The 141,171-nt window shown below is 51.9% G+C and overlaps 1 protein-coding gene across 7 annotated transcripts; it reads left to right on the plus strand.

Annotated features, from left to right (window-relative positions):
* The first annotated feature begins 5,479 nt into the window (after positions 1 to 5,479).
* TNS1 (tensin 1) lies at positions 5,480 to 60,563 on the plus strand. 7 transcript variants are annotated; one of them, XM_055718510.1, is made up of 31 exons: positions 5,480 to 5,686; positions 13,573 to 13,611; positions 15,811 to 15,852; positions 18,636 to 18,685; positions 19,006 to 19,177; positions 19,543 to 19,593; positions 20,113 to 20,235; positions 20,474 to 20,538; positions 20,660 to 20,743; positions 20,867 to 20,979; positions 21,597 to 21,657; positions 22,893 to 22,968; positions 23,106 to 23,235; positions 23,611 to 23,676; positions 24,227 to 24,388; positions 33,176 to 34,870; positions 41,240 to 41,418; positions 41,671 to 41,809; positions 44,157 to 44,249; positions 45,168 to 45,203; positions 48,635 to 48,809; positions 49,491 to 50,359; positions 51,728 to 51,814; positions 52,487 to 52,618; positions 53,020 to 53,112; positions 53,674 to 53,751; positions 53,854 to 53,925; positions 54,005 to 54,173; positions 54,422 to 54,490; positions 54,829 to 54,861; positions 55,929 to 60,563. In XM_055718510.1, exons 1-31 carry the CDS (start codon positions 5,660 to 5,662, stop codon positions 56,071 to 56,073), a joined length of 5,325 nt encoding a protein of 1,774 aa, XP_055574485.1. In that variant the 5' UTR covers positions 5,480 to 5,659; the 3' UTR covers positions 56,074 to 60,563. The 7 variants fall into 7 exon arrangements, with proteins under 7 accessions (XP_055574485.1, XP_055574488.1, XP_055574486.1 ...); XM_055718513.1 differs by having other exon boundaries at positions 41,671 to 41,746; XM_055718511.1 differs by lacking the exon at positions 45,168 to 45,203.
* Positions 60,564 to 141,171: the final 80,608 nt, after the last annotated feature.

The following is a 141,171-nucleotide window of genomic DNA, read 5'->3' on the forward strand; positions in this document are numbered from 1 at the left end:
TTTGGAGCAGGAAGATGGGTTCACCCCCAAAGTGCTGGCAGCTGCCCCCCCGCAACCCTTCTTCCTCCTGCCCTGGAGATGCTGCAAGGACCCTGTGTCCCCCTCCCTGGCGGTTTCCGGCCCTGGAGCCTGTCACACAGTGCTATTGGCAACATCTTCCCCTTGGTCCCCTTATTTACCCCCTTGGGACCTGCCCTGACCCCTTGTTCTGCCCCACCGGCTGCCCCTGGAATAGCTGGCTCCTGGCCCAGCTGGGGGGACGCCCCCCTTACAAACCCCAAATGGACTGGGTATGGTGAGCGGGGGGGGGGGGGGAGAGGGGAGCAAAAGAGGGGTGGGTAGAGGGGCTGGCTGGGTGTGAAGGGTTGTCCTGGGGGTGATGGGTGTGGGTGCCAAGGGGTATCACAGGTGTGATGGGGATGGGGGGGAGCACTGGGGTGTATGTGGGGACACCAGGGACGTTTTGGGATGCTGCTGAGTGCCAAGTTCCTGAGGAGACAGTGAGCAGTATAGCTGTGCCAGGGCAGGCAGGATCTGTGCCCCAGGAGTGACTTGCACCCATTGAGGGACAGCGTGGGGGACAGTGGTGGGACCCGTGCCCCGCGGTGGCAGCAATGCTGGCAGGGTGCCCAGTGTCCGTGGGCGGCTCTGGGGGGGCTGGGGCAGCCACACACGCATCAGCTGGGAAGCACGCCGTTCCCATGCCCATGTAAGGCCCTTCTCGTGCTCAGCGCCTCCACTCAGGGATTTTTCCTCGCTTAGCAAACCTCCCTCCCTCCCTCTGAGGGGGATGGATGGATGGACACTGGCATGTACGTGACCCCCCCAGCCTGTCTGGTCCCTCCCTCCCTGCACCAAAACTGCCTGCCCAAGGCAGGGGGCGTGTAGCTCCCTTTGAAAAGTGGGGAAACTGAGTCACAGAGCCCTGCCTGGGGGCAGACAGAGGTAGGGGACATGGCGTGGGGCGCAGTGCTTTCCGTGGAAGTGGTCAGGCTGGGTGAGCCTGTGCGTTGGCATGTGCCAGTTGTGGCACTGCCAGGATCTGGTGGTGTCACTGACATCCTGGCTGGGGTGGGGGGAATGAGCCTGAGGATGCTCCAGGCAGTGGAGCTAGGCAGGCATGTCCCAAATCATGGAGCAAGGGAGGTGCTGGGGGCATGTGCGTCCCCCAGGATGTGCTCCCTCCAACTGGGGCTGGATTTTGCCATGACGCTGCTTGGAGAATCTGAGAAAAGACAGGGGACAATGCTTCTCCTGGTGGCGAGAGCCAGCCCAGTGATGGCTGGTTTGGCTGGGGGATGGGAGAGTGGTTCTGGGAAGTGGCGACTGTGCTGGCAGCTGGGCCTGGTGGGGCTCCAGCCTGCCCCAGTCACCCTGTGCCACACCAGGGCCCGCAGGTCCTGGGGGAGTGGGGGTGCTGGGCTGTGCCAAGAGGGGAAACTGAGGCACAGCACAGTGCATGGGGCAGAGGCATCTGGGGGCTGCCTTGTCCCCTGGTGAGCTGTCACTGGGTGATGGAACTTTGCTGGGCTGCTGGGCCATGTGTGTGAGTACGTGTGTGTCTGTGCATGTGAACGTGTCTGTGTGAGTGTGTGTGCATGTGTGTGCCTGACCATGAACACATTTACATGATCATATGTGTGCATGATCATGTCCACTCACAGGTGCATGAATGTGTGCGTGAGCCTTCAGGGCAATGCATGTGCGTGCAAGAATATCTATCCGTGTGCACGTGTGCTTGCACATGGGCAGGTGGTCACATGCGTGTGCTCCCAGCTCAGTGCCATCCATTCCTACTGGCCTCATGCCAGGCCCGGCTTGTTTGTCGAGTGGCCCCCTGCGATGGGACTCTGGCCGGGGGGGGTGTTTGTCCATCATTAAACCGGGGGCTGGAGCAGGGCCAGAGCTGGGCAGTGAGGCACGTCCTGGCCAGAGCAATCGCTCCCAGTGCCTTGGGCCCTTGGTGGCGCTGGGGATGCAGTGGGACCCATGCTGGGACATACGGTGGTGGCAAAGGGGATGTGCATCTCCTGTCTTCAGCTGGTGCTGGGGGCTCCCCTGCTTGTAAAGCAAGTCAGAGCCAGGAGGGGAAACTGAGGCAGGGAGTGGTTGGACCCTTCTGGGCAGGCTTGACTTGTGGTGGTGGGCACCCTGCAGCCATGACATGGCCAGGGGCATGGGCAGTGCTGGGGAGCATGGCCAGGTGGTGCACTGCAGGCTCCCTGTGGCTGTGCCGGGAATGGGGGCTGCAAGGAGGGGACATCCATGTCCCAGCTGGAGCAGGGTCATGCTAGGGCACATGTGGCTGTCCTGTCCGTGCTCACTGCCCCAGCCACTCTGCCCAGCTGCCTCCTCCCAGTGCAGTGCAGGGAATGATGTGCCAGTCACACAGGGAGCTGCCCATCCAGTCCCTGTCCCTGATGCCCCGTTAAAAGCCACCCTGCCACTGCTTCAGGACAAGTAATTAGTAACATCCCTCCTCTGAGAAGGCGGAGAGGGGGAGGAATGCCGCAGGAATGTGTCCTTGGCCCTGGCACGGGCCCAGCTGGGGTGGCGGGATGGGGGGCTGTGGGGATCAGCCCTGCCAGGTCGTGTTTGTGCAGCGGGTCCTGGAGGGGGTTCTGGTTTTCTTTTTTCCTCCCTCTTTCCTTTTTCCTCTTCTTTACGTCACTGCCCAAATATTCAGCCTCTCTCAGTTCCAAGGTGGCGGGGGTGGGGTGGGGGGGTGGGGGGTTAGGGGGGTCGGCTTGGCTGCTCACAGGAGCCGGGGCCCTTCCCTGCACCCTCTGGGTGCTGCTGTGTGCAGGGAGGGCAGGCAGGGGAGTGGGGGTGCTGAGACCGCCCATGCTCGCTGCACTGGTGAGCACTGCCTGGGAGGTGTTAGCTGAGACAGTGGGGACCACCGGCCTCCCTCCTCAGGGGCTTCCAGGGCTGGATCCAGCCCCCTCAGGGGCCTGTGGTGGTGGGACACAGGGTCTGGGCTGGATGGGAGCTCCTGTGGAGCGTCTCTGTCTCTTTTCTCATTCACTTTATTCGTTCCCAGACCACTTTGCGTCCCCCATGGCCACTTCTCCTGGGACCTGCCCCAGGAAGGGTGTTGGGTGGCTGGGGACCCCCAGCATGCTCCAAGGGGTGGCATCAACCCTAAACCAGCTGAAAGATCCGACTCAAGAGGGACTTTACAGACCCCACACTGGGGCTTTATCTCCTGTGTGCTTTCACCTCTGGAGATGATCCCGCTGGGTCCCTGGTCCCCAGGTCCCCCTTCTTCTGCTGACATTTTGGGGTGGTGATGCTCAAGGATTGTTTTGGGTTGTGGAGCAGCTGGTTCATATGCGGGTGGTTTCTCTGGGGGTGCTGGTGGGACCCCGTGGGGTGCTGAGCCAACCATCGGACCTGCTCCCACTGGCTTTTTGACCCGATGGCTCTGGGAGGTACGTAGGGGGCTGGAGTTCAGGGATGTTGTCAGGACTTCTCTGGCTGTGTCCTGTGAAGGGAACACATCATCTCCCCAGGGGCCAGCTCTCATCACCTCCCTGGGGATGGGGACGTGCTGTCAGTGCCCTTGACTCACTCATTCATTTCCACCCTGCTCAGATGCTGATACTTTCCCATCTAGCCCCGGCGCTGCTGCTGCTGCTGTTTCCCAGGGTCCAGGAGCTGTCCTGCAGCTGCCTCCCAAGGCGCTGGGGCTGGGGGGGTGTCGGTGCGGGGGTCTGCGCTGGAGCCAAGCTGGCATCCATGCCCAGCTCTCTGGCACAGGACCTTTACTGCCCCTCTATCGCAGTTGCAGCACTCCCCTCTTTTTGGAATGCCTGCTTTTTGGGTGCTGGGGGGCTTGTTTGGGGGTGCCCATGAATCCTGGTGGGGGGGTTTTGGCCCCAGAGTGGTGTCTGTTGGGGTCCAGCCCCATGCCCTTGGGTGCTGGGGAGCGCAGTGGGTCTGGCGCTTGCTCAGGAGGGGGATGAGCAGGTGCCCCCTAGGAATGTTTGGGTTCTGGTGCTTTGTCCCTCAGTGGGAAGGGTCTTCTGGTGCCTCTCAGTGCTCCCATCCCACAGCACCATCCGGCTGCTGGGGAAACTGAGGCACAGAGAGGCTGGGCAGGATCTGCTGGAGTGGGATTGCACTCCAGGGGTAGTGCATCTTATGGGAGTCTTGAAGGAGGGCAGAAGGAGAGCTCCTAACCACTAGCCCCTCCCTGCTGCTTTTTGGGGGGGTGGCAAGGCCGGAGGGGTCCCTGGGGTCCTGCCCTGTGCCAGCAGAGCCAGCCCCAGCCTTCTGGCTGAGCCCGCAGTGCAAGGACGGAAACGCAAACAGGAACGGGGAGGTGTTGGGCGAGAAAATGTCAACAGCACTGGGCCGGGTGCCTGGCTCCCTGCCTCCTCGGCTGGCTCGCCACTCTGTGGGCTACCACTGGTGGGCTCCCCAGTGCTTCACACTGCTGGGGGCTTCCCCCCATCACTCCTTGGTCTCCCGGCGCTGAGCACTTGCCTGCCCAGCAGAGCCAGGGCTGGGATACCCCAGGTGTGGCTGGGGAGAGCAGGGCTCCATCCATCGCCACACAGAGCCCCTGAGGAGGAGGAGGAAGGGAGATGGGAGGAAGGCGAGGTCGATGCTGGGCACACCCTGGATTTGGGACAGGCAAGCAAGGACTGGCGTGGCTCCATGTGCTGAGGGACAGCTGGGACTCTTCCAGTGTTTTGGGTTTCCTTTTTAATTGGAGGGTGGGCTGCTATATCTTCACATCCCCCCAACACCGGGGGTGCGGGGCACCCAAGGACCATTAATTGGGCACCTTGTCCTGCAAGTGTCAAGGGGGACCAAGTCGTACCAGGGGGTGCCAGGCAGATAAAGGCCCCAAGAAGGGCCCCACACCCTTATCCCTGCTACCCCCCCCCCCTCGCCAAGGGCACAGGGACACCAGTGGCGTCACGCGGGGCGATAAGGCCCCGACCCTGCTACGCCCCACCATGGCCTCTCAGCACTGGGTGCGAGGCGCTTGGCAGGGGGAGGTGGCAGAGGTGTGTGGGGGTGTATGTGTTTGGGGGCGTCTGCCCACTGGCCAGCACCCCTTGCCCAGGGCCAGCTGCCTGAGCCGGGCTCCTGGTTGCCTTTAAGGGCGTTTTGGGGGGAGGCGAGGGGAGCGGAGCGGGGCTGGACTTGGAGCACGACGTGCAGCTGGGGAGAGAGGGAAGAGAAGAAAGAGGGAGAAGGAGCGAGAGGAGGGAGGGGAGTGGTGGAAAAAGCTGCCCGGGACCCCCTTCCTCCCTAGGGCCGGGGCCGGCGCTCCCGGGCTCCCAAGCCCCCGGACGCCCCGGGGGTGTGGAGGGGAGCGGGGGGGGCAGCGGGACCCCTCTGCGCCCCTCCATCGCCGGGGTCCCGCTTGCGGGGAGCGAAACCCTTCGGCTCTCCCCCTCCTTCCCTCCCCTCCCACCTCCCTCCCTCCCTCCCTCCTTCCTTCCTTCCTTCTCTAGGCTTGGCCCGGGGAGGGAGGGGGGCTCTGCCTGCAGTCTGTCTTCACGCCTGCCCGCCCGGGCGACGCCGGGCTCCCGCCTGCCCCCCCCGGCCCCTCTGGCCGCCCCCGGCCGCCCCCCGCGCCCCCGGGGCCAGGTGAGGCTGCGCTGCCGTCCCTTTCGGATGTAGGCAGCCGAGACCCCGGATGGATTTCGGGAGCGTCATGAACCAGGTACGGGCAGGCTGCGAGGGCACGGGGGTTCGCAGCCCCCCCGCGCAGGGGGGTGCTGCGAGGGGTGGCATCTCATCGGGGGGCGGGGGCCACGCGTGACATCCGAGCGGTGATGGGGTGCTGCGTGGCTGGGGGAGTGCTGCCCGCCCCGTATTGGGGGGTCCCCAGTTGTCGGTCCCCAGAGGGGGTCTGGCGGTGCGGGGGGGGCTTGGGGGGGACAATGCGGTGCTCGCAGGGAGGAGGATTTGGGGAGGGGGTGAGGGCCGGCTTGCTGCCGGCTGGGAGCGGCGCCGGGGGGCCGTGACCCCCGTGCCCACCTCCCCGCCTCGCCGGGGCGGTGACCCGCGGGGTGCCCCGGGAAGGGGGGGGCAGAACACAGGCGCTGGGGTTTGCGTCCCCTCCGAAGTGCGTAGGGACCTGTCCCTGGGGAGCGGGGGCTGCGCGGGAAAGCGGGGTCCTGCCCCGGCACCCCGCTCCCGCCCCGCGGTCGGGTGGGCGATGCCGGGCGGGTGCCTGTCACCCCGGGGCGGGGGACACGGGAGGGGCAGTCCCTTGGCTGGGAGCTGTGGCAGCACATGGGTTAACCCCCCTCCCCTGTCCCGCCGCGGGACCGGCAATGGTTAAACCCCGGGTTAATGAGTGGCGAGGAGTCCGGCAGCCCCGGCGGGTGCCACCCCCCCCGGCAGGGACCCACGGCCCCTCCGCGCCGCCGGGCCCGCAGAGGGTTAAATCCGGCAGGGCAGGTCCCGGCGCAGATGTTTTTGGGCTGTGCTCCTGGGAGAGGAAACGGCCAAGCGAGGCATCAGCCCTCTTGGTTTTAAGGGGAAAACAAGAAAAAAAAGGGAACTGCTCCGTTCCCGGGGCGCCTGATCCCGCTCGGCGTCGGGGTCAGCCACCGGTGCGGGACCGGTGACCGCGGTGTGGGTGCTGGCGGGCAGCGGGCAGGGACAAGGGGGTGACAGTGGCAGCACCGCCCCGGGTCCTCGGACAGTGCTGGGGGTGGCATCTGCTGCGTGAGGAGTTCGGTGGTGCTTGGGGGGCCCCCAAGCAGGCACCCCTGTCCCTACAGCATGGTGGCACTGGGAGGGCTGCGTGCATCCTGCCTGCAGTCCGTAGCCATCCCTGGGGGTGACACCCCCGAGGAAAGCGGGTCAGGAGAAAATGAGCCCCCAGCCCATGCCTTCTCTAATGAAGCTTCTCTGTTAGCAGTGCCGCTGGCCGCTGTTTCAGGAAGGGCAGGGCTCCTGCTGCCCCGCGGGGCTGCTGCTTCCCCCCAGGCTGGGCACTGCGCCTTGGGGCTGTGCCACTCCCTGTCCCCGCTTTTGGGGTCCCAAGCCAAGAGGTCTGTTTGCACCCTGACCTGTTTTGGGGGGCCTGTGGAGCAGAGCTGTGCCCTGCCCTGGGCCACCCTCCTGCTTGCTTTGCCACTGTCCCGTGCCCAGCCTCGTGCAGCCCATCTCCAGTGCATCCCATCACAGTGCCGGCAGCCCTGGGTCAGCGCGGGAGCCGCCCCGCTGGGTGTTGGGGGGCAGGGAGAGCAGCCCCACAGCTCTATCTCTGCTTCCCCCTTCTGTTCTGTGCTGTTCCCCCTGACAGATGGGGGACACTGGTTTTGGGGTGCTGCTCAGCAGTTCACTTTCACTGCAGCAGATCCAGCTCCGTCCCATGGGGTGGGGACACAGCACTGACCTCAGTCTCCATCTGTTCAGGGCTTTCCCCCATGAGGGGAGCCCCCAGTTTCAGTGCTGGGGGGCACACACCCCCTGGGGCAGCCAGGGCTTGTTCTGGTGCCTTGACCACACAGGAGATGAGTCACAGCCCCATGGGCACTGTGAGTGACCCGATGCCCTGGGGCAGCCCAGAGCCTGCGGCAGAGCCTCTGCTCTCAGGGATGGGGCTCGCCTGGCGCCCCCCAGCATGGCCAAGGGCAGAGGGGGCCTGTGGGGCAGGGTCCCGCACAGGGCTCCCGCAGGGCGCAGCCAGCCTGCCCGCTCGCCGGCCCTGTGCCAGCCAGCCCAGGTCGGAATCCATTTACTGACCAGTCTCCCATAGGAGAATCTGTGCCCTGGCCAATCCTGTGCTGGGATCGCTGCTCTGACCAATCCTGCGTGAGAATCAGTGCTCTGACCAATCCCATGTCAGAATCCATGTATTGACCAATCCCATGGGAGAATCTATGCACTGATTAATCACATTTAGGAACCCATGTGCTGGCCAGTCCTGTGTGAGAATCCATGTGCTGACCAATCTCAGGTGAGAATCCAGTTGCTGCCCAATCCCATGTAAGAATCCATGCACTGACCAATCACATGTAAGAACCTGGGCATGGACCAATCCCGGTGAAGCCCCCTGCAGCAGACCCTGTCCCAGCCAATCCCAGTGTCACTCTGCTCCCAGCCAATCCCTGAGGCAGAAGATGCTCCCTGGCCAATGGCCTATTTGGGGCAGGGGGACCTCCGTGCCCTCCCTGGGGCAGGCAGGGTACCGTGACCCCGTGTGCTCCCTGGGGGCAGGGTGGTTGTGGGGTCCCTGTGGGACCAGGGTGAGGGTTGTCCCCACTGTGGGGTCGCAGCAGCCATGGGTGGGTGCCGGTGGCAGGGCATGGCCAGGGCTGTGGGGCTAGCGCCAGGCAGGCGCTGACCCGTGGGGCTGGATCCAGACCCGCTGCCTGCAGATGTTGCCTTTTTTAGGCACTGGAGCACAGCACATCCCTGCCTGTGGCCGGCCCCGTGCCGAGCCAGTGCTCACTGGCAGAGCGGGCCAGCCCCTGTACTGGGTGTGTGGTGGCACCTCTGTCCCCTTCCTGAGCCCCGAAACTCCTTTTCCCCCTAAACAGGCCCAGGGATGCTGTCTTCTCCCCCTTCCCCTAGTAGGCACTTGGCAATCTTGGGGCTGATTGCTCAAACTCCCCTGGAGCTGGGACCTGCCCTTATTTGGGTTGAAACCAAGGTTATTTTGGTGCTGCTGCCTCCATTGCAACCCCTTGGAACTTCCCTGCGCATTGCCTTTGCTGTCCTGTGCTGTGTCCCAGTGCCGGGGCTGCTGGCCTGGCCAGCTGTGGGCTGCTGGGGGCCCTCACCCTCCTGGCTATGCCGTGGGTCCTGGGATGCATCAAGGTGCCAGTGGTGGCCCCCAGGGCAGGGTGGGGTGGCTGGTGTCCCCCATGGTATCTCAGCCCTGATCTGCAGGGCTGGGTGCACCAGGTAACCTCTATTCTGTCTCTGCTGCCGCCTTCCTGGCGGGGACGGGCCATGAGGCGGCTCCCTGGGGACATACCAGGGACGGGACACACACACACACGGGGAGACAGAGGGGATGGGGTCTGTCACAGCTTGGGGGACATCCCTGCCGTGGTGGTGGCTCTTTGCTGTGCAGTACCCTCCCCAGGTACCATCAGCATCTCTTGGGCAATGCAGGGATGTGGCAGCCTGGTGGCCTCTGCCTTGGCTTGGGTGCTTCCCAGCATCCTGGCACAGAGGGGATGGCACGGTGACAGTCCCTGGCCCAGCTGCGAGGCGGTCCGGGGATGCTCAGAGGGAAGCCTGGGAGTGGCAAGACCTCTGTGCCCCAGCATCAGCCTAGCCTGACTCACCCTGAGCTGCTGGCCGAGCTGCTGGCCAAGCCGCTCCCCTGCCCTTCGGCACAGCCGCCAGTTACCGCCGCCTGAGAGGAGAACCCCCAAAAGCAGCAGAACCCCTGTGCACTGGTGGGGGCAGAGAGGGGCTGCATGGTGCAGGGGTGCTGCCTGCTCCCCAGGACCCCCGTGCCAGGGGGCTGGGGCTCTATGTGGCTGCCCCGTGCTTTGCATGCTCGGGCTGTGCTGGGCAGGGTGGAGCTGGGGCAAGGGGGGAGAGGGTGTGGATGGAAACATGCTGTCCTCCTGCCGGGGACTTGTTGCATAAACAGATTTACTAGAGCTGTGTGAAATCTGAGGGCAGGAGCAGGCAGCACGTGGTGTTGGTCAGGGGGGACGTGCCCCCTGTGCTGGGCGGGGGGGTGGCTGGAGGGGCCCTCTCTGAGCCTGAACCCTGTAGTCCCTTATAGTTAGCTGTGGGGAAGGATGCTGCAGCTGGTCCCGCCAGGGAGGGGCAAACAGGGGTGCTGGAGAGGGGAAAACCTTCCCTGGTGTCCCCAACTTGCTGGCCCAAACAAGTCCCTTTAAAGTGCTTTCTACTGTGGGGTGCCAGAGCAGGGCTCCTGCTCTGCCCCACATCATGGCTAAGAAGGGGTTTGGCAGGACTTGGTGGCTGCAGCAGGGCTGGAGGGGCTGGCAGGCAGGGGAAGGGCTCTGGGGCCAGCTGGGAGGTTGCTGTGGCCCATGGCTGTCCTTGAGACCCCCTCCCTGCCTGGGGCAGGGTCTCAGGGTGAGCAGAGCCATGGGGTGCGTGGGGAGGTGATGACGCAGCCTTGGCTGGGATGTGGATGACACAAAGTTCAGGTGACCTTGCTAGGGAGGAAGAGGTCCTCCATGGGGTGATGTGGGACCCCATGAGGTTCCCCGTGGGGTGACGTGGGCTGGGCTGGTATCAATGCCACCCCAGAGTCATCCTGCAGGATGCCAATCTGGCCACTGAGTCACCATCCTCTTTCACAGCCACGTTTCCATCCTGCAGGGTGGTTTGGGTAGGGGACCCCCTCCCTGGGGGCTGGAGAGAGGAGGGTGCCTTCCTCCCCTCTTTTGGGGTCCAAATCCCTTCTGGGTAGGGAGGCCAGGAGGGCTGTGCCTGCCTGATGTGGGCTTGCTGCCAGGGGTCCAGGATGCTGGGGGTGTCCCTTTTGGCAGCAAGTCTCTGACTCTGACCACGCCAGCTGGGCTGGCTTGCTGGCCTTTCAGTGCCTGGCTATGGGAAGCAGGCGTGCCTGGGGTCCGTGGGAGCGCCAGGGTGGCTAATGCTGCGTCTGTTCCCGGCATCGTAAGGGTCAGCACTGGCCCGGATATTGGCCGGCTCGGGAATGTTTATCGGAGCTCCTGGGGAAGGGAAAAACAAAAACCACCGCCGAAAGGAAGGGATATGCGTCAGAGATGGGCCCGTGTCGTCCACCGGCAGCCGGGCAGGCCATGCTGTGGGCTGTGGGCCAGCACTCGCCCGGCTCTGGCAGCCTGGCTGGGGGGACCCCTGCGTTCCCCCAGCCCACCCTGTGCCCAGCTCTGTGCCGACCTAGCCCGCTGCTGAACTGAAGGGCCCCTCCATGGAGGTTTGTCTCCCCCCAGCCCTGCTGGCATCCCATGGGCTGGGGCTACAACCCGCGGGGAAGCTCTGCCTGGAGCAGGACCTGATGATGCCCTTGAGCACCTCCGTAGCTGCAGGGTTTGTTTTGCTGAGGGAGGAGGAGGGAGAGGAAGGCTTTAGGAGGAGGGGAGATGCAAGAGAAGAAGGCTCTGGGGTGTCTCATTCCCAGTATGTGGTGGATGTTTGCATTCTTCTGGCCTTGCTCAGTGCTTGTGAACTGGTGCTGAAGTCCCGGAGGGGACCTGGGCTGCAGAGGCTGGTCCCTGAGCTGCAGCTGGTAGGCTTTAGCGGAGGAGGGCTCCCATGCGCTACTCTGCCCTGGGGCAGTGTGGTCAGGGGCTGTCAGGAGTTTGCCAGCCAGCAAGGGTTTGCCAGCCAGGTGTTTACTTCTGGGCTTGGACATCTCGAGGGTATCGAGTTTCTCTAGGTATGGTGACAGCTCGCTATAAGAGAGCAAGCCCATCACTGCTTTCCAGGGGAAGACTGCTGGGAGTGCCCAACCCTTTAGGAGACATCAGAGAGTCCCCACCACTTGTGGCCATGGAACCTTGTTTCCTGGGAAACTGATGTTGCTGCTTGGCAAAACCCGGGTCTCAAGGCAGCGGTTTGCAGGATGTGGCTGCTGGGAAGGATGGGGCTGCAACCTGGGGGGCCGGGTGGGCGGGCAGGGGGCCGTGGGGGGCTGGTAGGGTGGGCGGCAGCCCTGCTGCGCCTCGTTCCTCACATTCCTGGGCAGGGCTGCCGGGCAGCAGGGTCGTGGCAGTGGGAGCTTGGCGGCAGGAATGCAAACACCGGTGTGGGGGGGAGAAGAAAGGCTGCTGTGTCTGCCGTGGTGAAGCAAAGCCTGGACCAGGGGTGTGCAGGTCCCGCTTACTTTCCCACCCCTCCCTGCACTGGGGAACGTGGGGGTCCCTGAGGGCAGAAGTGGCGGCAGCCCCTGGGGGTTGCCACAGTCCTGTGTGGGGTGAAGCTCTCACCAGTCCCATGGGGCAGAAGGGATGTTCCTGCACCCATGAGTCAGGGGCTCAGCTTCCCTAGGAAGGAGTCTGTTGCCTGAGACAGGGTTCTTCCCTCTTCTTCTTGAACCCAGTGTGTGTGTGAGCCAAAGTTTAGAGAGGGATGGAAGCTGAAAACAGTGTTATGTGCCTTCAGTCCTTGTAAAACTGCTTTTCTGGGATGAGAGAGTGCCATACAGCCTGGGATGGTGTCTCCTGTGGATGGGAGGAGCAGTACTGGGTGAGCACAAGCCCACGTTAGACATCAGAATCTGCTAGGACAGGGAGATGCAACCACAGGCACCCCGGTTTTCTCCTTTCTCCAGCTGAAGGAGCTTTCATAGCCTGCAAACCTCCAGGTGCTGACTGCAGAGGAGGGCTGGGTATGGACCCTACCTGTCTGTGGGACTGGTGTGTCCCATGGTGGGGGAGCTGCACATCTCCCTCTGTCACTGGCGTCGGGAGTGGGGGTTGAGTGGGGGCTGGGGACCCTCAGTTGAGCATCCCATGGGGAGGAGCGTGGTGGTGTGCAGGGCACGGTGCAGCATAGTACTGCACGGCCCTTGCTGGCCCCGTCCGTAGCGGCTCACTGCCGGAGAACATTCCAGGGAGGCTGGCGCAGGGCCAGCGCCGCGGGGCAGGGAAAGGGGCCTTTTATGGAAGCATTTCTGCATTAGAATAAAATCATAATAATAATGTGCAGGGGAAGGGAGCGGGAGGAGGAACAACAACAATCCCTGAAGAAAACAGGGAGGCAGGATGGGAACTGGCCGGTGGCTCGGGAGGGGGCAGGCACTGGGCATCACCCTGTGAGGACCAGGATGGGGTGGGACCCAGGTGCTCCGAGTGGGGTGCTTGGGACAAATCCTGCTTTTTATAGCCCAGGGCAGGGGAGTCTTGAGCAGCATGGGGAGGTGTCCCTGTGCTGCCATGGTGGAGGACCGAGCCTTGAGTTGTTTTTGGTATGTTGGCTCAATCCTGGGACCAGGCAGGAGATGGCTGGCTGGGGATCACTGCTCCTGGGGACACGGGGGGCATTTGGAGGGGACAGAGTGCCCTGAATCACACCCTCCTGCTACTGCCGGCATCTCTGGGCCAGTGTGGGGTTGGGGCGGCTGTTCCTGCTGCCCCCGGCACCAGCAAACAGGGCGCTGCCTCTCCCACCCTGGCGTGCTGCTGCTTCCTGGGCGGACTGGGGTGCACACAAAACCCAAGGTTAATTGTCAGTAATTGCCGCTGGTAATTAAGGTAACAATAGCTGGGCTGTTCAGCTGGCGGCTGCAGGAGCGCTCACGAGGCCGTGCTGGGGTTTGTTCCAGGAGCTGCTCTTGGCACCAGGCAGCTGCCCTGTGCCGTGCCCGCTGTGCCCACCCAGGGCTGGGGCTGCCCGGGATCCCTGGCTGAGTCTGAATGACACGGCCGCCATGGCCCTGAGCCCGCTCCTGTTACCAGGGAGCCCAGCCTTGACCTTGGGATGCTGCCTGTGTTCCTGCCCAGAGTGGCAGGGCCACGGGTCACGAGTGCCCCTGTCACTCCCTTGGGTGGGCACTGGGTTTGCTCGTGGTAGGGGTGTGGATGCGGCAACCCAGCCCCTTCCCATGCCCCTTGCTGGCCTGGGGGCTGCAGAGACTAAACCTGGCCCTCTTCTGCTTTCTTGCAGGCTGTGACCCCCTGCTCCCCTGCTGTCAACTATGAGCTGGTAAGTGAGCCCTCGCCGTGAGCCATGGGTGTCAGGCAGGGCTCTGAGTGCACTAGGTGGGACCAGACACCCTGTTCTCTACTGGATGTGGGGCTTTCTCTGCCTGGGGGCTTCAGGGTTTTAGTCCTCTTCCCCCAAAACCACAGGGGTCCTGTGCTGGGGACAATGGCACTCTCCATTTTGGTGCTGTGCCCCCCAGCGTGGCTGGCTGCAGGGCATCCCATGTCTGAGCAGCATGAGTTGGGGAAGCTCAGCCATCACAGGATTTCTGGAGCTGGAGCTTTCAAGAAAGAGGGGCTTGCAGGGCTGCTGGGAGGGACAGGCAGGTGGGACGTGACCAGCCTGGGTGCTGGGGTCCCCCGGCGCCAAGGGCTTCCCCTCCCTGGCCAAAGCTGGGGCGGTTTCTTGCACGCCCGGAGATGACTCTACCAGATGTGCCTTTGGCTCAAGGCTGTGCATTTGCAGCCCTTGTTGTTGTCACCCTCTTCTTTTGTCCCACCTGGGGACCTTTAATGAGCAGCTGGGGCCAGGGCGATGCACAGCCCTGCCCACCCTGTCCTCTCTGGATACCGGGAAAACAGCTGGGTGCCCCATCTCTGTTCACGCCATCCTGGGGAGGCTGGGCACAGGGGTGCTGGGTGGGCAGCCCTGCTCTCTTGCTGTGCTGCTCCAGCTGGGCCACAGCAGGGCTCTGGGCATGGCAGGGCACTGGGATGGCACTGGGAAGCAGGACCATGCCTGGGGCAGAGGTTTGGGAACCGTGGCACAGCGGTGGCCACCAGACAGCATCTTGCCAGCAGAGCAGCCCTGCTGCGCCATCCCCAGCCTGGCTGTGCCCATGGCAGTGGGCAGAGTGGGCACGTGGTGGCAGGGAGGCTGGCATTGCCCGGGGCCAGCGCAGCTGCCTTTCCTTCTTGCTCCAGACGTGTGCCAAGGCTTGCTGGGGCAGGCGCTGGGGAGAGGAGGCCCTGGCAGGTTTTCAGCTCTGGGTTTGGCAGCGTGGCAGTGCTGGGGTGGCTGTGCCCTATACAGGAGCCCTGGGCTGGGCACCCCATAGCCGGGCAGGGGGCTCACCTATAAAGTGGGTTTAGGGGATGGCCCCCTGCTAGCTCATGGGGTCAGTGCATGAGCCTGAGCGAGCGAGGGGATGGGGTGAGAGCAGCGTGTGCTGCCCGCCCCAGGGCCCCGCAGTGGTTATCTGACCCAAGTTTAATCTCTGCCTGCACCCCCCACCCCTGCCAGCCTCCTCGGGCACTTATCACCAGCAAAAACGTGTTGATTTAGAGCTGGGACCGTTACTGCGGCTTTAGGAGGAAATTGAAAGGGGTTTGCCCTGTCCTATGGCTGGAAATGGCAGGCCTGGCCTTGCTGCCAGGACCGGAGCAGCCCAGTCTCGGGGGTCCCATCAGTCCCCCTGGTCTCAAGACCCCCAAAGGCCACCCAGCTGGGTCCCTTTGCCATGCCACCCCCAGGGATCCCAACCAGCTGTCCCTTGGCAGAGACATCAGTACCCTGCTCCGTATATTTGGGGTCCGGACACTCTTCCTACTCCAGGAAGTTAATTCCTGTCCCCAACCCCATTTCAAAGCTCTCCGTGGACTCCAGTGGCATGTCACCAAATTCGCCCCTTTTTGGAGCATCTTGAATCCCCACTCCGCTCCCACTGGGGTCCTTCACTGGCCCTGTGGCGTCAGGTTTTTCTCTGGGAGCTGGGCTTGCTGGTGGCTGGCGGCCAGGCTGGGTGTGGGGCTGTGCTGGGCTCGCCCTGTTGTTTACCTCCTGGCTGTGAGGTCTGACCATGGAGGATCCATATGGGATCCCAGAGGTGTTGGGGGCACCAGGTGCCTGTCATAGGGTGGGTGCAAGGTTTGGCCAAGCACTCCCCATCTATGGCAGCAGTCCAGTTTGGGGGTTGACTGCTGGGAGGCAGGACTGCAGCATCCTTGGTACCCAAGCATTGCCCCGCCTCTGTGCTTGGGTTTCGAGGGATTCCCGACCTTTAGGAAGAGTGGACATGTTGGCAGGCAGGGAAGGAAACGGGACTGTGGCGCATTTCCTAGGAAGGGCCAGAAATAGTCAGGGGGGAACTTTTGACCCCGGTCCCTGCTATGTGTGTGTGTTTCTCTCTCACTATTTTTCTCCTTCTGTCTCGCTTGCCTTTTTCTCACCTTCCCCTTCCTTCTGATTGCCTGTCTGCAGCCATCACCGGGGGAGAGCATCACGAAGCAGGTAGATGCCTTGGTAAGTGCTACCAGTTGAGGCTGATCTCTGCTTAGAGACTGCGGGGGGGTCACTTGTGCCTGTCCCATTGCTGCAAGCACCGCCCCCCCAGCCAAAATCCCTCAGCCTGGGATGCCCTTGTGGTCGCCCAACATCCCTGGGATCCGCCAGCCCTCCCTCCCTGCCAGTCAAGGTGATGGTGGCCATGCCACAGGCCAGGTGAGGTGCCCAGGATCAGTGGCAGAGGCAGTGGCACAGCCCAGCGGGGAGGGGGCTGGGGCTTTTGCTGCAAAGCCGTCTTTCCTGTCTCAAAGCTGGGGATATGTTATTTAATCTGTGGACATGAAATTGCTAAGACAGTGTAGACAAACGCATTGCCAAAGTCAACGTGGATGGCTTCCCCCTGCCCGCAGCTAGTTTGCTGGCCTCCCTGCGTGCTGGGGCTAGGACCCAAGGGATGGAGGCAGAGTGGTTCCCACAAGGAAGAGGGTGAAAACCTTCCTCACCTGGGAGCTGGCTTTGCCCCATCCTTTTGGTTGTCCAGGCCATGTTTCCAGCCTCTCTTCAAACTGCAGGAAGAGCATACACAGCTAGAAAAATCCAGTGAGACAGTCAGGAGCCCCTTTTGCCAGCTTTGCTCTCTTTTGTGGAAGTTTCCTGGTATTTCTGCAGGCTCTCTTGTGCCTCGCATCACCGTTTCCAAGCAGAAGGGAATTGCAGGTTTTGGATGCTGCCCAGAGCCTGGGGACACTCTTGAGCCAGCCTGGGGCTGGGAGGCAGATGCTCAATGGGGCTGGCAGGGGCGTCTTCAGCCCAGCGTGGTGGGGACCACATGCTGGCTGGACTGGGACATACTGGTTTGGCTGAGATCTCTGCTCCAGAGGGGACCTTTGCAGGGTTGCCCAGACTGGTAGCGGGCAGAAGTGTTTAATAATGTGAGTGCTTGCTCCTATCAGCTGATCGTGGGCTGACTCTTCCTTGTGCAGGGGTTGGCAGCAGAGACAGCAGCGTGGCTGCGGTTAGATCGGTGGCGGGCAGCAGGGCAGAGCCGAAGGGCTCCTGTGGGGGCGGGGGACACTGAAGGGCCCTGGCTGCAGGCACCCGCTCCCCGGGGCTGGGAGGCTGCCAGGAATGGAGACACCATGCCGTGGAAATGGATTAACAAGGGTCTTGCTGCCATCAAGGTATGGAGAAGAGGGAGGGAGAGGAGCTGTGGTGTCCCTGCCTTGCTCACCTTCTGTGCCTCAGTTTCTCCGTGTGGGAGAGGGGGGTGAGTCCTGGTTGCCCCGTGTCAGCTCCTCTGTTGGGCAAGGCTGCAGTGGAGGCTGCTGCGACTGGGTGAGGTGACAGGGGCTAATGGGGCTCCCCTGGCAGGCAGGTGTGGGTGGGGGACCCCAGACCTCTTCTGCTACAAAAGTTTGGGGCCGAGCAGAGCCTGCGGTGGGGATCCCATCTCAGTCACTGGTCGGTAAGGCAGGGACAAGCCCATAGTCAGGGTCAAGCTTGCTCCGTGCACCCTGGCTTTGCCCAGGAAAGGTCGTACCTCTCTTTTTGCTGTGTTTTAACTCCTTTCCCGCAGCAATGCTGGGGGGTTTCTGGGGTGAGCGAGCAATTTGGGGCCCTGGGAGGGGATTGTTACTGCTGCCTGAGCACCCCTGGGCACTCGGGCAGGGCTGCCACCTCCCAGAGTGGCTTCAGCTGGGAGGGGAGACCGTTGTCCCCCGGCCTCGCAGGCTGCCGAGCCTGGCTCCGCTCTGCCGGGCAGCCTGACCTTGAAAAGGGGACGTGAGGCTGATGGAGGGTGACGCCAGCTGCCTGCGGGAGCAGCCCTGGGACCATGCAGAGTAGGAGATGGCAGGCGAAGGGTGCCGGGGAAGGCTCTACCACCTCATCTTGTCACCTCCAGTGTGTGGGTTGTTTGCTGGATGCTGCAGCCCTGAGAAGGGTGGCAGCAGGTCTCACAGCTCCGGGGACAAAAGGGGCATCCTGGGAGCCAGCTGTGGGCACATCTCTTGTTGCTGGATCCTTCCAGGGGCTTGGGACATGCTGCCTGTGCGAGATGAGTTTTTAAATGACTCCTGCTTATTAGCTGGAGATACTAAAACTAATGAGGTGTGAGTGTGTTTTTCCTTAGCGGTTTTTTTTGGAAACCCTGCTTTGTTTTTCGGCTGAGGTCATGAAGTCACTGAGCAAACCGGCTGCAGATGAAATTCTCGAGGCCGGAGAACATGCATAAATAGAAGTTTCCTGCTCCGAGAGCTCAAACATTTCCTCCTGGCGTTCGGCTCTGCAGAGCTGGGGCCAAAGCAAACCGTCGTGCCTGGCTGGCTCCTCACCGCTGCTCAGGCAGCAAACCTGCCCCTGCTTTGGGCAGGGCCAAAGCCGCTCTGTCCTTCTAGGTGTGTGCCCACAGCCTGGCTGAAACCAAGGGACTTGTGACATGCCTGAGACTGTCCCCCAACCCATGACATCCTCCTCAAAGCTCCTCTGGGACCCTGTGCCGAGGCACTGGCCCTGCAGTTCCCAAGGTGGCAGATCCCAGCTGTGCTGGAGTTATGAGAGCTGGGTTTTACTTGTGGCCATGGTGGGGGGACGATGGCATCATCGAGGTGTTTGGTGCCACCGGAATGCTTAGTGGGTAGGATTTGGAGACAGTGATATTTTGGAGGTGTTACAGTGTGTGGTGCAGTGTGGTGGGAGTGGGATGCTCTAGCAGCACCATCGCACCTGGCTTTAGCAGGACCTCTGTGTTGGCTGTGGGCTGGGTCAGAGCAGTAACTTGCTTTCCCTCTTTGGTTCCCTAGGATGCCACAAAATCCCCGAGGAGTGGGCAGTCACGCCGCAAAACATCCAGGTAAATGCCTCAGTTTCCCCTTCTGGTGACCATAGCTGCCCTCCCTGAAACTCACTCACCCTGCCAATGTAGATGTGCTACATCTGGGAGACATTCCCAGTGGAGAAGACACAGGGGTTATGACCCACTACCCCCGGCTTGGGGTCCCCAAGGACCCAAATGGGGCTGGGAACGGGGGAAAGTCTGCAGGCAGCCTTGCCGCTGCATCCCCATGTGTCCCAGCCTGCCTTGCTTAACCTCAGGGGCTGTGCAAGGTGGGGAAGGGTCACAGCATCCCCTCCCCATGCTGTGTCCTGACAGCAGTCTCTTCCTTAACCCAGGAGCATGAGCCTTGCCACAGCCATGGAGAGCAGCTGTGAGCTGGACCTGGTGTACATCACGGAGCGGATCATTGCCGTCTCCTACCCCAGCACGGCCGAGGAGCAGAGCTTCTGCAGCAACCTTCGTGAAGTGGCCCACATGCTGAAGTCCAAGCATGGGGACAATTATGTGGTGAGGGATGTGGCCCAGTACCCACCAGGCTGGGGAAGGGGCTGGGGTGCTCAGGCCCTGGGGCTGGTGCCCTGCAGGGGAGGGGTGCTGCATCCTTGCCTCTGGCTGGGCTTGACTCTGGTGATGGGCGTCTTTGCATCAAAATTGATGGATTTTTTTCCTTCCTTGAAGCTTTCCAGTCCGTTTTGGACCTCCTGGGAGTTTTTGACCATTGCATTGCCCTGTGGCAAGACATTACTTAGGTTAATGTGTCCAGGGAAGCCTGTCATGGGGTGATTTGTGGGGGCTTTATGCTAAGGAAGAGGTGAGAGGTGGCAGCGAGGGAGGAAAATGACCCATTACCCTGTCTTTTCTCTTCCCTGAAGCTTTTCAACCTCTCTGAGCGGAGAAATGATATCAGCAAACTTCACCCAAAGGTGGGCCACAGTTGTGGGTTGCAGAGGGGCTCAGGGCTGTCTGCGGGACCAGCTCCTTGCTGCAAGCTGTTTTGGGGAGGAACAGCCACCCTTTCTATCCCACCCAGATGGTGGAGGAGCAGAGGGGGGAAAGCCCAGAGGAAAGCACCGGGACTTCCCAGTGAATTGTGGGGTCTCAGCTTAAAACACTCCCCCAGTCCCCAGCCCAAACCTAGCTGTTGGGGCCTCTTGGAGACCTCCCTAAGGTGTCATCCCCATCCCTGTGACTGTGGGGGAGCCCTGGGCAGCTGAGCCAAGTGACCTGGAGTGGGCTGAGATCTGGGACCCCAATGCCCTTCCCAGGGCAGGGGTCTGGGCAGTGGGATGCAGGGTTGGGGAGAGGCTGGGAGAGGTATGTCTGGGCAAAATGGTGGTGCCCACACTGGGTATGTGCCCTAGGCTTTGCACACTGGCAGGCTGGGGACTACAGAGGGGGCAGAGCCCAGCATGATGTGACCCCTGGCTGTTCCCCCTGCCCAGGTGCTGGATTTTGGGTGGCCTGACCTGCACACTCCAGCACTGGAGAAGATCTGCAGCATTTGCAAAGCCATGGACACGTGGCTGAACGCGGCGGCACACAACGTGGTGGTGCTGCACAACAAGGTGGGCTGCACCCTGGGGCACACAGTGATGGGGGGCTGGGCAGGGCTGTGGGGCTGCAGGGACAGGGCTTAGAGATGTAGGGAATGTGGTGGTTTGTGGCCTGGGGTGTGGGTAAGTGTCAGCATGTGTGTGCCTGTAAGAACCGGTGTATGTGTGTGTGGGGGTTAGGGACTGGCTGTGCCCGGGTGCCTGCAGACACTGCTACCCCTGTGACACCCCTTCTGCTGTGTACCCACAGGGGAACCGTGGCCGGCTGGGGGTGGTGGTGGCTGCCTACATGCACTACAGCAACATCTCAGCCAGGTGAGAGGGACATGTGGTCCTGGGTTGGCCCTGGAGCACACTGCCGACCTCCATCGTGGCAGTGCTGGGGTGCTGGTGCTAATGCTTTCCTTCAATCTCACCTGCCCTTTTGTCCCCACAGTGCTGACCAGGCTCTGGACAGATTTGCCATGAAGCGCTTCTACGAGGACAAGGTGGTGCCGGTGGGACAGCCATCCCAGAAGAGGTGGGTCCTGGCATGTGTTTACAGGTTGGGTTTTGACCCTGTGGCCCCAGTGGTTGGATGCAGGGGGCCAAGGTGGGTGCTTTGCTGTGGGTCCTGCCCCTGAGCTGCCTGTCTGCCCTCCAGGTACATCCATTACTTCAGTGGGCTCCTCTCTGGCAGCATCAAGATGAACAACAAGCCTCTCTTCCTCCATCATGTCATCATGCACGGCATCCCCAACTTTGAGTCGAAAGGCGGTAGGTGCCCCCACACCTCCCCCAGCCTGGTCCCACACTCACACCCCTGCTCCGTGCTGCCTGGCCAGGCTTGCTCTCCGTGGGGGATATTTTCCGCAGTTACCTCAGCAATCTGAATTTCTCTTTCCTTCTCAGGGACTGTGCACTCTTATTAGCAGGGTGCTACTCTTTCCCACAGTGATGCCCTCGGGGAGCTGCCCCCCCACCTCTGGGCCCTAACCTGAGCTGCAGAGTGGCAAGGCTTTTTCCGATGGCTTTTGGGAGGATGGCACCAGATTGGGGTTGGGGTTTGGGATGCGGTACCACATCTGGTGCCGGAACCCAGAAGTGGTTCCTTGCTCAGGGACCATCATCTCACCTCTGTTCCCAGCCTAGCAATTACCCCAGGTCTTACAGGAGCCAAGCTGCACTACAGGGTCTTTCCCTCTTTCCCACCCCATCTAGAGCATCCCTTTTTGCCCATCCCAGATGTTGCCCGTGGCCGGTGTGGGGAGTGGCTGTTTGCCTTGGCTCCTTCCCTGTTTGGATTTCTCCCCCGTGACTAATCCCTGCCCTGGCCCCTCCGCCCTGCCGGCTAACAGCAGTGCGCCTTCTCTCCCTGCCTTGATGTCTTCCAGGTTGTCGGCCCTTCCTGAAAATCTACCAGGCCATGCAGCCCGTCTACACCTCGGGGATCTAGTAACTATCTCCTCACCATGGGGCTTTTGTCTTCCCCAGCACGGGGGGCTTGGCAAGTGGAGAGAGATGGAGAGGGTCAAGGCCAAGACCCCAGCGGTCCCCTGCCCTGTGCTTAGTCTGTTTGGGGTCCAGGGAACTGAAAAAAAAGGGGCTTCCTTTTCCTTGGAGGTGGTAACTGGCTATACTGGGCCGTACTGGGCCCTTCTGCTGGGAGGGCTGTAGTGACTCTGTGTATCAGCAGAGGGAGCCTGGGGCTGCGCAGAGCCTGGGGCTGGGTGTCCCTGGAGGGAGCGAGAACTGGGGTGGGGACACCTCCCTGGGAGATGGAGGCGTTTCTCCTCTCCCTGCCCAAAGAGCTGCTCCTCTTACCAGAGATTAGTCTTAAAAACGCTCTTTCTTTGCCCAGAAAAAGTTTCCCCCCATTTTAACCACCCCACGGTTTACCCAACACCATTTTCAGACACTGTTCCCAGGAGCAGGCAATGGTGAAGGCAAGGCAGGAGCCAATTTCTCCAGCTGCCCAGATGCTCTGCTGGGGCCATATCCCAGTCTGGGACCAATCCTGGCTCCCCTGGAGGGAACAGAGCCCTTTGTTTCAGGGATATTCCCACTTCACCCTCCTGAACCAGAATCTCCCTTCCCTACAGCTGGGCATCCCTGTTAGCTGAGATTTAGTGCCGACTCAGCTTTACCTTTCAGCTTTTAATAGATTGTTTATGGGATGCCAGTAATAAACTCCAGGTTTATGTTGCCTGTGAAATCCCCACTCCTTTCTTCACTCATCCCCTGCTGCCAGTGCCACCACCCAAAGGCAGCCCCTTGGCGCCCTGGGGAGGGGAGGGCTTCCATCAGGGAAATAGAGGCAGGGATGAGAGCCTTCCCTGAGAGCCCTCCCTCCATGTCCTGTGCCCCTCTCGACTCGTGGTAGCCGGGCAGATGGCTGACAGCCCAGCCTCAGCACTCCGACCCTGGTCAAACCCACCCACCCACCCACCCAGCATTTTTAGCACCCTCATTGAGCTGTGCCTCAGTTTCCCCTTCCTGTCCTCCTCTCCCAGGGAATGGGTGCCCCTTGGGTTGTTAGATGGGACCCCCCTCTGTCGCCAAGAGGGCTGACTCTGGGCTTTGCACCTTTCCTGGCTGGGTTTGGGTGGAAGGACTGGTTGAGGTGGTGCTGGGACCTCTGGGGAAGCTCTGCACCACAGCTTACATCCTCCTGCCATCCCTCTCTGCAGCAATGTGCAAGGAGACAGCCAGACGGGCATCTGCATCACCATTGAACCTGGCTTGCTTCTCAAGGGTGATATCTTGGTAAGGAGCCTTGGCTCAGCCCCCTGCACAGGGAGCAGCCAGGGGTTGGGTGGTCCTCGTGCCTCGGGACCCTCTGGTTCCTCTTTGCTCAGCTCTGGGAGCTCATCCTGATAGCCTGTCCCCACTCCCCTCTGCAGCTGAAGTGTTACCACAAGAAATTTCGCAGCCCAACCCGTGATGTGATTTTCCGCGTGCAGTTCCACACATGCGCTGTGCATGACCTTGATGTCGTCTTTGGCAAGGAGGACCTGGATGAGGCCTTCAGAGGTAGCCGCCCCACCACCTCCTCATTCCAAACTCCCTCCTCCTCCCACCCCTCTGATGCTGCTCCCATCAGAGGACATCTGGGCACCCACCCCAAATCCGCCCCTGACAAAGCAGGGCACCCCTTCTCCATTGGCAGGGTGTGGTGCTACTCAGGGACCGGTGGCAGCATCATCCCCTTCACTGCCAAAACTGGTATTGATGTGGAAGGGCTGCCTCAGGGTTGGTTTGGGGGCTGAGATGCACTGCTGCATGCTGGGATGTCCTCTACCAGCTCTCAGCCTTGAGTTGGCCTGCAGGCCTGTTTGGGGTTGCTATCTGGGTGCTGTTGGGAGGATGGATGGAGACGGTCCCTTTGCTCTGCTCTCTCCCTGGCAGATGAGCGCTTCCCTGAGTACGGGAAGGTGGAGTTTGTGTTCTCCTATGGCCCTGAGAAGATCCAAGGTATGGCTGATATACTGCTGCGTGATTCGGAGCTGGATGCTCGTTCCTTTCCCACTCCCCAGCTCTATCCCTTGCTGCCTTCCTTGCAACCTTCCCTTGTCCCATTTGCAGTCCCTTTGTCACCAGGGTGGGATGAGGGGTCCAGGCAATGATGCTGACCTAGGGGCACCCATGGGTGCCCTATCGCTTTCGCTCTCTTCCCCAGGAGGCTGCTCTCTGCAATGCTTGCTGGCCTGGGAGAGAGCGAGGGGGTGCTTGGAAACACAGGACCCCCTGCCCAAAAAGCACAGACCTAGTCACACTTGCTGTCTGCCTGTCCCTAGGCAATTCCAAAAGCCCCAGCCAGCTTTGCATGTCTTATTTGTGGGTCTTGGTGTACATCCCATAACGATCCATCTCTCTTGGTGGTCCTGTTCCTACCTGACACTCCTGCCTTGCCCTACAACTGCTGCCCTTTTCCCCTTGCCTGCACCTTCCCTCCATCTTCTCCCCCTGTCCCACCCATGGTGGCTCCATCATCACCCTGACTGACTGTCCTGCCTCTTCCCAGGCATGGAACACCTGGAGAATGGGCCCAGCGTTTCTGTGGACTATAACACATCTGATCCGCTCATCCGGTGGGACTCCTACGAGAACTTCAACATTCAGCGTGAGGACAATGCGGAGGGTACCTGGGCTGAGCCACCCCTGCCCGGCAAGAACCTGGAGAAAGGTTAGGGCTCACGGGCGGTTGTGGCCAGTGTCCCCATGGGAAACCCGTGCCCCCGCCCTGAGGGAAGGGGATGCTGATGTGCAGCAGAGCTGTAGGTGAATGGCTGCTGCTGGGAGGAGCATGCCCACAGGATGGGAGAGGACGATCCTGGTGGACTTCCCCTCCTGCTGTGGTGCCAGGGAGCACAGGCTCTTTTTTTGCTGCTTTTGCTCTCAAAGCCCTTTTTGCACAGAGCAGGTTCCAGCCCTGGTTTATGTCTCAAAGCTTTGGGAAACCCAAACCTCAGGTCTGTTGGGAGCAGGACCTAACGGATCTCCCAGGTCCTTTTTCACAGTGCAAGCATGGCAGGACATAGCTGTGCCTCAGTTTCCCCTGGGGGATGAGGATGCCTCACTGGCCCTGGAGGGTCTGCACCATTGCTTGAAGCTGAGAAAAGCCCCTTGAGCACCCATCCGGATGCAGCAAATTGGCCACTCTCACCCGCTTGGCAGGAACAGGCAGTACTTTTATGTCAAAGGGTGGTGGGCCCCTGTCCCGGCAGTGAAGCCACCTGTGGCTGAGCAGATGCCTGAGCTTTCCTGGCCTGGTCCGGACAGGCATCCCAGTAGTGAGGACAGCTGCGATCCCCGATGTCCCTGAAGGTCACCGGCTGCTCTGAGGGAGAGCTGTGGGCAGCTGGGCTTGCTGGGGAGGGTGGGGTCTCTGGGTCTCTGGGGTGGGTGAGGGGGTCTCTGTTCACAGTGAGGACTTGGGGCTAGACCCCAGGTGGCTGTGTGGCACTGGCACGGGCACCTGCCTTGGCACAGGGCAGTAAACAGGCAGCTGGTGACACATGGGCTCAGCTATGCAGCAGGGAGCTGTGGGTCCAGCCCAAGGGGAGGGGACATGTGTCCCCACCGTGAGCTCAGACCATGACTCTGCCCCTGCCCCGAGCTGGCAGGACAGGCTGGCAGTCCCCTTCTGCATGTAGAGACCTGAGTGCCTGTGTGTTCCCCTCTGGCCCCCAGGGCAGAGCTGCCGCACTCCCAGCCCCTTGCAGGGCTGCAGAGGTACCCCAGGGGTCCTCTTCATTGCCTCCTGGGGGTCTTGGCAGGTGTCAGGGCTCCAGAGGTCCCTCCATGCGCTGCCTGGGCTGTCCTCCTTGGAGGGATGGTGGTGATGGGGAATGAGGGCACCTTGGATTTGCAGACACTGCACCAGTTTGGGGATGAGCTGGGACTGCCAGAGGATGAAGTGGCAGACGGGAGGCTGCCCTCTGAGCCATGCCAGCACAGGCAGCTGCAAGACAGCCCATCTATTGGGGTCTCCCCTGGCTGCCCCATGGGGCACCTTGAGCAGTGGTGGAGAGAGCCAGCACGGGCTCAGGGGGCTTTCATCTTCCTCCCTCTCTGTCGGCACTTTTCCTTTTCTCCAGCCTGTTCCAGGCTGGGATGGGGACCCTGGTGCCTGGCTGTGCGAGGGGGGTCCCTGTTTGTGGTTGTTCTCGCCTTATTTGGTCAGGGAATTGCACGCCACATTTTTGGCACCACCAGGCGCGAGCGAGCGGCAGCCGGGGGCGGAGGGGGGTGAGGCTGGCACCAGCACCCACGCCGGGGTGGGATCAGCCGCTGCTCCTCATCCCTGCCATTGCCTGTCCCGGCTGCTCCGCGAAGGCTCCCTGCAGACTGGCGCCGCAGACCGGGCCGTCGGGATCGGGATCGCCTGCCAAACGGTGGGTCCCCCCTGCGCCGCGTCTCTGCTGGTTGCAGCTGCTCTCAGTGGAGGTGGATGCCCTTTCTCCGGCAGCTTTGTCTCAGTGTGGGGCACACATATGGGCTGGGGGGGTGCCTGATGGAGTGGAATGACCCTGTGGGACCCCAAACCTGGATGAGCAGGTGGATGGCTGGGCATGGTCCTGTCCTCGTGTTCCCCTTGCCTCTGTTGTCCCTATCCATGGGGGCTTGGGAAAGGGGAAACTGAGTTGCAGCAGGTTTGCCACCTGACCGAGCTCACCCAAGCCAGGGGGCATGAGAGGGGGATCTGAACCCCCACATCTTGCTCTCTGGCTGAGGGTACCCAGAAGACGGGGGTTGTTCTGCGAACCACCCCCAAGGCCAAGGCTGGTCCCGTCAGGAAGCTCACCCACCCGCCTTACCCAGGCAGGGTCCCTGCTGTCTGCCAAGCTCAGGCTGCTCCATGGTCCTTAGTAAGAGTGGGGTGTTCTGGGATACCCCCACAGCCCTGTCTCACTGCTCATCATCCATCCCCACGTGGAGTGGGGGAGGCAAGCAGCTCTCCAATGCTCTCCATTGTCCTCCTTGGAGGTTGCTTTGGAGTTGGTGCTGTCTGTGTGGTAGGTTCCTGCTGCAGTCCCCATAGCCATCTGTTGGGTGAGAGGGTGTTTGAGGGCTGAAGGGTGGTGATGAGGCACTTCTTCCTTTGGCTGTTTTTGAGGTTCAGATGTCCTTTATCCAGGGTGTTCAGCTTTGTCAGCACTGTGGTGGCTCTTCTTGGGGGGCTAGGCTACCTCCAGGGAGGCAGGAAGGGAAGAGACCTGTGGCTGGATGCGGCACTGCTGGGTTTTGAGCTGGTTGGAGGGTTGCTGTAGAGAAATTTTTGGGGTACTGCAGAGGCGGGTGGGCAAGTCTGGATGGGGAACATCTATGGCCCGGTTTGGTTTTTCCTAGAAAAACAATACTGGTGGAGATCAGAGTGCTGGGGCCGGCATGGAGCGGGTGGAGGGGTTGTCCCCAGGGACTGGATATGTGACCGTGGCCAGGGGACACCAGCCTCTGCTATCCTGGTGTGGTGTGAGACAAATGGGTGCCCAACACAGGAGCTCCCTGTAATGACCTGCCCTTGGACCCACTGTGGCTGGTCCTGCCACACCCAACATCCATCCCCACTCCTCACCTCCCAGCTCTGTACCATCCCAGTCCCCACCGCAGGCTGGCCCTGCCCGCCATCCCTTCTTACCGGGGCTGGAAGTGGGGTCGCTGGGGCCTGGCCAAATCCAACATCTGCAGGAGACTTGCTAAATCCCCACCTGAGTCATGGTTCTGGCGCAGGGCGTCCCTGCAGCTCAGGCCCGCGCACAGGGCAGGGCTGGCTGGGGTGGGGCGTGGGATGAGCATCCCACCCCTTTGGGGATGGGAGGTCACAGCAGAGCCTGAACCCCATGTGGCAAAAGTTGGGGGGTTCCAGAGCCTCCCAGATCTAGCTGGATGCTGATCCTGCACCTTTCCATGGGGAGGCAAGACCCTAGATGGGGTTGCTGTCACCCTTTGTCCCCCAGGAGGGTGGGCATCTTGTGGGGTACATCCTTCTTAGTGGGGTCAAATCCTGCCCCACTTATCTAGGGCTGATGCTGCCCAGGAGGGTGAGCCAGGCTGTGCAGAGGCGGAGAGCCAAATGGGCCAGGCCAGAGCTGTTAAATCCATTGCTGGAGCTGCCGGCGGGCTGCTGCTCCCCCCGCCGTGGCTGGATCCGTCTCCTGGCTGGGCTCTGCAGGGAGGGGAGCCGCTGGCTCTCCTCTCGCCTTCGCCAGCTGACTAAAGCTGAAAGAATCTGCTTCCCCCTCCCCATCCCGCCCCTCTCCATCGCTCTCCACTCCAGCCGCGGCAAGGTAAAGGCTTGGTGGAGCGCGCATTTTGGGGGGCAGTGGGGACCTGGCTGGGCTACATGGGGATCCATAAGGAGTGTTCTTCCCCTTGCTTCTGGTAATTCCCCATGGGAGAAATGCTGGAGCATCTACGGGTTTGGCTAGACATTTCGGCTGGAGGGTGGCTGCTCCCAGGGCAGAGTCTGTCCTCTGACCTGGTATTTGGGGTTGTGATGTAGCAGGGTGATGGGATTTGGTCCCATTGGGACTGGGAACCAGGCAGGGCTAAGATGCAGGGAGAGAGGGGTGGGCTGGTGGAAGCTCAGTCCCTTCTCTTCCCCCTTTAAACTGTCCTTAAAGTCAAAACCTGCTGGAGTGCGTGTGTGGGACTGGGGCTGTCCCCGGGCAGCCTTGCTGGAGCGGGGAGCTCTTGGCCTGCCCTCATGCAGACTGCCTGCAGCTGTGCAATTGGGGCAAAAAATTAGAAGTCAGAGAAGCAAGCAAACTTCAGAGGTTTTGGGAGGATGCTGACTTGGTGTGCACCGCCATGTGGGAGCAGACGAGGTTGTGAGTCAGTGGGCTGGCTAGAAGTGCTGCTCTCATCCCCTGCCGTCATCTGTGGGGATGTGGGAAACGCACGATTTGGGGGATTAGAGTGGAGGGAGCCTCGCATTTTGCCGATTACACTGAATCAATCGAGGAGTGGAGGCTTGAGCACAGGTTCAAGCAGGGGCCCGAACGTGGGGTGGACTCACTGTTACCTGGACCAGCGAATTGACAGCACCATCCCAGCACAGGTTTTGCCTGGGAATGGAGCAGCATGAGGGCAGGCAGCTCCAGGGCGGGTGGAGTCTGTGCTGTGCCTCCTGCCATGGGACAGGGCGGCATGTGCCATCCTGAAACCAGTGCTGGTGCATCCACGCTGTGCCATGGTGCTGGGTGGGCAGCGAGGGGGGGTTGTGAAAACAGGTTGGGTTTGGCACTGGAAGGGTCGGTGGCTTGGCCACAGCAGATTTCCACTCCTCTTCGGCTGCGTATTTATTTAAGATGGAGAAACTCAAGTCTCCAGCAAGACATTTGGGTTTGCAGACCCGGCTGGGTTACAGCATCATCATGTGTGGCCCGAAAGGACATCCTCACCCCGAATGTGTCACCGCTTTTGGGGGACAGGTGTGATGCGTGCACTCAGGAGCTGAGCAAGGCTGGGGGTCTGGAGCTGGGGGGGTCGTCCAGTGGGGTGATGCTCAGCACGCGGTGCGGGGTGAGTGGGCTGTCCAGCTTGTCGGTCCGTCCGTCTGTCTGTCGTGCCTAGGAAACAGTTAACCCGGCGCAGCCCTGCCTGTGGAGGAAGTAGTTAATATGCATCGCTAGGAGCTGTCTGTCTGGCTGTCCTCCCTCCACGGCTGTCCCGGCACCTCGCTGGGGTTAACCCGGGCGGGGGCTTAGGCTGGGGCGGCCCCCCGCCGCCTTGCTGCTTCTGCCCTTCCCCTCCCACTAGTCCCTGTGTGGTCTGGGGCGGAGGGGAGCACAGCCGTACCTCCAGCCTCCAGCCCATCTCCTGCCTCTGCCGCCTTCCTCTCCTCCATCCTCCCCTCCGGCACCCGGTGCCCCGGGGGTACCCCGCATCCGAGCCCCTCCGGCGCCCCGCAGCCCTCGGGGTGCCCCTCTCGCTGGCCCCGTGGGACATGGCGCTGGCGAGGGAGTAGCTCCCTTTGCCAGAGGGAAAGCAAAGCGAAAGGGACAAACGCCAACCAAAGCCAGCTCCGGGCCGTCGGCTCCTGTCCTGGACGGATACACGGAGCCGGCTGCGGACGCCGTTTGAGCTGCCACCGCAGCGGGTCCCCTGGAAGGCTCTGGGGCTGGAAGGGGCAAAGGAAAGGGATATTGGCTGCCCGCTTGTTCTCTTCACCTGGGATCTTTTCTTCCCGGTCCCCTTTGGTAAGTCCTGACTTTGCTTTTATTTGAGCCAGAGGGGATGAGGGTAAGGGCTGGGGGTGGGTGGGGAATTCATGGCTGTGGTGACTCACAGCTCAGGGGCTGGGGTTACTTCTTGCCATCATATTTGGGCACAGGATAAAACCAGAGCTGGGAAGGGGGCTGAGCTCTTCCCCATGGGACTCAGCCCTCATCCTTCACTCTACAAAGGGTCCTGGGACCCCAGGATCTTCCCTGCCAGCTGATGCTCCAGAGATGCCCTGAGGCCTGGGCTCTGGGTGGTGGGGCATGAAGGCAGCAGGTGGGATGCTGCTGGGGACAGGACAAGGGGAGACCTGGTGGTGCCCCAGCCTTTTCCTCTGCACTGGTGCAGAGCCCCAGCCAGGATTTATGCTGGTGCATGATGCTGTATGGTGCACCCCACTGGGCATGAGGCAGATGGCTGGGATTTTGGGGATGCAAGCTGACCCCCCTTCCCATTGTCACAAGTGCCCTGGACCAGTTTTTCTCCTGGGTGTAGCCGCATGGTGCTGGGGAGGGAGAGGGCAGAGTATTGCCCTGCCAGGGCAGTGAGCCTGGCCGCAGTGGTGGGACCAGACTGGGCACAGTGCTTCCCCCAGCTGCCTCGATACAGCTGGAGCAGATAGAGCTGGAGCAGAGCTGCGTCTGGGGCTGAGCCCTGGGCAAACCCAGCCCACGCTGGGATGGCACAGCCTGGCAGGCTGGAGCTGCTCTGACCTTCAGGGACAAAATCTGACCTTGCTGGGACCTGCAAACACTTTGCAAACTGGGACCTTGGAGCCTGCTGCTTTGGGGATGGCTGCTTCAGTTAAGGCAGCCTGTCCCTCCTTCCCTTTGTCTTTTTTTGGGGGATTTTATTCACCTTCTCAGGTGAAAGTCATGTGAGTGATGGCATAGCCCAGGGGTGGTGGAGGGGGCCTGAGAGTGGTGGGGAACAGCAGAATTTGGCTCTTGGTGTCAGAGCCCAGGGAATGTTTGGGGATAAGGACAGGGTGGACAGTCAGAGCTGGGGCAGAGGAGCCATGGGATGAGGGCTTGGCTGACGGTGGAGGTGTCATGATGCCATCCTTGCTTACTACCCTGGTACTGCTCTTAGAGTGGGGGCCACCAGACCCCCCATGTCCCCGCCTGGCTGGAGCATCTGGGGAAGGTGGGGTGGGATGGGGCACTCGGGGCTTTCTGGCTTTTCTGTGAACTGCGTCGTGCCCCATCCTGACCCTGCTTCAAGACTTTTCTACCAGCCATGGGGCAGTACCCAGGCCACAGTCTAATTAAAGCCTTTCCCATCTATTTTCTCCCTTGGTGCCACGTGCTTTCATTTATATTTATTTAGTCCCTTTCTCTTTCTATTCCCCTGCCCTATTTATCCCAGCCCCCATCCTGGCTCTTGCCCTGTTTCCTGGACAGGCCGGCACCCATCGCTGCCATCAGACAGGAGGGCTGGGCCTTTTCCTCAGCTCCAGGCAATGTCTCAGCCTCTCTGGCATTGATGCTGTCCCTGGACATGCTGCTTTTTCCTTTCTGCCTCCACGGGATGAGATTCCCTCCCTCTTTCCCCTGTTTCCCTGGTACGGGAGGTGTTGTGGAGTCAAACACTCCCGGTTCCTGGCTACACTAGCTGGTTGAAGGAGCTCTGAGACTCTCAGAGAATTTGTGGACCCCATCCTCATCCTTTCCTGCACCGAGTGCCCAGAGAGGACCCTCCTGTACAGTCCTGGGGCATCTCCAATGCAAGGGGAGCTTGGGGCTTGGCTGTGTCCTTAGGATGCTGCCGATGGGGATTTGAGAGTAGAAAATGAGTGGTGAGGAGGGGACCCTGACTTGATAAGACTCATGCTGGGTATTACTGCCCTCCTCTTTTACAGTGAGGGGGATTGGTGGTGCAGGAGCTGCTGGGGCACGGGTGTGGTGGCGTGGGACTGGTTAAGCCGTCCCTGCTCAGGGCTGGCTTTCGGAAGTGTTTTGCTTGCAGATAGGAGCGCTCTGATTTCACACTATCGCGTTAGGGCCGTCTTCCGTTCCTGAGTCAGCCGCCTGGCTCCCTGCCAAGGAAGAGTCATTTTTTCCTCCAAAAGAAAGTGTTTAATGCTGCTCGTGGGCCCTTCCAGGAAACCTCGGCAGGGAGCTGGAAAAACAAAGAGTCTGAAGCCTGGCCGGTGCTGCACACACTCTGGCAGGGGGGGACACGGCCTGAGGGCTGTCCGCATTGCTGTCTTGGTGACTGACATCCCTCTGTGCCCCCAAAATCTGGCTGCCCCATTTGGAAAGGTTTAAAGGGTGCAGCTGGTGGTGGTGTTGGGGATGCTGGGGGTTGTGGGAGGAGAGGGCTTGGAGCTGGGGTGCAGGGTTGCTGGTGGTGATGCTGCTGTGCCCTGACTGCCTCCCAGCCTTTTGGGGCTGTGGGGTGGAGCCAGCTGCTCACACCGACCTTGAATCGTGGTGCCAGGGTGCTCGGCACCTCCTGGGGAGGAGATGCTGCATGTTTGGGGTTGGGCAGAGGTACTGCCTGCGAGGGAGCTTCAGGGCAGTGAGGAATGATTTGAGGCAGATCCACCTGGCCTGAGAGAGGGAAGGGGAAGGACAGAAAGGGTGGGAGTCTGTGTGTAGCCAGGGAAGAAAATGTCAGGGATGGGCAGCTGGCTGGGTCTTTGCATCATCTGGGAGGGAGAGAGGGCAGAGAGAGGGAAGATGGGTCCGTGGTTCATCTGTCCTTCACCCGTGGGCTGAGTACATTCATCCAGCTGGAGATACACAGAGCTACAAGGCCAGATCCTTACTGCCTCAGCCCATCCTCCTACGGGCTGTGGTGCATCTCCCCCACCTCCTTGTTCGCCTCCCTGGTGCTATGTGGCCCTTTGAGGTCGGGTGAGCCCTGTGGAGCAATGATGGCTGACTGTGTGGGCAGCCCCAGCCCTTGCCTGCCGTGGAGGGGAGTTGCCAGGAAGGATGCCTAGAACCAGGGTGGGGATATTTGGTGAATCCCAGTGGAGCAGGTGGTGCTTGCAGGGCAGGGCCGGACAGCATGCAGGGCGGGAGGCCGTAGGTGCATGGGGATGGGGGGGTCTGGCTCCGGTGTCTCTGCATGGTGGCGCCCGTGGGATTGCGGAGGGTGCTGAGGAGACAGTGATGCTGGTTGTTAAGCATTCCGGCGGCATGGAAGAGATCGAAACCACCGGCTAATGGGACCCATTAGCTCCATGCAGAAAGCCAGCAATTGATCTGGGGTCTCGTGTTCGTTTCTCCCCTTGCAGAGGTTGGGCACACACAAGGGCCCCTGGACGGGAGCCTCTACGCTAAAGTGAAGAAGAAAGACTCCCTCCACGGCAGCACTGGTGCTGTCAACGCCACCCGCCTCCCCCTCTCAGCAGCGCCCAACCACGTTGAGCACACGCTCTCGGTGAGCAGCGACTCAGGCAACTCCACTGCCTCCACCAAGACCGACCGGACCGATGAGCCGGGGGTGCCCAGGGCGCCTGGTGGCCAGGCGGTGCTGAGCCCCGAGGAGAAGCGGGAGCTGGATCGTCTGCTTGTTGGCTTTGGCTTGGAGAGCGCACCACCCATGCACAACCACGTGCCCAGCTCTGTACCGGCGCGCCTGCCCACCATGCTGGGCCGCCACGTGGTGCCAGCTCAGGTGCACGTCAATGGGAATGCCGCGGCGCTGGTGGCTGAGCGGGAGACAGATATCTTGGACGACGAGCTGCCCAACCAGGATGAGCACAGTGTGGGCAGCCTGGGCACACTCTCCTCCTTGGATGGCACCACTGCCAGCGAGGCCGGCTACCAGGAGGCACCCCGGGTGGGCAGTCTCTCCTCCCTGCCCAATGGCCCCTCGAGCTGCAATGGGGCTGAGAAGCTGCCGAAGGAGGGGCTGTACGACGGTGAGCCACTCTCCAACGGTGGCTACCCCTACAACAACCAGAACGCCCTGATGGGCCACCACGTCCGTGACCCGCTGCCTCCCTTGCGGCCCTCAGCATCTGCTCAGGAGCACCTGGCTGGTTACCCGCAGCGCCCGCCGGGATCCCACACCTTGGGCTGGCTCCAGCCCCAGCCACTGCCTGGCTCCCAGCCCTACCTGTATGGCTATGACCCCCCTGGCACCTACCGCTCCCGGTCTTTCCCAGCGGTGGACACGGCCAAGTACGATGCGACCCCGGCACTGCCCCAGGCCCCGGCTCGCAGCACCAGCAGCCGGGAGGCTGTGCAAAGGGGCTTGAATTCCTGGCAGCAGCAAGGAGGGAGCCGGCCGCCTTCCCGGCTGCAGGAGGGCAGTGTGGAGAGCCACAGCCCCAGTGTCTCCAGCTGCAGCCCCCAGCCCAGCCCACTGCAGCCGGTGCCCCCACACAGCCACAGCATGCCTGAATTTCCCCGGGCACCCTCCTGCCGGGAGATCGAGCAGTCCATTGAAGCCCTCGATGTCCTCATGCTGGACCTCGCGCCTGCCGTCCACAAGTCACAGAGTGTGCCTGCCACCTCCCGCCAGGACAAGCCGGTGGGACCCCTGCTCTCCTCCCTCTCGGCCCAGCCCATTGCTGGCATCTACAGCCGGCCAGCTCCGCAGGTGGCCCAGCCAAGGTCATTCAGCACCTCTGTGAGCCCCGTGGTCTCTGAGCCCGGGGGCAAAGGCTATTCTCCTGGAGAGCCAGACTACGGGGTGCATGAGTACCAGGAAACGTATTCGCCGTACAGCTACCAGCCAGCACCAGTGCCGGAGCCGAGGAGCTACAGCCATGCCTCACCTGGAACACCGATGGGCATCCTCCCACTCAGCACTTCCTACAGCCCCGTCGGGTCTCAGCAGCTCCTTGTCTCCTCCCCACCTTCCCCCACCGTCCCAGCACAAACCCAGACGCCCTTCAAGGGACCAGAGAGCTATGAAGACCTGTCGAGGTCAGCAGAAGAGCCCTTGAATCTGGAGGGCCTGGTGGCCCACAGGGTGGCAGGTAGGATGCTTTGATTCCTCGGGGGGACGGGGGGGACCACATGTCCCAAGAAGCCGGAGCCTGCGGGGTTGGTATGCATGGTGGAGCCGGGGACGGGAGATGCAGCGACTACTCATCCGTGCTGGATCTGGGTTTGGGACTGAGCCACCCGCCGTGGGGGCACACCGGGCAGGGGGGCAGCCTGTGCCACTCTCCTTTGCTGAGACCGTCTTTGCCATCTGAGACCGTCAGCATCACCCAGAGGTGGGGAGAAGGGGTGGCCGAGGGGGTTGGCCCCCGCCCCCATCCTCACCCCTTTGGGATATGAGGCTGGTCTGTCACCTGCAGCAGGGCCGCTCACTGGATCCTGGAGGAATTTCTGCCCTTTGGGGAGAATATGGCCATGTTTGGGAAGGTGTTTTCATCTCTGGCTGAGGTGTCCTGCCTGGACCCCACTTTAGACAAGATGCTGTCCCTGCCTGGAGTGTGCTCTGGTATAAGGTCCCAGCAGAGCATTTGCCTTGTGTTTAATGTAGCTGGGCTGCTCCCTCATTTCAGGCCCTGCTTACCCCCTGGGAGTGCTGGGTCTGGTGCTCAGACCTCCTCCCCAGGCAGCTGGGGTGCTGCTGGAGTAGGGGACAGGCTGCAGGCTGGCAGCAGCATTTCTGCCCAGCCAGTTTGGCCTGGGGTTGTCTGAAGCTGGCCCTGGCCTCGGGGCAGCGGTCGGGGCTGGGAAGGCATTTCCCAGCCCTGCCAACAGGGTTTGGTGCAGTGCTTGGCTGGGCGCAGCACTGGATGTTGGTGCCATGGCTGGATGAAGGCATTTGTTCTGTGCCACAGAGGGGAAACTGTGTCCTCCAGTTCCCTGCCCTCCTGTAGCTCCGGCTTGGGGGCTTTGGGGATGCAGAGGGACCCAGCCTCCCAGGAGGAAGGTGCCATGGCCTTGTGGCAGCTCAGTGCCCTCCCTCCCTGCTGCTTCAGCTGCAGTTGTTGAGTTGCGGAGTGACATTTGGGAAGGGTTTGGGGTTGCGGCCGGGCTGGGGGCCAGCTTGTGATGCTGGGGCTTGGCAGCTCCGTCCCTTCCAGCTCTGCGCTCAGTCCAGAAACTCGCCTGGCATTAGAGGGAGGGGGAAAAGGCCTGGCTGGAAAAATCCAACAGCACCAACCTCCCAGTCATGGGGGCTGAGTCACTGCGGCACCAAGGGAGGTTGGGGGCAAGAAGGGTGCCAGCAGCAGGGAGAGGGACAGAGGGGGTTGCAGAGGTGTTGGGGGAACTTTGCATCTATCTGAACCTGACCTCGGTGGTGCAGGCCAGATCCACAGAGGGTCCCAGGGCTTGGCACACAGATGCCCAAACCATGCTGTATGTCTGGACTGAATATTATAAGGAGCAGATGCCTCCCCAAAAACATGGAGGGGAAAATATAGGGTGGAAAAGAGCAGAGTCCTCAGGAGAGGAGGAACAGTTTTTGGAGTGGGTAGGAAATGAATGTTTGATGGTGCCTACCGAAAAATCCGTCCCCCCCAACCCTGGGATCAGGTTCTCAAGGCTGGGCTGGGGTCACTCTCATCCCCCTGCAGCCACTGGGCTTCCTGGGGGGGGAGAGGCGTCCTGGGGTCGTCCCAAGCCTGTGGCCACCTGTCCCTGCTGGAGCTGGGCCGTCTATGCTGAGGCAGGGACAGTGCTGGTGGGCAGCCTGACCTCCGGCGGGAACAAGGTGTCCTGAAGCCAGTGCTGGGAGGGGACAGCCGATGGGGATGGTGGGGCACGGATGGGTTTGTTTACATTCCCTGCTGCTATAAATTGCCTGCGTGTTCCAGCAGAGCAACGAGGAGCATCTCACACCTCCTCCATGGCCTGCAGGGGAGTGCTTCTGTTCCCACTTCCCACTGGTGATGGAGGGAAAGAGATGGAACAGGGCAGCACTGGCATCCCTAGCACCTCCCTGCAGAGAGGAGCCGGTCCTGCCATCCTTCAAGTCCCCTTCATCTCCCAGTGAGGTGTCTGGGGTCATCCCTTCTTGTCCCAGCCCTGGGCATCCCCTGATGGAAGGGATCTGCACAGGGCCATTCCCAAGGTGATAGTGATGGGATGTTTGTGGCGTTGCACAAGGCCATGTGTGGCTGGGAGCCACCACTGATTTCCCATATGGGTTTAAGTGGTGCCTGAAGACAGGCAATTTGGGTGATGGGGAAGCAGCTCCAAGCAGGGTCTGAGCTCCCTCGGACCCCCCAGGTGACCCCAGGCTCATCTGTTGGAGCCCAACTAATATTTTCTCTTGTTTTCTCTCTCTCTCTCCCTATTGTATCTTGTGACACTTGTCCTGTCTGCCCCTTCCTTTCCCCATGGGGAACCGTGTCTGTCCCGTGTGACTTTCCCCCCTCCTTGCGCTCCCTGTCCTGGTACGCTGGCAGAGTACAACGCCAAGCTCAGGGACCTCAACAAGAGCACCAAAGCCCCCCGTCCTTCTCTGAACCAGCAACGGTCCTTCTCCTCCGGTTTGTTCATTCCACCTCCCTCCTTTCTTGTCCTCCAGCCTTCCCCATCCATCCTTCTTCCCTCTTGTCCATTCCTCCATCACATCCTTTCTTCCTTTTCCCTTCTCTCTCCTCCCTCCTTCCACCCCTCCCTTCTTCCTCCCCTATCCTTGCATGCTGAGTGCTCTGTGTGTTGCATGGATGTGGGATGGAGGGAGGCTTGGGAGACCCTCCCCATGCAGAACTGATCCCCTTTCTCAGCAGAGTAATGCTCAGGGCCCACCTTGACCTCCTCTGGTCATGGAGGAGCCCCTGGCCCTGGGTACAGACTCCCCTGTCCACACTTGGTTTTGCATCTCATCCAAGCCTGGCACTGCTCTCTGGTGGGGTTTCACTGCTGGCCTAGGTGCTTACACCAGCCCCTCTGAGCTTTGTCCTGGATGTGGCTCACTCCTCGGGGAGACAAGGGCTGGGGTGCAGCTCCACAGATCCCAGGTTCAGCCAGTTCCTGGCCCAGCAGGGTCTCACCTGCTTCAGCCAGGGGTTCCCCGTGGGTCTGTTTGCAGCCACAGAATGTGAGTTGCTGAGGCTGGGGTTTAGGCGATGTGACTTGTGCTCCCTGGAGGTGAGTCTGCCCTGGGTGACAGGTGCTGGGGACCTACTTGGTGCTTGGTTTGCACCCACTTGTCCTGGGGTGAGCAGGAGGAAGGGTATGGAGAGGGGCTGGGAAGAAAGAGTGGGCTGGGGAGTCACCAGCTTTCTGGATGACCTTTCTCTCTCTGCTGGCACCTCGGGTTTCTCCCCAGGAGGACCGAAGAGGTTTGAACCCTCCCATTCCTCAGCACAGAGTAAGGTATTTTGTCATGCCCGTTTGCAGTGATCAGGCTGGGAGGTGGGGAGCAGTAGATGTGTCTGTGCCTGGTGGGACAGGGTGAGTTGGGCTCTGGTGGAGAGCGGTACATGGCAACATCTGCTGCTGTTCCTTGTGCAATCAGGGAGCAAGTTTGCATCTCTCTTTTCTCTGGGCGTTGTGTATCCCAGTCTGGCTTTAACTGCTGGGTGCCACATCCCAAGGGCCATAGGATGCTGCTTTGCCTTCTCACCTTGGGGGTGTTGCCCAGCTCCTGTCTGGCAGTAGCTCCAACATCTCATGCCCAAAAAGCACTGCCTCCTGATTTGGCCCCAAAACCCAGCTTCCCAGCCGCAAAACCACCTGGGTTTAAATCCCTCCTGTTTCCTCCTTGCCTGGCTGTTGTGCTCCTGCCTTTCCCCAGTCCTAGAGCTGTGCTGAGTCCAAGGGCAGGACCTTGCTGGGGGAGAGTTGCTGTCAGGTTAGGGAGTTAAATGGGCAATAGAAAGGGTAGTAGTGCCAGAGGTGGTGGAGGCTGGGGTGGGGAGCGGGGTGCAGGCTGCTGTTCCCTCCCTGTGGTTGGGACTCCCTCCCTCCTGCAGCTGAGCTGGGCATCCCTTGGGGGGCCGGTGGAAGTACTGTGGCTAAGGGAGGCTGTATGTCTGCCAAGGGGGCACAGCGAGCTGGGGAAAGGAGAGTTTGTTTTTCAAGTGTAGTTTCCAGCCCATAAATCACCCAGGGGGTTGGGGGAGCCGTGCTCAGAGCCTGGGTTTCCTCCAGGCTTTGCTCTGGGCAGCCTGTGAAGTTTCCCACTCTTTGCTCCCTAACAATGAGTCCCTTTTTTCCCTTCTCCTCCCTCCCCTCCCCATGGCCCCGGCTGCTCTCCATGTCTGGGGGGTGGAGCAGCCAAAGCCCAGTGAGCTCCTGGGTGTCCCAATGGGCCAGATCCAGCACCCTGCAGCTGGGTGACATGCAGGGAGTCCCACGCTGCAAATGTGGGATGTGCACTGACAGCAGGGTCCTAGCGAGCTGCTGTTTGTGCTTCCCAAATGGAAAACAAAGCAAGGCAGGCATGCATGACTCAAGGAGCCAGTCCCTGCCTCTTTGCAGTGCTTGGTTGGTGCAGCTCACTTTGGGATGGGCCAAGGGATGCTCCTGGTAATGCTCCTACAGCGTGCAGGACACCCCATGGCACACAAGGTGGAAAGACAAACAGAAAATATAAGATTTTACTTTGTTTTTCCCCCAAAATTTGTTTCTCCCTGGGCTCACAACTCAGGGCTTCATTCCCTTCAAGTGAAGAGCAGGGCAGAAGATACAGGGTGGCTCTATGCGATGCTGCCCATGCCTGCAGGGTAGCTTCCTAGGGACCCTCTCCTCCCTCCCGCTCCTCCACAGGCCTTTTTCATGGCTGTCCCCCGCGCCGGCGAGCACCTGCAGAAGGGATCGGGAGTTGGGTTTCAAAGCTGCTCTTAGTGGAATTTTCCAGGCCGCCTCCGCGGCTGGAGCCGGCCCCGTTGGCTCATGTCCCCTGCCTTGCAGCCTGGCCGCCTCTCCCCCTGAGCTGCGATTTTATTGTTGTTGCCATTCACTGGGCTGGTTATTTAGAAATGCACCCCGGCCACCTCCCTCCCTCCCGTGCTCCCAGCCCTCTCCCGGGGCCAGGGCCGGGGAAGCTCTGGTGTGGGTGCCAGGGCGGTGAAGAGGGGAGGTCAGCGGGCGTGAGGCGTGGGTCCCGCGTGGAGCCCCAGGGAGTGAGGGGAAGCAGCTGATGGCTGGTTTTCCTCCGCCAGCCCGTGGGAAAGGAGTTGGTGTTTGAAAAGTGCATTTCCTGGAGCGTGATGCTGGCCTCTTCCCCCCCACCCCCCCACCCCCCTCTTCTACCACCCCCCCCAGCGTGCTGGCCAAGGGGAGCGAGAGTGCTCCCTGCCTCTGTGGGAAAGGTGGAGGGGGTGGTCCTGTCACCTGTGCTAGTAGTGGGTCTGAGAGCAGAGGTCACCCCACTGCCGTGTGGGTCCCTGGGAAGAATGGGATTCCTGCAGGGCTCCGAGCGGCGCCAGTGGTGCTCTGTGCAGTTGCCCTGCACTGAACCTGGCACTATCATCTGTGAGCCCTAATTAACCTCTTCATCAGGCAAGTTGGAGTGGAGAGTGTGTTTGGGTGCTGGGAGAGTTGGGGTCACACCTCTCATCCCAGCGCCTCATGACCACTTGCCCTGTGCTGGCTTTGTCCCTGTTTCTGGGCTTTATCGCAGCCTGTAGGGATCGCAGTGGGATCTACCAGACCCCGACAGCCTGGAGAAACACATTCTCCCACAGTGACTTGCTTGCTCCTTCTCCCCAGGCTGTAGTCACTGGTGGCTCATGGTTCTGGGGTCTGGAAAGGAGGTTTGGGGGGAGATGGAGAGGAGATGCCAGTCACCCGTTTTAGGAAGGCTTTGTGCTGGGAGTAGGAGATCAGCAGTGGTTTGTTGGGGTTCCCTGCACCATCCCTCTGTTGGAGTCCTTCCTTTGGACCTGATGCTCCCTCTGCCTTGGGGATTCAAAAAACCAGGCTTTTTCTGCCACTGTGGTTGAAGCCACATCTGGCTGTGGGAGCAGGGATGCAGCTGCCCTGGTGCTGGGGATTTGGCCTTTTCCCACCGTGATGCTGTTGGGAGGTCCAGATCCTTGGAGCTCTGCAGGGCTGTGCTGGCTGGGCTGCTCAGAGGATGCTCATGCCCCTTGCACCCACTGCTGGGGGTTGTCGTCCCTGAGCCCAAGTCTCGTGATGCTTGGGAGGGCTGGTGCAGCAATCCAGCCAGTAGCCACAACTCTGCATTGCTTTATTGCTTGTCCCCAGGCCACTGCTGTAGGGTGTATCTGCCTCAGCTCAAAACTGTTGATGCTGGTCCAGGGGTTAGATGCAGGTGAGTGCTGAAGCTGCCATCTCGGCTGGGCAGAGCTCCCTCCATGGCACATGGCCCTGGGGACACCTCTCAGATCAGCCCAGAGCATCTCCTGCTGGTCCTCATCTTGGCCAGCAGCTCCTCACCCGCCTCCCACCCTGTGCTTGCCCCACAGGGGTGCAGTCCCGGGAGAAGCCCCCAGAGGAGAGCGCTGTGCCTGCCCGCAAGCGGACCCCCAGCAACAGCCACTATGAGAAGAGCTCGCCGGAGCCTAGTTCACCCCGCAGCCCCACCATCCTCTCGCCCGAGGTGGTCAGCACCATTGCGGCCAACCCTGGAGGGAGGCCCAAAGAGGTGTGCTGGGATCAGGGGGTGCTTGCGTGGGTAGGTGGCTGATAGGGGGTAGACACCTCTGGGGAGGGAGAAGGCTTGGTTGGCATCTGCAGCACCCTGGAGGGCTGGGGGTCAATGATGCTCTCTGTGGTGGTGGTTAGCAGGGAGGAGGTGAAAACCTTCCCTTTGCCCCCTCTGCTCCTTCCTTGGGGTATGCTGGAGGTTTGTGCCCATCATAAGGATGGGACTGACCCTTTCTCCTGTCCTCCCCAGCCTCACCTCCACAGCTACAAAGAAGCCTTTGAAGAGATGGAGGGTGCCTCCCCCACCAGCCCACCCTCCAGCGGCGGTGAGATTTCTCCCCCCACCCCAGCCTTCCCCGTCTCACCACAACCCCCTTACTCCAGTCCCTGTAAGTGCTGCGGCTCCGGGAGGCGGCGGGGCTTGGTAGGCCAGAAATTTGTCAAGGGTCAGACAGCTCTGGTCTCCAGACACCCACTGCCATGTTAATCACTCTTTCTCTCCATCCTCCTTTCCTCCACATCTCGCCGCTTTGCACTGCCACCAGCATCCCATGCTCAGCACCCTCCTGTTGGCTTTTTCTCGCCCTTACTGGGTGTTTCTTGCATGGGATCCCAAGGCAGGATAAAGAGAGAAGCAGGGTCCGAAAGACAGCATCCTTTCACTCTGTTCTGGTTCTGCATCTCCCCATCTTTCCTACCAGCATGGCAAGAAGGGCAGCAAGACTGCAGTAGCAAGCGAGTGGAGGGAAGGCAGGAGGGACTGAAGAATAGGAGGGGACTCAGAGCAGACTCTCACACACCATACCACTTCTCACTGTTTCCAGGGCAGGAGGGGGAAATGGCTGGGAGATGCCAGCCGTTTGCATGCAGCTTGTCTCGGCTCCTCCAGTGCAGCATGCCTCCTTTCTGACTAACCCTGACTGCGCAGTCACAGTGGGTTTGTGTGGACTGGTGTGTGGCTGGCTCGAGCGATGAACCTGATGAGCAGCCTCACGTCGGCACAGCATGACTCAGGCTGGACCAGTGCAACGGAGCAGCTGGTCAACTGGGAAACCGATCAAAACGACAGCAGCCCCCTACCTCCTCCAAAACATTTTTGAGGGATCAAGGCTGATGGATGCTTTAGGGCTGGGGATGCTCAGGCTGGGCCCAGCCCCCTCTGATGCCACGTCCTGCCCCCCATAGCTCAGCCGATGGGGCTCGAGACTGTTTTCTCCTGCACCGTTGCTGTTTCTCCCCTGCAACCCACTGATGTTTGAGCCCCATCTCGTGGGATGCAGTGACTGGAGTGTGGGAGCATCCCCAGGGCACTTGGCAGCTTGGGAATGGCCCTGTTGTTTTGGGGCACTGGAGAGCTTGTTCCAGAGGCAGCAGCTCCCTGGCTGTGGGACAGTGGCTCGTTTTGCGGGATGAGTCACTCGAAGAGGTGACGGGAACAGTCTGACTGGGGACGTGGCCCGGAGGCAATGCTTTTTGTCACACGCCAGCCCGGGAGGCCTGGGAAGTTTGAAGCTGCAGCTTGCAGGCTTCGCCAAAGTGACCCCCGGGGGATACGGGAGCAGTTCCTCTCCACGGGGAGAGGTTGGTCCCGGGGGAATTCCCAGGCCAGGGAGGGACCCTACCCTGCTGCTTGTCAGCCAGCGGAGGTGCGAGCTGACATTGCGGCTTGTGGCTGACAAGATTTGGGGAAATTGGACACCCGCTGGGGAAGGCGCTGCCGTCTTGGTTTCCCAGGGACTCGCTGCTTGGCTGCTGCAGCCCCAGGCTGCCGGGGGACCCGGCATCAGGGCAAAGGTCTGGCTTTCCTCTGGAGCTCCCACCACCCGCCGCCTCCCGGCCTCGCTGTGGGCCCGTGCCTGCACTGACCGTCAGGGACATTCAGATGCTGCTGGAGGAATGTGCCCTCCGGGCCCTCCTGCTGGAGATGAGGCCAGGAGGTCCCCCCTGGTGTGGGAAAATGCAGCACTGGGGAAATGGGCCAAACCCAGGGGGCAGGAGGGAAGAGGAGGCACATTCAGCTCAGGGAGGTCTGCCCTGCCCCATAAAACCCTGCCACCCCACACTGCTGGTGCATCCATACCATAGCCATATGTACATATGCAGCTTCTCCTGGTATGTACGTATGGGCACAGGGGTACAGACCTCATGTGTGCATTTCCACCCCTGGGGGAACATGCTCTGTGTGAACATCCTCACCCACCCATCAAGCTGGTCTAGAGGGTGGGAGGGTTTTGGCAGTCCTGCTGTCCTTTTCATGGGGATGATGACTGCTCCGGGACAGCCTGGTCCCAGCTCAGCCAGACGTGGGCATCAGCAGAGGGGGGTTGAGGTTTGGGAGAGCTGTGTTGGGGGGATGGCAGCTCTCACAGGGGCAATGAAAGAGGCTTCATGCCTGTATGGTGGGACCATTTGCTTACAGAGACAGCGCTTGGAGATGGGGTCTGGGACTGCCCTGGTGGGAGTTGCCCCCTTTTTCCGTCCTGCCAGCCCCGCGATGGGGCAGGCTGCTTGTTTTCAGGTGCCTCCTGCCCTGTGCCCTCTCCCAAAATGGAGAGGAGGATTGGGGCCCTTCCCTGAGGTGCTGCTTCATCCGTGGCATCTTCTCTTCCCAGCAGCCTGCCATTGCAGCGGGTGGGTGGGGTGGGTCAGGGGGCTCTGAACCCCTGGGCAGTTACAGCCTTTCTGAAGTTTTACCTCCAACCCCTCCACTAATGCTTGTGTGCCCTGTTCTGACAGTGCGTTCTCCCCCCGGCCTGGCCAAGACCCCACTCTCAGCACTGGGGCTGAAACCCCACAACCCGGCTGAGATCCTGCTGCATCCGGTGGGAGGTGAGTGTGGGCACTGGGGCTGCGGGCGGTTTGTGTGTGGAGGCATCTGTGGGGATACCCTTGGAAGGGCCCCCTGGCTGGGGAAGGTACTTCTGCATCCCTTTTGGGCCCAGGTGGCCTTGGGGTCCTTGTCACCTCTTGTGGGGACTCTGGGACTGTGTGAGGATGGGGGGATGTGGTACGGCTCTGGGGGGGCCTCAGCCCAGCAGGGTCTTCAGTGGTGGAGGCTGGAAAACCCCACGGTCCTGCCTCCTGGCCAGCGCTGTGTTTTTCCCTCCCTCCGTCCCTTCTCCCCAGCACAGCTGGAAAGGGTTTGCTCTCTGGGAGTCGAGCCTGTCAGCCAGAACAGTATCCAGAGCCCTCTCTATCCTGGAGAGTGGTCCTTGGGTGCAAAGGCCCTGCTGTCCTGGGGATGCACCCCAGAGCAGTCTGCCAAGCCAGACCTCACTGCTCCCCAGCACCCAGGGCCCCTTCCTGGGCCATCTCAGGGCTGAGTGCAACCTCCCCAAAACCTGGCTGAGCCTGGGGGGCATGGCCTGGCTGAGCCCACCCAGCGAGACCCTTCTCGTTCTGACCCCAAGGGAGAACTGATGCTTTTTTTGCCCTTGCTGGGCTTTTTGGAGCAGTACTTTGTGGTGGCTCCCTGCTGGGCTGTTCCCTCTTCCCCACCTGCAACCAGCCTCCTGGGTTTTAGACATCATCTCTGGAATACCCTGGTGGACCCTGGGGGTGTCTGAGGCTGGGTGTCCCGTTTGGGGCACAGTGTCGGGGAGGTGTGGCGTTCTGCTTTGTGCTCTGTGTGTCCCTCCCTGAGCAAGGCAAAGCTGCTTAACTCTGATTTCTTTTTCTTTCTGTCTCGCACCTCCCTTCTTCCTCCTCTTCCTGCTCCCATTGCTCCCCTGCTCCTTCATCTCTCAGAGCTAGAAGGGGAGGCGGGTGGTGACTCTGAAGAAGGTAAGAAAGGCTTTTCTTTCTCTGTCTCCTCCCTGCTCATCCCCGCTGTCGGAACTGTTGCTCAGAGCAGGCTCCAACTGTCTGTGCCAGCAGCCTTCCCTCGCACTGTCCCTCAGGGATGTAGGAGCCTGAGTCTTGCCCATCCTGCTCCCTTTCGAGGAAGGGAGCATTGTGCCTTGTGTTGTGTTGGATTCCCTGATGTCCAAATTGGACCTGGAGGTCTGTCAACGTTGGGTATCAGTCATCCATAGGGGCTGAGAGCTCTTTGTCAGTGTGTGCTGACCCATGCCAGTGTGTCACCCATGCCAGAGGGTGCTGGGGATGCTGGCATGCTGTGGCAAGCCTTGTATGAGCCTTGTGGGGGGAGCTGGGAGAAGCAGTCCCGGTTTGGGGCTCCTGCCTTCCTGATCTGGCTTTGCCACTGCTGTTTGGAGCAAAAATAAACCAAAGTGCAGCACAAAAGGTCAGCAGGCGCAGAGGCCACCAGTGGGCTGCTGGCTCAGCTGGCTGGGCAGCAGCACAGCGCCGGCAGCCGGTGTGCATCTTCTGCTGGCTGGGAGTCTGCTCAGATTCCGCCCCCGTCTCCTGTCCCTGTGCTGCACCTCTTTGGGGATGCCAAGGATGGGGCTGAGCTGGGATGTCAGCTCAGGAGTGGCTGTGCTGATGGAGGAGGCACTGCAGGCTCTGGGGTGGCATGTCTCCTGGGGGGACAGAGGCTTCAGGAGTGGCTGTGGTTCCCTGGAGTGCCACCTGCTATCTAACAGTGGTTGGGTGGTTTTGTTTTCTTTAATGAAACTTTGGGCCCTCGGGGCCAGGATGGGGAATTGTGTTCAGGATGGGTTTTGGAGAAAGGGTATCTCTTCTTGGCAAGTTTGTGATTCTTCCCGTGGTGCTGAGAGCTGTCAGAATTTCCCTCTGTGAGTTCCTCAAAATGTACATAACCCAAACCTGAACATTGTGTGATCTTGGAGAAAGTGCTTGAAGAAAACGTTCTGCTTCCAGAGCTGATTTTTCAGCGATGGCTTCTTGGATACATTAAAGGAAGAAAAGCTGGGATAAAACCAGTTTTTTCCCTCTTAAGTCCCTGTTCCCCCCACCCCCCAGCTTTACCATTTCTGTCCAGCTTTAACTCTACAAAGATGTGAACGTCACCTCTCCTCTCTTTCCCACCAAACCCTCAGGAGCTCAAGCTGCGCTGCTTGTCTGTTCCTGTGGTGTTCAGGCCACTTGTGTTATGGCTGACTCGGAGCAAGGATGTCCAGTGACCCCACGCTGGCAAGGCAGATTGGCCACCGCCAGCCTCTTGCCCTTCTTCTTCCTCCTCTCTGATAACCTGAAGGTTTCTGGGGGTTTGAACCTGTAGTCCTAAGAAGGGACTGGTGTTTTGGCTAAACAAAACTTTGGCTTAGCACCCTCTGCACTCAGCTGCACACCCCACAAGGATCCCTGCCCTCCAGGCTCTGCTCAGCAGATCCCCGCCTGTGTGGCCGGACTGTGCCTGGGGCTAAGGGATGCTCTAGCAGCCCAGGAGCTCAGGTCCTGCCTGCCACCTCCGAGGAGGCTTTAAAACAGGCACAGTTGCAGTGCTGGGGATTTCTGGCTGGAGTGCAGTCCTGCTTGGATTTGGGATTCTCAAATGACTTTCCACCTCCCTGGTGACTCACAGCCTCTCTATTCTCCCACCATCTTCCCATCTCTGGAGCCTCTTCCAAGAAAAAAACAGGAGGCAAGATCAGATTTTTCAACCTAAAAAAATCCCGTCTGAAACTCCCACCTTTTTTTTCTTCTTTTTTTCCCCCATATTGAACCAAACGACTTGAACTCATGCCCATGGTGACACACCTCACTGTGGCACATGTGTGCTGTCCCCCCTCCCCAAGCCTGCCTCCATTCAGCCCCCACCTTTGCAGGAGGGGCTGGCATTTTTGCAGCCCTTTGGTCTTAACCTCTTGCAGGCTGACTCATATGTACAGTCTGGCTAATTTTAGTCTGGAGTGGGGAGCTGGGGGGAAACTGAGTAGCTGTGAAATTAATTTAATTACCTAAGTGGCGATGAGTTTCTCACAGCTGCCCTGGGTGTCCTTCTGGGCAGTGCCTCGACCCTGTCATGTGTCCTGCCTTGGATGCTGGTACCCAGCCCGTGTTAAGGTCCTTGGTCTGGTTTTGGCTCATATCTTCCCTAGGATGGTTGGGCAGGGCTGGGCAGGGAGATCAGCCCAAGGGATGAACTCCTCCTTCCCTGTGTGCAGGCGGATGGGGCACAGAGATGCTGTGGGGGAAGGAGGGGGACCTGTGACAGTCTTTTTCCTTGCAACTCCCTGGTCTGACACTGAACATGGAGCTGTGCATCGGCATTGCTGGCTGTGAGCAGGCTGGGTTGCTGGCAGCCTTAGCTGGAGCCTGGCTGTTATGACTAATAATAATAATAATAATGATAATGTTTGCCATGCTAATTACTGCTGCGGAGCTGCCTCAGGCATGGCCAGCATGGAGCCAGGGACCTGCAAGGGTGCCCAGCCCATAGTGTTTGATGCTGGTGGGTGTCACTTAGGGCGCTGTGCCCCAGCATGGAGTCAGTTGGTGGCACATGCCAGCTGAGGTGTAATGGCTGCAGGGGCACAGAGGGGTGGGACTGAAGCTGCAGCCCCTCCCTCCAGCACAGCTTTTGGTGGGGGGCCTGGGGGCTGTGGGGGCTATTGTAGGGATGGGGACCAGTCTGGATGGAGCAGGAGGCAGGGTGGAAAGGGAGGAGGAAGGGCTGGGTCTGGCAGCTGCCGTGGCTGGTAACGGCCAGCCCAGCCCGCTGCTTCTGGCACAGGACTGCTTGGTGGCTCCAAAGGAAAATTGCTTTTCTTGGTCGTGCTCACGGGCTCTGGTTTCAAGGCGGGCTGGGAGTGAGAGTGTTGGATGCTGCAGTGGAAATAGTTGGAGCTGCTCTCTGGTCTGCTGCTGGAGATGGCTGGCATAGGTGGGCCACACAGGGCAGGGACCACAGGGCATCGTCATCAGTCCCGTGTGAGTCAGCACAGGCTGGACAGTCACTGGCTCTATTTTTAGGGGCTGAGGATGAGCAGGGAGCACGACATGTGCTATTTGGCATCCTGGGTGGGGAGGGACGCTGACTCAGAGCAGGGCGGAGGGGCTATGGTGTGCAAAGGGACTGTGGTCCCATGTGCTGTGGCCCCCTCAGGGAAAGGGGTGAGCATGGCCCCCTGCCTGTGCACTGGCTGGGGTCTGCAGCATCTCTTGGAGTAATCTAAAGGCCCAGATGAGCCAGAGATGCTTTTGCACAAGCCCTGGGGAAAGAGGGACAGGGTAGGAATGTGCCACTGGAGAAGCTGAGCTCAAACATCTTCACTGGCTGAAACAGGGATACCTCCTTCCCATGCAAGCGGCAGGCTCATCCGTTTTCCCCTTTTTTTTTGCCACAGAGCCCAGGAGCTACGTCGAGTCGGTGGCACGCACGGCCACGACAGGCAGGGGAGGGAGCCTGCCCACCACCCAGCCTGCGGGCCTGGAGGTGCCTGCCAGGAATGGCACCTTCACCAACTCCTTCACTACCCCCAGCCCTGTCTCCACCAGCAGCCCCATTCACAGTGTGGACGGGTAAGGCAGTGGTGCAGGTCCCAGGGGCTGGTGCGGCTGGGGTCAGCGCCAGGTGCACAGGCTTGCTCCCACATTGAAGTTGCCTTTGCAAGGACCCCCATCTCCCCACACAGGGTTTGGGGGTCCTGGCCAACCATGTCACTCACTACCTTGAGAACACAAAGCTGAGTCACTGGTGGTCACTTTGTGGTCACTGCACCTAAGTAGCATCTTGCCAGAGGGAGAGGGAACCTCACAGGGAACCCCCTGGGGTGGGAGGAAGCATGGGGTCAATGCTAACCCCTAGCCCTGGGTTAGGCTGAGCATTGGTCCCCTGTGGTGCAATGGAGCCATTGTCCCTGTGTCATGTCCCACCCCAGCCTGTGAGGTGTCCTGCACCATCCCAGCCTGGCAAGGCTGGCAGAGAGGAGCGCATCAGGTGGTTTGCTGCAAGAGGAGCTGGTAAAAGGCTCTGTCTCCCAGAAAATCGTACCTTGAGAGGGAATTAGGATGCATGGTAGAACTAAAGCTGCCTCTGGTTGCTTTCATGCAGCTGGCAGGACCCATCCCACCATTGCCTCTGAAAGCTGAGCAGCTTGCTGCTGCTGTGCCTCAGTTTCCCTGTGCGCCACTCACAGAAGGGTGCTAGCCAGCAGCAGGAATGAGCAGTGGAGCTGAATCCTCCTTCTCATCTCTCCTCAGGGCCTCCCTCCGCAGCTACCCATCAGAGGGCAGCCCCCACAGCACAGTTACACCTTCCCATGCCTTGGCTGAGCCTGTTTGCCGGTCACCTGTCAGCTCGCAGACACCCTCTGCTAACAGCAGCTACCAGAACTCGTCTCCATCTTCCTTTGCAATGGTCCAAGGTGGGGTCCCGGGCTCAGCATATACCAGCCCCGACTATCCCGATGGCCGAGCCAGCCTCCAGCCAGACCCCCAAGCTCGGCCGCAGGCACAGGTCAATGTGGTGGGGGTCCATGTCCTGCCAGGGAGCCCCCGCACCCTGCACCGGACAGTGGCTACCAACACGCCATCCAGCCCCAGCTTCGGGCGAAGAGCCGTCAACCCCAGCGTAAGCGGCACTCCCGGCAGCCCTGGACTGGGCAGACACACTGTAGTGGCCCATGGCAACCTGGTGGCCCCACCAGGGAGCCCCAGCCTGGCCAGGCATCAAGCTGCGGCAGCCGTCCCCCCTGGCAGCCCCCTGTATGGCTACTCCAGCCCAGAGGAGAGGCGCCCGACACTGTCTCGGCAGAGCAGCTCCTCTGGTTACCAGCCTCCTTCCACGCCATCCTTCCCTGTCTCGCCGGCGTACTACCCTGGCACGAGCACGCCGCACTCCTCTTCCCCGGACTCGGCCGCCTACCGCCAGGGCAGCCCCACGCCACAGCCTGCACTGCCTGAGAAGCGGCGGATGTCGGCCGGGGACCGCTCCAACAGCCTCCCCAACTATGCCACCGTCAATGGCAAGGCATCCTCCCCCCTCTCCAGTGGCATGTCCAGCCCCAGCAGTGGGAGTGCTGTCACCTTCTCCCACACGCTGCCAGACTTCTCCAAGTTCTCCATGCCAGGTAAGGGATGCCCTTGGAGGTCTCTGCATCCCCCTGCCGTGCCCAGGACTCTCCCTTCCTCCTCCTTGCTGGCCGGCGGGGAAGGGGTTGCAGCCGTGTCCTGATTTACCCCTCCTGCACCATCTGCAAACTGACGGCACCGCTGGGGCTTGGGCCATTTCCTCCACTTTCTGGCAAATCCAAACAGGAAAAGCACCGAGCTGGCGTCACTGACGTAAACAGCACCCAGAGTTGTGTACAGGGAGATCAAAGCACCCGGAGGTGGCTTTTCTTTGCTGTGGGGATGTGCTGACCTCCCGGCCCCATTCCTGGCAGGCTTTACCCCGCTGGGACCCTGCTGGGGCACTGCCTCCTCACTTCAAATGGTGTGCCGTGCCCTGGGTGCCACTGTGCCTGGAATGCCTTCACTGGCTCCAGTTACTGGACACCTCGGTGACGCCAAGATTGGATTGATAGGACAGGGGAATAAAGCCGTGGGGCCGCAGTGGCTCCTGGCTCTGGCTGCTGGGCTGGTTTTGCTGCCGAGCAGGCAGCCCTTTGTGGGCATGCTGGTGCCCGCCCTGGCCCTGTGACTCGCTGTGGCTGGGGACCCTTCCCAGCAGGGAAGCATGAGCAAATAAAACACATAACAATTAGTGAGACCCCTGCCTCTCCAGAGGTGACCAGATTGCAAAGGATTGTTAATATGTCTCCAGCAGAGATGCTGTCCAGCCCTCTGGCTTGTTTGATCAGTTGTTTTTGGAAGGCAGGTGGTTGGAAATGTTACCCAAGTGAAGTGACAAGTTTCATGGCCAGAGGACCGGGTCCCATCAGGGCTATGTTACTGATAGGCACTGAGCGAGGCAGGGTCGGGCTGGGGCTGCGTACGTAGCTTTTCCCAGGGTAGGTCAACCTGCCCAGTTCCTTTGCACAGGGCACAGGTAAGGGAAGGAATTTATTTTTACAGTGGACAAGCCAAATCTTAAATACTGGAGAGCAGTGAAGGTCTTCTGAAGTCAGAGGATTTCTCTACCACCCTCTGGACATCTCTCTTTCCTCCAACAGCTTTCATTTCACCCAGCCAGCTCCCTTTTAAATGATGAGTTCCCATTTTGTTTCTGGCTCTGTGGCCAAGAGGCTCATTCGATGCACAGCCCTTTGAGGGCTCTTGTGCTTGGATTTAGCTTCAGGTGCCCAGCAGCCCCTTAAGCTCCAGGTGATGATCAGCCTGCCTGGGTATGGAGGATTGGGTTGAGGTTAAAGCAATGTGCTGGGGCTGAAAGGAGGTGGAGGTGTTAATGCTTTAGCCAGATTTGCTAAAAACTCATATGGAATTTTAGATACAGCATCTTTTAACTTTTTCCTTGTCTTCTTTTCCTTTCCTTGCAGATGTCAGCCCCGAGACTCGTGCCAATGTCAAGTTTGTGCAGGACACTTCCAAGTACTGGTATAAACCGGAGATCTCCAGGGAGCAGGGTGGGTAGATGGCACAGTGCGAAGGATGCAGTTGAGTGAGCCGTGGTTGGGAGTTGGTGTGTATTTTGGATCACAGGGATTAGCAAGAATTTCCCTGAGAGGCTGAGTTAGGAGTGAAGGTGAATTGTGCATGCTCAGACCATTGCAGAAGGGGGGTTGAAGCCCAGCTCAGCTGCAGGCTTGCATGACATGGGCTCCCCAAACCTTCCCCTTCATGGAGGAGCACTGGTCCCTGCAGTGTGCAGTGGATCTATGCAGTTTGGGGTGCAAAGCACCCAGATCTTGAGTTCAGAGTCTTCAGAGGGGTATTGGAGACATAGCTAAAATAAGTGGGGAGAACAAGGAGAGGGCAAGGTGCCTTCAGGGGCAATGTCCCAGCATTTGGTCCCTGCCTGCTCTCCAGTGCTTAGTTGCTCAGAGGTGGGCTGGGTGGGAATGGATGCTCTGAGATGCCCACACAGGGCAGTGGAGGCCAGGGGGAGATGAGCCCCTGCCTGGCTGAAGACCCACTTGAGACCGCCATGCAGATGTGCAGGGGGGATGGTAATATTGCAGTGCCCAGCTGCGAGGCTGTGGAACGGGGGTGCCCAGTCCTGACCCAAACCTTGTGGCTTTAGAAGGCGCATTGGCTCTTGCTATGCTGGCTCTGAGGTCTGCCATTCTGTCCTGCAGCCATTGCACTGCTGAAGGACAGGGAGCCAGGGGCTTTCATCATCCGAGACAGCCACTCCTTCCGGGGAGCCTACGGCCTTGCCATGAAAGTAGCTTCTCCGCCTCCCACAGTCATGCAGCAGAACAAGAAAGGTATTGTATGCCCTTCTCCATCCCACGCCAAGATGCCTTCCATCATTCAGCCGGGGTGAGCGGGCAGCTGGGTCTGCTGAGCCAGTCATGCCCTTGGGTATGTGCTGATGTGGCAGGATCCCTCCCTCCCAGGGCACAGGGAAGCACCAGACAACCTCTGCCCTGAGCTCATCTGCATCTTGGGCTTTGGCATGGTAAAATGGGCACAGCCTCCCCAGCCCATCGACACCACTGGGGAGCCTGGCTTGGGGTTGACCCTGTACAAAGGGCTGGATTTGAGGAGGGTATGCAGGGTGGTAGGGACCCCTTCCTTGAGCTGGAGCACTGGTTTCCCCATGGGACTGCAGAGAAGCAGGAGGAGGAGGGTGGCTCTGGTGTGAGAACATACTGTTTCTTTCCAGGAGACATCACCAACGAACTGGTAAGGCACTTCCTCATCGAGACTAGCCCACGGGGTGTGAAACTAAAAGGATGCCCCAATGAGCCCAATTTTGGTGAGTGGCCCCAGTGTGCTCTCCACATGCGGGGCTGGGTGGGGAGAGCCTTGCCTTTGCTGGACTATCAAAGCAGAGCTGTCAGGTGTCTGGGAGAGCTCTGCCTCTGTTACTGCCTCTTGTCCTTGTGTAGCTGAGTCCTGTGCGCATTTGGAGCCTCTGGAGTCATGCACACTCATGAGTGCACACAAATGTGCTTGTGTGCACAGGTACATACCTTTCTGCACATAGATGCCGGACAAATGATGCTACTGGGCAGGGTGGAGGGCAGGGGCTCTCCTTGTTTTATTTATCCCATGGCTAATGTGCTCTGAGGTGCTGCACAAGGAGCTCTGTCCCATTTGTTGTTCCTAAGGAGGCCCTGGCATCTCTTCCCCCTCCCTGAGCCGTCCGTGGGCAGGCATGGTAGTTTCAGCAAGACAAATCGCCACATGTGGCATTAGGACCACAGCGAAGAAACCTACTGAAAGCCTGCTTCCATCCACCCGGAGCAACAACAACCTAACGCTGGGGAAGCCTGTCCCCCCAGCCCTGCACTGACCATCTCCTCTCTGTCCCCAGGCTGTCTCTCGGCTCTGGTGTACCAGCACTCCATTATGCCCTTGGCCCTGCCCTGCAAGCTGGTCATTCCTGACCGAGGTAAGAGCCAGGACCAAAAGGGATTGCATCCACCCTCACAGCCTGCAGGAACAGAGTAGGTTTCCAAGCAGGGAGCAACAGTAACCATCACATGTCTTCCAGATCCCATGGAGGAAAAGAAAGACACTGCGTCTGCCACCAACTCAGCCACAGACCTCCTCAAACAGGGTGCGGGTGAGTAGAGAGGGGCTGTTCCAGCGTAAATGTGGCTCAGAGCAGTGGTTGATCCCATGGCTGCTGTCTCCCTTTCTAGCCTGCAATGTCCTCTTCATCAATTCTGTGGAGATGGAGTCACTGACAGGCCCCCAGGCCATCGCAAAGGCTGTTGGCGAGACGCTGGTGGCTGATCCCACACCCACTGCTACCATCGTCCACTTCAAAGTCTCTGCACAAGGCATCACCTTAACGGACAACCAGAGGAAGTAAGAGCCCCCATGGCCACGTCCCTGGGTCCCCAAAGCCAGTGAGGCTGTGATCCAGGGAGTGTGTTGATGAAGGATGTCCCTGGGGTGGCATGAAGCTGGTCATGGGCAGGGCTGTGCTTTGTCCTTGACTCCTGGAGCATCCTAGGGGAGACCCACGGGAGTGTCCCCTGTGCTGGTGGGGCTGGGCTGTGGTGGGGCAGAGGTGGTGCTTCCCTGGCCCTGACGCTCCCTGCCTTGTGTTTCAGATTGTTCTTCCGGCGACACTACCCCCTCAACACTGTCACCTTCTGTGACTTGGACCCCCAGGAACGAAAGTGAGTGCCCTAACCTGGGGGGAGCACATGTCCCCTGCCCCTTTTCCTTCCCCTGGGCTGCTTGGAGCAGGGTCTTTGCTAGCTCTGTCCCCCTTCCTCCTTCAGAGGGCAGGGATGGAAGGTTCCCTTAGATTTTGTGGGGCAACACCAGCTTCTCCTGGTGACTTGGTGTCTCCAAGCCTCTTCATGCTGGGGGAGAGGTGCATCATTTTTTTCCTCATAGAGCCAAGCCTGTGCAAAGCCAGGCTGACCCTCCAGTGTTGGTGCAGTGGCCCCCATCATGGCCCTGTCTCTTTGTGGGGTGCAGGAATCCCTCACACTTCCTCTTCTCCTTGCAGGTGGACTAAAACTGATGACAGTGGCCCAGCCAAGTAAGTGCTTTCTGTGCTTCCCAGCCAGTTCCTCCCAGCCACTGTTGGGGTGGCTCCCACTTGTGCTTGAGCACTGGCTAAGAGATGCCCCATGCAGGGCAGCCTCTTAGCCACGTGTGAAATGGGCTGAGCTGTTTGCTGCAGGAACGTTTCACCCAAGCATGAGACCACGGTTCTGGGGACTCAGGAGGCATCTTTCAACCCCAAATTCCTGGTCAGAGCAGGCATGGCCCTTGCAGAACTGGCTTTACTGGAAACTCTCCCAGCAGAATCAGCAGGAGCCAGCTTATGGATCAGAGCTGGGGGTTATGCTGATGGCGTGCGAGCCACCGGCTGACTCTCTCTGTTCCTCCTGTACTCCATGTCCTGGCCCATGGGAGTGCAGAGCTGCTGGCTGAGCCCATTTCCAGGGACCAGTTCCCACTAATTTTAGCCATTGTGTTAGCGAATGGGTTTTTATTAGGTTGTCCAGCTGCTGGGATATTTCCCTTCCCTAACTAGAAATGCCATGGCCTGAGCCTGTCTCACATTCTGTTCCCCCATATTTATAACTTCAGTTTGCACATTCTAATTAAAAAAAAAAAAAAAAAAAAGGGGGGAAAAAAAAAGGGGAGGGAGATTTTATTCATCACGGGAGAGACAGAAATAACTGTATGGTCTCACCCAGCTCCTTGTGTCCCCACATGGCCTTCCTCTCATACAGGGTCTACCCCAGCCCATCCATCACACCTCTGTGTCTTTGAGTCATCACCCAAACCAAGGCAATGCTATGATCGTCTGGAAGGTCCCGTCTCAGGGACGGTCTAGGGGAGAGTGACAGGGATGGTCAGAGCAAGGAGGGCTGGGCCAAGAGATGATGGAGACACAATGCTGGCCTTCAAAGAAACTGCAGTAAAGGGAAGAGTAGATGGGTCATGCAGGCTGGTTTGGGATGTCCCCCTCTGTTGTGTGAGGTACATGTTGAAGAGGGGAAGGTGGACAAGACTGTGATGGAAGAGGGTGGTGGTGTTCCTTGGGTGAGCAATGCTGGCAAACCTTACTGAGCCTCTTGCCTTCTCCCCACCCAGGCTCTTCGGCTTTGTGGCCAGGAAGCAAGGGAGCACCACAGACAACATCTGTCACCTCTTTGCTGAGCTGGACCCAGACCAGCCAGCTGCAGCCATTGTCAACTTTGTCTCCAGGGTCATGCTTGGCTCTGGACAGAAAAGATGAGCTGGCGCTTGCGGGTGATTCTTGAATTTTGGAGAAGGACTTGGAGCTGATCCGAGAAGGAGTGTGAGGAAGTGCATTGTGGGAGAGGGAAGTGAATTGGGGGGGAAGGGTTGGAATTTTGGAGGAAAACAGCAAACAACAAAAAAACCCCAACGAAACCCCTAAAAACTCAACACAAGCCAAACACACACACAGAGGAACCAAAAGCACCTACGTAAGAGAGCCACAAAGTCATGCCAGACAGGATGCATGTCCCATCGCAGGGAAGGTGACCAAAGTGAAGGCAGCAGTGAGATGGATGTTCCCAGCTTTTACCATCATGATTCTGAGTGCTGACATCCACTTGGGACTGAATACGGGAACATGAATGGTGTTTTCCGTCTGGAAAAAAAGAGACAACTAGCAAAACCCATGGAAGAAACTCCATCCCAGCAGCTCCATCAGTGAATGTCTGCTGTGTGTTTGAAACAACCTGTAAGAGATAACGACATGGGCTGGGTCCGTGGGATACTGGAAGAGATACCCCCCAGAAACCTTCCCTTGCCCGGCTGGAGCCAAGGGTCCTCACTGGCCCCCACGCTTCTCCTGAAACCTGCCAGCCACCTGGCAAATTGCTGGGGATGTGGTGGGGGTTGGTTCTGAACCCTCCTGTCCCTGGGGAGCTTGACCATGGGCTAACCTCTGTGCTGACCCAGAGCCCAGCGCCGGTCACAGGTGAGCTGCTGTGGGTCCACACGGAGAGGTGGGTCATGGCATTTCCCACCTCCCCAGGGTGCTTGTGCCCTCCAGCCTGCGAGGAGGTGGGGGGGGGGGGCTGCTGCTACCCTGCACCTGGGGTAGGCAGAAGCTCCCCAGGAACCTCCTTGGAGGATGCAGAAAGTTGCCTCCTCTCCCGTCTTCCCCTTTTCCCTCCCATCACTGGTCCTCTTTGGCAGGGTTCTCCTGTGGCCTGTCACGTGTTCTCTTAACACACAAAAAAAAAACAAAACAAAGGAAAGAAAAACATTGCAATAATAATAGTAATTATAATAATAGTGGATGCTGGCACAGATGGGTTCTCTGTGCGAAGCAGCGGACCCGTGGCTACCCCTATCTCACTCTTCGGAGACACGCAAGCGGTTTTTAAATTGCATGGACGTTCAAGTTGCACGAAAGGCGAATGACTACAGGTAACTCAGGCGCTTTTTTCTCCTTTTATTTTGGAGGCCACGTTAAAATAAAGAAAAAGAAGGAAGAAAATTTAAAAAGAAAAGAAAAAGGGAAAGGATCTGCAGTCGCTGGGCAGCTTTGGCTCAGTGGGGAGGTAACAGGTCCTCTGAGAGCCACCCTGCTTGGCACACATGTACACCCAAAACCGGCTGGCTGGAGGCTTGTGCGCCCCAAGTGCACCATAGTTTGGCAAGTGGCTTTGGTGCTGTTGGCTTTTCCCTTCACTTTGGGAGATGAGGAGGGCCAGTAGGAGGGCAAGAGGGGCAAAAGGCCCCTGTGCTGCTGGTGGGGGGCCATCATGTTTGCGGGGCAGCAGGCAGAGGTCACAGCCCTGCGGTGCTGGGGAGGGGGCAGAGGATGCTTTGGTCAGACGTGCAGGTTTGGGGCAGGGGGAACGGTCTGGTTGGAGCTGTGGGCTTGTTGCTGAGCCGTCTGCTGAAAATCTACATCCCCGCTCCCCCCCACCCCTGAGAGATTTTTGTGAGAAGTTTTTAGTGCAAAGTGGCCTAGATGCTAGTCTACTGGGGGCAAAAATCAGAAACATAGCACTGCAGCCCCCCTCCTCCGGAGAGCTTGTCTCCCTCAGACCGCCCTTGCCTTGATAGCGATAATATATATATATATCTGAGCTATACTGATGGAATACTGTAAGCTAATGAAATTTTAAGGAGGAAAAAAAGGTTAAATTTACACTCCGAAAATATTTATTTTTGCCATATTGCTTTCTGCGCATCCTATCTCCCCCATTATATCTGCCCCGCCTTCCCCTGCCCCGGGGAAACACCTGCATGTTAAAAGAAAATCCAGAGCAAGGAAAAATATGGATGGTGGAAGATGCGCGGGGGGCCCCCCCATGTTGGGGTGGCGTGCGTGTGACCGGTGTGCATGTGCGTGTGCGTGTGTGAGCGAGCCGAGTGGGTGCCCAGAGAGGGCTGGCATGGCCGGAGGCTATACTGATGTACTGAAGCGAGAGTGAAAGAATGCATAGCGAGGAGCTGGTTGTGAGACGGTGGCAGGATGGGGGGCTCTGGGGAGGGCTTTCCCCCTCCCCGGCTCCCTGGCTGCACGGATGCAGAGACCTTTTCATTTCCAATGTTTCCAAAAAGCGATTCTCTCCTTCTGCGAAATTCAAGTGAGATGAGAAACGATCTCACCCGTAATCTCCTCACCCCGCCGTTCACTGATTAGAGAAAACACTGTGTTTATAGATATATAAAGATATATTTTTGAAAGCCTCTATTTTTCAGACTTTGTTTTCTCACTGCTCAGAAAAGAGATTATAATAATGTAATTTTATTTTAATCTGCTGCCTCGGAAACTGGTGCTTGAAACTCTCATTCCTTTTTTTTCTCCCCATACAAATGAAGCAGATCTAAGCACCACAGAGATGTTGCATAGAAGCTGAACCCAGTAGATACCTGCCGATAGCATCATGCCTATGGGTCCTGATACCTTTGGGTCCTGAGCCGCTCACGGCTTCCTCATTAACCCACTAGCTGAAGATTTAGACCGTATCCAAATCTTGAACACTAACAAAATCGTCTGATGATTATATTATTTTTTTAACACACAGCTAATCACCTTCCAATGATGTAGCCAGGTGTTTTGTCAACTCCCTTTAAAGGCACTTTTTTCCCCTTTTATCTCCTTTTTTTAAGTTACATTTTTAGGTGTAACTACCCTTTCTGTCCCTTGGAGAGACTGTCAGCCAGTGCTGAGGATTGCCCAGGTCCTGGGAGTGGTGGGGACCTAGTGTTGATATATCTTTCCTTATGAAAGGGACAGAAAAGACTCTTTGCTTTTTTTCTTGTTTCTTTTTTTTTTTTTTTAATGCAGTCATGGTATTTGAGATTCAAGCTTGTGCGAGTTAAGCCCAGCATATGTTTTGTTGTAATCACACTGCCGTTGTCAGCAGCCGGATGGTATCTCTCTCTCTCTTGCTCACACACACACACACACACACACACACACACAAATGCATCCCTCCTTCCTGCACAAAGAACTGCATATATTCTTGCCAAAGATATCCTTAAAAACGCACTTTGCCCCACACATTATATATATATTTTTTTTTTTTTCGTGTGTAAATTTATTGTACATGTCCTTTTTGTGTTGGTTTGTTCTTTGGAGAAGCCCCTTCCCACCCATCCTCCCTTTGCTGTCGATGTTGCTGTCTCTTGGGAAATGCTCCCCAGGGGTTTGTTTGCTGCCTGTCCCAAATGGTAGCACCTGCAATGTGCAAAATGTGGGGTTCCTGTTCAGCTGGGCTGCCTCCGGCTCTGCACCCCACCAGGAGCTATTTTGGGGGATGATCTGCAGATGGAATGCACCCATCTTACGGTCTTTGCCAGCCCCTCATCACCAGTGGAGATGGGGGAGCTCATGGGTTTAAGCAGAGGAATTGAGCAAGGTTTGGGGTTGCTCTGGATGCAACATTTGCTGGCTGCCCCTGGTCAAACCACATATAGAAAACAAACCAGGTAGGGAGAAAAACCCAACCCAGCCTCCGGGCATCTATTTTCTAGCGAGTTCAACCACCTGAACCTAAGCGCAAAGTAAATCCCCACCCAGCAGGTCGGGCAGGTAAAGAAACCAGTTGCCCCAAAAACCCCAGACATCGGCATCAACAAAAGGCAACCCTTCCCGTTGGAGCAGGCAGGAGGATCAGACAGCAAAGGAGCCCGCAGGGGCTTGTTTCATTTCGTTCGTTTGTTTTGCAAATTGTGAGGTTGGTTTGGGGTTACTCTTTTTCTTTTTTTTTTTTTTTTCTCCTTAAAAAGGAAAGAAAAAAAAAAAAAGGAAGAAAAAAGGAAGCAACCCGACGTTTCTGTTGGTGGATCCTGTGCCGCCGTGTTATGCGTGGGGTTTTTTTTTTTTGGTTGTTGTTGTCTTTGTTACTTTGGGAACGTTACAGATTTATTTGCTAATCAGTGTTAATGAACAGTTTCAAACTTTTAGACTCGCCCATTTCTGTGTATTTATATAGTTGGAAAAAAATGCATTATATTTTGTATCTTTGTGCCCATAATGTCGCGTGTGTAAGAACGACTTTGGTCACACCATGTCCATGTGTGAATGTGACTCCGCTGTTGTCTTCCCGTTGTACAGATATCAGATTCTTTGCAGTTCATTGTATGGCTTTATAAAGTGGTAAAAACAACAAAAAAAATCAGTTATATAAAATATACTGTTGCTTGGAATGCCAGCTTGGTGTCTGGATCGCTGGAAATGTATCTTGAAATTTAAGGGAGCGCAGGAATAAATGCTCTGTTCTTTTTGCACAGGGAAAAAAAAAAAAAAAGAAAAAAAAAACCCTAAACCTCAGCGGGTGCTGTGTTTTCTCTGGGCTGTCGTTCGCCCCGTTCCTCGATGGCACGCTGGGGCCCCCGGACAGGCGCCGGTGGGCGTGGGAAGGAGCCGGGGCTGCGCTGCGCCTCGCCAGCCTCCCGTCGCGGCGGGTGCGCGCCAGATGCGCGCTAACCAGGCAGCCCCCGGGCTTCCTACGTGGCTCCAGCTCCAGCTCCAGCCTGGGCTTTTGTTTACCAGGAGGGATCTCTCCGCTTGCCCTGCAGGCACTGGGTGCTCTTCAAATTCGGTTGCTTTTTCCCAGGTTGACTTTAGGTGCTGTCTGCGCAGCCTTGGACGTCCCCTTTTGAGTCCATCTCCTGCAGAGGAGCAGGATGGGACGATGCCGATATGGGGTCTTTTGCCTTTGTCGAGGTGATAGTTTGGGTTCTGCTCACGTTAAATCCCACTCCCTGCCCCTCTTGGAGCCATCCTGCTCCCCCATGCCTGGCAAAACTTCCCCCAAAGTCTCAGGCCTGGCTGTTCCAGCATTTGCAGAGCAATTCCCAGCATCTGTCAGACCCTTCAGCCCCCAGCTCTCTGGCTCTGCTCCTTCCCCTCCTTGCTGAGCTGGTGGCCAAGGCCTGGCCCCCGGCATGGATTGAGTTTAATTATACAAGAAATATCAGCCAGAGCAGCGGCAGTTTCTCTGGCGCCAGCACTGCTGCGGCTCAGAGGCTCAGAGTTTCTCCTGGGAGCCAGCAGCACTAAAAATACCTCCTGCCTTTCCCTAAAATAGCTGCAGGGTGAGGGGCGGATTGAGGGGGCTGCTTCATGGGGACCCCATGCTGCGGGGCTTGTGCTGGGAGGCAAAGACGAGAGGGGTAAAAAAAGAACGAAGAGGAGATGGGATGGTTTCTGGCCCAGAAATAGCTGTGGGGCTGTGGGTGGGCACCCAAGTGATGTGCCCTCTGAGCCAGGCAGCCTGCACCATGGGACCTCGGGAGGTACCTGGCGTCTGCCAGCCTTGGCCTCAGCCTCAGTCATCCCTGATCTACCCGCCAGCAAGACAGGACCTGCAGCCTCCTCTCCCTATCTGACACGATGGGGATGGTGTTTTCTTGCCAGCTTCTCTTGGTTTTGGTTTTTTCCCTGATTCCTGCTGGAATTGGCCCCTCCACAGCTGGCACCAGCCACCTGCTGGTTCCCAGTGCTCCTGCCCAGCTGAGGCAGCTGCTGGTGGGTGATCCCTCCGAAGGAAGGAGAGGCAGCGAGTGCCTGGCAAGGTGGCATGGACAGACTGTTGTGAGCCATAAACTGCTGTGCATTACCCTAACCCCGCCACCACCGTGCTCCTTTTCTGCAGTTAATTCCCCATTTCCTTTCCAAAATTCCTCGGGAGCTTCTGGTTTGTGTTTTTCCTCAACATGTTCTTATCTGTCACCCACTTCCCCTTGCTGCCTCTGACAGCACAGGCTTTTCAGGGTCTCCCTCTTTTGCAACTTGCTGCTGTCTCCAGGCCAGGCTGGAGGCTCTGGTGTGACCATCAGGAAAGGTAGGTCCCACCAGCTCCGTGCCAGGAGACCTTGCCCCCATTGCATCTCCCTGTGCCTATTGAGTTCCTACCTTCAGGTTCCCAAATCAGCATTTTTTTTCTAATTTCAGCCTCTGCTCTGGACACTCTGGGCCACCCATAGAGTATTTCTTTTGGGGCCGTGAAAGGTAGCAAAGTTTCTCACTCCTCTCTGCCTCCTGCTCCAGGAGAAAAGGGTGTCCATGCTGTCACACAGTCAGGAAACCCTGGGTTGAGGCCAGGGCACCAAGCCTACATGAGGGGCAAGTATTCCTAGCCAACTGCCTGGCAAATGTGGTCAGACCCCAAGGAACCTTTAACAGATTTTAAAGCCCAGGCCCTGGGACCTGGGTTATTGGGTTGTGGGGTGCTGTTGGCAGATAAAATCTAGCTGGAAAGCCATGCCCTAAGTCCAGGGGGGAACCTAAAAAGTAAGAGTGTTCCTGGGGAGAAACCCTGGAGGTGTGTGTGTCCCCTCCCTACCATCATTTTCCATTGACTAAGCTAGAAACAACCTTCAGGTCTGAAATGAAACAGGTCACAGTGATGGGTATAGGCCAGTTTCATCTTCCTTCACTTTTACTCTTTTCCAGGCTTCTCAGTGGTGCTGGGGACCCCTCAAAAATGTCACCAAGGGACAGAAAGCATAACACAACCTGGCTTTTCCTGAGCGTTGTGCCTGGACAAAGATCAGAAGCCAGCCAGTCTCGCAGGGTGGGAAGGGTAGAGCAGACCTGATGTGGGCAAAAGCCACCCCAGGGCTGGGGTGAGCTGTGCTCATGTCTGCACCCTCTTCAGCAAACAGTGTCCCTGTCCCTTGCCCTGCTCAACCATTGATGTCAAACCACCCCAGCCATGTTCTCCCTGCTGGTCTGAACCTGCCTTTGCCCTGTTGCCGCACAAGGGAGGGATTTGTCCACGTGGAGCCAGGCCTGACAGATGCCGCAATGCTGCCTGCCAAGCACTCGAGTCCCATTTCCCAGACCAGTTCAGGCTCTGTAGTGTTGTAGGCAGCACAGACTAGGACCTGAAGTGAAACAGTCTCTGGGTATTGAAGTCACTCAAGCATGCTAGAAGCTTTGGTTGATGCTCCTCTCTGGGGATGCGGGTGTGCTGGGCAGAGTGCTGCCTGCCACGCATGCATGTACCCTTGTGCAACACACACACACCCGCTCGCTCAGGGGTCTGCACACATGGGAATGACAGTGGCTCTTTGCAGGTTGCAAACCCCACTGTGGTGTCTGGCTGCTGCTGCTGAGCTACTGCATCCCTGAGCTGCTCGGCCACTGTGTGCGATGGGGACATCCTGTGTCACCCTTGTGGGTGCTCCTATTGATGACTGGGGCTAAGCAGCACCAGATCAGGAGCTTTAGAGGTAAAAAAGAGGGGTCAGTCGGTTTCCCTTGCCCCAGCAACCCACTCGGAGCTCTCTTTGTTCTCTGGGTCAGACCCTCAGCTCTTTCCTGGGAGGGGACCAAGGCAGTTGTAGGGTACACAATGTGTTGAGTGACACCATCTAGCCCAGCAGGGCCTGGGGAAGTCCATCAAAGGGGCTGCTCATGAGAAAAGCCATCCCAGAAATGTCTCTAGGGACTTCATTATCATCCCAGGGGGATATTACTGCTTGAAGAGGGGCATCAACATGCAACCTGCAGTGTAGGAGTTACCCACTCTCCATGGCCATGGTGGACAGGAAAAGGCAACAGAAAGGGATTTGGGTTAAATATTGAATAAAAAGGGACAACGTGACACTCTGGAATGGTTTGTCTGGAGAGGAGTGGAGTCAAAACTCTGGGGGTGTTTGAGGGCTAGATCCTCTTCGGAACAGAGTGATCTGTAGGAGGTCCGGTCTGCCCCTCGGAGAAGGGTGATGGGTTGGACATGGCTGTCCTTTTGCCTTGTGAGGTTCTGGCTCCATCTACAGGGATGTGTCTCCAAGTGATGGAGGCCTTGTACTGATGCACGCCCAAAGCAGGCTGGGCAGGAGGAGGTGATGTCACCTTGCCTGCTGCCAGCTTCTCCTGCGGCTCCTCTCCCACAGTGGACCTCTGAGCTGTGCTCCTGCTGCTCTGCGATGGACAGACAAGCTCAGATGCAGTTCGGTTCATCCATTCCTGATATAAAGGGGCCGGGAGCCTGCTGGGTGACTGCAGGACCAGGGTGCAGCAGGGGCACCCTGAGGTGGGTGCGGAACGCTCCCTGCACTGGTGGTCCCAGACTCGCATGTGCTGCACAGCCTCTGCCAGACCCTGCCTGTCTTTCACATGAGCACATCCCAGAGGTGCCCTGGTGCAGACCTGCAGTGCCAGCGACTCTTTCCACCCCCACGGCAATACTGTGCAACTTTGGCTCCCATGGGACCATGTAGTCCAAGCAAATCAGGCAGGCAGCCTAATTCAAAAGCCCAGGTGAGTAAAAAGCAGCATTATCCAGGTCTCTTCTCCCCAGTTAGTTGGTGCTCACCATGTCACTGTCCTTCCTTGGATGCCTCTTATGCTAGCAGTTTTAGACAGGCATGAAGACAAGAGGACAGGAGTCCAGACTGTCCCAGCATGCTACAGACAGGCTAAAGCAAGCAATGTGGGTTAGAAAAGGGATGTGTAGCACCTTGTTCACAACCTGTCCACCCCAGCCCAGAACAAGGGGGTTCTTCTAAAATGCTCACTGGTTCTTCATTTCCCACCTCATTCACACCTTGCCTTGTGTCTGCTTCAAGCTACAGCGCTGATGGCCTTCACCTGGCTGTCCTTATGGTGCTATAACCAAAGTGGCACTGTCCTCTGCCTCCTCATGCCTTGGTAGTCCCAGGGTGACTCACACCCTCCTGCCTCTTGGCTGCCACCCCATATTTGCACTGTCCCATTGCTTGCACCCCTCATCCCTACATGGATCTCAGGCAGTGCCTGGCAGCAACAGGCATGCAGTTCCTCTCCAGTTAAAACCAAGCCTTCCTCAAAAGTCACCTGGGTCTCAAGGCATCAGTATGTCCTGATGGCAAATCGTCCCAGCAAAAGATTCACAGTCAATGGCAGGGAAGAGAGTGTTTGGCTCCAAAATAGGGGTCATCCTTTTGGACTCCAGGCTCCCTCCTTTCCATGTCTCTGACACACTTTCTTTCTCTCTCTCACAACAGGACAGGACAGGAATACCTTTCTGATCTCTTTTCTCCCATCCCTTCTAACCCCAAGCTCCGGTGCTATCCACTATGTAACCTCCCCCACGCCCCCCCAAGAAACCACCACCACAACCCAAACCCAACCACATACCAGAAAAAGAAAGAAAGAAAAAGCGCAGGGAAGGAATGAAATATTTGCAAGCTCATTGTTTTAAGCCTCCAACAACTGGATAAAACAAGCCACCAGTGAACAGCTTTTCGTGACTGTGCACAGTGCCCTTGCCAGAAGAGCCAGGCTGTAATGAAAACAGCATGTGGGAGGGAAGGTTGCATTAAATCAGAGTGGAGTGCACCAGTGACCTCGGCCCTGGTGTAGCGGGGCTCTGCTGGGATGCACTGCAGTCACTCAAGAGGGCTGGGGAGGAGAGGAGTGGTTTATTGCTGCAGCACCTCATTGTCCTGGCTGTCTATGGGGTAGCTTGTGTGAGAGCAATCCGTCTTCACAGATGTTCAGCAAATGCCTTTGGCTTTACTGAGGTCTCAGTTTTTCCAGTGCTGCTGGGTATCTCGGCTGAGCCACCCCTGCCTGTTCCTCCAGCTAGGAGAGCAGGGAGAAAATACCCACCAGCCTCGGGGTAATCTCAAAAGGCCTCTACTTATGTGGGCTCCCTCTCTGGGCTGGGACTTTGCAAGGGCGCTGTACCGAGAAGGGCAAAAACAAGGAGGAAAGCCTGGGTGGAGTGGGAGAAAATGATTATGGTAACTCAGTTCTCCCTTTGAGACAGCTTGGATTGAGCCAATATCCCAGGACAGTATAAGGGGACTCTGTCTTGTCCCTCTAGGGTTTTACTGTGGTGTTTGGGTGACCCCTGGGAGATGGCTCCATGGTTTATGTGTCTGGAACAGTTTCTAAAATACCACAGCTTTGCCAGCCTGTGGCTCCTCATGAGCATTCAGGGTCCTTGGACATCTATGCCCCTGATTACAGCTGAAATTTCTTCTGCTTGTACTAGAAAGTCAGGTTCACTCCCACCAGATTTGCCTTGTGCAAATTTGGTTCCCCATGGATTCTTTGCACTTGCTCAGGGTGGGAGGGAAAAAGGGGGTCCCTCCACACTGTCTTCAGAGACCTCTTCATGCATTTCCCCAGTTCTTGTTTCTGGTGTTTCAGGAAAGATGCTCCTCAGCTGGGGACATGGTGCTCAGGGGTCACTGGGACCCTCCACAGCTGAGAATAGAGGCTGTTTGTGGAGGCAGCGATCTCCCTGGGAGCACCGGAAAGGTTTGTAGGACATGCGTGGGATGCCTGGGACATGTGGAGCAGCCAAGCTGACATTTTGGCAGGGTGCCGCTTGGTAGGACGTGAGGAGAAGCAGGAACCTGTGCCAAGGTCCTATTTTAAAGCAGCCCTCCCTTGAACGCTTTGATATGGATAGCACTGGAGATAGGGTTTCACATGTCTTTACAGCTCACACTTCCACGTGAGAGAAACCTCAGCCTTGCTCAGGCAGGCTGCTGTCAGCCTCGGCTTGCTGCGTTGCAAGCGATGGCTGTCCTTCACTCCCAAGGGGCCCCAGCTCCAGCCTCAGCCCCACTCAGGTGGAGATAATACCTTCTAGCAAGGGGAAAGTGCTTGGCTGTGAGCTTCTTGAGCTCTGCTACTCATTCCTGCCTTACCTTCTCTTCACGCTGCTGGGGAACAGGGAGACACCCTCTCTTTAGATACTTCAGAAACTGCTGCATGAGGGAAAGAAAAATGTGCAGATATTGGGGCATGAACCCAGGGACCCTAACCATATTCCACCTGGCCTCACAAGCCCCCTTCGAGGTCAGCACCCTGCTGTCCCATCTCTGCTCTCTCTCTCTCTCTACTTCGTTTTGACCAAATGTATTCTCAGAGCCCCCAGCCCCGGGGGAACATCTCTGGTGGAGATGCTGAAGGGTTGGATAATGCAAATCCCAGGGATATCTGATAATCTGAGCTCTGGTGGCTGCTTCCCTCTGGCTCCCTAGATGCTCTCCCACCCTTTTCCTCCCTTATTGGTTTCTCCAGTCATGTGGGATCTTTTTATTATGCAGGGGAGAAACCCATGCGCAGGTCAGATGCTCTGCCCCGGGCGCAGCCTGCTGCCCCGCCCGCGGGAGCCGCGTTGGTAGCACTGCGGGTTCGCACCGCTAGAGGCCGCCCGCGCCCCACCGATGGGAGCGCGGCCGGCAGGCGCGGGGGGCAGCCAGCCAGGGATGACTTCAATCAGCTTGGCTGACGGAACCTCGTGTGTTTGTGTGTGTGCATGCGACAGACACTTCCTGTCGTATTGACATTTCTCCCGGCCCCGGGCCAGCTTTCCAGGCTTGGTACTGCTCCTCGTATAGATCGGTGTGTTTGACATGCCAGAAAAAAAATCAGGTCTTTAAGGGCAGGGGAGTGCTGGAATAGCTGGAGTGTGAGCTTTTCCTGGAAAAAAAATTTTTTTCAAGCAGGCAGCCGGTGCACACAGACCTCTGGCAGCCTCAGGGGCAGCTCCAGCCACCAGAAAAGTGAAGACAGTCAACCTCATGGAGAGCTGTCTCAGCTCTGGTTGCACTCCTCTATTGCTCAGTGAGCTGCAGGAGCTCAGGACCTGGTCAGGCCCTCTGATTGAGCATCAGACCCTTATAATAACCATGTCTGGGTCCCACCCTCGTCAGCGCAATTAGGATTAGGACATAGCAGGGTAACAGCCAGGGGCTTTAGTGAAGATCCAGTTCCTCCTTTGCTCAGTTCTGTCGCCTATAGAGCAAGGGAAGAGGCTGGCCTAGTGTACCTGGAGAAGGTAGGTTGCAATTACACTGCAGGTATTATTTGGAGTACTTCTTCACTTCAGGAAATCTGTGGACAGCAGGTGACAGGTTTGTTGTGAATGTTGCATGAACTGGATAATGAAGGACAGGAGCTTTGGTATATCAGGTACTCCCCCTGAAACCACCTTTTGTGTGGTCCTCCTGCCTGGCTGGTTTGTGTGACCCCGGCTCTTCTTGTTGGTGCTTTATCCAAATAACACATGAGACAGGCCCAACACAGCTGCATTGCTCTTGTGTGAGCCAGAGATTAAAGTACACTGAGGCAGAAAACTCCAGCAACAGCACGAGTGGCTTCTTGGGCCAGGACCCCGCTGCCTTCCAAGCTGTTTGGAGACAAGGTACTGCCATAGGCAGCCCAGACCCACACTACTTTGCTTATGTGGACATCACAATAATCTTTCTCAACAGTTTTTAAAATTCAAGGACTCTTTCCACTTTCAAGAACATTTCACTCCAAATGTCTGCACAGGGGCTTTCCTGTGCTGTCTGCCCACAGCTAGACTCAGCTTAGAGAAGTCTGGTTTTACTTTTATTTCTTCACAGGTTGCTTGTTTGCTTGCATGTCTGAGGTTGTATCTATTGTGATCATCGGTTTCTCAGTTGTCTTGCAGGATGCTACACACCCACAGTGTCGATGAACCACGTTCCATGAAGAGCCCATGGGATGATTTTTCACCAGATTTTCAGGTGTCAGGGAATTGCTGAAAGGGGGATGTAGTTCCCTCATTTACCTGTCTAAGTTTTAGGTCACTGCAGGAGTGAACCACTCAGAGGATGTGCCTCAGTCCCCTGGGTAGCAGCCAGAACTGATTCCATCCAGATGCTCTCTAAATGGCTTTCAGATGTCTCTCTTTTAGGAGAATGGCTTGGTACCTAACACCCAGTTGATGCATGGCTCAGACAGGCTGCTCCCTGTCCAGTGCTTCCAAGAACTCAGTGATCCAGTGGCTTCCTCAAGTCGCCAGGCGTCCAGTCCTGCCAAACCTTCTCTAAGGATATGGTGATGACAGAGTTCACTTTACAGAAGGGGAGAAGCAAGCCTACCTCCAAGTGTTGTCCCAGCCAGCTATGGAGAAGTAGGTGAAAGAAATTGCAAAACGCTGGAAAATCAGACCTCTGTACTGGTCATGACCGTTCCGGCAGGAGGGAACCTCGCTGGATGGAAGTCAGCCTTCTGCTGTTGGACTCGGCTCTTAACTTCAAAAGGGGCTGAGCCCTAGCTGGTTTGAACTTAGTATCTCAGTTCTTCCATTTGTTACCTAAAGCAGGCCAATTTTTGTAATTTTTGGAAACTCATTTCATGTAATCATAACTTTACAGTACAAGAAAAAAATACTTTAAATAAATACCAGTGTGTTTTGTGACACAAAAACCAGATACAGTGTATGGAAAATATAACCTCCTTCCATCTGGAAATGGCTTGGGATTATCTACTTTTTCTTGTAACTCGTTTTCTACATGTCTCTGCTCGAGGGTGATTTACTGCAAACATCTCTGTGTTCCCTTTGCTGTATTGATTCATAAGAAATCCTTTCACAATGAAATCATATTTTCCATGCACCAAAAAATAGTCAGATAGAAAATGAAGAATATTATTGTAACAGGAAAATGGTTAGGACAAAGAAAGCTTATAATTTTGTAAACAGAGGTTGGGAGGAGGCTTTTGGGATTGAGTTTCTGGGCAGCGAGTCAGAGGGTTTTTCTTTTCTTATTTTGAAGACTCTGCTGGCAATGTCTACAACCCAGAAAGAAATAAATATAAACAATTCTCCCTTCCAACACGACTTTGATAGCAGAATTGAGAATTTGATGAAGGATGTGTCGGAGGAACCTTGCCTGTCTTGGAGAAGTGTTACAAACTTAGAGGTCTCGTCCCACCACTCCCAGTTTGCCAGAGAAGACCTAGCTAGCTGTTATCTTCTACTGCTGAATGTTTAAGTGTCCAAAGCCAAAGGATTTTGTGCCACAGATACAATGCTGTCCCCCATCCTGAGGGGGTGTGTGTGCAAAGAGGAGGTGAGGAGTGCAGTTTCCAACTAAAATTAAAGTTTTTGAGTTAAAATCCATTAGGAAAAAAGGCAACAATCCTTTCCCCTCCCATTAGTCACAGTGAGTAACTGGGAGAAGGGGGTGATGGTTGTGGAAAGGAATGACATTTGGCTAAGAAAAACAGTTTATGGTATTTGCAAACACTTAGCAAAGCAGGTGATTACTGTTGTTTTGCTTGCTTAAACCATTCTTCTTTTTTGGATAACTCAACATTTTTTTGTAGAACAATCAGAAAAAATGTGCAGGAAATTGTGAAATTTTTTTCTGCTATTTTTGTCCATTTCTACAGTTGCCAGAGATGACTGATTTGGTTTCTAAACATTGCCACTCTGCTGGGATAGCTTATTGGGAAGGCATGTGTGGAATGACTCCTCCTGAGGGGAACTGTTCTGCATTGCCTGTGAATCCTCAGCTTCAACATGTTTTGGCAATAAGGAATGGGGAGAGAGAAATTAGCAAGCAACTTCTGGGCAGCTCCACTCAGCTCACCTGGAATTGATTTTCAAGGGACCCATCTTAATATGATGGAAATCAGCACAGCTTCATGGCCTTTGCTTGGCTGGGTATTTTCCAAAAGTCTTGCATTTGGGCAGGCAAAAAGTTTGCAAGTCCTAGATGGCCTTTCTGTCCCAATGTCCTGCCTGTACCCCCGGAGTCTGTGCCCTCCAGGAGGGCTGGAGATGCTTATGAGTTCTAAGCATCTATTTCAGGTTTCTACACCAATGGGGGAGACAGGTACTTGGCTGGGACATTTCATTTGTGTGCAGAAAAATTCTGCTTGGGCAGAACTAGGGAAATTCCTTTCTGGGGCACATGGCCCTTCCAGGTTCATTACCAGTGACACATTTGGAGCTGCTGATCTGGAAATCTGGGGCCTTGTAAGCTCTGGGTCTGATTTCACAGCTTTTGTGAGCTGCCTTGGAAAAGCCTCCAACCTTCTCGTCCAGGTTCACCAATCTCCTTTCCCAGCTGTAAAAATAACCCAGGATGGGATGGAGAGCTACACCCTCTCCCCTTCCTGTGGACCTTAGCAGATATTGTGATGGATGGTGAAAGCCAATTCTGTGGAGGTGTCAATGGAATTTGGCTGCAGAAGGAACTTGGTTTGTTCTGTCATTCATCAGGGCTGTGATTGCTGCCTGACAACTGGCAAAATCAGCTTATTTTGTTCAACCAGCAGTGAAATTCTAGATCTTTCCTTGAGCTCTGCTTGGAGGTCGTTCCAACTGTCTGCATGCCCCCATTCTCTGCCTGGCTCCAGCCACCCAGGGGTGGCCAGCAAGTGAGATTTCAAACTGTTGATGAGGTTTAGCTCTGACCTAGGCAGATACAGGAGCAATTAGCCTTAGAGCAGTTTGGCAAAGTTGACAAATCAAATTATTCCTTCTCTTCTGCCTCCTTCCCTGCAGATGATATTTGTTGCTGTCAACTGTGATCCAGAAGGATGTGGGTGTTTCAGGGCTGATTGGAGAAATATTTGGACCAGTAGCAGTAAAATTTTCACATCCATGCTCTCTTGGACCAAGTGTGTTTCTGCTGTTACCTGCAGAGGAGCAATGGGGAAGAAAGCATTCACGTCAGGCATCGAGACGGCAGTGACCTCTTGAAATCACTGGTCATCTGGAAACAGGACAGATTTCCCTACGCATTTCAGTTGAAACAACTGAGGAATCTGTAGAAACTGTACTTTCTCTGAAACTTTCTCTAGTTTCTCTGTTTTTTTTCTGACCTTCCCAGATGTATAGGCAGGAATATGGAAGAAGAACATCTTGAGAGAGCAATACAGGGGACTGATTCCATGTCACGTCTTAATTTTATCTTTAAAAGACTCTCTGGGTTAGTCTGGGATCTCTCTCATTTCCAGTGCAGGATCCATGCTCAGGAAGAGGACTGGGAGCAACAAGTCTCTTCTAGCATGGATCTCATAGTTAGCTGCAGGACAAAACAGTACTTCCCATGGTGACTTGCCAAGACAATTTGAGACAGCTGTTAAATTCCTCTGTCCTTCGCATCTACCTCAAATCACAGCTGATACACCTGATTTTGTCTTGATGAGACAGCTGCAGTTGCAGTGGGAAGTCCAACAGAGAGCTTGGGAGAGCTGCCTCAGTCCTGTACATTGACAGTCTCCACGGCTCTCACCCTCCAGCTGCTTTTCCAGTTGTAGCCCCTGTCCCTGACATGGCCAAGTTTCTACAACCCACATTAGTCCAAGACAGACGACTGAGGCAAAATGCAATGTTGTAAGGGCTCTTAATTCCTCAGCTCATCCCAGCACTTTATTGCGTCTTTCATTTTGAACATTCTTGGAAATGGTGATATTTTGCTCTGTGAGGCCTAGCCTGCTTCCTAAAACTTGTAGTCTCAAGCTCCAAGTTGAGGGTTACCCTTGCCCACTCTCCTGTCATCACTTGTGATCAACACCCAGGGCTTCAGAGAGAGATATAAAAATACCATAATGCATATAATTGAGCAGCACCATAATATAGGTATAGGGAAATCCCATGATGCTGCATGTTGAGCCCAGGCTAGTGGTTTGGAAAAGGTTTGTCAGCTTTGGATGGCTTTCAGGGTCTCTTTTGCGTTCATGTCAGAAGATGTGTCTTTTGGTGGAAGTGACAGGCAGTGTGGTCTTGTGGTCAGAGCACTTCCTCATAATTGACTTGACTCTACTCATGACCCCATCCAGGCCAGAGCTGCTCACTGAATTCCATATTTCCTGAAGCATCTCCTCAACCCAGCTGCCTCCAGCTCTGAGAAATGGGGCTGCTCGTGCGATGTGGTTTCTTCACTGCATGGCAAGGGCTGACATGACCTGGCATTCAGCAATGCAGGAGGGGTTTCAGTTGTCCTGTCCATTATGGACATGATGGCTGGGGCAGAGGAAGAAGAGTGCTCCTGTGCTAGCTGGATACTTCTGCCAGACCTGATTGGACACCCTGGTTGTGAAGATTTGCTGAACTTTGCTTGCTCATCTGAAACAATTCCCTTCAGTTCTTTCCCAGTCCTCCCAGGCCTGCTCTCCCCCTGCTTCCCATTCCACCACGTGCCTGCTGGTCTCACTGTCTGCACAGATGTTTTTGGGCATCTGAGCGAGCAACACATTCCTGCCTGCAAAATTCAGCCCCACAGCTGTATTGCAAACAGCTGGCTGGAAAGTGGTGCCTGACTGGGGGATTTCTCTCTGTGTTAAACCACATTTCAAACAAAGACCCCTCTCCTGACCTGGGGTAGGACTGAGTGAAGAAAGAAGGGTCAGATACGGAGGATTTGCACAGGTGATGGGTGGGAGCCTCCAGGCCTAGGACACGAAAATGCTTCTTCTCATGGGACTGAAAACACCAGCCTATATGGCACCAGACTGACGTTCTTGAGCTTCACCCAGGATAGGGTTGGGGTGAGCAACCATGAGAGGTTTTTCCAGGGTTTCAGTGGGACCAGGATTTCACTGAGATTGCAAATCCTCATTCTGCCACCACTGCTTTCTGCTTCCTTCCCCAAATACTACTGTAGCCCTTTCTCTGGAGCACAGTTCCTGCCCTTCAGCTTAGCCTAGGGGCCATTACAGTATTTGTTGTGTCATTAGGTATTAGCAAACTTGTTGGCATGTGTCAAATATCTTTCAGGCCTGACTTTGACTCCAAACACAAACTCCTGCTCACCTGCAGAAAACTCTGAAAACATCACATGGAAGGAGAAGCCTGTCGCAGGAGAACATCCTGAACACTAAGATGTGTCCTCAACTCCCGTCAAAGTCTTTGACCATTGCATTAATACAGTTGCAAAGCTGAGAGTTGGATTAATCTCTCCAGGGTCCTCAAGGGTTAAGGATTCAAGCTATTAATGCCAAAGGAATTGTAATTTTTTGGACACTTCACCATTGCATGGCCAAGCACAAGTGTGAGGCCTTCAAAGGACAGGTGCTGAGCACAGCCCATTTATCCTGAATGCAGCAGGCTCCAGGCAGATTAGAGCATAGGGTGCTCTTTGGAGTCAAGGAGTGTATAGTACCTGCAAGAGGAAGAACCTTAGAGCGTTCAAATTGCTGAAGAAAATCATATCTCCATTGCTCTCTTAGGCATTACTGGAAGCCACACTATAAATTAAGGAAGGATCACTAGATATACATGGATGAGTGAAGGTAACGAGCTCATGGGTAAAAGCAACCTTATCAGGGCATGGCATGGTGTAAAGGAGAACTGGCAGTCAAGAAATGATGGAAAGATCAGTGTCAAAGGAGGGAGAGAGGGATGGGTGCAAAGAAAGCTGTGGGTAGAAGAAAGGAGAGTGAGAGGTGGGGAACAGCTTTAGGGAAGGGGAAGGATGGCTGGTGAAAGCCGTGGGATTGGAGTAATGTGAAGGCAGCAGTTGTGTTTGGGGCAGAGGAGGAGTAGATGGAATCTGCATTCTCGCGGCCAATATGGGAAAATGGCAGAAAATGTCTCCTCTGGGAATGCTTGAGATAGTAGAGGTGGCACATTATGAGAACTTCTTTGTTTTCAGACCCCATCCCATCGCCACACAGGACAAAGTGGAACCTGCTGACCCACAGCTGCAGAGAGGAGCACCCTAGCCAAGGAATACCTAGGAAGCTGGCAATGCCATGGCTGAGAAATGTCTCTCAGAAGCAGATGACTTTGAAGAAAAAAACCCAAACCAAAATCCTACGGGTTGGTGGAGGAAAGCAGAGAAGTCCCTTCAGCTGTTGAAATTGCCTTGTCAGCATCTGTGAGCAGTTGGCTGACTTGCTGGCTCTGACAAAAATTGATGGGGACCATGTGGCCATCAACACGGGAGAGGGTGGTAGGGTGCCAAGTTTTCCTACGTATGTGTATGTGTATATGTATGTGAGCGTGTATTTATTATCCCATCTCTTCTGCAGTTGCCTGTGTGACTTGTGCCAGGAAGCTGTGGAGATGTGGCCTTTCCCTGGAATGAGGAATGCGTCAAGGAAAGCGCGGTTGCATATACTTATGAACATATGGAGGCCCTGGAGTCACGCCACACGGTTTGCCACTAATTGAACTAGGCTGGCTAACCTCTTATTGTGGCCACCAGGAGCAACCCTGGGGAAGGGATGGCAGAGCGGGAGGGGAATGCCGTGCATGGGCACATCTTCCAAAGCATGACTGTCAGAAGAAAACACCTTCCTTTTCTCCTCCACCTCTTTCAGGATGGAGAGAGGAAGCTGCAGGAATACAGTGGGTCCAGAAGCAAAAAGGGACAGCTGGGCCCAAAGGGTCAAACATGGATGAGATGCTGCCCAAAAGGAAGGTTCTTTTGCACCTGGATTAGATCTGTGTTCTGCCAAGCTCATGCCTGGCCACTTTGCTCAAAGGCAAACTGCTGTGTGGGCAATAAGAGATGGAAAGAGGCTTCCAGTGGGAGGGGAAGAGACAGGGAGAAGGCAAATAGGAGGCAACTTGCAGAAGCAACTTGGGTAGTTCCTGAAAAGGAATGGCATGGGAGAATAGGATGAGTAACACCTGGGCTGTTCTATGAGCACAGCAAAAAGCAGTCACAGAGACAGATAATGTCTGGCTGCTCCTGTACTGCTGATTTTCTAGAATATGTTAATGTATGGCCAAATGCTGACTGTTCTCTTTGTGACCACGCAATCCCTGAAGTGAGCTTGGGAAAATAAGGTGTGCTTCTACCATGGGCTCAAACACATCCTGATGCATCACAGACAGGTTGTACAAGCTGGGTCTAGGCTGAGGGACTTCCACACTTGAGTACTGTAGAAGAAGAGTGCTTGGCTCTTGCTCCAGATACTCTTCCTTCAGATTCCAGTGCACCCGAGCATCTCTTCAACACTTCACTTCTTTTCTAAATCAGGCTGTCTCCTGCCTTCTCCTTCTCACAGACACCCACACAACTCCCGAGTGCTCAGACACATGCAGGCTGAGGTGTTCCAGTGACTGTTAAAAGGTCACCTGCTTTGTTTCTTGCATGTCTTGCAGGAGGTGGCATTTGAAGTGATGGAGGTTTAGCATGACCTGTCTTTGGGCTATGATGGTGATGTGAAATCTTGGAGTGAAGACAACCAGAGAGAAATACCTCTAGATATTTTAACCCAGAGATCTTTGGATTGCCATGGACCCAGCGTCACATCCTCTTCAGCTTTTTCCCCAACTATGGAGTGGAGTATGCCTTTGGACAGCTATTACCATCTCCTGACTGCAGATTTCTCTGGAAGCTGTCTTGCACTTCAGCCCTCAGAGATTTAGTCTGCATATCTTGGTCATGTGGAGATTTGGGTATGCCAGAAGGCTGGCTGCCTTGGGGAAAAGTCTTCCAACTTTTGATGGCATGTCAATCACAGTGAAATATACAGCTCACATCACCCCTACTTCTTCATAACTATGTGGAGGGGTGAATTCCCACCAGTATCTCTGCTATGTTTCTTTTCCCATCTCTTCTATTGGTTTCAGATGAATTTAGTGTGTCCTTCACAACAGCTGTGGGAAAATATGGAGAGGAGGACTATGAGCACCCTTGTGATTTTGTCAGGTCCTTTGCTTCAAAATGGGAGAGCTCTGATGGATATACTTCAGGCCAGCTAAGGCTGTCCAGGTTCAAGCCATCTCCAAACCTAAGTCCAGGACTTTTTTTCTTTAGAAATGAAATAGAGATAATAAGCTAAAATTGAGACAAGTTCTGAATTACTTGTGCAATGAGGACACAACTTGTAAGGAAGAAAAGAAAGATGTGGTTTTCTAGAAATGGATTTCACAGGAACATAGGAAATAAATGGGATGCCACTGTTATTAAGGGAAACTAGACTTTTAAAAATAAATTTTCAGCAAAAAAGTGTTTACAAGATGTCATCAAACTGCTCTTGTATCATCAGTTTTTCTAATGGAGACAATCATAAAATGTCCTCCATGTTGTTAATTGTTTGGGTGTAAAGGGAAAAAATATGCACTATGCTTTTCTATGTTATTTATAGATCTTGTAACAAGCTGAATGAGTTTGGTTTTTTCTTGAGTTTTTCTAGGAATTTGCTTACTGAAGAAGAATAACATCTGATTTTGATGTATAACATTGTTAGAATTCAAAGGGTTTTCTAAAACATATGCAGGCTGATCCATTCATCATCAGATACTCTGGATGTGCCCAAAATATCTCAAGGTACATCACTGCCGATGGTGTGAATCTGTACTTGATAGTTCCTTAACTCCATTTTCCTTGGGCTGCGGAGTCTTGGGTAGATCTCTAACTTTCTGCTTATGTGTATCAACATATGAAGTCAAGTTTGACAGTGCCTTTGGATAGAAATAAGCATGTAAATATTATTACAGATATGTATGTCAGGAGGCAGCTGAAGGTTCCTGCATGGTTATAACCATCCTAATTGAATCTCCATGTCCCAGAGATCTAAAAGATGAAAGCCAGCAGCTGGACGATGGGGTAAATGGGAAGGGGGAGGTGACAGAGCATGGGTGACCAATAAATGTTATAGGAAAAAGAAAATATCTTTCCATCCCTGCTTGCCTTTCCACACATTTGTGCCAGGTCCAGAAGGAGACTGGGAAAGGAAAAGGCCTTTTGCATTTGAACATAGTTGGGTAAGGAAGACCAGGATAAAGTAGCAAAGGTGGCATTCCAGGCATTAATATGTAAGGAGTATCGGTTGTGTGATGAGAAGCAGCAGGTGGGGTGAGGAGATCAAGTCCTTTGCTGTATATGGCCACATGCTAACTCTGGTGGCTTCGCCTCTGGAGGCAAACTGGGGAAATCAGTCCTCCAAAACAATGATGTGATCAGTGGAGAAAGGGGTGCTAAGCAGTGGAGAGAGAGGATTGTGACTATTTTAAAAACAAGGAAAGAGTTTTGTTTGGCATCAGTGCTCTGATCCAGGCATGTAGTGCCAGATGCTACCATGAGAGTTGTGCTTTAGTGCTCCTGCGTTAGCACCAGCTTCAGTAATTAACACCATGCTGATCCCTTGGGTGCAGGGGCCTGCAGCTTTTGCTCACCTTTCCATGTTTCTTTCCTCACTAGCCAGAGCACCGTTTATAGCAATGAGCGTGTGCTGGTGTGCGTGTGTTCACGTGTGTGCTTGTGGCAGGACAGCATGGAAGTTCTGCAAATGATGATCTGCAGCACCCATTTTGAGATCCCTTTTCAATCTTATTTAGATTGCTTTTTTTTGAAGCACTGCTTTTTGTTCCAAAGGAAATTTCCCTGAATGTGTAAGTACATGTTTTTTAGGCAAACACATTCCTTTACGTTAGAGCTGTGGGAAGGAAAGCAAACAAAGTTCAAACACAAAAATGAGATGAGTGTGCCCAAATCTGCATCATTCTTTTGGGGTTTAAGAATTATATAGATTTTTCCCTTGCCACTTTCTGAACACAAGCTCTGTAAGTCTTACCTGCTTGTGACCTTACATGTCCTGCATTGCAACATCTTTTGGGCATTCTTGATCTATCTCTGTCCTGATCTGAACAGACAGCTGCATTGCATGATAAAGGGGACAAGGGCACCCATTTATTCAGAATCTGAAGCCTGAAGATGTCCTAAATCATTGTGTGAACAGCAAAACCAAGGAAGCTTTGTTTCTCATGGAACTTAAAGGTGAGCACCTCTGTGGATTCTCTGAAGCCTTGTAAAGGGTTGAGCTCATGTAGCAGTGTGTGTTTTTATTAGACCTATATTTTTTTTTCTTCCGCTTGGCCAATAATTTTCACTAAACTCATACAAGGTTCCTATTTTGGAGACTCATACTCTTCTGTTATATTTTCTTAAAACTGACCCATGAGCTAAAAAGCTTTTACGAAGGACCCAGACAAATGTATTGGCAGACTAAAAGACACTGTGGTCTCACATGCCTGGTTTCATAAGTAAACCTGTCTAAAAGCCCCAAGGATCATTAGTACATCATCTGTTACTTCCATCAGCAATTTTTGAATGCAGGACTGTGATTTCTCCCAGAGCAGATGGGCCCTGGCATCTTGTTAGAAAGATTTCTTTGTAGTGACCTGTGCAATATTTGTTTATCCCAAGAGAAGCAGGAAATGGAAAGGTAGCTCTATTTTCCATGTGTCCAGCTACTTTAAAGGCAGTGATATAGTCAGCTAAGGTAGCTTGCAGAACCAGCCTACGTGAAAACTGCTGCAGCTCCCCAGAGCTCCTATGGCTTTGTGATAGCTCAGCAGCCACAGGACATGTTTCTTTGTTGTGAAACCAGTGAGCCATCCCTCTGGCTCTCTCTTGTGTCTGGAGATTTCTCCATCAGGCATATTTTGGAGCTCTGTGGATTTCTTTGTGGGAAAAGCCCTGCAGAAGTAGTTCAACAAGTGGCAAAGGTAAGGCTGGCTGACAGGTGCCCCTTTAGGGAATTGTAACGGCCTTGGATGCAACTCCAAGAAAAACTATCTCTGACATCTCTGAGACATGTTAGGCTGCATTAACATTGCTTGATTTCTCTCCAGGCAGGGGGTTCACATGGCTCCATCCTAAAGTAGGCAGCTTTTCACTCAATCTCAATAGGAACCAGAGTAGCCCCTGTCACATAAAACACACAGGAGGCCTAACAATTGCAAAAAATTAAAATGGAAATATTTCAAATGTCTTTTGCTGAGGTTTGAGTTGTGTTGTGGGCAAAGCTTGTTTCTGATTTTCTGATTGGTTTTGTCCCTGCCTGATGACCACATTACATAGCAAAGCCAAATCCTCAGCCTTCTGGAGCCCCCTGGCCTGACAATTCTCCTCTTCACCCCTTGTTTCCTCATACACAGATCGCCTCAGTTCCCAGCCAAAGCACACCCTGGTCCAAGCTTGCTCAGGAGGTGCTTTCTGCCAGAAACTTCCCCTGGGAGATTTAAGAAACAAACAAACAAACCAAGCAGCCCTCACAACATCCCAATGACAAACAAGCAAGCAAACAAGCACTCCCCCCACCCATGTTCCTGAAATGGCATTTGACCCTCATCTCCAGAGCCTGGGGACAGGAGGTGTACCTTGGTGATAAACACAGAGCACTTGTTTCAGGGTGAATACTTGGAGCAAACTGCAAATCACTGACTTCTTCCCTAGGGAGGTAAGAGGAAAACTCCAGCAAAACCTTTTTCATGGATCCAGCTCCTCTATAACAGAATGAGGTCAGGATGTTGTTCCTGAAGTTGTCATTTCCTACTGGACCAGCGCCCGTTTCCTTCACCTCCTTTTCCTTCCTTCCTTCTCTGTGACCAAGCTGAAAGCAATTTCTCCAATGGTGTTAGCTCTTTCCTGGAAACCTTTCTCTCCACCGCTTCATGTGGGATTGACAGGTGGTGTGTCTCAGGGGTCGTGAACTCACATGCCATGACTGTAGGCTACTTGTGTGTTCCTCTGGTCAGAACTGCCCGTGCTTTATATTGGAAGTGCTGAGAGTCTGCCAAATGGTTCCTCTGAACCTTGCCTCTTGTAAAAAGCCCCATCCTTGGGTGTGGAAAGATGGTTTGGACACTCAGAGCAGTCCTGTCTGCTTCCTGAGCCCAAGGTCTATGCATGGTGGAGTGCCCATTGGTTTGGTTCTGTGTATGCTGGATGGATGAATGTACTGTACCAGAAAAGTGTGGCCCCACATCTTCTGTGTGGAGGAGTATGCTAGCTGGATGCTGTGCGGAGGGTCAGACAAGGCAGACTCTAATGACAAGTCAAGCAAGTGGTTGCCTAAGGCAGGGAGTTGTGCAGAGCAGGAATCCCAGGCTGGCTGTGTCTGGAGAAATAATGAGGCTTCTGTGCTTGAGGTTTTTCTGCAGCACATCTCTTCCCAGAAGGGAAGGCACTGACCATACCTTCTGCCTCCCAGGACAGCAAGAGCAAGAGTTATCTCTCTGTGTTTTGTCCTCAGTTCTGCAACCTGTCTTTATATGTCTCTGCACCTCCTCTTTCAGCTGAAGCAGCCAAGTCCTTGGAGTGGCAACATGCAGCCATGTCCATGCTTCTGCAATATTTGGAGCCAGCTGTGGGTTCAGAGAAACTGAATGGAAGGACACAGTTGTTCTCACTGTTGTGCTTGAAGACTAGAAGACACTATGGGCCCAAATTCATTCTGCATCAAGCAAGCTGGCTCTCTGGAGTATGCAGACTGATGGAAACGGGGAAGAAGAAAGTGAAGAGTAAACCTTACCAGGTCACCCGTGCTATTAAAGTTCAGTTTCCTGCAGTGGAAGATGCTCTTGGAGAACACCTCTTGTAAGCACTTCTCAGGTATGCTCAGTCATCCTCTTCCTCCAGCTGGCATGTAGGGAGGCACATATATCACACATCACTTTCCAAAGTCCAGAAGGCTTCTTCTTGCTCGAGGTGGAGGTAAAGGTGACTGCTCTTTATGGAAGGGTGGCATAGTTACAATACATCTGTCTTGCCATGGTGACGTGAGAGATGTTCACATCTGCCCATGGTTTTGTTTATCCAAATGTAAGCCTGAGCTTGGAGGGGGAAGTTAACTTTACTGCAACGCCTTTCAGGAAAGAAGAATTCAGGCTAATTCATTACTGTGGGAGCCAGTTTAAAGGGAAGGCCACTTGCCTCTAAAGAGCAGGTATGTTACAGAGGTCTGATGCAGGTTAATGAAGCCACTACACAAGTTAAGCAGGTGGCCTTTACTGGTGTAATGTGTAGATGAAGCCATGGCTATGGATAGTGCACCTTGTGTGTCCCCTTTTGTTTCATAGGAGACATGAGATAACGAGATAGATAAGATAGCAATAGATAATGCACTCTATTCCAGGTGGCAGCTGAAGTGCTAATGTTGACACAGAGATGTTATGCCTTAGTTTCAGTTATTCTCCTTGTAAAAATAAGGCAACCACAGAGAGAAACCAATTTCTTCTGCCATGTCTAGATGGGCTGTAACATTCTGGATGTGTTTAAGCTGTGTGGCTCAGTGTCCCGGGGTTGTTTTGACCTGTAGGAAAGTCACAGGCAGGGCCCCTCTTGCAGGTCTAGCTGGAGACCTTGGAGATTACACTGAGATGAAGGAAGATTCTGTAAGTAATCCAGTGCAGGCTCAATGCTTTACTGAAATCACCCCTCCTCTCACAACACCCCCATCTCTGACGTCCCTTGGTACAGCAGCTCTTCTGTCAGTGTACTAATAGGCATTAATTGCCCTAACTAGCCTCACCTGAGACCTCCACCCACCTTTCAGCTCAGCCCCGGGTATTAAATCCTTTCCTGAGCTGTGTTGTTGGTATGCCTGGCTGCAGCCTTGCCTCTGATCCTGCTTCCTAGACAGACCTCAGACCTTTGTTCCAGGTAACTTGTCTCCTATATATGTCCCTCTGATGTGGGTTGTATCCTGTCTTTGGCCTTGTATGCTTTTGATCCTGACTGGGCTCTTTAGATGAATCCTGGACTGGGTCATCGTTCACCTCATCTGGGGTTGTTGTTGGACCCCATAATCAGCATGTGGCCCTGCTCCCAGGCATCATCCGGAGGACAAACTTTTCTGGGACTCTTCAGTGTATGCCTTCCTTAGGTGAAAATTCCTTCAGCTGTTCCTACAAAGTCCCTTTCTCCTAAACTTTGCAATTAACAAACACAAAGCCTAGTCATACTTGTTTGTCTTTAGGTGGTGTTGATTGTTTGTATTTTCTGGGCATATTTGGAGGATTTCCTGTGTTGGAATGGAATTTCCTGCAATATTTTTGATAAAAATCTTGATGGCTCTGTATGTAGGTTTGTTACTGACAATGTGGTTATGTTATTCCACTGCAGCTGCCTTGGGACAAGGGATCCCTGGTAGAGTCTGTGCTTGGTGGCTAGATACCATGCATGAGTCCAACACCTCTAAGAAGTGCTGGACTCATCAGGCTAGTATTTATTGGGGATGGGTTCTTGTCTTTCATCTTCCTGCTGTGATGCTGCTACCCTCCATGCTTTTGCAGTGTGGGTGGTCTGGGCTGCAACATGGGGCATTGGTCTTGGAATAACACTGTTGTGGGTTGGGGTTAAAAAGCCTGGAGTCCCTGGTCCAACTGGAGTTGCTAACTGTGTGTGCTTTAGGTATGCTGTGGGCACTGGGCAAGGCTGAAAGTAGGGATGAGGTAGAAAGATGAGTGGTTTACAGTGAAAGACAGACAAAGTAAATACTGCAAATACCACGCAGGGATGGATAGAAGGCATGGGGATAAATCAAATAAGGGGGTGCATGGACAGATGGGCAGTGTGGGAAGAGCTGATTGCTATCACCTAGAAATCCTACACCAGCGTAGACCCTCTATGCCTCCCCCAGACTATGCCTCTTCTAGACTCTGAGTCTCAGCAGATGTTGCCCTTTTAGGGGCAGGCGGGAGATAAGCAGATGTGAAGCACACAGTGGATTTTATAATAACATGGTGGTTATAGACAATTGCCTAATGAGGACCAGATGGTCAGTTTTATTTTAAGTTGCCCTTTAACAACATTCCCATCTAAGCTGTGTTTTTTAAGTAATAGGTTTTTAATGAGATGCCCATAAGATCTTACAACACATCGGGTTTTAATCACACTGACCTATTTAAATGGCAGTGTATGTCTTTAGCACTCCTTATATATTTTTATGATATTTAATGCCTTCCCACTGCTGCCTCTCACCCCAAACCTCAAATGTGCTCTGTCAAAGGGACTGTTCCTTCCAGCACTGGGTGATGACCCTGCTGAACTCATCTGTGCTATTCCAGACTGAGACGGACAGACCTCCTTTCAGGAGAGAGAAAGCATCTTCTCCCTCCATACTCGGAGGTTAGGGTACAGCTCTGCCTCACAAAATAAGAGCTCTGATTATAAATATTTCTTTTAGATGGGGCAGGCAGGGAGTGGGGTGATTTGTCTTGCAAAGATACTCTTATGAAGCCAAGCAAGCGTTCGCTTTGGAACAATGCCTCTAAATCCCCTGGGTAGCACCGGGTGGCCATGCTGCAGAGGATGTCTGAGAGCCCAGACATAGAGCAGACGCTTTGATGGTGATAAGCCATGAGGAATCACTTAGAAAATATGCAAACCCCCTGCTGTATTTTCACTTCAGGAGGGGGGTGTAACTGCACAGGATGCCAGCAGATCATCTGCACCCCTTAGGTGGGGACACAGAGGTGAGCTACCTGTCCACTGTGTGAGAACAATGCAGATACCCAGGTTTCTTGCTGTTCTACGCTCTGCCTACCAAGTTAGGTCCTGGATAGCACAGGTAGCTTGTCTCATCTCTGGGAGCTGCATTACAATAATCCGATGCCCAGTTATCCATTGGACAGACTGTCCTGGCTGGAGCATTGCTCACTCATCTGGGCAGGGAGAGGACAGATGGAGGGAGAACTGGGAAACACGGCCTGATGACAATCCTAGGTGAGCAGAGCTGGAGCAGACTGCAGCTCCCCTGCTTCTCCTCAGTGTGAGGCCCGTAGGTTCCTGCTGTTCACCTTTACAATCTGCAGCAGCCCTCCAGCTAGCCAAATCTTCCATGGCCTTCCCAGTAGAGATCAACATGACTTGTTCTTCCCTTTGGTGCTCAGTCCAATAATGAAAAAATACCCTGCTGTAAGAAACCAGTTTGCAGCCAGGCAGAGCGAAAAGCCTGCTGTCAGTGCTCAAAAATTATTTTTGTTTTTTCCTTGACGAGGCAGCTCTCATGTAGTATCTTTGGGGTCCTTTCCTGCCTGTCCTACTCTCATGCATCAGCAAACATTGGACAAAACAACGCATGACTTTCACCTCTTGCCTATCTGGGGATTTCATTTTTCCTGTTGGTGTCAGACGCTCTGTGAAACTGCAGACGAGACCAAGCTCTGCTTTCCTTCCTGGAGTCTTGATTGCCCTTTGGCGCAGCTTACACTGAGGCTGTGACTGTGTTGGTTAAATGACATCATCATGTTTCAAAATGTTATTTGTTTTTTGTTTGGCTTTCAGTTTTTCCCAGGGTATTTTGCATGTTTACCCAGTTACCTTCCAGCAGCTTTAAACTCGAACACTTAACAGTAGGGTAGGGGAGGCATGCTGGTGAATGACACTGAGGTCTGGGGGACATTCACAGCGTTTCCTGAACTTGAAGTAGTTCACTCGATCAGCTCCAGCAAAATACATCTTGCCCTTGCACCAGACATAACCCTGTTGGCTTAGCAGTTCTTCTGTATTTAAGAACTCCTGTGGGTAGACACTGGGAGGCACCAAGAAGCCCATCTTGTGTAAGGAATAAAACAAGAGAGCAGAGAATAGACTGTAAGGGATTATCTACTGAGGAGTTTAAGTCCAAATGTGACTTTGATCACACTAACAAATGTGGCACAGGTGGACACTGTGTACTTACATCTCAAGTCTCAGCATAGAGCCTAAGTTATTGGGTGCTCTCTTGGAGAAACTGGGCTTTGCTGATTCAGCTCTGAGCAATGGCGGGTACAACAATCCAGGCAGGAAGAGCTGGGGTGTGAATAGTAAAGGTCTATTTAACACCAGCCTTGACTATTCTGGGCTGGGCTTGACAGCAGTACATGTATAAAGAAGGTTTCCATGGTTTTGGGGGAGGTACCAGCTTTTGCATTGTATCTATTTTGAAGCAGGCCATGAGCACACTAACAACATAGAGCTCTCCTAGCATCCCTCCTTCCTTATGCCAAACTTATGGACAAGTCCTTTTACCTGGTCCCTCACAGTAGGAAGAAAAGGAGTCTGGAGTCACTGATGCTGCTCAGTTTTAGCCTGGTAAGTAGGATAAACGTGCCAGATCTTCCCAGATAACCTCTGGATAGAATAGACAGCATTTCTAGCAGATCAGTCATTGATGGCTAATGGTTGTTGGCTTTCCAAGGCTCCCAGCTGAAGCCTCTGCCCCCATCCTCAATTCCACTGACATTTCTTTGAGGAAATGGGAAAGAAGCAAAGCTTCAAGATCTGAATCTTCTCACAGGTCTCTGGTGAAGCAGGAGCAAGCAATGGTTTTCTCCAGCCTAGAGAGGCCAATGGGTGCCTGCAGTCCCAGGAAAGGGCTGATGGGGTTTAGTCGGGTTGCAGAGTTATCCCAGGGAAGGAAAAAGAAATACTGGCAGTGATTGAAAATGGCTCTGCAGCTAGTGGGGAGGTAAAGTGGCTGCAGACAGAGGTTTGTTCTTGAGCCACACCATCAGCAAGATGATGAGAGGTACCCCCTGCAAAGGCACTTTGCATGCAGTGCTGCTCCCCCTGGAGCAAATAGCAGTGCCTCCTTTTTCCTTCGTGGCCCCCCCTCTGGAGGGTTTGCTGACTCCTGTAGCCTGGTCTTTGGTTAGCTAAGCAGCATCTGTGTGAAGTGGAAAGTGTGCATGAGTGCAGGGGCTGGGGCTCAGAGCCACAGCTGGGCTCGGGGCCCTGAAGCCATGTTGTCTGATCCGGTAGTTGCTCTGTGGGTTCAGGGACCTTTCTCTGGAGCCGTGGCAGCCTTGCAGGGAAAACAATGGCAGCTGGAGGGAGCACTGCATATGTCTGGCACAGAGCTAACATCTTCTCACCCACCCCGCAGTGATGGACATGTTTCCTGCAGACACATGGAGTCAGTAATTTGTGGTGAGCTCCGCTGCCTGATAGTGGATGCAGAATCCTCAGCACAGCTGGCAATGACACACGTGAGACAGCAGCCACTAGGAAGATAGAGTTTGGATGACAAAGAGGCTGAAGTGGGAAAAGGTTAGGATGCCATCCCACTGGGGGTACCCCTTGCCAGCAGGTTGGCTTCCCTGAACCAGAGACCGGCACCATAGCCACAGCACCCATCCCTGGGGTGGTGCCAAAGAAAGGGCTGGGCTGCTCAGCTTTGCACTCCCATGTTTGTGCAAGATAGAGCTGATGGGCTTAGTCCCTTCCCTGAAGCCAAGGCTTGTTCATCTAACTTCTTGCTGCTGCAAGAGAGGGTGGCAGCTTGAGAAACTGTTGGTCTCGGCTGGTGATTCTGTTTGGGCACATCAGTAATGTCTCCAAGGCAAACAAGAGTGCCTGAAACAGTCTTGCAAAATGAGGGAGGCTGTAACAAATCTAGTGATGTCAATCTCAGTGTTGCTGGGACATGAGCATTGCAGCTGCCAGAGCAATAGGATTCAGAGGGCTGCACTGGAAAATGAGCCACAGAGGGGCTGGCAAGGAATTGTTGCTAACAATACAGGACCTCTGGCCGGGTGGCTCAGAGTCCAGCCATGCCATAGATCCATGTGGCAGCTTGGGTTTTTTTCCCTTTCCATGACGATGGAAACATTGCACCATCATATCTTGCTTGTGGGAAGAGGGCAACCAGTTTCCCATCAGAGAGACAGAGACCACCAGACACAGCCCTGAGGTACAAGCACATTAAACCAGTCTGTGAGGGACATTACTATGATCTGTTTCCTAGGGGCCAGGTCAGAAATCTCAGTGGATAGTCTTTATTTCCCTTGTCCAAGGACTTGCACTAGAAACAAACCCCAGAGCAGCACACCCATTTTCAGCCTCAGCTTTGTAATGCCTTTGATTCTGCTCTGCTGGAGATGACCTACTTGCAAAGAGTGAGGCCACCCAAATACAGCCACCAGCTTCTGCCAGGGTCTTTGTAAGAAGGCATAGATGGATCTTCCTGTCCTCTGTGGGAAGGAACAGCCCTAGCAGGGTAGTTGAGATGCTCAAGGTGAAGTCTTGCAGTCTGTGACTGCTTTGGCACTGAGTTCAAGTCCTGCCTGTGGCTGCTGGCAAGGTTCTGCCAGCTGTTTTCCTCCAGCAAACCTTCTTGTGTTCCCATGGGTGGCCCAGAGGCATCTCCAAACTCAGCAGTGTCTGGGTTTAGAGTGCAGCACCTCAGATGCTGTGGTGAGTATGGTTTGGTTTTGGCTTGTTGCATACTAGCTGTTGCTACTCTTTGATCATGGCTGTGACCCTTAGGCAGCCTGGTCTTGGAGCCTAAATGTGATAAGTGAATGGTGCACCTGCACGTGGATTGGTATGGCTGAGTTCATCTCTCACCCTGCTATGGAATGGGATCCCTAATACAGGCTGTATCATCTGTCTGGATGCTTCTTTTCATGAATCTGGTAGCAGTTTCCTATCTTTGAAATATCTCCCTTTACTCAAAGTCAGTGGAAAGGACATACGGGTTCCAGAACTGCTAAGGGTGGGGACAGATGAGTGTGACACGCAGACAGTGAGGCTGCATAAGCCTGTTCATTTAGGGAACCACGTTAAAAATAAAAGGCACTTTGTAAAATAGGAGGGACTAGAAGATGGGGTTTGCAGGCAGCCTGGCAGCCATCTGGGTCCTTGATTGCTTGGCTTCAGAAATACAAAGCCAAGTTGTCAACAAACAATAGATTAAAAGCCCTTGTCACCCACCCTCTGTTTATCCTGAGAACAGGGTTGTGGAAACTTTCTCTTTCTGTTATTGTTTCAATGGAAACATTTTGCCCCTTCAACCTTCATTGGAAAGATGCATCATGCATGTAATTAAATCACACAAAAGCTTTTTCCTTTCTTAGCTTTTCCACTGCAGCTTGACTTGACTGGAAGAAGCCTTTCTGCCCTGCCTTTGGGCTGAGCCACTTGAGGGCAGGCTGAGTATCTTCCCATGCAGGGTTTTTTGTATGTGTCTGTTTTTTTTCCCCGCCCCCCCCCCCCCCCTCTTCTCCTCTTTGGGTATGCTCTGGTGCTACTGCTGCTTTCCATGCTCTGCCTCATCCTACTTCCTTTTAAGAGGTCACTCTGCTCTGTGTCAGAAAGGGGCAGGGCAGGATGATGGGTACCTGAGCACCTGCAGAACTGTCTCACAGCTGGTTCATCTTGGTTTCTTAGAAGGCATGGGTTCCTGCTAAAACTTGTCCCATGGCTGAGGTTCTTCAAAGGAAATGTGGTATCTCATGTAGATGTTCTGATAAATAATTATGGTTGTGCTCCCCTCAGCCACGTTTTCCTTGTAAGAGTAGGATTCAGTTCAGGATGAACACTCCTGAATGCTTCTGTCTAGATAAAACTCCAACCAGCTTCCATAATAAGATCTCAAAAGTAACCAACTGGATAAAAAATTACCTATGGCAGAGCAAACATGCAGGACACTAGTTGTGTTTCTTAGGAAGTCAAGGTAACAGGAGGTGGCAGGCAAAGAACAGGTTATGGTCTGTGGCTGCATGGCACAAGGTGAGTGCCACTCTGAGATCCCTGTACGACCCTTCTGTGGGTTTCAAGGTGGTGTCCTCTGTGTCCAAGCAGAGCAAAGCCATAGAGATTTTTGTTTACTTTGTGTCCACAGGGACAGATGGGATGCTTTGGGTCCTACTTCAATGATTACACAAGAGGTTTGGCTGGAGCAGCTAGTCATGACAGCTGGGGCTGTGTTTGTATTGTGTGCAGGGTGGAACAGAGACCAGAAACTTTCAGGAACACAGTGGCTTGCAACACAGTGACGTGCAGATGTACGTGTTTGTTGTATCACCTGAGGGGACTTGCAAATACACCGCAGCATGTCTATATTTGTAACCTTGAGTCTCTCTGTGACTGTAGGTCAGCTGATGCCTATGTTGTGACCACTGGGATGGAGCACACCTGGGAGATGCAGCTAACAAATATTTAGTACGTAGGGAGGACTGGAGTTTGTATGGACAAGCATGGCAGGTTCTTGAGACAGATTTTGATATACACGTATGAACAGGAAGTCATAAAAGCTTCTGGCTCCAGAACTGGACTGGGGAAGCTCTGGAGAGCTGGGTTGTGTTCTTGGTCTGGCTATTCTTCCAATCTTATTGGAAATACTTCTTGTTTTAAAACATGCCTTGCCTCCGTTCTCCCTGGTCTACCATCCCCATGGTCAAATCACAACTGTATTGACGGCCTCCCTTACTGGTGGTGACAATCAGGATAGCTGGTGGTCTGCTGGCAGGCACCTCAGATGGCCTCTGTTTGCATCCTTAGCTCAGCATACCTTTTAGAGGGGAAATGGGCAACATGTTATTCTCAGAGGGACTTCAGCTATTCCTGGAAGGGATCCAGAAAGCCATTCCCCAAGCCCTTGAAAAATGTTGCACATACCAAGGACTAGCTGGCTCTCATAGGTCCTCAGATGCTCTGATTCTGTTCCTGGGCCTTGTCTGATCACATGTGCTTCCTCTGCTGGGACCCTATCCAGGACTAGATGACTGCAAGATCACAAGGACACTGATAGGAAACCTTGTCATGGGTCTGGAGAGTGCCAGCCTTAGTTTTGAATTGAGCTTAAGTCTCTGGGTGGAAGGTACAGTTCAGTTGAATCTGTCCCCCCCAAAGGCTCCCATGCTTGGAGCAAAGAGATCATTCATTTCATTTAGCCCAACACTCCTGCTGCAATCTCAGCAGTGTGGCAGGATAAACAATGGGTCAGAAACATTTGGAGCCATGTAAGGAAAGAGGAAAGTAATGAGATCTCAGGCATCAGCAGAGGGATCATCCTGGGAGCCAGGAAGGAATTAGCCCTTTCCTCTGCTCCTCTCAGCCACGCAAAATTGGCCAGGTGCGTTGTGGCAGTTTATTGCTTTCCTCTGAGGCTTTAAGTTTTGGCTGCCATCAGAGAAAAGATATCAGCACACTGGTTTGTGATGGAAATCTCCATTCCTGTAAGTGGAAGTGTCAATATATCATTGAATAAGAAGGTACTGGGGCCAGAAAAGCTTTTGCTTTTCATAGGAAAGGTCAGTCTGAGGGGAACATCCATTTCTACCCCAATCAATTTTTACCTGCCTTGCTGCTGGATGAGTGGTTTTAGAGCTTAGTGACAAGCAATCCCAAACCTCAGTCCTCATCTGATCCTAGTTAGCCACCCTAGCTATGAAACTGATCCCCTCTGGCTCCTGGCAGGGGCTGTATAGAGAGTTAAGCTTGATTGCCAAAGATCCCAATGCTTTGAAATACCTCTATTGTAATGAAAAATGTCTGTGCTTATGTTGTGTGCTCATGGTTCAGGCCTAAGAGTAGTTCATGACATAAGGGAAACCAGTGACTGGGTTTCCCATTCCACTCTTCTAATTTTCTTTGGCTGTTTGACCTTCTTGGAGTTAGTTAGTTTGTTTTCTTCTGTTCTGTGAATCAGATGCAGACTTGGTGTGACTCTGTAGGAGCTGATGAAGTTACTGCCAGGCTGAACATTTATTTCTTTAGTCTTATCTGAAGAAAGCAGTTCATGTGCCCCTAACTTGAGGCTATGTATCTTTCTAATGTGTTTTAGTTCAGCCCTTAAAAAAAAAAAAGTTTTGCTGGGAAAATGCGAGATGAGTCAGGTGGGTGCTCAGATGATTTCATTACAAAATCATGGTTCCTGACTTTTCTTCCCAATTGCCTGTTCACCCTATGAAGCTGCATACTGAGTTGGTTTGCTCACTGAATAGTCATATTGCCTGAATAAAGAAAGAAAAGAGCAAACACTAGAAATCAGACTCTGCAGGTGCCTCATGTTCAGCCCTCCACCTCTGCAGCCAGCTGATCCATTGAAGCCAGACAGCACTAGAGAAAAGCTCAGGTTCCACCCCTACAAAGCAAAGGGGCTAACTGTTCCCTGTCACTTAATTAAAGAACAAAGCCCAAACCCCTGTTTCAGTGGGACTGGAAATAAAAATGCCCCTTGAAAGTGATGGAAACATCATTCTGCACAACCTGGAATCAACAGTGTGGAAGTGATGGTGGCATGAAGTGGGCTTGTGCTCTGTCACCTCCCAGGTGTCACTGCATCAGGGATGTTGGCATAGCAGGTCTGAGAATTGCCTGCTCCTGGGTCTGGTCCCATTCAGGCTTGACACCCCCATCATCCAAAATGTTGCCCGTTGGTAGACTGGACATGAAATATAGTAGGTTACCAGATCCACTTCCATCAATGCCTTCTGGGCTGGGCAGGCATCAAGCTTCTGGCTGGCCAGGCCAGCAGTCAGTAAAACTCCTGTCTGGACTGTGTCATGCTAAGGTACCATGAGGATATAACTAGAGAAAACTTGGGACAGAGATCGACTGCAGTGTGAGGATTCTGTGTAGACCTGGCTCATGGCTCTGTGGCTTTCTGGGGCAGAAACTGTCTTCTGTTGTAGGAAGGCACAGTGCCCTACTGCAGCAAGGATCTAATCAATTACATATCACTGACTGCTATTAGGTTAAAAGTCAAAATGCCAGCACAGCGTTGACTGTGTCTCCCTCTGACTTCACAATCTGGTGGAATGCCATATATAACAGACTGTATCAGAGCATAGCAAAATGTCATAAATCTTAGAGTGAAGGAAGGTAAAAAGAGGAGAGGGAAAAAAAAAGGTGGGTAATGATGGAGAGTAGAGGGCTGAAAGGGAGAAGGGAGATAGTAGGCATGAAATAGAGTGAAAGGTGGATTTGGAGGAAGAAGAGTTGTCTTGCCAGGTAAGATGTAGTTCCCCCTGCTTCCCCTCCCCAAGTACTTGGGGAATTTATGCAATATAAGTAATTAAAAACTGTGCAGACCCAGTGCTAATCCTTGTGGTATTCCACAAGCAACTCCTTCCCGCTTAGAAAGGATCCCACTGAGAATTATCCAATGGTTCTTGCTCTGCAGCCAATTTTCTGCTCCCATCCACAAAAGGTGGAGGCTGAGCTCTCCTTTTCCTTGGTTCAGCCCTCCCCAAAATGCATGGCAGAAAAATCCCATTACGTGAGGTCCCCTTCCTCTTGTCCTGGAGCTGTCTGTGCTAAAAATATCACAGCAGACTTACAGGGAAGTGAAGAGGTCTTGTGGAAAAGCTGTGATTTCTGAAGCCAGATTCAACCACACCACATCCATTTGGTCACATAAATCAGTTCTGCAACAGTCCTGCCATACTACTGTAGCCGAAGTTTGACAATCTAAATGGATATGGTATTGTGGTATTCTCTCAGAAGCACAGGGCACTAATGGAGGACAGTTTGACCTGTCCAAATGCATTCTGTGGGAGCAGTAGTAATAGGATGGAGACCCTAGAATAAAAGGAGGTTGTTCTTTCTTCCTTTCACTGCACTAAAACGAATGGATCTGCCTTTCTGTCACCAGGAATATGGGCTTAGAAGGAATTAAAGACGTGGTAAAACTTGGTGGCATGTATCATGTGTGTAAGATGGAAGATTTCTCTGGTGCTTCGGGCAAGACTGAATACTTCTCGCCTGAAAAAAATTGGGTTGTAACTCTGAAAAAAGCTGTGTAGCTGCAGTCCCTGTTCCTCAGCACTGGGGGACAGATCAGCTCTAGGCAATCTTGCCCAAAGAGGGAGCCAAGCCTCAAAGGCTATCAGCCATGTGTTGCTGGGAAGGCACAGGTCTAGCATAGATGCTAACGCTTTGCAATGGGAGGAGGGAGGAAAGAAAGACATATTTGGGGAGATGGGTTGTAAAAACGGAGGTTTTTTCAAGCTAGGAATTAATTGACTGAACAAAATTGGAAGATTACACATTCAGGGTCCTTGCAGAACTGCTATGCTCAGGCTTCCTAAGAGAAAGGGAGTAAATTCCTAGTTGCTGAGTTAGAGGTTAGGATTCAAGAATTTGATATGAACTGGCTCAATTGCAAGAAGTGTTTTCAACAGCAAGTCTGAAAACCACGTATCATCACTTCAGCAGCCAGTTCTACAGGACTGCACTGACCAGCATTGTGCTGCCTGTGTTACTCTCTGCCCTTACTGATTTCATTACATTTCCAAAGCAGAATAGCCTAGGAACTTGGTTTTCCATCTAGGCCAAAAGGCTACTGTGGTGTCCCAACAGATACAAACAATGAAATGCATACTACCTACAGACCCTGGATGAGACATTGGTAATCTAACATCAGATAGATGGTCAGGACAGCGCATCATCCCTGCAGATGTGGTAGGTATTGGGGATAGGAGTGTGAATATCGGAATTTCTTGCCCAGTGTGAAGGATACAGATGTGATTTAAAGGGGAACCATGGGTGCGTGTTTTACAAAATGACATTTGAAACTCTGTTTTTTTGATGTCACCACCAACAGACCGTGATCTGCTGGTCCAGCTTTGCCTTTGGCATTCCTTGTCCTTTAGATGCTTGGAAAAGCAAATATAAGGAAGGCAGCAAGGCAGCTGTGAATTGAAACACACCAGTGTTTCTCCAGGGAGGACAATACAACTGCTCCCATAAAAACCCAGGAGGTGTGCTATTGCTGCATGCTCTGGCCAGCCACCGCTAATGAGTCATCCAGTTCCTGGATTACTCCCATGAAGGGGATGGAAAATGAATCCAATCCAGAAAGATCTTGGGAGTTCATTGCAATGTGATAACCTTGTTTACTACTTTAAGAGCTCCAGAAATTCAGGAGGTATTGGCAGAACATCTGCTTATTGCAGGATCTTGCCAGCCACTCTTTTTGGAGGTACTAGCTCTGTGCTTCGTCTGTCCATTTGAGATCTCTTGGAAACAGCACATTGTTATATCTGAAGGAAGGCTAAATGGGTCTAGGAAGAAGCAGCTCTGCTTCACTTTGCAATGGAAACTGAAAGCTCTGCGGAACTTTCAACAAGTAATTATGCCAGTGCAGACGAGCTGAGAGCCAGGGGTCATACTACCATTATGGTTAGGGGTTTTTTTGGTTTTTTTTTTTTCTTGCTGATCCACCCACAGAAACTCTGAAAGTGCTGGAGAAAACGCACCTGTGGAAGGTTCCTGATAAGATACGAAAGACCTTCCCAAGTATGTTGAAGATACTGGTGTATACTTTCTGCAGGAAATGGATATGGAGAGGAGGTGAATGGGGGCAAAAACAATCCTGTGGTTAACTGAAAGATAATATAGATGTCCTGGGAATAAATTAAAACCTTGGTTGCACAGTTTTTTTACAGCTACCCAAGAGCAGGTGGCCACCCCACCATGGTAGGAAAATGTCTCTGCATGCTTGGCAGGAGAAAATGTCTTTCAGGGGCCTTGGGTCTAGCTTCAGGTTCTGCAGGATGTCTGCAACAAAGCAAGGTCTTCCAACTCCTCTTCCCAGCCTGTATGGGTACTAAAATGGGCTGGGGAATGGACTTGAGCCCTGCATCCAAATGGTACAGCATGTGTTTGTGCAGCTGAGCTCTCTTCCCTCCAGAGAAGAGGGGACTGATCCAGTCTTGTTCCTGGGAATACTTCTGGTCTGCAGCTGACACTGTCTGGGTGGGTGTCTGTGCTGGGAGTTGTGCCCTGTGGAGTTACCTGTGCAGTCTGACCTGTTCCAGCTGGGTCCAGCAACTGCAGGCAACACCACCTAGAAGCCTTGCTCTGGCTTTGTGCAGGGCTGGCCAGCTGCCTGCACATTGCTGTTTTGGTGGAAACCTGAGTTTCCAGCCTTTCATTTGTGAATAAGAGTTGAGAGGTATAGGCAGGACCCTGACTGGGAGCCTTCCTCAGGATGGTCTGGTGAGCTGCAGCTGTGCAGTGACCAGGGAGAGGCTGGTGCAGAAGCAGAGCTGGGACCAGAAAGGAGCTGCCTGGTTGACCTTAGCCTTCTCTTGACCGTTGCTTGCTCCCCAGGGTTGTGGGGACAGGCTTTGCCCACAGAAGGAGGAGAGCTGCAAGAGAGGGGATGCTGTGCTCCACCAGTAATGCCTATCCTCTTGCCCTGCTGCCAACGGCTGAGGTTCTGTGTGCTTGCAATCCAGCAGGGACCTGGACTGCCATCAGCCACAGCTGCAAAGCCAACCTGACGCCTGCGGGCAGGTTTTCTCTCTTGGGGAACTGCTGGCTGGAGGCAGGGCCCCAGCAGGCGAGTTTCACGAAACCCAGGGTAACGCAGCCTGGCCCATGCGCCTCCCTGCATCGCCGCCTGGGAATGGGGTGCTGGAAGCAGTGGGGCTCTGCGGCCGTTTCGGGGAGCTAACATATCATTTAAGGTCAGCCCTGGTGCCATTTGGAGAGGAGCTCATATTTCTTTAACTAAAACAGCAAGTTCTGAATGTAATTACAGGATTAAAGGCATGTTCTGGGGCTGAACACATGATTTATAAGCAAAGGTTATGCTTTCAGTCTGTTTACAAGGCATTCTTGGTCCCACTTAACCCCTTCTTTGCTGAAGACGGTTTGTGATTGTGTTACTCCTGTTACAGTGCTCGTGCATAACAGAGATGGAGTAGAGGGGTGGTCCCCAATGGGGAGAGATCAGGGATCTGTTGGATATGTTCATCCCACAAAAGGGGGAAGTGACTGTTGTGATTTTTTTCTCCCTTCATCTGTTATAGCTGACTGAAAACTTAAAGCTGTAGCCTCACCAGAAAGTCCCCAAACAGACTAAGTTTCAGCTGGTTGTCATTTATCTAGCTGAAAATATCTATGATGTTCCTTGGTTCTTCCCAAAAGCTTTCTGTGGTGGTCTCTGAGCAGTAAGGTTGGAAAGGACAATTAGGACTATGAATCCTGACATGTGACAGATAAGCCAAAACCTGGAAAGTTTTTTTCTAATGATTTTTTTTAATTTACCTGTTTGAGGTGAAGCTATAACCTGTTGTGCAGAAAGGAGACTACAAGCAACTGCAGGCCAACAATTCTAGGAAGCTAACTTCGATGTCATGACTATCTCTCTTCACTGACTGCATAGGGATCCAATGATCTTATAGCTCTGGAGAGAAAACAACCAAGATTTCTTGGGTTTTTTGAGTGCATAGCATGTGCAGTGATTAAGTGAGGCATCAAGAGTAGGCCATCTGAATATGGTCCCAGTCTTGCTCTGAAGACTTCAAAGGATGGAAAATCTATATTCCCAATGAAGTTACTCCAAAAGTGAGGGCACAGTATCCAAAATTTGCATTTTATGTCCAGAAAGGTGTCAAATTTAATTTCCTGCTGTTGGCTCTAGGAATAACTGTCCTATTCTGCTGCTTACCATAGCATTTCTTTAAGAGCTCTGGTGGGTTCAGAGTTACCCACAGCGGACATCACTGCCACTTTAGGTGGAGTTACACTTGTTGAAGACCTATGAGTTACATTTCTCCAAGCATGTATGTGGACTAGAATTGACATTGTTCTTTGTCTCATCTGTAATTCGTTATTTCCAGCTGGAATGAGATACTAAAGCAACTAAACTATTTTGCTGCAAGTCCAGGACTGTGAGTTCAATTTTTCTTTCACACTTATGGCAAAGGCTTCCTGCCAAACTGAGCAAAAAAGGGACCTTGTTGCTCTGACTGGGAAGGTCAGAAATGGTGGGGATGATGTGTCTTATGAGGATTGGCTGAGGGAGCTGGGGTTCTTTAGGCTAACGAAAAGGACACTCAGGGGAGACCTCTTTGCTCTCTACAACTACCTGAAAGGAGGTTGTAATGAGGTGGGGTTGGTCTCTTCTCCCATGTAACAAGTGACAGAACAAGAGGAAACAGCCTCAAGTTGCTCCAAGGGAGGTTTAGGTGGATATTAGGAAAATTTTCTTCACCAAAAGGATTGTCAAGCATTGGAACAGGCTGCCCAGGGAGATGGCTAGTCACCATCCCCAGAGGTATTTAAAAGATGTGTAGACATGGCACTTAGGGACATGGTTTAGTGGTGGACTTGGTAGTGCTAAGTTAACAGACTTGATTTTAAAGACCTTTTCCAATCTATATGATTCTACATGAAATTTGGTACACATGGTGTGGAGTGTTCTATGGGCATAGTTCTGATCATAAAAGGATTATAAATTTAACAGGCAAAGAAGGCCTGAAAAGAAATATTATCTACAGTGTGCAAATGGAAATGCAATTTATTTACATCCTCCAAAATATTTGTGGCCCAGTGAGGAATGGATTCACTAAACCTCAGTCCTATGTTCCTAGAACCAGGTGACCCATGATCCAGGACTGCAGCATATGGAGTGAGCAGAGAGATAATGAAATCCTTCTGCAGGAAGGTCCTGGCTAGGCCAGGTAGGCTGGGCACCAGGTGGCAAGCGAAAAATAGCTATGCCAGGTTTGTCCCAAAGCAATTGTTGTCTTCTCCCCCCCACCTCCACTTGAAGATGGACTTGCCAATTCTACATCGCACTTCTGGAGCTTCCTCTAGCCTCAGGGAAGAAGCATTCCTGCCCTTGCTCTGGCTATCTCTGCAGTCTTTGGGGAACAGGGACAATGTGAGTTTGTGTGTAAGCAGCAACACAAGAAGCAAAAAGGAGATATACAGTCTTGGGAATTCATGTGACCACTAGGCCAAATCAATGTCATGCTCCAAATGCGAGATTTTTTTTGTGTAGAATCAGTGTCTAGAGCAGTTCATGGTCTACTTAATGTGCGTTATTTTCCTTGTGTCCTTACAACTGGAAAGGACTTACAGAGCTGGGAAGACTTGATGTTTTTATCCATGATAAAGGGCATCGTCAGCACAAGAGAGGGGGCTATATCTTATGCTCACTTTCTCAGTTTAGATTGTTTAAGGTTGACTAAGGCAAAACTGGATGCAGGCCCTAGTATCCAGTTCACAGGTAGATCTACCACCCTGGGGATGTGTTTGTTGTGGGAGCAGTGCAGACCCAGGTTAGGTCTGGTAGGATTTATTATGAAAGCTGCAGCATTAAGCTGCATCTGCCTGGTCCCTGAACACCTGGCTAGGAATAGAAGAGTTTCTCAAGAATTTAGAAGTTAGCCATTGGCTTAAGCTGTGGCATTACTCAGCTATTTCTGTTGGCTTGGCGAGTCTCCAACCACCTAGCTACCCATCTATTTTGTTTCTATAGTACCAATGGCCCTAGTAACCTAGAGCACCAGGTTGCAATCTGGAAGACCTAGGCTTCTAGGGTACAATGAAGCAGAGGAGACGGGAAACCCTATCATTTGTGTGCCAGGGCAATGTTGTCATTACCACAAGTTTGCAGTGATATGTCCATCTGGCTCAGCCCCTTGGCTGCTAATAACCAGTGGAACAGTGATAGTTGGCTGCACGTGGAAGTGGGTTTTAACAGGGCCACATGCATATTATCTATGAACAAAGGGGAAAGTCAAATTGGGGGGGGGGAAAAGGAAAGCTGTTCTCCCAAAGATGGTGACTATGCAAAAGACAGTCATGCAGAAGACCGTTTACAGTGAATGTCCAGCTGAATATATATTCCTAGTGCAATGATATGGTTAGAAGAGCTGACACAATCCTTTGAGTAACAGAGGCATGAAGGAATTCTGCTGATATTACACCAAATAAAAATGAGGTGAATGGAGTGCTCTGCTTGCAGACTCAAGGTCAGGAGATCAGAAATACCTGCAAATAGGCTTCTGTGCAACATTCATTTGGACTTGGTGGCATATGTTTTTAATTTGCTTGTCTGCTTTCTGTGAGGTCCCTGAACGTCTTGGTGCACAGTGGATGTGGCTCACTGGTGTACATTTGATGCCCACCTCCACTTGAGTTCAGCTGCAGAGTGAATGCTTGGCATTGCACTAACCCAGCACCTGAGTGTTTCCAAGGGATTGTCAAGAACCAAAGACAACACATGGTGACTGCTGGTGAATGCTCTTTTTGATGGACTTTCCCAGCTTGATGCTTTCCTATCCAGGGTACCATGCATTTCAACTTCCAGTTGCACTTCCTACTCCATGGCATTGACAACCTGATGGTGTGCAGGGCTGATATGTTCCTCCTTTGAGCGTGTGGATGAAATCAGATGGCTGTAATTTTTAGTGGGAAGAATCCTCATACAGGATGGAGGAACCTGGGCTTCCTGGGTTTCTAGTATCAAGAAAAGAAGCTGAATACTTGGAAGGTGGAAGAAACTGCAACTTCCTTGGGCTCTGCTGGCACAGAGGTGCAGAATGATTATATCCTGGATAGCAGCGAGAGCCCTTTCTACGCCATGAGAAGGCACAGCCTCACTTCAGCCTTTGTAGGGATGTTTTGGAAGCCTACTCTGCCTGTGGGGTCCTGGTATGCTGGGGAGCTTGCAGGCCCTTGGGTGGGGCAGTTGCTGTGATTGCAGGAGGGGGAGAGGAATGATCCTGTGGCTCAGCCGCTAGTCTGGGTCTTGAGAGCTGTGGGTTTATTTCCTGGCTTTGCCATTGGCTCCCAGCGGGCAAGGCTTGGAGTGGCACTCGGTAGCTGGGTTCCCCAGCTGCTCAATGCATGGTATCATGTTATTTTAAAACCCCAATCCAGCTGCTGTAAAATGCCTCTTATTACATGACAGCCCACAGCTTTGCTTGTGTCTTCAGTGGGTAATTTGCAAGGGGACATAGGCCCCAACCCAAACCCTGAAGCCCCTGGCCCCCTGACATTGGAGTCTGGATCCTGCAGCTTCCATGCAATTGAAAATGAGGTGCTGCAGCGGTTGAGTCAGCAATCTCTGATAATGCTTTTGTGGTGAAGCTTCCCTCTGCCCAGAGTTTGCATAAAGCCTGCTCAGTACTTAACTCCAATTTAATGCCACAAAGTATAGCTTGAGTTGGACTTCAAATGAAGCTTAGGCCCTGCTGGGATGGGATATGCATGGTCTGGGCTGGTGAGGTGGGGTTCTTCCTGTAAGCGCAAGAGAGATGGGCAGTTTTAGGGTTCTTAATATTCATTGATCTGGAGGGAACACTGAGGAACCTGACTCATTCCCATTCTCACTCATCTCTCCTTTTGCCTGGTGCTATTGAAACCACAAAATGAAAAGTAAGATCCCATACCAGCAAGTTTACGGTCTCAAGCAAAACTAACTAGGTGGATATATAGATATGAACACAAAGACACAAGACCATGTGGTCTCAAGGTTTCATAACCATCTTTGTGAGCATTTCAGTCTTGGAGAAATTTAGGGAAGCGCGTTCCTGGTCCACCCACACCTGGATCACAACACTTGGCTTTGGGCATGCTTTTGGTGAAGGTGTATAGCCAAAGTGGGAGGACAGACAATCAAAAAATCTGGAAATGAACTGGAAAAACTGTGGAAGAATGATAACACCATCACCAAACTTCAGGACAAGTGCCTGGGAAAAGAACTGCTAGAAAGCTGTGTTGCAAGCAAGGGACATAACCTTGTTCAGGAGGTGCTGAGGGTCCAGAAGAAAAGGATGGCATAGACGTATGCCTTGGTGGCCCAGCCAAACTTCCTCCAATACAAACTACCATCTGTTGAGACAATGATATTCTTGCACTATGGTAGCACCTGTAGACCCTATGTGGGACTAGGGCACTCCGAGCTGACACTGGCACCACTCACAGCTCTGGTGCTCCAATGTGTGACATTTGGCCTCGTCAACATGGGAGAAGGATGGGGGAGGGAGGAGGCTATGCCTTCTGAACAAATACACCAAAAAAACCTGGCTCTACCACACTGTGTCACAAAGAAGCTTGAGGGGCCTGCAGGTGAGTAAAGGAGTAACCAAGCTTTACCCCAAAGGACAGGATCAGAAGGCAAGTCTCCAGCCATTACATTTTCTGCAGAAACTTTTTTTCAGGGAACAACCACCATCTGAGCTATTTTAAGACCAGACTGGATTGAGCTCTAGGAAATATACAGTAAGAAGCTGTCCCAGGACTGGCAGGGAAAGATGCCTGCTGGTCAAAGCCTTTTTAGTAATGTCACTGTTTGTATGAATGTTTATATTTCCTCGCTAGCCCTGTGGACAATTAAGAAAAGGTTTGGCTGAGATGTGGGCTATCATTATTGGTCTAGACGCTGGATTGGCTCCATATGATAAAAATCTTAAAGATGGAGAGAGCTGTATGAGGCAGTCATTTGCAAACTGTAGAGAGTATTCTGCAAATCTATAAATATGTCTGCTGAGATAAAAGAAAGAAACAACCATTGTTCATCCATAGCCAGTGGCTTCACCAAGTGGTCGCATGTCAGTCATTGGGAGAAAAATCAGCAGCTCCCCTCTCAATACATGTGCTTCCACTGAAAAAGAAGACAGCAGTAGCTTGATTTTTTTTTTTTTTCTTTTTTTTTCTCTCTGGCTTTGTTTTGAAAGCTTGTCGAGTCTCTTTGACTCCTGTTGCTGTCAAGTGGTGCTTAACACTTCCAAAAACAATTGCTAGCACAATTGCTGAAGCCTTGGCAAATGCCATGACTGTTAGGTCTGACTGCTGGAAAGGGGGTTGTATCTTACCTCCACAAGCCCAGCATTGCACTACGCAAGGTGGAGGGAAGTTGGAAGGGGAGGCTGGAGGGAAGTGACTCATCGGAAGCCACTCAACCATGTCAAAGCACTGCTGGGGACTGGGAGATAGATCTGAGATAAATGGGAACCTGATCTTTTCTCCCCCACTTGGCTGCCTCCTTGGCTTTGGGGAGAGTTGTGTTAGCACTCAATGGTGAAATTCATGGTTCAGAGGCTTGTTTTTAATTTCCTATTTCCACTGCGCTGGTTAGCGAAACTTCCACCCGGAGAGACATCCAAAATTTGCCTGGGGTGAATGACATCAGCCTGATCTCATCTCTGCTCATTTATTCGTGCTGGTTATCTCTGGCTTCAGTCTTAACTCATTCAGATAATTACATATGCTTTCCTTAGGGACTCAGGAGTCCGGTCACCACCCTTGCCAGCAACCCTCCTTGTGTTATTCACGCTAACAAGGGGGGGAGGAAATAAACTAGGGCAGACTGAGGCTCATGAACTGCTGTCTCCCTATCAGTCTCTCTCTAGGCCCTGTCCCAGCACCACTCTGGTCCATGCAGAGAGTGCTTTTATAGTGCTACCCCCTGTTAAAACTGTGCTTGGGTCTGGGAAACTGCCTTGGTGGATGGCTTCATTAATGCTCAGATAATGTATCTCAGGGTATTTGTGTCATTAATCTACCTTGCAAATGGACTCTGAAGTCATGAGGTTATCGGAGAAAATATCTCACCCTCTGCCCTATGGTTTGCATCTTGCCTCATTCCCTCCAGTTCCTATCTGTGTTGTAAAACCCCTGAGGTAGAGATTCCCCTTTACAGATACGTTTGTGCTAAACAGAGATGTGTTGTGTATGTATAGATACAAGCTCTGCCACAGTAGAAGTACAAACAGCCTTGCCCCACTTCCTGGGCCCATCGGGTGGTGGGACTTCCTCATGGATTTCATACCTGTGTCTCATGCTCCTTTGACAAGGATAGTCAGAAGCAGGGAAGAGCTTCTATAAGAGAAATAAGCAGACTGGAACTGTTAGCTGGGAAACAAAATTGCTAATGGAGGATTTTACAGATACCTGTAAAGGCAGGAAAAGTACTGAGGATGCAAACAAGTAAGGAAACAAATATAAACCACCAAGACTTAACCAAAGGAGCTCCTTGCTACAGGAGGCTGTGAAGGCTAAAACTTGGCATGGGTTCAAAAACTAACTGGATAATTAAAGTGCTTTTGAGCACAAAGCTACTGTCTTTGATCATTGGAGGGTGGGCAAGTGCTCCATCACTGTGCACTTGCCTTGCCCTTATATTCTTCACTGGGCACCTGTTACTGCATAACGTCAAAGAAAAGAGATTGGGCCCTCTGGGCTGATCAGATCTGGCTGTAGTCATGAGCTAATGTAATCAGCACAGCCCTGACCATGGAACAAGTGCTGAGGGTCTGACCCAAAGTGTGGCCTGCAAGGTAGCTTGCAGTAAAGCAGGGAAATCAGATCTTGCTTGCTTAAAATCAAAACCAGGCTTAGAAAGCAATCCCAAAGCAGGAGCACCATTCTCCAGGAAAGTTTCCAAAAGCAACTCCTGGCCTTAGAGAATAACATGGCAAACCACCAATAAATAAATAAATAGGTAAAGAAGTAAATGCAAAACCTGTGTAGAAAACTCCCTGAACAAATGGCAAGAATATTTCCAGTTTTCAGGCCACCTGCTTGTCATCTATCACTTAGAAAAAAAAAAAGTGTTCTTTAAATACTTATATGGGGAAAACAGACCCACCCTCCTGGGTTTGCATGGTGATTTATGCTGCGGCATTTTCAAGGTCATCCATTGCCTAAATCCCTGTCTGTCTGAGGCCTGGGTCCTGCAAGGAACCTGATCCCCATGATCATCTATATTAGAAGGGGTAGGGCCTGTTTCCATATGTGTCTTAGTGCTGGCATCTGAATTTCAAATGAATTTGCTGATTTCTTAGTCTGTACTCAGACACCAGCATTCTTCTTTGGCTGCTCCAATGAAGGGTTTTATATGAAAGGTTTTCAGCTGAGGGGCTTTCAGTGGCAATATTCTCAAAGACACATCTTGGAGTCGCATTTCAGGCTCTTACGGCTGGCTCATAAACTCTCCCTGTGGGTTGGAACTTGATATGTACAAGTTGTGCTCCTCTTTTCCATGAGGAAAGGAGCTATATTGAAGAAGTCTTGCCACACTGGTGAATCAGGAATAAGATAAAGTCAATATTTGCATCCACTGGTGTGTTGGTTGATTGGTTGGTTTTTGACCCAAAATTAAGAGTATATAGAGATGTGATGCTTAGCATAAGAAATCTTGGGATCATTGAATAGAAAACAGATCATTTAGACTGGAAGGATTCATCACCTTTAAGGAATGAAGCATGAAAAGTTGGATAAACTGGTCTCCGGAGGTGCTGATTTCCCTGCCTACAAACAGCTTGGGCAGCCAGGTATAACATTAATCAGTTCTGCCTTGGGTGATGGTAGGTCTCTGGGGTCCTAGCATCATCAAGGACCTAGAACAGGTCTAATCAGCTTATATGTCTCTCATCTTCAGCCTCTACTAGAACACCTAGAGGTTCCTCCTTCTCTAGCATGCACAGGGTGTCCACAGACCAGGCTTTACCCTGGAACTCTCAGTAAATGGGGAGAAGGGCATGGACAAATACAACCGCACTCTTAAAACCCACTGTTGCTTTGTAGGATTACGAGACCAGCACACAGAGCATTGCCGCAAGACCAAAGGGAATCCCTGTCTACGTGGGTTTCAGACATCACTTAACCATCTTGATTAGAAAAACCCCAAATGCTGTACCAAACCCTACCTTGTTTCATTTGCTTGTGTGGAAAATATAATGGAAGGGGATTCCCCAGGGTTTTTTTCCTCCCTCTCTTTCTTCCCCTCGTTAGGCAAAAATCTACCTTCTCAGTACTTCCGAGCACCCTAAGGAGAGACAAAATATACCTGTCGTCCACAGGCCTTTCAACACAGGCTTTTGTGTTTTGCTTTGTATGGGGAAAAGAACCCACAGCAACACTGCAGAGCTGTTAACTCTTTTGGGACTGAGTGATGTATCAGGTTGTGATGACGTGCAAAGCAAAGGAACCTGCATACCACATCTCAAGGAGCTGATGGTGGACAGGGGGAGCAGAGCAGCAAGATGGCTCCAAGAGCAGCTGGGGACTGGGTAGATCTGGAAATTGCCCACTGCAGCTACAACTTCCTTTGCGTTCAGCATGGAGGTGAGGGCAGAGCAGGCTTGTGCCTACAGACATACTCTTCCCAAGGCAATTGCTTGTGGGTGAGTAGGAAAGATCCTCCTCTGAGCTCTGCACATTGACTCTGCACCCTCAAGCAGAAGGCACACCATGGGCATGGAGGAGATACAGCATGCTTTCTGCATTATTGTGCTCTCTGTATTATTTTTTCCTCCTTCATAAAATTCAGATTTAGAAAAATTTGCTTATTTAGCTGAGTTCAGACCTCTGGGTCTTCCAGCTGAAGCTGGCAAAAATGAAGGAATTTCTTTGTTCTCAGCATTGCTTGGCCTTAGCAGCAGAGCTGAAGCAAGTTGAGAGCACAAGAAGGGAAATGCTGTTCTTGCTGGTTCTGTACCTGCTTGTGATGACCACCTAAACAGACTTGACTACAGATCTATCTGCTGCCATGAGATTCCCCACATAAAATGTTAAGCCACAATTGAATCCTGATTTATATTGTCTGAAATGAATACATGTCCTTGTCTGCCAGGCTACCTGTGTCCCAGTGGAGGATCTTTTATTCCCTTTACTCTTGCTAAACCATGGTCTCCCCACCAGATTGCCTGTTTCTTTCCTTGGTTCTGACTTGGGCTGGATTCATGATAGCAACCATCCACTCTGCCTTCAAAGTTGCATGTATGTCAAAAGAGAAAGGAACAATATTTAGATGTGAACAAGGCTGTGTGAGGGGAGTAAATCGGCAAAGGTCAAACAGAACTGGCAGAGACAGCTCCATACCCCCATGACTTAAAACACAGATTGCCATTCCTACCGTGTTGAAGAGCCAAGGACCTTACTCGAGATTTGGAATTACCAAGGCCAGCATCCTGTGGGAACATGAGCTGTAGGCATCAGGCACTGCAAAGTCAGTCTCCTCTCCCGACTCCAGGTTAGGAGGACATAGATTCTGCTGCTGCTCCTCTGAAATGTACCTTACTCTGAGCCATCTGCAAATAAAGGAATGGTCTGTTGCAGCCAAACATTAGAAAGCTGAGGTGGGATAGGATCACAGTTGTGCTGCCTGCCTTGTAGGGCTCTGAAACTCCAATTAGTGTAGCAAACCAACATATTAACTGCCTACCTTCTGTCTTTATGTCTTTGTCTTTATGTGTATGTGGAATGGAACAGAAGCCAAAGAAAATAATAGTCCAAAAGCTTACTCCACATTTTTTTTCCCTACCTTTCTCCACCAAGGATACAACTAGAAAGACTGTTCTTGGTTTCTGTGATATTGGATGAAAACCTGGACTGGGAGCTAATGTTGGACTACAAATCATGCATGTATTTGGTCCATAGATGTCTCTGGTATGGCATTATCTTTTATTATAAACACAACTATCAGGAAAAAAACCATGAAGGCCAGTCCATATTCTCTTCCACACCAAATCATTCTCTTTGGTTTCTTCACTTTGAGTTTCAGCTTTTAAAAGAGGTGTCTAGACCACAGTATTGACTCAGCCAGGGCAACATGGAACTGAACACAGCCTAGAAAACCCACCTGAGAAGTAGGATAAGTTACCTTACAGTGAGCTCTGTGCTGGCACAGCCAACTGACACTGAGCACTCTACCCCTGCACAACACTACACTCAAGGAAGATGGTGTTCATCCCTGCAGAGCAACATCAGCAAAATCAGACTGGTTCCTCTGGTCACCACACCAACCTTGGGTCAGTGTGTAAAGTGCATGGGCCAAATTGTCCTCTGGCAGGTGCTGAGCTGTTTTCACTGGCTGAAAGAGGTGCCTGAAGATGAGCCATGACTGAGCACTAGTGTGAGAGAAAACAGCTCTCCTGGGAGCTGAAGTGCCTGCCCATGTCTCGGTGGGGCTGTGTGCTCTCTCAAGGCACCCAAGATGCACTGGAAAACCTGATCCAGGGAAACAGGAGACCAGTTTAAGGAGGCTGGAAAAGATCAAGGCTTGAAATCTGTGAATATTGAGTTTGAGACTGGAACACCAAGTCCTTCTCAAGAACAGCAGGAAAGCAGCCTGTGAGATAGATCCTTCATACTGATGAGAAGATCCCTAGAGACAGCAAAGAGGCGTGGCATGGGGTCAGCAGACAGGTGGATATCTTCACTCCGTAGCACTCCCATCACGCAGCAGAGAGAGGAGCAGAGACATCAGAGGCAGGTCCCTGGTGTGCCTCAGTGAACCTCGCTCTGCTGACTTCCCGGGCTCCCTGGTTTGTTTTCCCTCCAATTTGAGACTTGGCCCGGATTGTGCTTGGACTGTGAATGCTTCCAGATGTTCTCAGCCCTCAGGGGGGACACAGAGGCGAGCCAGGCTGTAATTGGTATGCAAGCAAGCCCCATGCAAGGGGCATATAAAACATTTCCTATCCCTTGGCCAATGCCTCCTGCCTGGAGGCCTGCTGGTCGCCAGTGGCAAAGGGGAAGGAAAACATCACAGCCTAGTGGAATGGTTTCTTTTATTGCCGTGTCCCCAGGCAAAAGGGCCAGTGTGCTAAGTGGCACCTGGATGGAAAGGCAGGAGAATGCAATAGGAAGAAGCAATGAGAATGCAGTCCAAGCCAAAAGCATTAAAAAATGCAAAGGAAAACATCTCTTCTCTCACCACTGCCAAGTTTATTTCAGTATGTGGCAACCTGGTGAAGTACGTTCCTTTATAGGGGAGGAATTAGAGAGGACAAGACCTTGAATTCCTGCCATTTGCTCAAGAACTCCTGCAAACACCTCCTCCTTCTTCCCCCTCCCCTGCTGGTCTGATTTTAAGGAGATTTTAATTTGAGCCCAAAGTGCTGGAACATAGACAGGAAACGGCTTATAATTTGCAAAAGTGTATATAGTTTCATGGAAAAGCAACATATATACCGAAACCTATGCCTTTCAAATTCTTCCCAGCAGCCATCTCTTCTGGCCTCAGGACAATGAAGTCTCTGTGTTCAGGTCTATTTTCGGTTGAAACGGTCCATGACTGCTCTTTTGTGACCAAACAGAATGCAAGAACAAGCCGGCCGGAGCTCTCGGTGCCTTAATTACTTTGGGTCATGTGGCTGCCTCCACTGCTGCAAGTGGCAGAGCACATGCAACTGAGGAGCATCGTTTCTGCTAAGGGGAAGACTTGGAAAAAAAAACCAAACACAGAAGGGAAATTCAGGCATCTTTTGGAAATCAGAGGCAAGGCTCCCATCAGTTTGGACAGGACCAGGACTTCAGTCTTTGTGCTGGGATGGATGGATGTGTGCTTGCATTCACTGTGATATGGTCGTTGTGAGTTAGAAATGTGTTTGGCTTTGGCTGCTAAGAAAATTGGAGTCCCAAAGGCTCTTCTGTCCAGCCTTTGCATTTGCCCTAGAATTTTTGCAGGCACAAAGACAGGCTAAGCAGACAATGGTTTGCTTGACTGGCAAGCACAAATGCGAGCTTTTGCACGTACAAAGGATTGTCTGTGCAAGCAAAAATGTTATGCAAAATGAGGAGCATGTGGCCATGACAGGAGGGTCTTCAGACTGAAGAAATCATATCCAAACCCATCACCAGTTTGATTAAGGAAATAAGGGCAAAATTTTGAGGCATGTAAGTTGGCTTTGGAGTGAGAGAGAGGTTTCTTGCCTTGGGTGACCAGGAGACACATTAGATCTTGGACAGTGGGGGCTGCAGGGAGCTGACAATCCTGCTGTTTGGATTGGAACATTTAAAAGAGACCATCCATATAGAAATGAGACATATTGTTTGAATATGGGCCACACTGCATCCTGCTCAAACACTGATGGCCTGATATTGTTGGCAAGCATTAGCCTGGAGCCAGATTCTCAGACTATATAGATGTGAAATTGTGCATGCAAATGCAAAATGTCTAATTGCTCAACTAATTGCTGTGAAGCTATCAAAGTTGCATAAAATGGGCAACAAACAGAGACTTTACTCTTTGTCATTGCACTTGTAGTAGTGGCTCAGCTATGCTAGATGTTCAGTTGTGCCCAACTTTAGACATCTCAGACAAGGTCTGGTTGGTCCAAAGCATTGCACTGTTTGTTGGGAGTGAGAAAGACTGGGCTGGTTTTCTGTGCTGTGATGTTCTTTGGTTTGCCAAAGATATTTGCCTGGAAACCCTTTCAAATCCCAGCTTTGAAACCGGTGGTTTAGAGTCCATACTCAAAATGCTGGTCTTTGAAACACTGCAACATAAAAGGCCCTTGGGCAAAAAACTTAACCTCCATGTTTTCCTCCCTTTTTTGGAAATTGAGGGTAATTATGCCTAACTATCCTTGTCAGGTAGGCACAGACTAAACGTGAGTGAAATATTGTGTTTTCCCTTTGGAAAGGGTTTATTTCTCTTGAATTTACAAACCTCTTTTGTTGCAGCTGAGGTTCATGTGGCCACTGTTTAGCTGTAGCCACCCTTGATTTTAAGGTGCTCTCTGTGACCCCAGCAGCTGCCTCTGAGGCCGCACAGGCAGCACCGTAACTCAAGCCTATTTGGAGGCACACGCTGAAACTCAGATGGACGATGCCTGGTGTTTGCACATGATACTTCGTGGGTGAGCACTCAGGACTACTGTCTCATTTTGACTAGGGGGTGGTGTCATTGGGATTCTATGACTTTCCTTGATGGTGCTCCTCCACCTAACCATGGGTAGAGCATCACCAATGCATGAGTCCCAGTTTAAGACTTTAAAGCATACATCAAGAAGAACTTGCCCTATGAAGTGTTCAAGGTAAGCTGCTGAGGATGCCTTTGACTTTAATGAGGAGGTGGAGGTACAGAGAATTGCATCAGGAATATCCTAACTCTTTATGGGCCCTGAAAAAGACACTGGGGGGTATTGGCATTTCTCCAGCTAATTACGTGCAAGAAGAAAGGCTAGGGCTTGGCTTTTGAAATGCAAAATGAAGCATTATGCAAAAAGAATACAGGATTTAAGTCAGAAGAAAAGTCAGAAGATCCCTGTGGTTTGAGGGGCACTTTTCTCTGCTTGAATTGTCTGGACTGCTCCCTGTTGGGATGAGAGGCTTTGTCTGGCCTGGGCTGTGACCACAGTACCTGCTCAAGGGATAAGTTGCATAAAAAACTAACTAGGGGCAAGGAGCTAGCTGTGTGTGCAAGAGATGAGCAGGGCACCTAGGAACCTTGCTTGAATGAAACAGTTTCAGACTCTCTGCAGCACTGAAAAATCTCGGGATGCTTTTCTACTAGCTCTCAAATAGTAGCAGCCTCCTGACTTTTCCAGCAGCACCAGGTGTTGTGTCCCTTCAGAAAACCTGGTGCTTTTGCCCCAGCAAGAAGATGACTGTCTCCAGGTCATCTTCTCTGTTCCTCCTGGCTTGACTTCTGCATTTCTGGGGACTACAGTGGGAGAGGTGCAAGAACACCTATAGGATGTGGGTGAGGTTCCTGGCCTCAAACGGATGTAGAGATATTGCCATGTTCTGCAGATGCATCCCTGTATCACAGCAGTACCACAAGGGTTTCTTTCAAGTGCACCTATACTGCAGGGAGCATGGTCCATCTTTCCAAGACCTGTTATGAAGACAAAATCTGTGTGTAGAGGCAAGATGCAAAAGAAGTCAGGCCTTTCAGTACATGCTGAGATCCAGGGGTTTTGCAGCTGGGAGAGAAGACAAGTGCCAGCAGTTTAGGTTTGCGGATATGCCCGAGGAAAAACAAAGGGACCTAATGAATCTGGTCCATTTTCAAGTCAACCTATCCTTTCAGCTGGGAGAAAGCAAGCGTTGTTCATAGTTTTGGACATGAGACCAGCCAACTCATGAGTCAGGTCTGATTCCAGAATTTAGAAGCTTTGGAGTGCCTGGGTGTAGCTGTGTCACTTCTAGTTAATATAATATGGTTCAGATCTCCAAAGAAGCCAAATGGGCTCCAGCTTTCAGCAAAATTCAGCTTATATTTCTGCTGAAGAAAAATCCAGGGACAATCAATCCATTTGCAAATGTCTGTTACAATGAGAGAGAAAAACTGGATCAAATCCTGTGGAAAGCCACAGAATTGGTTTCCTGGTTATTATTTCATTAGCTTGCCTGCCCTTCAGAAATAGATGTGAAATAATGCAAAACTTCACAAGAAATAGCTCATCGACTTTTATGGGACTTTTGCACAAGTCATCAGGTGCAACAAGATGCTGGTGCTTGCTGACAAGGAACTTGGCTTCTTTTTGGTGCTCTAGTGGCATGCAGCTGATCACAGAGATGTTGGATGACTCAACAAGTGTACTTTAAAACAATGGCAAAATGGCTTTGGTCCGTTCATAGTGAGGAGCTGGAGCTGGAGTTTTGGAAAGTGCCACTTTACCTCTTTTTGTTGTTGGAAAATGGAAAAACCTACCAATTCTGTTCTAAGCCAAAAGGTAATGGTTGTCTGTTCTTCTTTCCTTACCAACCCTAAATCATTTAATTCTTGGAATTCAATGGGAAAAGCCAAGCCATTTCAATGAATATACATGCCAAGGAGACGTTTAAGCTCTCTAGATTTCTGTAGAGGATTTTCCTTTTAACCTTCTCTAGGAGCAAGAGTTGAATCAAGAGGTTGAACATCAGCTTCTTGGAGACCTGTCCTGTGAAGTGTTTTAAATACAAATAAGGAGATGTTCTGCCACTTTCCTATTGTAGTATCATTAGCCATATCTACAGTGCATTTAATTAAAATATTAAATGATGTAACTCTCTCTCCTGTCCCCCAACCCCTTCAAATAAATACTCTTTTCTAGTCATCCTTAGCCCATATTGGCCACACTCCACCCTAGTCTGTTTTATTAACTGCCCTATGCTCACCTGTTGTCAGGAAAATCTGTAGAAAGGGTTGCACTAGGGTCATAAAAAGTTTTAACTCCCTCATCTCAGCTAGGATGTTCTTGCGTGACGGATGCTGATGATTCTATGGAGAAGGTAGGACTCAATGGCCTGCCATGACAGAGATCTTGGTTCTGCAACACAATAGGTCCCTTCACATCCTTGTGCTACTGCAGATATCCAGGGTGGCCCTGGGTGTGAAATTCACAGTATTTTCTTGTGACAATCGACAGAGGCTCTGTGGACCTGCAGGAGCAGAGGTGCCTCACTGTCTCTAAGGTCAGATAGAAGATGGAGGAAGGGCTTTTCTTTTTGTTTCTAAACACAAAATAATCTAATCTTTAATACAAGCAGGATACAAAACTGTATTCATAAGTGAAGATGGGAAGGGGTGGGGTGGAGACTAAAAGCTGTATACTTCATTCCTCAGTCCAACAGGTTTTGGTTGTTGCCATGAAGGTGCAGCTTTGAGATTCATGTGCTCTTCATAAGGCAGGACTCTTAGTTTTTACTTTCTGAGAAAGAGAACAAATTTCTAACTTCCACAATCAGGAAGGAAAACCTGAGTTAATGACAAAAAGCACCTAGAGTCCAATAAAAAAATGAAGCATCATTTTGCATTCTTGTGAAGTCTCTTGACAACCAAGAAATCCGGGGATTTTCTGATCCTGTTGATGTAGTGGTGCTCCAATACTTATGTCTGGAAACACTGCAACAATCGAAGAGTCAGATCAGCCTTTCTCTGATCTCAGCCCTTGAAGCTGGTTCAAATGCCTTTCCAGATCGGAACTGCAATGAACCAAAGTGACCTTCACTCTCCCCTAAACCCCAGGTCATCTGGCTGTGGAGACACTTGCAAGCCTGTATGTGCCTTGACAGGCTAAGCTGGTCTGCTTAAGAGGTCTGAGAGCACTGCAAAGGGCCTGGAGGCCATTAGGACCCAGGAAACACTCGTGACCTGAGGGTCAGTTGGTACTTTGCCGCTTTCTATCCTTTCTTCCTGAGACAGTAAGGTAATCCACCCTCCCTTCCCAGCCTGTCTGTGCTTTGTGCAGTAAGCTGCAGAGGGTGCTCTTGCTCTGCCTGAAAACAAAAGGTTTGCACGTCTCCTGTCCCATCTCCTCCTCCTTTCCTCCCTTCCACCCCCTTCCTTTTAAATATAAGCAAACAAGTGAGTCTGCTGCGACCTGAACTCTGCGTTAGAACCAAGGAGTCAACGGTGAAGAGCTATTTCAAAACATTCCCCTCCTCTGCTTAACCAGGTTTTTTCAGTTTTATGGCAGAATTTAAGGGGCTGTGCAGATGACGGGCCAGGTAGGGAGGGCAAGAGGCTGCTTGTTGTAATCTGCACCGGAGAGAAATGCTGTCAGCAGTGGTGGCAGACAAAAATAGAGTTGCTGTTCCCTCACTTCTGGCCTGGGACAGAAGGGCTCTGCTGGAGACCTTGAGCTGGCAGCTCAGATTTGGGACTGAGTCTCCTCAGGTTGTGTTGTCATTGTATTGCTGCTGTACCCTGGGGAGGTCCAGCATGCTGTTCTAGAGGAGAAATGGGCTGTTTCTTAACTAGACTTGGGCCAGGGTTTTTATTAAAGCAGCCTGGGGGTGCCTCAGCATTTCTAGCTGCTGGGCGCAAAGGTGATGCGCATCTGGCTGCTGTGTGCCCAGCGGGAGAGCTGCTGTCTCTTCCCCAGGCTGGGGCTGAGACCAGTGTCAGTGGAGGCTCTCCTGCACTGGGCTTTTGCTTCCCTGAGAGAAGGAAGTACAAAGACCCTTATCCACGGGGACTCATCCCCATCAAACTCTTGTCCTAGCAAGTCACACCTTTTCTGTGGATATCTGCTCCAAGGAGTGCTGCAGTAGGTGAAAACCCTACCTGTGGTGGATTTTGCTGCTCCCTTCATTATAATGTCTATGTTTCAGTCTCCAGAAAACCATTCACCTTTCACTCAGGCAAGGCAATCTGTCAAGAAAGTGTGTATTCGATGTGCTGCTCACCTCTGGAACACCTCGGTGCATGGCAGCTCTTGTGTGCAAATACACTTAGAATGTTTCAGAGAAAAGGGAATTTTTAGAGCCACAGAAAAGAGATGGGAGGGATCCTGGGAGGTGATTCACTGCACTGACCTTCCCCAGGAAAACAGCAACTCAACTGAAAGCAGTCTTTGCCTGGACTGCTCTTAAAATCCCTTAGTAATGGAGATTTCACAAACTTTCCAGACCATCTGTTCCAGAATTTCGCTGCTCTTGCTTTGGTGGTGTATCTGGATTACATTCCTCGTCCCTCATGGCTCTTGGCTAATCAGTCACCAAAGATAAAGGGGTTTTCTTCCTCCATTGTGCGAATCTGCACAATAATTAGTAAATAATAACTCAGTGCTGTGTGTTGCATCTGTATGCTGATTTGGAGACAGGCTTAATATGCTTTGTGTGCACCAGCATTTCTCCGTGTGGAAATGGACGTGCCACTGAAATGCAATGCTGCTGGCAGCGAGGACACCAGCTGGTGAAAGGACAAGTGTGGCGAGGTGCTGGGGATCTCCACGAGAGTTGTGGAGGCTCAGACTTTCTTGGAAAGGTGCTCCACGAAGATCTCAAATTGGTTAGGGGCAATCATGTTTGATGACAGCCACAAAATAAAATTTTCCTTCAATGCAAATCCACTTATGGCTAGGAGTGAGAAAATGCAGCAGAGGATGAAATTAGAGGTGGAATTCATTTCACAACTCTTTATCCTAAGCTTTAAACAAACATAATCTTTTCTAGTTCTCTAGGCTCATGCTATAGTCAAAGGTGAAGGACTGGTGCCTCTGGAGGATCTGTTTCTCTGTTCTAAAGTGAATGGTTTAGTTAGGTGGTAGTGGGAGCAAAATAAGGTCACTTCCCATCTATTTTCTTTTGTTTTACCATTACAGACTTGCAAAAATTACAACGCTTCCCATACACTGATGTCAGGCTATTCAAACAGTCAAAAAATATCAGTAGTCTAAAGTAGTTGGAGGTATTAATAATTTGTGGAAAGCAATTTGCTTGCTTAGGAAATTCACAAATAAATCCCCCATAATGAACACTTCTGAGAATACTGAAGTCTTGGTCATGACCATTTGCTGAGAGAAAAAGCCGCAGTCACCAAGTAAATCTCTTGTGCATCATTTGAACTTCTATTATATGTAGCTAGCCCTTGAAAGCAAGCTGCTTTCTGCCATCCCCTGAAGACCTGTGGTCATGGAACATTTACCCATTTTTCTACATGAATTCAAACTGCATTATTATTTACTTTGAACACTCAACATGAGTACTGTGTTTATGAAATTACAGATATCAAAGTAGAGATGCAATAAAGCTATTAATATTCTCATTTGTTCTCTCTGTCTATTGAAAGGATAAATCATTAATTATCACAGCTATATGATTAGTTTAGTTTGGAATGATTTAGAAAATGGGACCAGTGGTTTTTTTTCCCTCCTGGGAGACTAATCTAAGGCCGAGTCATTAAGTCTAAGGATGTTTGTCTTAGATCTTTTACCAGAAGGCACACTATACTACTTCTGGTTGATCCATTTTGTAAGTAAGTGGGACAGATGAAAATATTTCTTTCAGAGAAGGGGATTCTTATGAAGGCCAACATTACACTTTTGAATCTTCCACTAGTCCATTGCACGCTCTCAACTTGGTTTTATTTGAAGAAATAAGGAATTGAAAAGCCAACAGAACCATTTTTCTTCTCCAAAATTTTCCTTGTAAACTGTGACCGGTTGGCAATTTCCATTTGGATTTATTTCTAGTTATTTCCATCCTGGTGCAGAGATTATGGCAAAATATTCTTTTATATGCTTTTATACTGCAGAAAAAGTTATTTTCTTGCCAGCTCAGACACACATTTATGGCAGAAACAGTCAGACCTATCTTCTCTCAGCAACTTTCAGTCCATCATGTGAGCTGTAGCCAGTAACCTACACAGGGCAAACACCTCCTTTGTTTTGTCAAATTTTATATACCAAAGTCTTCAGCTGGAACGTCTTAATTTAGCACCCTGAGATAGGATCTGAAATACATATTTCTCATGGGTATCTACTCAAGCAGAAGCTCAGTCCCATTCAGTGTCCCTCGTAACAGTAGTGGATCTCTGGACCACGTATGCAGAGACCTGACAAAAGGTAGCATGGCATTTTTGATGGATGGATGGATGAGTGGATGGGTGGGTAAGATCCCACATTCTAGAGGGATGCTAACTGCTTAAGGATGTCATGACATAAAGACATCTGTTGTATCTATTTGTCTGAATGAGTTGGGTGTGGGAGAGTCACATCTTGAAAGGCAACACAGACTTTGTCCTCTGTAGTTTGGGGATTGGAAAAAAGGTGGAAGAAGCATCAGAAAATGTATTTGGAATCTGGTCCCGGCCAAGATCAGGGCTTTTTATAAACCTGACTTATCTTTGATCTCAGTCAAGAGGTTTCATGTAATTAAAGGTGTCCCACAATTTCTGAGACTGTAGGAAGGAGAAGATTAAGGGAATGTTTCCTATCCTACTCTTGTTCTTTTCCTTCAAGACCTCTGCTTCCAGGGTCTGTAGAAGCACCATACCAAATTCAGTCTTCATGTCATCACTTTGCCAATTCTGGCCAATGACAGATGCTTCTTTACTAGGCAAAGTAATTCCCAGATGAACTGGTCAGTGGGAAGTCAGAAAGGCTTTGAAGGATTGAAGCCAGGTGACTGCTCTTGCAACACAAAGTACTTTAAGTACTCTAAACCTGAATATTGCAAAGCAAATAGAAGGAGGGTGGGGATGGGTTGTACAAGTTTACCTGCTTTCTTATCTCTTCAAAGTTAACTGTAGCCCTTCTAGCAAGGAGAAGAATTCTTTATAATGCACATTTCTAGCTCAAGTTTTTTTTTGTTGAGTCACTTGTGTCTCAGTCAACAACTTTCTCCCCCCAGCTTTCCAAAAGTAAAGATCCCCCATGAGCTCCAAACCCTGCTAAAGAAACATGGGGCAGATGTCAACATTTCTGAAGTTATTCACCCTCTGCCAAAGCACACACATGACTGGGGCAGCAGAACTGTAGCAGTAAAATCCAGTGAGGTCAACAAACAAAACCAACACAAAGTCAGTGTCTTTTGCTAAGTCCTTTGGTGCAGGGACAGGTGAAAGATCAATAGAAGTTGGCCTGGTTCAGCTCAGTCTCATGGGAGACGTGAACAAATCTCATTAGACTGGGTTTCTAAAGATCCTCCTCAGTGTGTTTGCATTGGTGAGATGGAGCTGGAATTGTGACAGAACAGACACGGACTTAAATTGTAGGCGGACCAACTTCTTAAATAAAATGTTCCTAGAAGAACTTTTTAGTCTTTTTCTTTACAGCAAATTCTGAATCCTGCTCCATCTATCCTGTCCCAGCTACAGTTTCCATGCAATGCTTCCTTAGGCATCTCTGTAGCTAGCCTCTAAACTGTAGTTTTTGTAGGTCCACCACAGCCATGGGAGAGGAGAGGAGAGGAGAGAAGGACAAGCCCTACAGGTGAGAAAATCTCTGGCCAAGCTTTTTTGGCCATATGAAAGAGATGAAGAAAAGCAGCTGGAGAAAGCATGGTTGTTCTTAAAAGAGAAGAGTAAAAGGGCATGAAGTATTGGCCATGGGTTTATCATCCACAGAGAGAATTTTCTTACCTGTCTGGCAAGTCTATGGGCAGATTACTGCCTGCTTCCAGCTCTCTTTAAAGTCAGTATCTTTTCCTCAAGGTATTAAGTTTTTCTCCCTGTCATGTAATATTGCGATCCTTGCAGGTAGTGGGCCTGCTTGGGTCTGTTTTACTCAGGTCCTCATACTCCTTTTTCTCTTATAGCCTGTTTCAGTGATTGATAAGAAGCAAACTAAACAGGAATTTCCCCCCTTTCCCTGCCCTTCTGACAGCTTAATGCATTGCTGAGTGCTGAGCACAAAGATAAGAAATAAATAAAAGGATATTTAGCGATTAGGCATTTCTTGTGCTGAAGGTGGCTGCTCATGGCTTAGACAAGTTTACGGTTTGCTGGGTAAAACACTGACTGGATGGCTGAACCCAAAGAGCTGTGGTGAATGGAATTAAATCCAATTGGTAGCTGGTCACAAGTGGTGTTCCCCAGGGCTCAGTACTGGGGCCAGTTTTTTTTAATATCTTTATCAACGATCTGGATGGGGGATCAAGTGCACTCTCAGTAAGCTTGTAGATAACACCAAGTTGGGCAGAAATGTTGATCTGCTGGAGGGCAGGAAGGGTCTTCAGAGGGATCGGGACAGGCTGGATCGGTGAACTGAGGTCAGTTGTATGAGGTTCAACAAGGAGACATGCCAGGTCCTGTGCTTGTGTCACAGCAACCCCACGTAACGCTACAGGCTTGGGGAAGAGTGGCTGTAAAGTTGCATGGTGTAAAGGGACCTGGGTGTGCTGGCTGATGGTCAGCTGAATGTGAGCCAGCAGTGTGCCCAGGTGGCCAAGAAGGCCAATAGCATCTGGCTTTTATCCAAAATGGTGTGGCCAGCAAGACTGAGGCAGTGATGGTCCCCCTGTATGTGGCACTGGTGAGGCTGCACCTGGAATACTGTGTTCAGTTTTGGGCCCCTCATGACAAGAACATGCTGGAAGAAGGTGCTGGAACATGTGCCAAAGAATGGCAATGAAGCTGGTGAAGGGTCTGGAGCACAAGTCTTATGAGGAGTGGCTGAGGGAGCTGGGATTGTTTAGCCTGGAGAAAAGGAGACTCAGGGGAGATCTTACCCCTCTCTACAGCTACCTGAAAGGAGATTGTAGTGAGGTGGAGGTGTCCCATGTAACAAGTCATAGGACAAATGGAAACAGCCTTGAGTTGCTCCAGGGGAGGTTTAGATTGGATATTAGGAAAAACTTCTTCACCAAAAGGGTGAAGCATTGGAACAGGCTGCCCAGGGACGTGGCTGTGTCACCATCCCTGGAGATATTTAAAAGATGTGTAGACGTGGCACTTGGGGACATGGTTTAGTGGTGGACTTGGCAATGCTAGGTTAACAGTTAGATTTGATGATTTTAAGAGCCTTTTCCAATCTAAATGATTTTATGATTCTGTAACCTCCCACTCTCTGGATGCAGAAATCACTTTGCAGAGTGGAGAACTGTTGTAGGTGGAATGTGTCAGCCGCTTACCAGGTCACGGGCATGTTACACAGCCATTGGAGAAGCATGCTGAGGCAATGGTATGAATGCAACCATATGCTTAGTGTTAAGCCAGTGAGAAATTCCACTGAAGTCAAGGGGTTTTTTGCACGTGCTTAAGGGCTTTACTGGATGGGGCCTACAGAGGGAAGAATGGACTGTGGGTCCGTCAGATGGGATTGGACCAAGAATCTGGCACCCCTCCTCTTGCCAAATTCTGAAGGATACCTCTGATTCACAAGTGAAAGGAGTGAATTGGGTCATTGAAAAGAAGGGAATTCAGCTGACCAGTTGGCCATAACCTCCCTGGTTGGGTGCTGCTGTGTAAAAAGTGACTTGCTTTTACAGCCACTTAGGTGCTTGCTGTAGGGTTTGTGTGTGTGTGGTTGTGTTTTTTCGTTTTGGGTTGGTTTTTTTTTTTTGTGTCTAACTATCAAAACTCAGCTAACTCACGTATGGAACAGGACCCCTGCTCAAGGTTGTTTGGCTGTCATTATGGATGAAAAGCCATCAAACCGTGATTAAGAACAATATTTGCAGAGTCAGCAGCTGAGTTCCCTGACCTGCTACAGTTGCAGAGCAACAACATTGCAGCAGGCAAAAGATTAACCACAAAGACTGTTGAAAAGAAAAGAAAAAAAGAGGCCGGATTTGCCAGATCAAAGAGCATAAACTTGATGATACTTAAAGATTAAATTGTCTCAGGATTATATATGTAGCCATAAAAGTCTATAGGAATAAACTGGAACTCAGCTGCCGAGGAACTGTCAGCAGCCTAAGGACATTGTGTGGTCTTGACTAAGGCAAGAGGCTAAGAGAAGAAGGGGCATTCGTAGTATCAGATCCGGAGCTGAGTCACTCTGTGGTTACAGATGCATCATTTGTGGCTCCCATTCTCCTCTCCCAGCCAAACTGATAAAACATAGGGATGAGAAAACTGATTCCAACAGGAAAACTACTTCACGCTTCCTACTCCTTTTGGGTCCAAGTCGTCATGTGATAAATCTTGATTTCACTGACACTGCTGTGCATAAAGAAAAGGCTTGCTAATTACCTTCTGGGTGCTTTGCAAACCTTTTCTTAATTCCCTGGAAGGCAAAACTTGTTTTCCCTTCCAGAGGTCAGTTAGAGAGAGAGAGAGAGATTAATCCCAACAGCAAGATTTCAGCCAATATCCTAAACCAGGAGGAAGGTCTAGGGTCAAAGCTAGCAAATGAGGTTGGAAGAAATAAGTTCACGGTCAGTGTGTTCTTTCATGAGCAGATTACGAAGGTTTTGGAAACTCTCTCATCACAGAGGTAGTGAAATACTGCTAGTTTGCTATAGGCAATGTCTAATCTCCACCCCCTCCATCCTCTTGTGCAATGAAAAATACAATCACCAAGGTTTCAAATAACTGCTGAAGAAACAGTCCTCCTTTTCCAGCAGTTTTGAACAAAAGGAGAAGGGCAAAGTGTTGGCACTGTGAGCAGAAACAGAGACCTGTGTGAGCTCAGCTTTTGGAGGGTGGAAGTCAGGCACAAAGACAGAAGCAGCAGAATTTCAGCAACCCATTTAACTCCTGGTACCAGCAATTTGTGTGGGACTGGCTTTCATCCTTTAGGGACACTGTGGTGTTTAAAGAGACAGGGCTTTAAATGCTGAAGTTTTGTTAGTTTTCAAGAGGCTTTGACAAAAGTGGCAAATTCAAGTGATGGGAGGGATGGCTAGATGTGGAAAGATATGAAAAAGAGTGGTTCAGTTCCTGATTCAGCCAGGGACTTCATCTGAGCTTAGGGAAGTCACTTAGCCATGGGATTTGCTGTCTACAGATTAAGCCAGTAGTGTGGATTCCTTATAGAATTGTAGTGTGGCTGAGGTTGGAAGGGACCTCTGAGATTCAAGCTAATGGAGAGAGACAGGTACTTGCAGAACCTGCCCTCACCACTGTTCCTGTGGTGGGGCATTTTCCTTGTGGTAATACCACCCTCTTTTCACGGCATTATCCTCTCTGTATTGCGATAATGTCTTCAGTGCGAGGATAGTCTCTCAGTGGGCCTACTCAGTGCACAACTCATTTAGATCCTGGATATTTGATGGCATTTTGCCATTACTTCTCTAAAATCTACTAGACACAAGAGCGCTAAATCTGTCTGGCTGGACTATCCTGTAGATCTACACATCACCAGCTTAGCGGTGTGGAAAAGAGAAGCTGCCTCTAAAGAGTCTTGTAGTATAGTATCTGTATGGCAATGCAAATGGCCTGAGCATCCCAAGCTGGACAAATGTTTGCAGTCTAGACTGCAAGGAAAGCAGTCAGTTCTTCAGCTGGATACTGAACGGGAGGTATCTCTAGGAAGTCCAAGCTTAGTTTATAGTTTTTCTGCATCTAGTTCATCCAGATGAGTGCTCAGCATCTCACTGCAGCCTGCAGAGCTCTGGAGTTTGGGTTGATATGGCCTCCTAGTGCAGACTCAGCTGTTCATGCAATGGATGAAAAAGAGAGATGGATCTTTGCCTTAAAGGCACATACCCACACATAGCAAAGGGACACAGAGGTCCTTTCAGTCACTAAAAGCATCATGGAACTGTGTTGCAGGAAAGGATTCTGTTGCCTTTACCTAATTCCTGCCTGGGTAACTACATGCTGCTCTTTCCAGAGACATACTGCTTGTTTGGCTGGAGGAAGTACTTCTGACCCCTTGTGTTAAATCTGCTGTATAAGTTTGAGGCTGTGGTTAAACAGGCACCATGTTTTACCACCATGAAATAGCTGGTATGCAGCAGGGAGGAGGGGGTTGCTATCGACAATGTGTGTGGGATGTCTTGGAAGGGAGGTTGTCGTGGGAGCTCAGTTCATTCTCCAAGCTGGAAGGAGAAGGGAGAGGGAGAGGAAGACTCCTCCTGCCTCATGTTCAACTTGGCCGTGAGTGCACAGCACATAAAGCAATCTCGGACCCAACTGGACTTACTTAATAAGCTCTGTGCTGTGGTATCCTGTAACGATTTGGTGTCAGAGATGATACCTGTTAGATCTTATCCTGGAGGTATCTTCTTCCTGAATGCCCCATATCCTGCCTAGATTTTTCCAGATTTAGCCTTTGATATGTGTGAGGGCATAGTCAATTGGAAATGACTCAGATGCAGAGCTGCAGAAAGCCATTGCGTCTCTGCTTCACACAACCATCCCCTGAAGCTTCACATTAGCAAAAATCCATGTGATTTCTTGCGATGTGGTGTCACATGGAAAGACATCTCCCCTGGTGCTGTTTTGGAAATACAATAGTAATTTTTGTTTTATCTGCTGTGCCATCAGCCCCCCCAGCTGGGGACTCAAACATGCATTAATTCTGCTTACCACTGCCAGGAGAGTTTATTATGGCCAACAGCAAGAAGCATGTAGGAATCTGTGAGGTGTGTGCATTTCTGCAGAAAAAGAGCCTTGGTTCCTGTTTGCTGTCAGCTTTCATTACAGCAGGAGAAACTTCTTGCTGGAGAGGGGATCGTGGAGTAGGCAAACATTGCACAAGAGGGAGAGAGATGCCAGGACTGGCTTGAAGGCTGGGTTGTTTTTGGAGGGGGAGGAGAAATCTGAAAAGGAGAATCTGAAAGGCCAGAGAGATGAGATACAAGGTAGCCCTCAGGAGCTTCAAGTGTTATGCTGACAGGATGGTTAGCTCCTTGAATGAGGGCTTATTTAATTTTTCTTTCCTTCCTTCGTTCCTTCTTTCTGTCTTTCTGCTGAGAGAAGCTCTTTTGTGTTGATTGGCACAAGCTTGGGAAGGATTAAATAAAGCCAACAAATGGAGACTGCCTTTTCCACCTTTGCTGGAGGCAGCTGTCTTTCAGCAATCAAACCAGTGCATTGCTGTGGCAGCTCAGCATATCATTGCCTGATTGTGTCCAGATAGCAGGAACAGTGTGGCACATCTCCAATGGTGGCTGTCCCCTTGGGAGGGCAGTTTAGGTTGGGACAGTTTAGGTTGAAAGGCACCGCGGGAGATCCCTAATCCAAACTGCTGCTCAAAGCAGGGCTAACTTCAAAGTTAGGTCAGGTTGCTCAAGGGTCTTATCCCATTCAGTCTTGGATTTTTGCTAAGGTGAGCAGGATAACACTGAAACCTTACAAGCTACTGGGAAAGGCTGGAAATGTGTCAAGTCTGGGACTCCCTAAGAACAGGATGGGGAGTTCATCTGGTGGGGGTTGGTAGGGTTGAGTGTGTCTCAGATGCAGACCAGGAGTGGGTGATTTCTCAGAGGCAGACATTTCAGGGAGGGCTGTTATCTTGTTCACCCTGATTCCTAAAGCAACGAGACTACACTGTGTGGGTTTGTCTTTCTTCCCCCATAACATCATCTCATGTGTACTGGATCATATTATGGCATGACATGAGCAACTGGCTGGAGGAAGGAAACTCCTTCAGTGCCTGTGTCCAGGGAAAGCCAGGCCATGGGCCTAGCCTTTTTCTAACACCAGGTAACTGGGATGGCTCACAAGGCACAAAGCCATAGGAACCCAGGATTCATCAGTCATCCTGGCTGCCAAATGACCTGCTTAGCTACTCATTACCTGCTGGCTAAGCTAGCCTGACTCCATCCAGCAAAGCCAAGAATAGGACACTTGGATCCAGAAATCCACAGGGTTTTGTTGTTTGTTTTTTTCCTGATCAGAACTGGTACAAGGTAGTTAATCATGATTGAGTCCAACACCACTGTATCAGTTCTAACCTTTTCTCATCAAGTATGTAACACCTCTCCCTCTGAAACGCTGGCTGTTGCTCTTACTGCTGCTGACAAGATTTCAACCATTTAATGCCCTACAGTAGATGCAAACAGTCACTGTGCTGATTTCCACATTGTTCAGTGCTGGAGTCCACAAAGTTGCAGAAGGTGCATTTTCCCTCTGTTTCCTAAACATTACCTTCACTCAACTCTTTTTGCAGAGCAAGGAATTAATCAGTGGAAACCCATGCATTCAGGCACCCCCATTGCTTTGCAGACCAGGCCCTTACTGGAAGGCTACTTTCAGTCTCCCACTAGTCAGCCCTGGAGGTATCGCTCACATTCCCACAGTACTGGCTCCTTTTCTCTCTTGGTAACTGCCTTGCATCTTCGCAGTTTCTCCTCCTGCAGACATGGTTTCAGTCTTGTCTTTGTCCTGACTTGCTGCTGTGGAATGCAAGACTTTTACTATTTTTTTCAGTCTGTAAAACAAAAATATGAATCTAAGCACTCATGTCAAAACTTCAAGTTTGCATTTTCTGTCTGGGTCTTTTATAGAAAATAAGAGCAGCACCTTGTTTTTCCTCTTCTTTTCACCTTCCCTTTGTCCTCCTGCTCTCAGAGAAGATTTATGCCCTGTTGTGAAAGCTCTGTACCTAACACAGCCAGCTCTCACAGTTTCACTTGCTGTGCTATTCCAGTACGATCTTGCTTCAATGCATACTTGATTCAGGAACAGTGGGGTGTGTTCAGATGGATAGAGCTGATCAAACATGAGCCAAACTCTTATTTTACTGCAGTTTATTTCTTTAGGAAGAGTCAGGGTTGAACTAGGAGTTCAATGAGTTTTAAGCTAACACATTTTCTCTCTCAGCAGGAGCAGGCCATCGGTGTATATGGTTATTTACAGCAGCTCAGCTGAGGGAGGGTTACCCATAAATAGCAACTTCTTGTGTTCGCTCACAGGCACATATTCTTAGAGAAGGCAGAAACCTCACGTTCCAGTCCATTCGTTAACATTCAGCAATAGGATTTTTGAAACAAAATGTCTCCCTAGGTAGGCTATCCTATAACCCCTGACCACAGGGGTTTCCTGCAGCTTCACCTCCAGCATCTGGTGTTGTCTGTTCTTGGAGACAGGCAGATGGGGTAGATGGACCCCTGATCTTATTCAGGAGGACAGCAATTCCCATGAGCCAAATGCAACACCGGAGAAATATGTCAGATGCATTCCAGATGGATATCTCCAGAGAGCAGTGTCTTAATTCATAGACCAGGCAAAGACTCGAAAAGGAAATGGCTTTCCCCCATCACAGTGGGGAGCCTCGAGAAAGGAAGGGTAGATCACCTTCCTAGGCTGAGCTCACAGGTTTGGTTTGGTAACTTTGGTGATGGAGATGCCTGTGATTTGGACTGAGCAATCTCTTCCATCTCTTCCCTGCCTACAAACAGTCTTTACTGGGGACCTCTTTCCATTACTGGCTAATTCAGAGCAGTGATTTAACATCCTTTGCTATGAATTAACTGTCCCCCCAGTGAACTCTGTCTGTCCTGCACTTTCAGATCAACAATACAGCTGAGTTTTTGAGGTGCATTGCACTAAAGACAAATATATGGGCAAAATTCTCTTATCCCAGGATGTCTCATCTTCCCCTTATTTAGTGTGACAGTATACCTCATCTTCCATTCATACCGACCCAGGTGAACCACTTCTCTGTGAGAAAGAATTATTCTGCTGCCATCTCTCTATCTAGCCAATATTTTTGTTTCACAGATCTGTGAGATATCCTGCACATCACATTCTCTCTTTCTTTTCTCTAAGCGGTGAATTTGTATGTTTTATAAACAGATAGATTAGACACCTAAATTCAGTCATCTGGCCAGCTCTCTGGTCATGTATTGACAGTACTTGTTGTATGTCCATTAATAATTCAGGAGCTTAGTCCGATGGCTTGCATGTAGACACTCTACTTGGGCTCCACATCTGTAAGCAGCAGCCTGAAAACACCCAGACCATAATAAAGTATTACAGTATTTTCAACTGACATAGCACTTAGAAACTCTTGTGATCAGCAAAGTCCCACTGTGCTAGACTCTGGACATACCTAGGGAAAGAAACTGGAATGTGCATCTTGGTATTTGCTAATTAAACTGGTGGAGCTGGAGGGAAAGTGTTTCAGAGGGGTACTGTCAAATTCTGCCTCTCCAATCAGAACAACATTTATCTGTGGAACAAAAAGGTTGTAAAAGATATGACCTATTGTGAAAACCTACCCCCGTCCAGTGATGAATGCAGGAAAACTCCCACATGAATGAACTGCCCCCAATAACCTCACTGCTGTCTTCCAGAGAATTAGATCATGATCCTAGCAGCTGACGATTGACGACCATCCCAACAGAAAGGCAAGGCAAAGTATAGGCTCATCTTAACACTGTGACATTGATGAAGAACAGATTTTGCACTGGCAATATTGATTCAAGCCATGCCGAATACTTACAGTGGAAAGGATTGAGGGCTTTGAGGAAGCACGTACTTCAGAGACCCTCTTGCTGCTGGCTAGCCCTGAACAGATTTTGGTCCTCTCTCCTAGCGGAAGGATGTTTTTATGTGTAGTAACAATGCATTTTCCTTCCCACAGTATATTTACAGATACGTGCTGCTTTCTGGCAGATTGGTTGTGGATGACAGATTGGGAAGGATTTCACTTTGCCTGTGTTTTCTCTGTGGGGTTAGACAGCATGTGGGTGCGGTGTTAGATTCCCCATCTCTTCATTTAGACCTCGTGTTAGAGGATCAGGAGGATCTTTGACAGGTGCTACAAGACGGTCCTCTAAAGGGGATTCTGTTTGTGTAGTTGTCAGGTCAGAGGGTGTTATTTAAGCATATGTACCATAGTGGGTGTTGCAAACAGGTTCCTCTAATGTTGACAGCCATGAAACCATTTCAACTGACTTGGTAGTGCTGCAGTCAAGCCATCTGCTCGCTCAAAGCTCTTGACTAGGCTACAAACATTCTGCACCGTTTTTAACACAGAATCTTTCTCTCTGACTTGTCAAGTGCTGTTTAGTCCTGTTAATGCCTATTCTCAATGCTCTTGCAGAGGTCACAGTTCTACCTTGACTAGCTAGCCGCTCAGTTCAGAAGACAAAGTGCCAAGAGGTTATCTTCAGTCTTACCCAATTATACCCTTCACAGCTGGTGAGGATCTGTAAATGGCTAAGATAATAAGCAGATAACTGGTTATTTAGTGCACTGAATCTCCAAAGCTTCATGTAGCATGTCTCAAGGTCCTTGGAAGATCCCTGTCCTAAGTCAGGATCCCATTTTATCAGATGCAGGTAAGTTCATGATTCAGTTAAATTCACAGGCTAACAAACTGCATGTGTATGTGTGTGTAAAAGGAGGAGAGGTGCTCATCTCTTCCTAGTGATGTGAAAACATGACAGTTCACTGTTAAGTAAGAAGAAAACCTGAGGAAGTTAAAGATGCCTGTCTAGTGCCATTGTACCAGTAATTGACTATTTGCCCATATAAATTCCCAAAGGATGCGACAGTTTGCCCATACGATTTGCCCATATAAAAGTACAGAGAAGTTTCCTGTGTCTAAATGGACCTTGTCAAAATGTCTCCAGTAAATACAGAGTGGGATCCTTGTAGCGTCTGAGATTACTAGGATAAGGTGTAAGAGCTTAAAGCAAATGAAGGAAACAATTACTGGCTTGAGGAAACAGCAAAATCAACAGGAGAAGCCCATTTTTTTTGCAGCCCTGATGACAGCCAGGAAAATTTCATTAGCCTTTAGAGCTTTGCTTTACCCTTTTCTTTCCACCAGAAAGCTGAAGTCCCCCTGCTCATGTGTGGTTAGATTTCTTTACTGAAACTATGCTGTGCTTGTGGTATTTTACTATTTCTGGTACTGTTGAGCTAATGCCTCTAAGCTCTGCATGGGGAATGGCTTTAGCTGCTAGACATTGTACAAGCAAAGAGCAAAACCATGACCCTCTGCCTAAATATCTCACATTTAATACAGCGTTTGGGTCACAGGGCAGTCATGGAAGACAGGGGGAAACAGAGCAATGGGTGAAAGGGGCACCTGCAGCCCATTCTTCATCACAGATAAGGAACACCCTCCACCACCCTGGGAAAAGGAGGTGGGAAAGCCTAGAAATTAGGGGGCTCCCTTGGCATTCAGGGGCCTCCTGTGATCCCTGTGGATGGCTGCTGCCACTCTAGATAAAGGGGTAATGATACCATCACATCTTTCCTCCCATGGTGCTGGAAACACAAATGCGATGTGTTTAGATACAACTGTCCTGCAGCCACCTGCAGCTGTCCTGCTGCTTCAAGACTTGGAGGTCCCAGTCCAGTGCTCCATGCAGCCTGTTATACTGTTTTTGATGGTGAGCCAACACTGGATATTTCAAAAGACGGAGCCCTTTTCCTCTACACTACTCAGCATCATAATTCAGGTCCTTGGCACCAGTGCAGCATGATGCAGGGGAGGAAACTCTTACCTTATCCCAGCTGATGGGCCGCCCAGACTTAGAAATACGAGGATTGATGGCCTCTGTAAATGCCTTTGCTGCTAGTGCTGCTGCCTGTGCTGCTGAATGATCCCTGCATGTCCCCCCAGGGCCTGCTTCTCCCTGTCCTTGCTTCATGCTGACGCCTTTTAGCAGCTGATAGATCACCATCTCTTTACCTCTTGCCCCAAATGAGACATATTTCACTCACGGGGGGTTTCAGTGTGAGGAAGGCTCTGAGACCCAAGTCTCATCCCACAGGGCACTGTGCTGCATCTGGGGTTATTTTCCCCCTCCCTTCTGTTCTTTTAACTAGTGTTTTTAAGAGGGATAGGAGATGAGCCCAGAAAGTATTTATTGAGCCCAGGGGAGGTGTGTGCATCTGTTAAATATTATTAAGATATCATTGATGAGTTGGTTTCACCTAAAGGCTGGAAGAGGTATGACGTCTACATGGCTCCTGTGGGATGGCATAGAGCAGGGGAAAAGGCTGTTGCTCAGTGATAGCTCTCCATGTCCAAGGGAGGGATGGCACACAGAGAGATTCCAGACTCTCAAAATACTGAGTCTTCTGTCTTCTGGTTGCACTGGATGTGAGAAAAGCTGTATGGTAGGCTCACCAGCATCACTCACAGCAAGATTCAGTCACTTTTCCTCTCAGATAAAGGATCTGTGTTTGCCCCATTCCTTCTGTGCCTCCTACAGAGATCTGCCTACTTGCTAAAGATGTCAGCTCCCAATATTTTTTCTTAGGGATTTGAAAGCACATCTAGATTATCTCTTTTTCAGCTGTTTCCTTCCCAACTGTTCTGTTCCTGGGCATGACAGTAAGCCTTGCTGGTCCTGCATCTCAGACAGCCTTGGTTATCTGGGGGGAATCCATTATCCCTCAGTGTCTGTGCTCGTCCCAAATGATTTCCCAGGTCGGGTACAGCTGACCCATCCTTGTTCCAGAGACCAGTCACTGGTCAAACCACTGCTTCACCTTTTGAAAAGAACACAGAGAGGTCCTGCACCCCAGGCTAAGATATAAAACAAGCTTTTCTTGGGCGAGACCATCATCTAACATCGATGCTTTCAACCTCTCCCCTGAAAGTTAAATAAACAGTAACCACAGTCCTGTTGTGGCAGGAAACAATTCCAGCCTTCTGCTCAGGAGAGGGGAAAGTGTCCTTTCCCTTTGGGCTTTGATTCTCTTCATGTTTATGTAATGACCGAAGATCCTGACAATAAAGTGTAATATCAAAACCAGAGAGAGGTAGGAAAGGAGCAAGAAATTATTTTTTCAAAATGCTCTCAATATTCACTTGATCTTATCGGCCCTTGCAGGGGGGGACCAGCATCCTATTACATACCTGATGTTACCCTAGCAGAATTAGTCACTATGGCCCCATGTAGGTTTTGGATTTATTGTCTGCAAATTTGGTTGGTCCGACCCCTGGTCTGAACACCTGTGGAGCCTCAGAGTCCAGACTATTAGATTAATCTGTCAGTCACTCTATATAACAGCCTGTCCTCCTCTCCATCCTGGTCCGACACTCCCTTTCCAAGCTTGGTGTGTAGCACTGAGATCCAGTTTCAGTGGAATGTAAACAGTGTCTAAATCCCCCAACTTCCCCACTTTGCTTCCGCTGTGAGTGCATGTTGGGTATATCAGCTGCTTGAAAAGTAATTATCCTCACTTCCCACCTGATAAATTAAAGACCCCCAGGTTCTTTGCTTAATGGTGCAGAGCAACCCAAAAGTGATTCTCCTGCAGAAGCTGTTAGGAGAATGTCCTAGCAACCCCACACCCCTCTGGACCTCATTGTGGTGGGATGACAGCCCATTAATCAGCCCGACCTGGCTTGGAGATGGCAAAGGTCGTGCTGCGTGAAGTCTAATCGGAAAAACAAATTCCACCCCTCTGGAGTGCTTCCTGGCAGGGACGAAGGGGGAGACTCGCTTGGTTTCACACTTAAGTGCCTTAAGTATTTTTCCAAGGCTAGAACACAACTGATGTGAAGGGTTTGTACTTCAGAGGAGCACAGGTCTCCAGGGTTGTGTCTACACTGCTCTGAGCTGTGGTTTTGGGAACGATAGGGAGCATGAAGAACTCCCCGACCAACCCACTTTGCATCTGTTCTGTCGCTTCCTAGGGAAGCAGGGATCAAGCCTACTGGAGCACATAAAGCCCCAGATTCGGTGATGGCCGTGCTGGCAGATCTACTGCTTGCATGCCCAGATGAAAAGACTGGTGTCAGGCTCACAACAGTCCTGAAAATTCCGTGTGGCCTGGCCATAGTTTCTGTCTAGGACAGGCTGACCCACATCAAACCAGAAGTCCAGCTGCCCCAAACCCTCCCTCTGACAGAGGCCAGCAGCAGGTTCCTGGGGAAGGATGATGCTTTACAGCTTTACAGGTAACTCTCCTGGCATCTGATGGCTCAGAAGTGCCGTTTCTGTGGTTAGGAGCCCCTGATGGTCTGTTTTTCCATTAAACTGTCCATTCATGTATTAAGTCCATGCAAGCTTTCTGCTTCCTCAACATCTGGTGTAAGACTTGAACTGTTGAATGATGCATTACGCAAAGTGCTTTGTTTCCTTTATTATTAGCCTGTCTCCTTTTAGCCTTACATTATGAGGGCCAAGCTACAATCACCTCCTATTCATCTTCTCTGTTTAGACCTCTGTAATACCATCTTGCAGTTGTAGAAATGTGCTCTTGCCCTGCTTGTGATGGTATTGAAATTTTATAGCCTTCTTAATTCTAGTCTGTACTATCATGAAACTAGAATAGTTTATTGCAGAGGTCCTAAAATCCATGAATGTAGGAAATAACATAAATTAGATGATCTGTCTGTGAAAACATCTTCTCCAACCTGGCAGGTGGTGATGTTCACAATTTGATAAGCCAATGTAAAGTCGGGCCAGGAAAAACAATGCATAAGCTGCAATATATTCTTGTATCGGCGCAGTGCAAGAACATTGCGCACACACACACACCTCTCCCCCCCTAAATATCTGTGGTTGTTTAATATCATGCTTGAAGTTTCTGACCCAAGAAAGCAGTCCTGCAGATGTAGGACTGAATGCACTGGCAAGCAAAGAAGTTGCTGCCACTTGGCTCCACAACAAGAATAGCATTATGCTACAGTTTATTGTTTTCACATAGACTCTGCAATAACTGTACATAGTTAATCTTCTGATCCTTTGGAGTAAAATACGTGTTCCTTCATGGGTGAGAAAACTGTATAGCACTGACACCACTACAGGTGCATCACTCTACAGCACCACCTTTACCTCTGGCAAGGGTTTGCACATATTAACCAGTGACCCCAGTAGTGATGCTTTTGTTGTTGCTGTAGGGAACACCAATCAGCAGTTTGTGGCTTGTGCTGAGAGATTCAATTTACACTTTTCCTTTAATAGTTTCAGCCTCTTGTTCTTCCTGTAGGTATAATGCTATCTTGTTTGTATTACCAACATCTCTGTTGCTAGTTTGTGATACTGAACTGTGTTTTATCTGCATACACTCCAGTAGTATAAAGACAATGTTAAGATAAGCCACAGGTGTCACTACTCACTTTCTTTGTTTTTTGGCGTCCTCCACCCAGCCTTTTAGCCCAGAAGAGCTTCCAGCTAATTTTGACTGATTTTATATTTCTTTTCCATGTCTGCTTGTGTCAGAGGTGCTTCTGTTTGGCTTTGTGGACATCTTGAAGTTGTGCCTTTCTTTGTATATAACAATGTTCAGGAGATGGTAATAACCTTCCAGCTCTCATTTGAGACAGCAGGGCCAAGTGAGGGCCTTGAATACAATCCTCAGCCCTTTCAGCAACCCCAGACATGATTCAGGTTCCCCAAAACCCTTGATGGCAGAAACTCTCTTTTGCTGTCTTGAACTTTGTCATCATAGCAGGCTTTTGAGTCTAATTTAGGTGCTGTTGAAGGCAGTTTGGACAGGTTGTATTGTGCCTCAGCTTCCCTGGGTGAGCAAAAACCTGTCTTATCTCATAAGGGGGTTGAGAACTTCTATCTCTGTGCAAGTGGTGGTATATTCAAGCAATAGTGCTGAGAATCAGAGAGAAATGTTCTGTCTTCAGACATAGCCGTGTCTAAATGCCTTGGCACAGCATTATCTTTGGAGCTTAGGACTTTGCCACCCATCTTGCAGCGGAACAAACAGAGGGGACTGAAGTAAGTAAGGAGCAGAGTTTGTAGAGGTATTACATGAGTGAATAATGATGATGATGAGGAGGATGTGCTGGTTCACTGGGTGAGAGGGTCACGGAAATTTCCCAAGGAATGGTTCTGGCTAGGCATGGGTGACATCTTCCTGCTATAGAAGTTTGGGGAACTACGTTTTAGTGGTACTTGTAGGCAGTGGATAACTAACTGCAGAGTGCCCATGTGCAACTCCTGGTTCTGTGCCTGCCTTTCCCCCCCTCTTCTTTGCTTCTGGAGGCTGCAAACATGTTTACACCTCTGGCTTACAGCTGTACTTTGGGCTATCCCAAAGGTCTCTCCTTTGTAACTTGATGTGAATTTCTCTCTCATCCCCAAGGAAATGCCCCCATTGTTATAACAAAGTACACACAGGCTGTCCCATTCTGCCTTATTGCAGCTAAGGGACAGAAGTGAAGCATAGGGAACATGCTAAGAAATCTTGCTCTCACAAAAAGAAAGAAAAATTATATTCTTCCATTCTGGATAACTGGATCCCCACCCCACATAATTTCTGTGGGTTGCCACCCTATTGCTTGGGGATGGCAATCCTTCTTGGCCAGCAAGGTAGTCCTTGTTGGGCTTCCAGCAATTTAGGGCATGTTTCAGGTGCACAGAGCTTAGATCCTGGTTTGACCCTGCTGTAGAAGCTTGTTTCTCTGCTATGTGTCCTGGCATTGGGATCATCTGAGCAAAATCTGCTCCTGGCTCTGGGGAATGGCAGTGCAATCTGTTCAGTGGGCTGAGCTGGAGATCCTCTTGCTCCTCTTTCCTCAAGCCAGCAACAAGCTTTCATGAGAGTCTGCTACAAAGTGTGCCCTAAGTGTCCTGATTATAGGCTGATCTTTCAGGAAGTGGGGCTATTTATCCATGGAAATGGCCATGAAGCTTCTGGGGAGAAGCAGATAAGGCTCTCTGAGGCTTAACAGAGGAGCTTTATGGGAACTGGAGTGAATGGCTTGGAGAAAGGACCGGGCAGAAGGTGCTTGGAGAAAGGACCGAGCAGAAGGTCCTTGGAGTCAGTTGTTGAAAAGAAGTCTTCTGGGAGGAAGTGGAAGAAGAGGCAGTATATTGGCTAAAGGAAAAGGGTTGTGGCAGATGCCTCTCAGCTGGAAAGGGTGAAACTCTATGGATTCATGTTCTGCTGTCAGTGGGGAGATGAAAAGTTCCTGTTAGATAAGTGGCTTCAGCTCTGCTGTACTTGCCATGTTCTTGGCCTCTTCACCGTACTGGGATGTTCCTCCATGCCAATAGCATCACTGTGCACAGCCTGTGAGGAGCGTGTGGAGCTTTGGAGCTCGTGATACCGATACTGGTTAGTACTAGCATGAAAGGAATTGGTTTGTGGGAAACTGAGTCATAGGCTATATTCTCTGCTGCTGACTCTCCCAGCTGATGGCTCAGGGACCACTGCTGGTCCATGAGAACCCAATGATCTGTGAAATAGCACAGAAAAAAATGAATACAGCAAACCCACAGATGCCTTCTTGCACAGCCAACATCCAGTTTCTGTCCTGGAAAAAAGCAGAGGAGGCTTCAGACTCACTGGAGCCTGCTGGACACAGGGGGAAGCAGTGAATGGGTCAAGGTGCCCTTTTTTGTGGAGGGCATTGACACCAGCTGACCACAAGAGAGAAACAAAAGGGATGTGGGGAAGTGCCTGCCAATGAGTGAGGGAGCCAGAGGGAGATTCCTGAGAAGCCCAGAAAGTATTTTGAAAATGGGGACCCAACCCAGCGTGGCAAATGCAGCATGACCCTCCCTAACACAGCATGGGGAAAGCCAAAAGCAGCCCAGCTGCTTCGATACTCGACACCAGGATCATGCGCGGCAGTTCCATTCCCTGGTGCTGCTTGCAGTTGATGACTGAGGGTCATTTCCAGCATGGGATTTCACATGTGAAGCCGATTCAGTGTATGGCAACTGCTGAGGCTTTCAGAAGGGGTGACTCAGTTATGGGCCAGGAAATGAACACAAGAAACTGTTGCTAGAAACCAAGCTGAAGCATGTGAAGATAATAAAATGGATGTCCGAACTAGGACCTCTCCTGGGGCTGCACAGTGCTGATAAGCTGACCCTGGATGTGTTGCATCTCTCAGTTTCACAGTTCCTGACGCACAGCACCAGCTCTCCCATATGTCAGGAGTCACATTCCCCACTGCTGGAATGCAGCCACCTCTAGAGCAGAACCCGGCAGCTGTTTAAAGAATTGACAGAAACAAACCAGGGACAGGATGCAAAGACACGGCCAAAGTGCAGAGAAACACAAGGGAGGGAAAAATGTCAACCAAGTCCATAGGGAGAGTGTGATGGTCATAATCAAATGACAAAGAGCACAGCAAGTTACCAGGCATCAGCAGATCTAAAGGAACCACCTGGGTGTTTCCTGTTGGCCTGAAACAAGCACAGAGTAATGCAACTAAGCTTAGACCCTTATTTTACATATTATGTCCTGCCATATTCCCTTCTGTTTGTTACAGCTGAGACTGCTGATGTAGACTGCTATAATAGCTTAGCTGATGCTTGGTAACCCATTAAGTCATGATAACTTGGCAAGAAGCATGACCCCTTTGTCTCTGGTAGATAAAGAATGTGAGGCTTGGTTTCTTTCTTCAAGCCAGTCTCACTGTTAGTTCAAGCTGTTAACCTATTTTCTCCTCTTCTGACTCTGTTCTTCCGAGCATCTTGAAAAGTAAAAGAGGGATATCCTAGAAAATAACATAGACACACCTTAAAATGTCATCAGAAGAGTCAGGAATGATTGAAAGGCTGAGTAGCCTGTGGTTCAGAGGTGCTTGTATGAGTTTTATCTGCTGAGACACGAACCATGCAAGAGAAGGACCACTCTATGCCAGCCTTATTCCCCAGTGACCTGCTCTGACCCTCTGTTGTGGAGAAGCACCACAACGGATCATCAGATAATCCAACTGGAAGAGTCCTCAGGAGTCCTGTGGATCTACTTGTTGATTCTGGGGCGTCAGTAGAGTGTTGGTTTGGCACAGCATAGCTCCTCTTACCTGCTTCTCTTCCAGCCCAGTCCTGGGTATTCATCTGAGTTAGTCAAGAGTATCTGGACTGGCAATTACCTCCAAACTCCAGCTTAAAAGGAATTAATTAGAACAAGCCACCAACTGAATCCACCAGTGAGACCACTGTGTGGAGACATCCGGGGCTTTGTGTGGTGGCACCCATCTGAATAAGCTGGCCCTTGAAGGGAGGCAGAGCAGGGGAAGAGGAGCGGAAGGTTTTGAGGTGCATAATGGGAGAATGAAGGGACAGGAAGCCCTGAATGCCCACACTGCCATTGCCCCTGCCATTTCAGAGAAAGCCCTCTGCTTCCCACACACAGGCTGCCCCTCATCACCATTGTGTTTGGCTACTTGGAAAGCCATTTGCAAGCCTCTCCCCTTTGCATTCAGTGTGCAGCCACAAGAACAGCAGCCGTCTGGATTCCCTCCAGCTGTCCAGTGAAAGAAAGGGAAAAGCATTTAGTGGTAGCAGAGAAAAGGGAAATAAAAAAAAAAGAAAAAGAAAAAGCCAGAAATCATTTTTCCTGGCACACTATGACGCACAGATTTGGGAATGAGGGTTGTGAAAGCTTTTTGTTTAGCTTATTCTTTTCTGGTCTGACAGCTGATAAGTCCCACAGCTCAGAAACATCTGACAGGACTGGCTGAAGTAAATTCATCTTTCATCTGCCCATCACGCTCCTGAAGTGGAGAGTGACAGAGCTGTTTCTCCTCTTTCTGAATGCTGCTCTCCCTCCTTCACCCTCTTTCGAGTGCTGTTGTTTGGAGCTTGGGAAAACTGGTTTCCTTCCTGCCTACAGCCTTCTCCCCAGGTTTAGGGCAGCATCCGTCTGCCCTTGCACCTGTTCCCTACAGCTGCGAGCTGCCTCTGCTGAAACCATTTGCACCCGACCCAGCAGCAGCAGGCTGATGGGGCCCCTCCAGCTTCCCCTTGACTCCTTTCCCTGTCATATTTTCCTTGCTGTTCCTGCAATTAGCGTGCTTGTTCACTGCTCTTCTTGCTAGCTCTTTCTGCTTTCCCAGCACACTCCCCTTTTAACCTCCCCTGACTCCTTGTGCTCTCACTACAATAGGGCTTCTCAGATGCAGCTTTCGAGACACAGCTCCTCTTCTTCCTTCTGTGCCCTGTCCCCAAAACTGCTGAGTATCCACCTCCCGGGTGCAGAGATATAGTCTTCATGTCCTGCTCATTTAAAAGGCCTTTAGCAACTTCCACAGACTAGTTGGATCCTCACTGTCTCTGGCCCTTGCCTAACCTGTCACATAGTGGCTTCTCAGTGGGGAGATACCCCATGATGTCAAGTAGCCACAGCCTTCGCAGTGGCTCAGAAAAAACAGATCCACTTCATATGCACTAGGTAGTTACCACAGCTCAGCTGGTGAGGAATAATTTGCATGCCCTACAAATTACCACCCCAGGTTATCACTAGTGATGGGTGGCACATAATTTGACTCACCCATTGGGTTGGTGTGCTACAGGTATTATTACCCTTTGGGGGAAGACTGCATCAAGGCAGTACACCTTTGGCAAACCAGCAGTTGCCATAAGAATTTGAGTGTTTTCATGGTGCATGCTGAGATGACAGCAGTGAAGGGACATCAAGGAGCAGTGTCTAAAATGGGGTGACCTAAATATCTTCCCATAGTGGAGTACTACTTCTGCATTCTCTTTGCCTTGTTCGTGCCCACCCATAAGCATTTTTTATTGTGGGGGTAGGTAGAAACCTCTTTGAAGCAGGGATTACCTTTTCAGTTGACGTCATGTATCATCTAGAATGAGGTGTAGGTTTTTGATGGGGTGCTGGCTCTCTAGCCTGCTAGTAGGTGACAGAGAAGTATTAAAGGTGGCAAAAGAAGCGCATAAGACTCCAAGCTACTGAACGGAGATGCTTTATTCCAAAGGTGGAGTTCTTTCCCACAGACTGGTGGGAAACAAAACAAAGGGAACAATTAAAAAAAATACTATGAATTATTTGGATTACAAATGGCTCTGTACTTAGACATAAATTTTAAGAGCTTGGAAAAATATGAATGATAACAATAATAAAAAAACCCAAACCAAACCACTCTCCAGGCTGCCGGGAAATCTTGCTTTGCTTCCTGCAGCAGAAAATCAATGATCCAATTTCACTTGAACTTGACAGGCTGCATCTCCCAAATAAGGCACAGCATTGGACACACTTGAAAATGCAAAGCTGTTTCGGCAAACTCCCTCCTTTGCATCACAAGGCTGTCATTTTTGTCCCCAGTGATTTGATTTCTCAAGGATGTATATTGCTGGAGAAAAACAAGCACCTGTTTTGTGAAACAGGACTTCTAATGTTTAATTTACTTGCCTCTTTTAATAGGCTGCACATCATGGATTTTTCTGCTGTGGGTTCTGCAGTCCTTTGCTCCCACAGCTCCCCCACTCATCCCTTCCCAGATTCAAAACTATGTGCTGGGTTATGTCTGGCCACCAGCTGGGCCCCAAAGTCCGTGCAAGAAGCTTAGCTGAATCCTCACCATATCTCATGGTTGGTCTCACAATATCTGTTTATATCCTGTAAATTAGTGCAATGTGGCCCCTAACCAGGATCCTCACAGTTTTACAAGCAGCAACACAAGTCTTGCCAGGCCAGTTGAGAACCTGGATGGGCTGATAAAAGCTCTGGTAAAATTGCTCTCAGCTTAGTATGTCTGATAGATCTTTGCAATGCAGCTTGAACAACAGAGGAAAAGAAGGAAAGAAAGAGAGAGGGGGTGGGGAGAAAGTGTCTCAAGTATTTTGTTGAGTTGCCGGATCTGGTTCAGCACCATTAAGAAAGGGGATATTGAAAAGTGCTTTTCATTCCACCATTTTGCAGTGGATAATTGCTTTCCACACGGTGCGTTGGGTTTTGATGTGAGTCCAGCTGCAGTAACGCAAGTTACAGCAAGGGCTGTTCCAGTGCAAATGTGTTATTTGAGTGTCTCTTTGCTCACACTGTGACTAAACAGAAGCAGCTGTGGCCAGAGGGCCATCAGTGCTTTGTATCACACAATCTGGTATTTAATGGAAAGTTTTCATGTTTTCAGTTGGAAAAAACTTTCTTCCATGACTGGAAGTTTTGAAGAAATTTGTATTTTGCGTGATACAAGAGAGTGCCCTGAGAAACAATTGTCCTTTCTACTGGAGATACAAGCCTGGCACCATCTCGGCCTCCAGTATGACTCCCACATATTATAAGCCTCAGTATGTCCAAGAGCCACCAACGTCTGTTGGTCAGGCAAGCCACCTGTATATTTCTGGAGGCCATCAGTTTCAAGAAAATTAGGTAAAACTGGAGTAAGGATAGCTTGGAATAACAGGTCTGGGTTGCTAAGCCAGGGGAAGAAGATTCCAATCAGTCTGCAGCTCTACAATCTGCAGAGATGAAAATTCCTTATTTCTCAGCTATTCAAAACTAGTCTGGAGAAAGCACTGAAGGGGAACAAACTTGCCTTAACAGAAAAGTGTAATAGATGTCTCTTATGCTGCTTTTGCTGGGACTTGCACAAGGTTTTAACTATCAGCAACTAAAAGGAAACTAGGACTTCGGGTGAGCAGATATGATTGACTCCAGGAGAGTCAGGCAAGTAGGGCAAAGATACATGGCTGTGGCAGTTGTGAGATCTGGGGCTGGATCACAAGAAGCAACAACCAAATATTCAGGGATAACTTTTATACATGGATCTGGGCAACTCTTAAATAATTTTTTTTGAAATTATTCTTAGTCCCTCAGGAACAAGCTGTTCTTAATGGGTCTACATTCAGCCTGGACACTTGACAAAGCAAGCAAACAAACAAGCAAATGAATGAAAACGTAATGATAGACCATCTAAAGAGGCCTATTTTACATTTATTATACTCCTTAGAAAGAAGCAAGGAAGCAAGAAAGATCTCAATAGAAAACAAGGTTCCCCAAAGGTCTCATATTCCTTAATTGCAGCTAGAAGCAAGTGACTTTCTCAGGTTTGGTGCAATGAGCCTTTGGGAAGCACTGGGATTAAAACTCAGGATCCTGAATCCAACTTTTATTTCCCCCTTGAAATCCTAGACCACACAGCTTTCTGCTTCTAAGTGTACGGGCACATCTATGCATGTGGAGGGGAAGCTCAGCATCACATAGGTGGTCTGCTCTCTTTCTGAGAGGATACATGTAGTAACAGAGATGAAAACCATGAGTCACTGTAGGGAAGAAGGATGCTGGTTCTGACAAGCCCATCAGCTGCCTTTAACTAACACCTTCTGAACTTTATGTCTTTCATTTTCTCATTCAGCCATAATTCACCAATGGCTTTTCTTGGTAATTCATTTCACACGTTCATTATAGTCCATTTGGCTATAAACACATGTGGATTTCCTTTTTAACTCTTCATTTCCTAAGTTTTTGATAGAGAGGTTCTAAAGCTAAACCACAGGAATGGTCTATGCAACTCTGGTTTATTAAATCTACCCCACCGTGTCAAGTGCCTACAGTGCATACAATTATTTGGGCTAAGCTACGGTTATGAGAGAATTCATTTCACCCAAGGGTAGATTAAGTCTGTAGGTGTTTTGTATCAAAATGGTGATACACATGTTGCAAGACGAGATGGAAATGCTAAATTGTTAGGATCTCCTCAGATCCCAGTACATGCTCTGGAGCTTATGACTTCCAAAGCCAGGTTCAGCCAGCTACTTCCTCTCCATACACACTGCATAATCCATGTGCACAAGTCTATGCTAAAAAAGCTGTGTAAGGGCCAAAGGTCAAGGTCCTTTGGGTCCTTTATGAGAAGTAAAGCCAAGGTACAATTGAGGCAGAATGTTTGAGTGCAAGAAACAACAACAGATGGAAATATGTACAGCTGGCTTTATCAGCAACCTTTCTTATACCCCTCAGGTCATGTACATTTCAGGCTACTTAGATGAAATGAGACAGGAAAGAGAAGGATGGGGAAGCTGTTGGTATCTCAGTCTAGTCATGCAGGGTGTTAAGAACCAAGCAGGCAATTGAAACTACGGATTAGAGAAAGTCCCAAATTCCAAGAGAAGTCCTGTGGTTTGTGCCTGGAGATGAGGTAGCCCCTGAGCAGTGAAATGCTGAGAGATTCAGTCTGAAACTTCTGCTATCAAATGTAATTGTATACAGAGAAATTAAAAAGTCAGTGGATTCCTCTGCCTTCCTCATCCTGGGCTTTATTGTGTTTCTCATTCTTTGCATTTTGGGACACCTGTCCTTTAAACCAAAGTGACAATAAAGCAGCTCCCTACAGTGGATGCTATCTATTGTCAGATGAAAACACTGTTTGTTTTTCCTCATTTAGCTTAGTCTTGTTTTCTGAGGAACATAGAGCAGTTGCTGATCAGAGTTTTATCCTAGTCAAAGAAGTCTTCACAGGAAAGTTTCTCTAAGGACACTTCTGAAAGGAGGCCTGCTGTAGTTGTTGAGATC

The sequence above is a fragment of the Falco cherrug genome, chromosome 8, assembly GCF_023634085.1.
Source record: "Falco cherrug isolate bFalChe1 chromosome 8, bFalChe1.pri, whole genome shotgun sequence".
NCBI classification, from domain to species: domain Eukaryota; kingdom Metazoa; phylum Chordata; class Aves; order Falconiformes; family Falconidae; genus Falco; species Falco cherrug.

Coding starts and splice junctions, on each gene's coding strand:
- TNS1 (XM_055718510.1), top strand. CDS start 5,660: ATGGATTTCGGGAGCGTCATGAACCAG. Junction 20,744..20,866: donor GGACAGCCATCCCAGAAGAG/GTGGGTCCTGGC, acceptor TCTGCCCTCCAG/GTACATCCATTACTTCAGTG. Junction 23,677..24,226: donor TGGCCCTGAGAAGATCCAAG/GTATGGCTGATA, acceptor GCCTCTTCCCAG/GCATGGAACACCTGGAGAAT.